Below are 144,179 nucleotides of genomic sequence, written 5' to 3'. Positions count from 1 at the left end.
ATGTTTATTCAGAGCAATGAAGTGAGTGCTGCATAGTAATTAGTGTCACTGTTAGTTTATGTTTGGCTTTTATATGTTGCTTCTTCTGTAAATGAAAGAGCCAACATGGAGAATGCTGATAGGCTTCTCCTCTCATATTCTCTCTCTTCAACCAAAACTAAATACGGCAGCAGGTCCACTGAGGACCGCTGTTGTGGTGCACTGAATTTCTGTTGGCTCAAACTCTGGATGTTTTTTATGAAGACAAAATTTCCTCCCTCTTGCCCAAAACGTTTTTAGGGTTTGGTTTAACCATCCAGTGCACTGGAAAAGATCCAGGGTGCACATGTCTCGCTGTAGTTGCACATTCTGTATGAACATGATCTGAACTTCGTTTCTCCATCACGTTTGACCTTCAAACAAACATAATCTCTTGAGTCTTTAACGTGGGGGAGCTTTTTTTCCCTGCATGCTAATGTGCACAGCAACTCTTAGTCACTGCTCTGTTACAGGTCCTGTGGTTTGCAAGAAACGGATATACACCAACGTATAATCATCAAAGAAAAAATGCTAAAAAAAAAGAGTAAGAAACAAAACTACATGAAAAAGTGGTTCCTGTAGCGTTGAGGCTGGTGCAAAACATTGTCAAGTGGAGCAACACAGCAGAGAAGGAATCATCATCATGTCATGAAAAAACAATGGTTTTATGACACTGGAAGGACTGGAAGGGCAATCACTTGGGAGTTTGGCAGGTGACTGAACAGTGATGGGTGGGACCTTCTACTTTAATGAATGAGTAAGGGATGAAACATATTCGTGAGGTTGGTCCTGGACAGGGACATTTGAGTATGTTGGGTGGAGTGGGGTGTACCATCTGTCATTTCTAAGGGTTGGAGAAAATCCACCCTTATTAAACTGAGAATTTTACCAATTTTCTCCAAAGCAAACATGAAGCATAAGTTCCCCTTCAAACAAATCAATATGGCAGCAGCAAATATCAGATGACACAAATTGTTTTCCCTGCACGAATAAAGAAGGACACAGACTGACTGGTCTTCTCCACAGTTTGGCTGCTGGCTAACTTCCTCAACGTGACTCAGGACCTCCAAAGGTCTGAGCCCATCTGTATCCAAAGAATAGCACCATTTTACAATTCCAACACAACTGATTTAATGATCTTTATTATGTGGAGTCTTAATGGAGTAGCAATGTTTTATATCATGTACATTTTCATTTAGCTTCCTACAAATTATTTGCTTCTCTTAGGTTCGGCCATTTCCTCTGTTCAAATCTCTCTGCCATTGCACTCTCGCATTTAATGAGTCATAAAACCCTCCACATAGCCATTTCTAATTTTGAAACCTTCAACACCGAATTGATAAATTGAGCCTTGACAGGACATGCATCTTTAGATTGATCTCTATCTCTCTCCAACTGACCCCTGAGTTTTTCTGATTGTAAAAACTTCAACTTAAACTGCTGTGACCTAACATCTGCAGTGACCCCTTGTGATCATCAGATCTCACTTTCCTGCTCTGCATGCAAATAAACATAAATAAACAGCTTTTTTGTTCATACAACATACGGTTGCCAGGGTGTCTGTGTGTCCAAACATGTGCTTAGAGCTGTCTAATTGTGATGGGATACCTGAGAGAGAAGTTACCAGGTCTAAACAGGGCCTCAGAGATCAGCTGGTGAATGCAGTGCAGCATTTAGAAGCTGGAGTCAGATATTTTTAAATGAACAACTTAGTTGTATTATAAGTAACAATAAATAGTGCAAAGTTGACTTTACAACTCGTGATCTAATGTGACAAATGTCTCGCTCTCGCTCTCTGTGACCCCCCCTTCACTCTGAATTAGATTATCATTATTATTGATAAACTTCAACATTAAAGTAGAGCTTACACGTGTATGCACCAGCAATGGTGTTCTTAAAAGTATGAATACTGTTTCAATACAAGTTCAAATACCAGTGCTCTTGCATGTTGTGGGATTATTGATTTGCTTTAACTACTGTTGAATTGAATACTTCTTCCATACCCACACACACTCATAGAACATATGTGACGTATGTGATGTAATAATGTGGAGACACTGGAAACTATTTTCAAATGTGGCCCTGATCAATGATTACCAATCACAATCAAAAGGCAAATACACGCAAACACACATCTGTGCACACTCTCAAGCCGGAGAACATAAACTCCTCCGGAACATTCATCTGTTCACAGACATTATTTAATATAATTGTCCTTGAGTGGCTGGAAGATATAAAGAAACAATATTTACTGTAACTGCTTACACTTATTCTGCAGAACTTTGTCTCTTTCTCTTTGTGGACTTTGCAAGGGAGCACTTAATAACAAGTACTAATTGCTATTTTCGTACATGTTGACAGTCTACATCCATTGTGTCTGTGGCAAGAGCACTTCAAACTAATTATTAATCCACAACCCCAAACCAGAGGCAAGTACACACACGCCCACACACGCACCTGCATAGGGCTTGTGAACGTAATTTTTTAAATCAACACAGAGCTGTTGTTGAGGACTGTCGTATTGTGGCTGCACTCATCCTCCAGTCAACATCCAGCTTTTCACATTTATCCTCTTAAGTCTTAAGACAACGACACTAACCAGCAGAGCCTCCGCTCACAGCACGTTATTAAAGCTCTGGACTTTGTCTACGTTGTGGTTCACTTTTCAGTTGCGGTGAAGTTCAGCTGTCTGTGGGAACGGTGTCAGCAGCTGTAAGCACTGTTCGAATACTTCACCAGAACATCTGGGAACTTTACTGTCTGTCATCTGAATCTGTTTGGGTCTGATGCCATCACTCAAAGTGACATCAAGTGCACTTGCAAGTACCGCACAAGCACCACCACACACAGCTTTCACTTTCATCTGGGTTTTGATCATGTTAACAAACACGTTTGTTACCACTTGAGAGAACAAAATAATATTTTCACAGTTTTGTCGTTACGATTACAAAAACAACATCCAAGTTAAAATAAATGAAACAGAAAAAACACACAATCCACAAAGACTCTGAGTAACTATGATTTAGCAGTTACTTCACAAGTAAAGTAAATGCCACAACACTTAGGGCCAGTTCTCTCTCTCTCTCTCTCTCTCTCTCTCTCTCTCTCTCTCTCTCTCTCTCTCTCTCTCTCTCTCTCTCTCGCTCTCCCACCCTGCGTGTGTTTCCTTGTTAGAAATGCGATCGTAATAGGGTTGTTGTTTGTGGGTTTTGGCAAGTAGCTGTTGTCCTCTCTTCCTGTTACTGTATAGCAGCACTTTTCTTTTAGTTGTAGGGAATACAAGACTGTGCCAGATAACTTTCACCCGTGCTACTTCTACAGAGGGTCAGTGTGTGTCGGTATCTAATCTTGTCCAGCAGTTATCTCCAGTTCGAGGCAGACCTGAAACTCTATCCTCTCATTCAAACAAAAATAAAAACTATTGATACACAATCATGGAAAAAATGATTTCTATAATAATGTGTATTGATATCTTTGCGCAGCCCTTATGGTCACAGTGTGGGCAGTGTGTTACTACTTGTCAAAACAGTGTACAATTGAGCTGTTCCCCCAAAAGTCCACTTCTACATGAGTGTTTATTCTAATCATCAGAAACTTTACAGTCTTCTTCATGTTTGCGCTTGTTTCCAAACATCCAGTCAGGGTTTCCGGTGTCATGTGATCCCCTGTCCCTCTGCCAGCCTGCATTAGTGCTGCAGAGTCTGCAGTGGTGCAGTGAAGCAGCAGATGTGCATACAGTACTCCCCTCTTCCATTGGTCCACCTTTAATGATGTCTTTGTTCGGATAAGTAGCCCACCAAGCTTGACTCTAATCTCTCCCCTCCCCACACACACACTCACACACAGACACATACACACACACCTCTGTTGCCCCTTGATGCTTTCTACTTGCTCTGTCCCTTCTGTTCTCCTGCTATCTCACCCTGGTCCGTGGTTCTTGTCCTGCAGACATCTCTGTTTAGACCCGTTGTTGGGTCTGTCTCCATGGAAACCAATGTGGGCCCTCAGACCAACGTCTGGGCTCGCAAACATAACTTGGGAGAATGAGTGGAAATGAAGAGGAGTGAGTGAGAGAAAGAGAGAGGGGAGCAGATCCAAATACCTCTCTAGACATGGCAGTGAAAAATATGTCCGTCTGTGAAAGCAACTCCAGCTTTAATTATCTTTTAAGACACACGGGGGGAATGGAGGAGTTCAGATTGTAGGAACATGGAGAGAGGCCGGGAGATTCCTGCTTCACATTTATATGACTGCTTCTCCTCACAGTGAACATACCAGAATAAACAGCAGCAGAAAGAGCCTGTAAAGGAGAAGAGATGATATGCAGCGATGTACGAGGGGAAGAGAGTGTGAGAGAGACATCCACGGTAAAGGAAAAATAAGGATCTGATTTCAGTATCTTCCTCTGTTAGTTGAAGACGAGAGAAGCCTTAAGAGAACCCTGCTGTGCAGAGCAGCGTGTGTTAGCCAGAGAGGGATGGAGTCCTCCACCCTGGACCAGACCAACACTGAGATCATTGTTGTTCCACAGCTCTCGCTGGGCTCCTCTGTGGTAGGTCCTTGGTAGAAGTTTACAGTATTTTCCAAAGTCATTTCTACTCAATGAGATAATTCACCACGGAATTTTATTGGAGGACGGAGAGAGATTCAAATGATGGCCGATAATGTTGATAATTGGGTTTGTTTGGCAGCCTAACAGGGATCTTCACAGTGAATGTTTTGTATCTTGGTGTATTGTGCCACGAGGGAACCACAAATCGATGACTGTAGTTCTCGGTGGAAGGGAGGGGGAGCTGAGTTAAGTGAGCACATATGCCAGATAACCGACACACAGAGAGGCCTGGAATGTGATGGTTCACCAGTCCACTGACCATCAGGGTGTGCACACACAGTACAACGGCAGTTAGAGTGAATAGATGATAAAAGTCTTTCATCTTAATGTCAGCTTGTTGAAACTATCGTCTCTTTCTCTTTTTCACCACGTGTCTACACCTTCTACAGTATATGTTTCTTTTCAAATTAAAAGACCCTCTGCAGAGAACCCATATCTCCTTAATGACCCTCGTCCCTCTTTAGTCGTCATCCCCATATACGTCTTCAACTGTAGTTTACCAGAGGACAACAAAGCTTATATTTATATTGTATCAGTAAATAGTATTATTTTCCATTTCATGCACTTGTAGTGGAAAAGGTTGTGCTTTGGTACAATCCATTTGAAGCCTTTGGTTCAAATGGATTCAGAGCTGTAAGAGAAACGTTGAACAACAGCAAAGTGATAAAAAAGGAGAGTAAGTGACAGCTGGACAAAAGGGAATGGAACCAACGGTCAGGGGTGTAAAGGGCCTGGCCGGGGTTTCCCCAGACCTTTCAAAGCAATACAATATCTTATCCCATCTGATTAAAAGTAAACGGGAACTTATCTGATAATGGCGCAAAAATGCCTTGCAAAACAAGGCCCCATTTGTTATCTCTAACTGTGACTCTTGCAGGTTTATGGTCTGTGTGCTCTGGGAGTTTCTGCAGATTCTAACGAAACTGCTCCTGACCAGCTGTGGATTCTGCAACAAGACAGTCATATAATCACAGCAGTGTGTTCCTTACATGTTCAAGTTTTCTGGTATCAAATACCAACAAAGAGCAGTCAGGGGGAGAAGAAGAAGAGATTGCACAATGCTCCTAGAACAAGAGTTTCACCACAGTTCCTCCCTAAGCGATGATTTAACTGGACTTGTCTGAAATACAGCAATCTCTGTGTCCGCTCCTTCTTGTACTTGAACGAATGAAGCCACAAGTATGGCACAATACAAATGAATATGCTCTGAATCGTGGTGCAGCTTGATGGGGCATTCCAAAAAGCTGATAATGTACAGTAGTGTAAAGTCAGAGGAATTCTGCCAGAGAACAAGGCTCTCGCTGTGTGGCAGGGAAATATCCTCTTTTATTTGCCTCTCTGCGGTTTGGAAGTATTCTCTGTCTGTCTTCCACGAAGCCAGTCGAGCAGAATGGACTAATGCAGAACAAATGAGCATGCATGTGTGCACTGTGCACGCACACTACGCCACTTATCTGGACATGCACTCTGCTGTTTGACAGATCTTATATTCAGCTGAAATGTCAAAGAGTATGAGCTGTAGGGGTCGCGTGGCAAGGGGTCAGGGTGAGGTGTCAGAGGTCAGCAGAGTGAGATGAAGCGGCTGATTGTACAGAGGGACAGTGATGCCGTACATCAGGAATGAGTGGGTAGGCGGAGAGGCCGAAAAAGGTCAAAGACCAGATGAGCTTGATAAACCAAGCTTTGTGCTTTCACATTGTTTCTGACACACATTTTCTCTTTTTCCTCCCACGTTCTCTTTTTTTCCCCACACGGCCGTGTTTCTTTACACACACACTTTCATGGATTAGGATCATTTCGTGACAGGTCTGAGTTCACTGCTTCTCTCATGAGTGGTGCGCTCTAGTGGTGCACATCTCATGCAGACGGATCAGTGGCGTGCGCCTCCAGGCCTCCTCTGTGGAGTTAGCTCCGGTGCCGCTCAGGTCACCTCCACTGTCAGGCCAGGAAATAACATGCAAACTACAGTATGATACACATGGGATGGATATTTGTGGTATTAAAGGTAGATACAGCTTCTGTGGCTACCATTAGCCGGTGTAATGGTAGGATTAGGTTTGAGCTAACTGGTTATTACTGTTATAAACAACTAATGAAGAGCCCAGCAAGGACACAGGTGTCCATTTGTCTTAAGAAGTTGACTATGAGGCTCAGGTTGGTTATTTGTGTTCAAAGGTTTTACATGATTTAGGCTTTGATATAGAAAAAAGTTGTATTTGAAACGGTTTTCACACTTTAACAGCATGTAAAGACTTTACTTTAATGATGGATGTGATGTATATCTCCGGAGTGTGCACCTTTTCTCAGTGGAGCCCAGGATTGTAGTGCAAAAAAGCAGCAGAATGCAAAGCAAGGCAGCGTGTGTGTTTTCAGCACACACGCAGCACAAGGTGAAGCTGCCAATACACTGAAGATGGGCAGCGGCAGAGGTTGAACATGCAGCTGTATGGAAAACTTTGGGCCGAAGGAACAAGTGAGGGCCTGGACAAACATGACAGAGAATCAAACATGGAGCAAGTTAAGTTTATGTTTGACAAAATTAAAGACGAGGTTTGCCTTTTGAACAGATTATAGATGGCCAAGTATATTTGGGCTCCTCTGACTGCTGAATGGACAGTAATGAATGATGCCGAAGTCACTGAAACACAGTTATTGTTGCAGGCCCTTGGATGAGACTCAGACTGGACTCACACAAATGGATTCGGGCCACATATAGTTCTAAGCGCAGTAGGATTGTAGAACGGTGAACATTACTTAAAGATTGGGATAGCAAAGTAATGAAAAAGGAGAGTAAGTGACAGCTGGACAAAAAGAGAGATCAACCAACGGTCAGGGATGTAAAGGGCCTGGCTGGGGTTTCCCCAAACCTATCAAAGCAATAAAACATCTTAACCTAAGTTATAATGAGATGAAATCTTTCTTTCTGTCCCTTTAAATTGAACCTGAGGTGTGAACATCTGCATGGAGCTGCAGTCTGGTTTCTAGTAGCACATGTACAGTGATGCGCTCTTTATGTGAGCCTGGATTTTTATCAATATAATTTTATGGCACAACTTGATCTTGGTGAACGAGTTCGTGTTATATATACATATCAACAATGCCCCCTACTGGCCACAGTTCTTTAACACATCTAACTGCTTTTTTCCTGCACACACGGTGTACATTGGTAAATATGCTTTTCTTAGAGTCCTGCAGTTATTATTTGAGAGGTCTTTGCACTTCCACTTTTGGGAATTTATTTTTTACCATAAAATGTTCTTTTGACATTCTTTACCTTAATATCCCTCTGTTGTTCGGCCTGAGCATTGAATGGTGCCGACTGAAGCCCTCAAAACACTTTTATTGTTTGTATTGAGTGTTATAATTTACGTATATGTTCAATTGTACTATATTTATCCAAAATAGAGGAATTAAACAAAGTAAATTTATTTGAAAGAAACCAAGTTTGTGTCTATTACTTTCTATGGGATGAGAGAACAGCTACTGGAGAGACGAGCGGTTGTTACACTGTGCCGCCAGGGGTCAGTCAAATTAAATTCTTCAACTGCTAAGGAACTTGTCCCATCAGGACCTGACAATAAGCAATCAGTCCCTTTAATCATTTAATCAGAAGCTCAGCTCCTGTCTCTCTCTTGGTTTATTGTCATACATACACATGACACACACATAACAGTGACACCCACATAACATTTATATTTCTATCTTTTTTTCCCAAAACCTTATATTTCTCTTCATCGTTCAACCCATTTCTGAGGACCTTAAAGTGCTGGAAATCGCACAAAATATCCATTCTAATAATCGTTTTAACTGGGTCTTGGTCTTGTTGGCCCTTAACTGTTTTAATTTCAGTGTTTTTCAATGAAACAGAGTCATTTATAAATGCCCTGTACCTGCAGTCAGCAGAAGATGGTCGAATCTGGCTGTTGTTTACAATGAAGCACAAAGTGCATGGCTCCAAATTTTACATTCTGCAGCTGAAGGATGGCTACTTCATTATTTTTTTCTTTCTTACATATTAGCACAATTTTCTTTTAATAATAATCTAATTGGCCCCTGAAGTGCCCCTGTCTTGTTAATGCTAACAATGAATATGACAACGTGTTGAGAATCTCTATTTTCTAAGCTGTTTTGAACAACACAAGTATGTATAATGACGCCTGGCTTTGCTCAAAGCTACAGAGCTAACAGTAAACAAGGAGAGACTTGATTTGCACCTTACTGAATCAGGGACTGTGCATGAATGTTGTAAATATAATTGGTGCCTCTGTCTAAATTGTGGCTCCTTTATGGCCCTAGTTGCTTGTGCACAAATTGATGTAATTGAATGTATTTTCCACAAATAATTCAGTTCTTAACTTCATAGATTATAAATAAATGTAGCACATCTGACAGACCTGAAAAGATGTTTTTCATTTCCTCTTGGACACTTCGGAGATGAGGAGTCTCTGAGCTGAGGCCTCTCTCTCCCCCTTTGATGTCAGAGTCTCTACAATAGTGTTGTTTGTTTCTGGGGAGAAGATTCTTCATCGGTTTTCAAGCACTGTTTACACAGCTGCTCTATTTGAACTGCTCTTCACTGGACAAGAACTCTCAGGGCTGTCTTCGACGAAGAGTAAGATAAAAACATCTCTTTCAGTCTGAAAGATCATTTCCAGCTCAGTGTTCACCCTGGAGAACAATGCATTGTGCTGTACTTGAGAGTACAGAGCACTACGAATGTGAACATAGATGCTGATGATGGATCCATTCTCTCTGTCTACTTGGTGAGTTTTGTCTCATTGGGGTCAGTCTTGAATTGTGACTTGTTCAAAGTTTTCAGTAATTTGTTATCTGCGCTCATGTGTGTTTAGTTCACCTTAACAAAAGAGCTTAACTAAATCATGATTATAATATATTTAAATCCTTAATTTCCCTCTGCTCATCACCTGCCGTCGCCAAACTCCATTGAACAGCTCATATTTAACTCCGCTACCTTTGCTGCGAGATCCATGTTGCTACTTTTATCACCAAGACATTAAAAGATTTAAAAACTCCAAGAGTTGAGGGAGATGGAGAAGACAAAGTCACAGTTATGAAGATCTGCAGGAACCATGTGACATATCACATAACAATGATGGAATTGAATTTGATTTGTACAGCGCCAAATAACAACGTACATGATCTAACGGCACTAAAGTTGAGACTGTACACTGCTAGTGAGAAAACCAGCAATTCTCACAAGTGTTGCATTTCTGGAGCATGTGTCAGTGCTTATTCTGCTTGCAGCTTTGATAATTATTATTGTTTCTAATGGCAGGAAAGGGATTCGGGTGTTTTACCAGCAGTTGATAGCGTGCCCCTTTATTTACTTTGTGCATTGCAATGTGGGACAGTCGGGTAGAGTAAAAGCGCCCCTAAAAGAACAAGTGGATTTACTGTGTGGAGATCTTTATTCATCTTTCGTGTCTGAATGTATACAGAGCCTGCTTGAAATTCATTGTTTATATGAAACTGGGACACAGCCTTGCGAGTATGTGAGGGAACCTCTGTTCTTCACACTAACATAACACCTCATAAATCTTTCAGAAAGGGGGATGTGTGTTCTGCTGCTTATATCAGCATGTGTTTAAATAGTGGCTTGTTTTCTTCTCCTGCCGGCCTGAGGTCCACCCATATCTGCAAGGTTTGTTTCTGAAGGGAAGGAAAGGGAAACAGGCTGAGAGCCTTGATAAACACAAGAGGGCACCCTAAACCTTCTACAAAGGTCAGAACAGTGTGCTCGCTCTATTTTTATGAAACCTTAATAATCTGCTGCTCATAAAGAAGAAAACCATTATTTTATCCTGTCGGTTCATGAAATGCAGCTGAGGTCATCAAGGCAAGGTGAAATATTGATCAGCTAAATAAAATGTAAATCTTTATCCACATGATATACAAATGCAGAGAATGTCCTGGGGTGATGTACATGTCTGAAAACATAAACTGACAGCTGGAAGATGCCCAGTAAAACCCACAGGCTGATCTGTTGGATCTGTAGGAGTTGGGGGTTCTGGACCTTGCCAAAGCACAACCCAGAGCTGAGGGAGGGGTTGCTCTCTCCACCCAGATCCTCCGTGGATTATCAGCTTCTCAATCCTTCTCCACACATCCACAAATATCAATTCCCACACACCTCCACCAATGCTGGAACACCCTATCTCTCCATTTTACAGAAAGTAAAGAAAGATCCTCCACCCCAAGGTTGAATGGGTTCTTCCTCGGGTCATGCCACACCCTTTGCAAAATGACACGGAGATCGGTTTCATAGTTATTGCGTGATCCTGCTACATAAGAGACAGATGAACACCAATGAAAATATAAGCTCATTGGTGGATTTAATGAGAAGCATGAGACAAGTCTAGACACTATCTGGGTATGAGGGTGAGGTTCAAGATCAAATTCATTTCAGTGGGGAATTAGTCCCATAAAAAGAAAACATTTGATAGACAGGAAGTATCAAACTTAAAAAAAACACATCAATAAAAACAGAGAAAACCCTTTTCCATTAAAAATACCTGACATACAGGAACACCCTATGCCCACTCTGGCCTTTTCTGCCACTTTTGAAGTGTTATTGACATCAAAATAAATGTTTACATTTATGTAATCTGCTTTGAAGGCATCCGCACCTCTGAACCACAAAGCTGTGTAACTGGTGTTCAGTTGGCTGGCTGGTTTCCTCCTGATTTCCACTGCAGTGTGTGTCAATTGAACCAGTTTGGATTGAAGCAGTACAATGGGGTTAAGGAACAACAGCTGGAACCTACTGATACAAAATTTGCACCTGAAATATGCTTTGATATAAAGTATTTTTAAACATGAAGGGTTTATACATGAATATATGTTCACCTATTGTGGGTGGAGGATCAGTAACTGTAAATGGTAAATAGATGGATAGATAGATAGATATAAGATCTAAATATAAGATCAAAACGTATATATATATATAGGTGATATGTGTATTCATTGTTTGTTTCTCTTATTCGCGTGCTTGAGTGTAAATAATTGTTTTGCATTGCATAATCAGATTTGCTCTCCAATATGAACAAATATAAATAAATATGTATTTATATTGTCCATGCAGCTGTGCAGAGATGTTCACTTACTTCCTCTCCTAACATATCCTATCGATTATTCGATTATCTGAGCTTGTGCTGCAAAACTTTTTTGTCCACGGGGTCAGGACTCCTCTCGAGTTTCACTGCACAATCACCTTCTTCCTCCCGAACGCGCAGAGACCTTTATTTTGAAATGAACTTTTCCCAGACGCTCGCGTGGAGCTACGCGTTCCCGGGAGAGGCGGAGGAGGAGAAGAAGGAGGAGGAGAAGGAGGAGAAGGAGGAATGCTGGGTTCACCACAGTCTGCAGATCAATGTGCTCTGTGCAGCAGACAACCTGACCGAGTATTGATCTGTGCTGCTCTCACCTGTGACACTTTGTTAACCTCCGAGAACCTAAAAGCGGCGTCTCTTCGTCAGCTGCCGGCGGATTTTCAAACTAAAGCCGCGAGTGTCCCGCGGCTGCAGCTTCAGGACCAGCGGCTGTCCAGCGGCTGTCCGGCGGTGTGCAGAGATGTGGCAGCGATAGATGAGCGGGTCACAGAGGCTGCAGAGGAGAGGACCATGGTAAGACTGGGCTGCATGTTGACAGGCTGCAGAGGAGAGCACACACACACACAGGGAGGGAAAAGTTTGGTTTGAGTTGATAGATGCTGAGTAAGCAGTTATCAGCTGTTCTGTGGAAACACTCCAGCGCCAGTCTTCTCCCTGTCTTACTTTACCAGAACCAGACATTTATCACGGGTGAGCTCATTTGATACGATTATTATTTTTCTTCTCACTGATATTAGTATAACTCGCCTGAGAATATATGGAAGAACATTCCCACCACTGAAAGAAAACATTTGAGAAAACTCAGCCTTTATTTAAACTTTTTTTTAAACTTATATCTAGGAGGTAAAAAGTTGAATGTAATTTATTAATTTATTAAACAAAAAGTCAGAATGATGACTTATGTTCATAAGTCATATGTCAAAATGTATCCATAGCAGTACTGCATGTAAACCAAAAGGGCCAAATGTGGTCTGAATTTAGTTTGTGTTACTCGGGCAAAATTCACCATTTACCACATGGACCACTTTAGTTTCACATCCAGATCACACCTTGCCTAGAGCCCTTCATGTTTGCCCAAAAAAGGCCACAATTAATTTTGTTATGTTTAGGCTGCATTTGCTATTTTACAACTGGGAAACTTTAGACTCACATCACAAGAGGACCAGAAGTGCTGCAGCATTGCCTGAAGTGGCCCACATCTGTATGCTATCTAGGGTGGTTCCTGACTTGGGCAGGACCCCCAAAGCCAAATATACACCACAGTGAAAGTGTTTACAGTAACTGGAAGTATTATGTGTTACTGATGCTGAACTCGTTGCAGATGTTCATGTAGCGTTTTTTGTCTGGGATGTCAATATTGTGCTGATTTTCACTGTTTATAATCACTTGACATTGAGGATGTTTAGGTTTTGGACAGTTGGTTGGACAAAGTAGACAAAAAGAATATGAAAGGAAAGAGTTCTGGACAACTTACATAATTCTGACTAATCTAGCTGGGGAGGGGGGGGGGGTGCAGATGAATTTATAATGAAAATAATCTATTGTGGCAAACTTACAGTCTATAATATTTTATTTCTATGCAGCATAATGGAATGAAATACACCCCCCGCCCCCCCCATCACTGCACTGCTCTATATGATATAGTAGTATTGCAATGATACAATATAAATAAATCACTGTAGCCTATATTCAGCTGCTTGTGAAGAGGTAAGCTTTGAAAATATCTTGGTTGGCAAGTCCAAACACTGTTCTCCGATCTGCTGCTGGGTGATCGTCCGTCTTTCATGCAGTCCCCACAGTCTCACATTTCAAATTGGTTCCATGTGTAGAGCAGACAGGCTCCTGGTTTGATCTGTCACATAGAGGGATACTCTCTTCTCTTCTCTTCTCTTCTCTTCTCTTCTCTTCTCTTCTCTTCTCTTCTCTTCTCTTCTCTTCTCTTCTCTTCTCTTCTCTTCCACCTTTCCCTTTCAGTTACCTTTGTTGCCAACAGTCAGTGCAGTCTTGCTCAGATCTCAGGTCAAACTGCTGCTGTTCTTCAGCTCTGGTGCCCACATTGGAATTCACTGCCGGACACGTAAAACCCTCCGAAGCCAATAGTCAGTCTTTGTATGTTAAGCACCAGGGACCGCTGCCCTGCTGCCGCTCATTGTGTTCTCAGCTGTGCTCTCTTGATCCTTTGTTCCACGTCCGTGTCTGTGTGCGTGGGAGCAAAAGAGAAATAGAGGGCAGACGTGCTTTAACTGACCGAGTTTATATCAGCTGAGCTTATCCACACACACACTCTCCCTCACATTTTGAAAGCAGTGTGGTTTGGGGCTCCAGGGTGAGTCAACCAGCTTCCACTTTTCTCTTACTCTGTGTCTCTTTTGACTTTCGCCCTCTCTTAAAAACACCACAAATATGTCTGACTAGGTGACTCAAGGACCCAGGGATCCACCAATGTTCAATAGAAGTATCTTTTTGAATAGTTCTGCCATGCTAACCTTGTTTCTTAGTGTACTGGTGGTGCTATACATCAATCATGTCTCAACTGTTACTTTACTTTACTTTTCACAATTTGGAATGTGTTATTGTTGTGATTTCTAAATTTGTCAATGTCCATAACCAATAATAATTTATTATGACTGAATAATGTTGAATCAGTGATTCTCATTTTCTTAATAACTTAATATTTGGTAATAATAAGTATTCAAACACTGATTTACACGTTCATTTCCATGGCTACGGTCAAATAAACCAGGTCAGCCCTAATTGGTAACCTTAAAGCTATGCTCAGTTCCATTAAGTGTTTCACAATACTGGGATGCAGGCTGACATGAATGGAACACAGCTCTTCTGAAGTATCTCAATAAGTCATTTGAAACTGTGAACAAAGACTTTTTTCTGCTGTAAGTCAAACACTCAACTCTCACAAAAAAAATATTGTTCTGCTACCTGCTTCCACTAGCTAACGGATAATGATGGTAAATGTATCTCATGACCCTGAGTCATCAAACATATTCAAGCATTTACAGGAAGAAACAAAGTTGATGGTATATAAATGTCTTCTTGTAAAGATATATGTAGAATATGAATAAATGAAAAATCTAAACACAAGGTTGGACCTTGGAAAATGTATTTCCATTTCAACGTGCCTTCAATACAGAATTAGTCAACATGATTCATCTCTTTCTAAAGCAACAAGTAGGAGCCTCTGCCTCAGAGAAAGATAAGTCAAGCTCCAACAGCAGCACTTCCTCACAAGACTCCTAAGGGACTGCTGTAAGGTGAAGGTCAAAGGTCACATAGATGATGGGCAGTTGAGCTTGCATTAGTGGTAGCAAGCTTCTTCACTGGCTCAGAACACCTTCTTACTGTATAAGTCATGTGTCATTTAATTGTTGACTTTCAGGGACTTCAGGAGCACTTTGCGTCCCGCTCAACCAATTACAGCTCAGAGAGGGACCCGGCTCCTATCTGCTGCTCGTCTCTGTGAGGAGGTGTGTACCTTTCAAGTGTGAGAGAGGAAGACAGGTGGGGGGGGAAGATAGAGAGGGTCGTGTTCACAGAATAAACAGACTGACACATAAAGGCTGAAGTGAGTGGCAGAACCCAGCGGTAAGTAATCAGCGGTGGCTTAAGAGTGGACGTGTTAGAACAGAACAGTCTTTAAACCCATTCGCTTAATGATGCCTGATGGGTGTTCAGCCACTGTGGTCCACCATCCCATTATATAACAGACAAGGATAGACTAGTAAAAACAGTGCTCAGACAAAATATAACTCTTTCTTTCTTTCCTGTCTCAGGCACAGAGAAACCATAATAGCTGTGTGTTTGCAAAGTTAAACAACCAGGTTCGTCACCAAACCATAAAAGTGACATCTGTGAGGGTTGTTCCTGCAGCTGGTCTTGTGTGAGAAGGAAGTGCAAAGTCAAAGGAGGACAGGGGAACAGGAAGCAGAGCCAGGGAAGGGGAGTGACAAGATGAGATCAAGTCAAACAAGAGGCAGGGGACAGGGGTCTCTTAGAGAGAGTTTCTCAGAGATTCCCTCAGAAAGCCTCTCGGTGGAGGTGGTAAGAGGTGGCCTCGTCTGTGGTGTCACCATCCCATCACGTTTTATACCTGTACACAAGTAACTGACCACATTTACTACAACTGACCATTATGAACTTTATTTCCGCCCACAGGGGGATTTCTCTCCGAGTTCTCTCCGATATTTCACCAGATCAAACATGCGGCAGATAAATTGTTAAATTCACTTGTGATTCTAAATAAATACCTTATATTTATTGACTTAACAAAATATTAAGGAGGAAGGCAAGGAGGGGGGGGTCTGCAGAAACTTCGGAGCGCTTCACTTGGACATTTGTGTTCTAACATGCACCTGCTCTTGAGAAAATTCGGTGGAACTGCGAAGATTCATTGCGTCATTGAAAGCAGCTTAAGTTTCGTGGTAATCTGTCCAGTAGTTTTTGAATAATCTTGCTTACAGACCAATCAACCAACAAGCAGAGGTGACCTCTTTGGTATAGGTGACAAATCGTTTTGTGTGCAGTGTATCCGCTCTCTATATTAAAATCATAAAAAAAAACCTCTTAGGCAAGTTCTGAAGAAGGTTCCTGTGGTAGATATGACACATGGCCTCTCTTTCTAGGTTGGCTCATGTCTTTTGCTGTGTCTCAATTCAGGGTCTGCATCTTGCAAAGGACATGGTGTACCCGGCCCACAAAGACTCCCTCCTTCGTGGGCTCTGTAGACTGCGAAGGCTGAACTGTAATTAGACTCTGTGGTCTACAGAGAATTTGAGTGATCGGGCTCTCAAGCGCCTCTCACCCTTGTTGCTGTTGCCTAGCAACAGAGCTGCAGTCGGACACGTCAAAAAAGTTTGAATGCCCTTTGAATTTTTAAGCATTTGTAATATTGGTTGTTGGTTGAAGCGAGAGTTCTAGTCGCTTACTGGTGCCAATACCTCTTTTAGGTGCAGTGAATCCTTGTTCAGAGAAGAGTCCAACCGTTGGAGCCTTTGTTTCTCTGGAATGGAAGGACACATTTGTCGGCTGCATTTGAAGGAGGCTCTGAAATGGGACAGCCTAGTCACGTCGCAATCTGTTTTCCAATGCAGCCTCCGAAGGATGGAGCCCCTGAATTAAGACGCAGCTTCTTTCTGTTGATTCCAAACCCAATAAAGCGTGAGAGGTTACCTGCACTGCCCCTGACCCTCTATATGTAGAGGTTGGTTCTGGCAGCTTTGGTGGTGTCCTTCAGCACCAGGTGAACTGAGAGGATATGAAGTAGGAGGACCCATATTTTCTACCAGCAGTAAATAAGAGCACAGTTAGATTTAAGTAGATATAAAAGTTCTCTTTGCGTTAGCGAATGATTCTGAAAAGTTAACCTTGGTAGCCTGCCGCTCCTTTGAAGAAATGTTCCCTGTCATGCAGGGCCCTCCTCTCTGGAATGTGCATTGGAGAACTGATTTGAGCATGGGTGCACGCCCACTGCACACATATGGAGCAGGGAAAGTAATTACTTTCAGAAAGTGATCTGATGTCTGGGCGTCATTCCACGCACACAGATCAGAACGCACTGCTTCCTTTATTCCTTTTCCAAAGGGAAATCAAATATATTGTCTATTCATTCAGAGCAAAGCTTCTTAACAAAGCTTTTGCACTTCAGAGTTAGATTTATTCGACACTGTGAGCAGGAGGGAATATTTGTCTTGAGCTCTTTTGTTTTTAACTAACTAAATATTCCCCCAAAGACAAAATGGAACAGGACTCGCCTTAAATTAGTCAACACGTTAATCCATGTGACAGGGTTGGTTGGGTGTGTTTGTGTTTTATAAAAGTCAAAAGGTCAGTGGGGCAGGCCTGATTCAATAGAGCAGAATAGAATGTTCTGTCAATTTTTGTGATTGTGATCGCACACTGTCGCACAACATAATTTGTAGTGCACCTCAGAAAACCCTTAAATTACTTAAATTACAGCTTGTCCAAAAGCTAGACTGCTCACCCAATCTGCTAGAAGAGAGCATGATACTCTGAGTTAAGCTTCACTTCATTGGCTTCCAGTAGTTTTTTGAATTGATTTGAAGTTTTTTTTCTGACTTAAGTCCATTTTGGACTTGTACCTAAGAACTGACACCATACGTACCCTGGTCATAACCTGAGGTCCTCAGTGCCCAGCTCACCATCCCACATACCAGGCTGAGGACCAGAGGAGACCGGGCCTCTTCTGTCAAGGCTCTCACTCTGCGGAACAATCTCCATATGTGTCTGATAAACTCATTCTCTCTCTTAAATCTCAACTAATGACCTATTTTTATAGGTGTGCTTTCTCCTAGTTCTGATCCTACTGAATCATTTATTAATGTTTTATGTCTTGTTCATCTTGTAACAGTTTCCTAGTGTTTTTTTTTTTTTTTATTAATGCTTATCAAAAACTACCATTATACACTACAACAATGTTTTTAGCAGAAAAACATACTTCACATTCACATTTCCTAATTGTACAGAAATACTATTCCAGATTTAAGTTGTCTGGTGTGGAGTGTGATGCTATTGTTGTGGGGCTGTTGGTGGGAGGACAAGGTTATGTGGAGTTCAGGTCAGTGACCGTCACAGTCACTGGGGTAAAAGCCTTTTTTTAAGCCTCAAAGTGTGACTCTTTAAGGTTCTGTAGTGGTCCTCTAAGAAGGTGGTGGAGAGAAGAGATGATGACAGGCCTGAGATACTTAACAACGCTGCTGCTGCTGCTGCTGGCCCGGCCGAGGCAGGGAGATCTGCAAGTCTCTTCCAGAGAGGGCAGGGGGAGTCCAGTTAGTTTCTTGCCTGTGGTTAACTCCACACTAATAATCTCCATCCAGACGAACATTTTAGCTGTGTCAGAAATAACCTCTGTCCATACTAACACACCTGAAAAAACACATCTCATAACCATTCAAGCACTCTGGTCATTTGCGTGCTGTTGTAAACAGAAAACAGATGTTGTTTTTTTAGTTGTTAAAGATACTTTGAATGAGGAACAGTAATGATGAAAAGTAAGAGCAGGGATTTCTTTTCTCGGACAAGCGATGGGGTGGAACTGTTACTGCCAGTATACTGTTTGTGTTTGAAGCATGCTCCTGCATCCATCACTGTTCTGACTGATAAGACCTAATCAGGAGGAGAACCTGGGCCTCATTGTTTCCACAAGTCTCTTTGTCTGTCTGTCCTGACTAAAATACCACTCCAGCATTTTTAAATGAAAATAGGAGCAGCAGCATTTCCAGAAGTCTCTTTTGTGGGCACTTGGTCATACTGGATACAGTATCTCTGCAGCATTGTGGACGCCCAGTGTAAACAAACATCAAGTGATGTGTTATAACATTCAAAACACAGAATGAAGCATGAGAGGCTGATCAGGCTCCTGTCATAAATTGCTGCTACATTACTGAAGTGATATAAAATTATATTTTATCCTTGGTTATTTTGTTCTCACTGTTATCCTCTTATTTCCTCTTGCCTCTATTTGCATTTTTTGGAATTTTAAATCTTCTTCAGAGTTCTGCCATCATTTTATATGACTTCTTCTGTCTCATTTTACTTCATCCTAACGTAAAAGGTTAAGGTCACAATGACATTATATGCATCTGGGGAAAAGAATTATCTTGAAATAAGGAGACATAAACTGAACTGGTTTTCAGAGGCAGACAACTGCAGTGTGTTTTTTCTAGATTTGTGTGCATTTGATCTGCAGCTGAAACAAACCTCAGTATATATACAAACAAAACTCACTTACCATAAGATCTACACAGAGTCTACATCCCTCCACATCCACTGTCTGCTTCCAAAGATTCTCATCAGTCTTAAGAAGTCTGCTCCCTCCACTGGTGTGAGAACTTCTGCCGAGCAGCCCGGCTATCAGACCCTTGTTGCTTAGCAACCACGGCGTCCTAGAACCTCTGAGTAAAGTAAAGTCAACATGGAACTGAAAGAAGCTTGCTCGGCAAAAACAGGCAAACCGTTATTTTGCTGACTACGATAAGAGTCAATGCTGGATGGTTCTCATGTTTTAGTTCCATACTTCCCCAACTGTTTAAAAAACAGCTCATTTTGTCATTCACACATCAACTTGATTCAGCCGTTCCCTTCTGACCTCCTTGTTAAGTGTTCATTATTAATGCCTCATTTATCTAGTTGCTTATAGACGTTTAACTTTAAATAAATCCCCATTTATTGTTTATTCCTTCAAAGCAGAGACAGAAATCCCTGATTATAAAACAGATTATTTTCCATTATCTTATTGTCTTTAATCCAAGGTGGTGCCTTGTATTGTTAGAAACATTGGTTGTAACATTTATACAGGTTGGGATGTGTGTGTTTATTTGTAAAACATCTCTATATTTGCTCAGATTGGATGGCATGAGTTTTTGGTTTGGACCACACGTTACCGTATTACCCTGTTTAAACTGTGATTCCAGTTTGATCTTCAGTCTCTGCTTGTGTTTCAACCTGGTGTTCAGCCTCGTTTAGAATCATTTTTCAGTTGCACTAATTTGTATTTAATGGAGGCCAATAGGAACGAGGACTGTGAGTGTTGTGAAGCACTGGCATTAATCACATCATGCAGGAAACAGGGCTCGACTTTCTGTTCCAAAAACTAATTTTCCAGTTCAGACTGGTCCAGACTGGAAAATGTTTTTATACATAGAAATTAAGTAAGTTCTGAGGAATTTATATGAATCTCTTATGATCATTTTGTGCTATGGAGCAGCAGCTAGGGTGTTTAGAGGACTGAGAGATTTGTGACTAGTACTGGCTGCTCATGTATTCTTACAAGAAAGATTTTTTTTAATTGACAAAAATATGAAAATGATTAAAACCTGTGTCTCTTCCCGGATAAACTCATCCCCATCCCCGCCCCTGTATTGGAATTAGAGCAGGCCCTGTTTGTTGGCATGCAAGCTAATCAAATAAAGTTGGAGGAAGGTGAAGATGCATTCCTCACTTGATCTCAGCTCGAAGCAGATGTTTGTGGCTTTTCTCATGAAAGCTCACCACATGCTAGAGGAGTTCAAGAAGGAAGTCTGGTTGTGCTAATGAGCCTGGGTTTACTCTCTGGAGAATATTATAAGGTTTTCTATGAGAAAATAATTCCTGATGATGTTGTTCAGGTTCAAGTTTGCAGACTGTCATTTTTTTAGAAAGCTTAAACCCTGGGGGCATTGAGTTTGAAAGACCTGGGTTTGTACTTGTGTACTTGTACGTGGCCACACAAGAGACAATATTTAGTTGCATTACGAGAGTTGCAGTATAGAGCAGTTTTAACCACTCTAGGAAATAAAAGTTATTGAGCTTTGCTGCTTTGAGGTTAGTCATTCATTTTAATTTTTTTATAAAGATCAGATCTAGGTTTGAGTGATTAGAAAAGAGATGAGTAGCTGAGTCTTTAAAACCTGACTTTTAAACCTGCACACTTCTGTCAAGTAAGTACCACACTAAACTGAGTACCTCTATGAAACTGTGTGGGGACTGTGCTGGTTACATGGTCATGATGAAACACTCCCAGTGGACCATACGTGATTTAAAGATTGGTAAGAAGTTTTAATAACGTCTGGGAGCACAATAGGAAAATGGTGGGCTCGAAGGCTGAGTTCGCTCAGGTGAGGTAGTTTTTAATGAAGAGCGCTGAAATAGGGAATGACTTGATTGGCTTTGTGGGAGTTTGTGCTGGGAATTACGTCCATGCTTTTCAGTTCAGTGGATTTAAGATTTCAAGCTTAAGAGTACATCTCGCTGTGAGTTGTAAAATATTTTAGAACATAGAGCCCTTGTATCGCCTCTTCATTAGAAATATTCCACTTCTCCTCAGGAAGGGCGACTGATGTATTCTATCTCAAATTTCAACTCTGTTATTCGATTCGATGAATCCACGGGGAAGCGTAAGAAACAGCAGGACAGAGGGACACTGACAGGAATAGCTGTGTTAAGTTTCATCTGTGGAAATCATTAGGTGTACTCCTACTTCCTTCATAGGATAGTACTGAGATGCATAAACCAGTGTGCAAAATGCATGGAAACTTCATACAGAGATCATTCCGTTCACATAGGGAACTGTCTTCATTTCAGTGTGTGCATGTGCGTGTGTGTGTGTGCATGTGTGTGTGTACTTGAACAGATATCTTGGTGAGGACATTTTGAGCCTACAACCTACAGAGTGAGGACATTTTGACCCGCTTTTCATGGACTGTTTAAGGGTAAAGACTTGGTTTTAGGTTTAGAATTAGGTTAGTATTTGGGAAATGGTTATGCATTTAGTTTGGATGGTTAAGGTAAGGGGCAAGGGAATGCATTATGTCAATGAGTGTTGTCACTAAGATAGGTTTATAAATGTCTGAGTGTGTGTGTGTGGTTGTGTATTAATAAACAAATATTGGTTAGTATTATAACAGTTATTTACTTAACTCAACTTCTTCAGGCATGTGAGCCCTTGTGCTAGTACAGCACATACAGTTAAAACTTAAATAAAGACATTTTAAAATACAATCTTCCTTCCTCACCTCCTCTTCTTTTTGCTTCTCTCTCATTATTGTCTTTGTAGTCGCATTGAATGGCGGCAGGCTGTGATCTTTCTGGAGAGGACATTTACTTTTCATCTTTCCTGTGTTGTCATCATCCTGACACAATAAACTGAGCCGCAGCTGAATGCACTCTACGTCGTGCTGCATCAGTTTGCTCATGTTGCCTTGCTTTTGCATCTTCCTTGCATTCTTTCTCATGTGCTCGACTTTGTTTGTGAATGTGAGACGGAGAAAAAGGAGCTGACTGGTTTTATTAACGTCCGATCCCAACGAACGAGGCCACTGTTGACAGCTTGAATACACACACACTTAATGTTTCCCATTGAATCTGCTTAGATCTTAAGATTTGCATTTGCCCTCTTTCTTCTTGTCACTTCCCAATTTCCCGCATTTATTCAGCAGCCATATTAGTTTTATTATAATTATTCCTCATTTCAGTCCATCGCTCTGGTCCATAATGAGATAATAAGGTTCTACATAAGGTCTCAAGACTAATGACGTTTGTGATCTTTTGAGTTTTTATCTAGTGACGTAGTTACCGTACGTCCATGAGAAAGAGGTGCTGCTGGAGCCCTGGGGATGAAGTGAGCACTTGCAGGTCGTGCACAGTGACATTGTAACACGTGGCTGCTCTGGTTCTTGTCAAAATGGATGCAGAGAAAAAAAAACGACATGTGTGTATAAAATGGGATGGTGCAGCACATGTAAGATTACTGTTTCCTCACGGGTCTGCACTTTCAGGACAGTTAAGAGCTGGTCACACACCCACACACACTGACTCTGTATCTTTCATGTTGGAGCATGCCTCTTAGTGAAAGGATGTTGTGCTTTCAAACTTGAGTGAAGTCTCTCGCAACTAACGTTTTCATATCAGCTCACATCCGCAGATATATACTCTCGTAACAATATCGATCACATTGGTGGATTTTTAATGACCAATGGATAAATTGGTTGGTCTTTGATTTGAGATTTGAGCTTGAGATGGAGTGGCTCGCTTACCCTCTATTATTTGATGTAACACTAAATCTACAAATGTCTGTCTGTGGAACTAATTTCTCACAAATTGTTCATCGAATTGTTTTCACATTTGACGAGTGTCTATTTTAAATGGGCCGAGGAAGTGCAATGACAGATTTGGTGCCATTTTGGACACATAATACTCCCATCGTTCCCATACAGGTGCAGGCTTAGTTAGAATGGCTTACGCCCAACACATGACTAGCCAGCTCCTTCCCTTTCTTGCTATACGTTATTTAATCATCTGAATAAATTGAGCGCCCTGTAACGTTAGTAAACCAGCTTGTATCTGTGTTTTAACTGTGTAACACCAACTAGCACAGATGGTTAGCTAAAGCACTCCCCACTGATGGCCAGTTTCCAGTTATTTTTTAACGTGAACAACTCCATCTGCTCTGTTTCCTGCCTTCTCTGGTTGTTCTCTGCTATAGGACGGTTGTAATAGTTTTGGACAGAGCTCATTCACATCTCACATGCTGCTATAGATTTCGTTCACCATTGTTTCTTACTTGCCTCTTGATTTAACGTTTCACAGATGAGAAGATGGAATCAGAGTTTTCTGCTTAGAGACATCCTCAGCCCTCCTGGCGAGCTGCAGCACCTGTTGCATGGTTCCGCCTCATGCTGCATACCTCGCCTGCAGCCCTCAGCTGGCAGAGAAGAAAAAGAAGGATATTAAAAAGAGCAGGAGCAGAAGAGAAAGAAGAAGAAGAGACAGGGAGCTGTCAAATAGTCAGACACCAGCCTGTCAGGGCAGGCGAGAGGTTATTAAGGGCAGACGTGTGTACGTATATACATGTGTGTGGGTGGGTGTGGGTTTAGGCCGGGGGGGCTGCTGGCCTCTGGCTCTTGTCAGAGACAAGACAAGCCAGACAAAGGGGGAGGGAGGAACACAGACACAAATAACCTGTCAGAAAGAGAGTGAACTTGGAGAGATAACAAGCAGAAAATATCTTTAGCCTGCCAGTAATCTTTCTCTCTGACAGAATATGAAAAATGGTAGCATAACTAAGTTTCTGTCACCCGTGTTGTTATAGGCAATGTGATTATTATCTCAGCAAGTGTGTGTGTCTGTCTGTGTGTATGTGTGGCTTTGTGTCTGCATTCACCCACAAATCCACTCCCAGTGCGTTTATGAAGTCGTCTCACAGTGTTTTCTGTCAAAGTCTTCACTCTGCAGGTCAAAGTGTGTCACAACAAAAAAAACACACACATCACAGAACATCCAACCATATCATGCAACATACATGTACATATGTTATATGTTTTGCTGCAGAGAGGCCTTTAAGAGGATCAACATCACACACTCACATTGACACATTCACACTCTACAGCTCTACATGCCTGCTCAGCCACAACAAGCCCGAACACAGAGGAGGATGCAGGATTAAGAAAGAGATGGCACACGGCAACGAAAACAAGACTGAAGGGTTTTGTTTTTCAGGCCTACAAAACTGGTTCATTTATTACAGGGTAAATCCCCATGGCAACTTATTCTGAATCACTAACCCGAACTGGAGCACGCTTAGTTCATGATACCTGTCAATGGCGCAACTGACCAATCAGAACACGGGAAAATCTGATTCATCATTTTACAGGACCATGACCGGACCAAAGAGTTTATAATGAAGTGACGAATAATAGACAGCAGCAGATATCTACCTTCTAATGCCACAAACATCTGCCTGTAACATCTGCAGACCAACTGAATATGTATTTTTCTACATCCTCTGATAAACTACAGCAGGCGTCTGCAACTGGGTCTAAAGGAATTAGGTAACACTGAAAACGTACCTTCCCCAGTTCCATCGAGTCCCTATTACTTACTTACTCTTCACACTCCACCGTGTTTTACGACACAAATTAAATATATGTTGCTTGCTGCGCCTGCGCGTCTGTGCATTGGAGACTTGCTGACTTCGGCTGATGCTGGACAGTATCAACCCAAACCATGGTTCTAATGGCATTTAAATAATTCTAACCGTATCAGGAAAATTGCGATATTCACAAATCGTAACTTGCCTCAAAGGGCTTGACAAGGTGCAGCATCCTCTGGCCTTAACCCTCAATAGAGTGAGGAAAAACAACCAAATCTACTTTTTAACAGGGACAAAGAATCCAGAAACCTCAGAGTCACAAGTGAAGGAGCTTGCATACATTACATTTAAGTTAAACACTACCTCATTTGACTGGAATAAGGCAGTGATAGCATCCGCTGTAAAATCAAACCCAGTGGACTGAGCTATAAGAAGTCTCAACAACGATAACATTCATACAGTGATCCACAAAAGTCCCACATTAAATGCAGTAGCTCAGTGGCATTAAACTGCTCTCTGTCCCATTTTCATTCCATTGTGCACTGAAACGTGCTCATTGTAGCTGTGGTGCTGTAGATTCAATAGCAGGAGCCCATACTCAGCACTGTAACAACATAAAAGTGCATTCCAGCATTGGTTAAATATGTATATGTGTCTGGCTGATACATTAGGACTCTACTATATGTCAACCTCTCTCAGGACCTCAGCTGCCAGCGCAGGCAGCCTGGTTCAGGCATTCCAGTCCAGTGGAAGAATAATGGGATCCTTTCACAGGTGGAGGGACCTGGGAATGTTGTTAACGGCTCCAGGATGGGGAAGACGTCTCAAGGGTCTGAAACATTCCTTCATTCTGCCTCACCTAAATGAAGGGAAGGAGAGCGAGAGAGAGAGAGAAGTTGGGGGGGAAAAGCGGAGAGGCTTCAGCTATCTAGGTCATTCTATAGAGAAAACTGCAGCCTTTCACCTATGGCTTCACTTCGAAAGTGGGTGAGGAGAAAAAAAACGGGGCATGGTTCATGTTTCAGTGTTTGGCATGATTCCAGTTTTTGGGAATGAAAGGAAGATTCATTTCTGGGATATGCTTCCTCTTTGAATGTTTACCTTTCCACTGAATGGCCACCGTGTCTGCAGAGGAATTACCAGCCCTCACTACTACAATTTTAATTGTATTTTATGTTCACATGATTTCTAATATAAACAGTAAGAACTGAATACTTGATATTAAAAGTAGGTATTTTTAGCCTTTTTTCCCCCGATTTCAGCAATTCGCTGTTTAAATGCATTTAATGTAAATAAGTTATGGTTTTCCTCAACTCCACACTGAAAACACACTGAATCACGGGAAAAGACTTTGACTTCCTACAGCAAAATTACTTTTATAATAGAGTAGGCCATATTGGAGCAGTGACAGGGTGTTTAGTGAGATACGGCTTTTCCCCTTGCTGTGCATTGCATGCAGAAGGCAACACTGAATTATGGGCATGTCACAATCGTATTGGTCTCAGTTGGGTAAATCTAATTCTGCTGTGAGGTAGTGGAGACACACTGCCGGCTGTCACCAGCTTTATATTTTGCCACGATGTTTTAGTTCTGCTCTCTCTCTCTCTTTGTAACCAAATTCCTCTTTTACTCCCTCATTTCCATTTTGGGGAATAAACACTCAAAGGTCACACATTACTGTTATGTTATCAGAGAACAAAGCGGAATAATGTGGCAAAGCGCTATTTGTTTTTTCTTCTCCCTCCTTTTTACAGAGAATAAGTCCTGAACATTTGCTTTCCGCGTGCTCGGAGCCAAGAGATCTCAGTGCAGCCTGTGGTTAACCCTGTAGGAATCCTCTCTGTTTAGAGCAAATGCTATCTTTGAAATAAACGGTTCCACTTTATTATTGCTATGCTTCTGTCGTTTCCCCTCTAACGTGCAATTTTGCCTCTTTTTTCCTTTTGGCTGTTTTTTCTCTGCAGGCCTGGCGAGTGTGGTCAAAGCTCTGCTGTGGCCAGAAATGGCTGCTCCTCCTGTGCCCCCTCTTCCTCCTCCTCCTCACAATCTCTGTAATGACGATCACTCTACCTCTCCCCACACCGCCGGTGGACATTGACCGCCGGTCATCCCGTGTCCTGAGCTCTGCTGGGGAGCTCAGATCCAGGCCCAGGGCTGTGGAGCCCCCTCCAGCCACCATCTTTCAGCAGCCATCCACTCACATCCATAATGAGGCCCGGAGAAGCAGCAGAGGAAAAGAGGCATCTAAACTGTCTGTGCACCATATACCACCGGGCAATGACAAAAACAGCATCAACAGAGCGCAAGAGGAAAGTCACACAGACTTAGACAGAAATAAACACAAAAACAAAGCGATGGCAGGCGCCATGCAGCACCCAGCCAGTCACCATCATCTCCCACAGTTTATAGTCAACAACGCACGGCCAAGGCATAGAATTAAGCCCAGCAACCACAATGCTGTGGTAAAGCACAGTGCTCAGACAAACATTCATCTTGAAAGGGGCAAATCCACCACAGCACATATCCCTGCTCAGGCAGATATCCTAATGAGTGAGAGACGGGCTGCAGGCAGACAGGCGGGCAGATGGGAGGGTAAACACACAGACAGGAATACAGACACGCAAATACATGGCAGCCATACAAGTGCAAAGTTAGCCGAACATCACCAGACCCTGGGTAAACACAGACAGGCAACAACGCACGTGGGGAAATCTGATAAAATCTATGAAGAGCAGCAGGCTGTGAAAAAGCCCTCCAGGGATCTAAAAAAACACTACAATCTGTCCGAGGATCCCCCTGTGAGGAAGAATCCAAGGTCATTGGACCATAGAAAAGCTTCGTCCAAAGCTGAGGCAGCCTTAAAGGCAGATGACAGCAGCTGGTGCCAGACTTTTTCAGAGCAGGACTTCCCAGACAGTGACCACAGGAGGGTCAGGATTAGTCCACAGCCTCTTCCCTGGCTCAGCCCTGACGACATCCAGAAGATGGAGCTCCTTGCCGGGGGGGAAGTGGTCAGTAAGGCCAGGGTGCCTGGACATGGACAGGTTCTCCAAGTGGCTCTGGAACAGCTTGTACACCAGAAGGTATAGACTGTTTTAATTCAATAATGTTCAGAGGGTTATTTGAAATGAATTTAAAGTAAATGAAACATTATGTAGTGCTCTGTGTAGACCTTTGGAGAAGTAGCAATAGTACTTAAAATAGGAAAAAGCAGAACATTAAGTACAGTGTAAAGAAAGGTTTTTTGTTTTCCTTCCTTTTTCTAACTGCAATGTCTTGGCAAAATTAATGTTGTTTTCTGGTTTATTTATGTTTTGTCAAATACAAATAAACTATTAGTAACATATGAAACATTTATAATTTACATGCCAATCATATGCAAAAACTAGAACAGATGGAATAGAATCAATAGATGGAATTAATTATATATAGGAGTGAACTATTTGAGGAAAATATATAATCACATTTTTTAGGATTAATATTGGGATTGTGCTTTAAATTTGAGATGTCCTCTATCAATTAATTGTATATGTGATGTCAAAGGATAACTTTGGTTTATTTCAACATTGCATAGCAAGCTGAGTAATAACATAAATGACACATGCTCAAAAACTGGCTGAAAGAAGCCAACAATGAAAATAAAACCTTACTCTCCCCCTAGAGACTCTTAGTAACTGAATCTATACCGGACTCAGGTGGTGAATGAATACTTCGATTGTACAGTTTCACATCAATTAACGTCTGGATTCGATTTACATTTGGACTGAAAACCAGCTGTAATGGCTCTGTCTGTGTGGACTCACTGTCAGGGGAATATACCCACGACATATCTAGTGTCGGGATTCAACATATAGAAATAAAGCCAGTGAATCTGTTTGTTTATCTAACATATGTTCAATACAATTAATTGTTTTATAAAGGAAAAGTAAATTAAATTTATAATATTTATATAATGTAATTTCTCTATCACAGGAGCCATCACAGATGAGAGAGTCTCCTCAGCATGGACACGGGCAGAGAAATCCAGAAAGCCACAGTGACCGCTGCCAGCAGGGGCGCTGTTGCCTAATCAAACGCACTGATGACTGGTTCGAGGTCTTTGCCTTCCACCTGGACAGAGTGCTGGGACTCAACAGGAGCCTCCCTGCAGTGCTGAGGACTTTCACCAGTGACATTCTACCATATCGCTACATCAGGGGACCCCCCAGGCCGGTACTGTGGTGGGACCCAGATATTCAGCACCTCACCGATACAGACAATGACCAGAACTCAGTACCACTCAGCTGGGTTCAGTACCAGAAACTGCTGCTGCTGCACTGTGGGAGTGACACTGACCTGAGGTCTACGCCCTGTGTGGGAGTCCACCACTTAGAGTGGGGAAGACTGGCTCTTTTTGACTTTTTATTACAGGTAAGAAATACTTTCTCATGCTCTGCCTTGTTCCAGGAGAGAAACACTACAATTGAATTATTGTTAAGGTGGAAATAAACCTTTAATGTGTAGGAGTATATAAATGTGAGGATTGGCAACAAGGAGGATTCCTTCATGAAATAGAAAAGAATGTATAAGATATTGTAGTAATTTTGGTCTCAGTGTACTTCTTGTTAACCAGAAGTTATCGAAAGCTGATTTCTAATGAAATCTCTATTTTATAACTTGTCCATCATCTGAGTTATGACAGCAGCTCTGCTATATATATGTGTGTGTTAACTGTACCTACATTGTGTTTAAGATTACTCTGACTCTTTTAAAAACATGTTTAATCGATTTGTGACTGCATATAATATATAACAGGTTATGATTATTTATCCAGCACAGTCTCTGTATGAAATAAGACAATTAACAAGCTCCCTGCTGCATCCACATGGAGTTGTGAAGAAAATTGATTCTTAGGGAATAAGTACAACTCTCTGCCTTAACTCCAGCCCATTCCCTCCATACAGGGCTAACTTACTGCAGCGCTCTTATAGAGTATAATGATGAAAGTGTGACTTTCCTCCTTCCTGAATTTAATTATTTAATTTTTGACAGATGAAACAGTATGGTGCCTCAAGCAGGCAGAAACTCTCAGGCTTATTTCTACATAGTGCTTCAATTTAATGAGCAGCACCTACAAACTGCAACTCTTCATGTGTGTGCGTGTGCGTGTCTAGCGTGCATGCGCTTGGATTTACATTTTGAGTTGAGCTCATTTATAAAGTGTCAGCTGATAATGATCCCTGTGGAGCTGTTGTTTCTATGCTAAATGAACTTGGGGAACCTGCGTTTAGTGTTTAGCAGTGACTTCCCGTGGATGGATGGATAGATGAGGATGAGGTTGCCATGGTGATTAGGTGAGAGAGCGTGAAGTGTGTAAACAAGTTTTTCACAGCTTGAGCACTGACAAGAACAGAAATTGCTTAAAGCAAAATTCAGAAGCACTCCCCCTCCTCCTCTGCAGGTGCTAAATTCACTTTTGTAAAGTAATCACCCCCGCCAGAGTAATTGACAATCAAGAAAAGCTTTGTAAAGATATTGGAATGGTGATAAATCAATAAATCAGAAAAATCATAATGAAATGAAAAAAATATAAATTCATCCCTTTTGGTTTTATGAATTTTTTCTGATGTATGCTACAGAAAAAAATACTTATTATTAAATTCAATTTTAAAATGCACCTCAAATTCTTAATTTCTTGTTTTATAATATACTTCTAACCTTCAGCATAATAAGCACTGAGGAAATGTTGCTTTTTTATGTATAAACTATGTATGTTTACACACATTGTGTATTTTTCGTATTATTTAAGAATTATATTTGTATTCGTATTATGTGCTAATGGCAAACACGTGTTATATGATTTAGGATTAACATATTTCACATCATAAAGCCAAACTCACTTTGTGATTGGAATGGTATTCTTATAAATAGGTCTATTATCTATATAAAATATCTATAATACAGGTTTCTTTCAATAGTTCCATTCGGCTTTGATTTCTATTTTCTATTCTTCAAAGAATAGATCACAAAGGCCACAGTAACCAGATTACTAGCTGATATGTTTTTGTCACCATCAGCCAGTGTTTTCTGCTGTGACTGCACAAACATCTTATTTGTGTTAAGCCGCCGTTGTCACCGTTCATTAGGAAACTGAGGGTGCTGCATGTTTCTGTGCCTCTCCATAGCAACACTCCATGCATTTACTCTCATATGTGAGCACTTGCTGTGAATGTATTTCAGGCTCAGTTCTTCAGGCAGAACCTTTCACTGCTGTTTTCCCATTTTACCGTCTCATTGTTGTGGTTGCCCGGACACACTCCACTTATACCGCCGCCTGAGTTTCACACCCTCTCGTAGTCATTTTGTTCTGCTTTTTCATCTGTTCGCACACTGAGATGGAATGTGTATCCAACACATCTGCAGTGTGTGTGTGTGGGGCAGAATATGAATAACCCATGAGGCAGATCTCTGCCCCTCACCGGCAGAAGTCAATCCCTGTAACAGGGCCAAGCTCTAATAGCCTTCTATTGATCTGCTGAGAGCCGATGAGTGTGCCTCTAAACACTTGTTCCTACCTGCTCCTGTACCACCTCCCTGGGCTCTGATAGCAGAGATCCGCACACCAGAGGCGCGAAGGGAGCAGTGGGAGGGAAACACACTCACTGCTTCACACAATTACACAGTGGCAGTGAAGGACACCCCGGGGAAGATAGAGGTGCCGAGGATAATGAGACCATTGAGTGCAGGTTTTAAACATGGATGGCTCCAGCAGGTCTGATACAGATGCAACATAACACTTTAAAAGTTTGATAATGGTCAAACATGCTATCTATCTATCTATGTATTTCGCCATCTATCCATCCATCCATCCATCCAAAATCATTCCTGACAGCCTTGCTAGCGGCTAGAGAGGCAAAATGATTTGCAGTTATTGATCTCAAACAATTTGTACACCCCGAACAGTAAAGATAAGCCTCCTGGATGTGATGGAATCAGAGATGAGTCTTATAGAATAAAAAAGAAAAAACATTGGCGTCACGATTAGATTCAGAATCGATTCTCATTCCAGAACCATTTCCTAATTTAATAGATAGAAAAAGGGACAGTTGTTTGAGGCTCTCACTTTATGCTGAAACACAAAACTGTTAAACTTAAGAGTCTTGTTGAAGTCAAGTCGGTTTTCTTTTTATAAAGAGCCAAATCAAATTATCTCCCAATATGTTTACTTTATGTATTTAAATTACAGATTAAAGTACAATATAATGGGTCGCTTTTAATTTAATGTTTTGTATCATGTTGAGTTAGTGTTAATAAATCAAGCGGGGTGGATAGATGGGTCAATAAATTAATTTGTTATTTTTGTAACAGCACTGGAATTACTTGTTTGAATTTGACATTATAATAGCAGCCTCGGCTAAAAGAGAACACAGGCAGTACAATAGAGAAATAGCAATGAGCACTTAGCACCAGAGACTGGAACAAGGGAGGTGAAAGATATGATGCTGCTGGAGAGAGTGCGAGTGGAGACGAAGGAAATAAGGTTTGAATGGAAGAATCATGTTGACCTCCTGAACATCAGATCGCACAGTGTGTGCTAGGCAGCACAGCACCACATCTTGTGTTTCCCTGAGGCCTGCTGGTGTTCAGTGGCAGTGTAAGTCAATATTGGCTCAGTCTCCACGAAACTGCTGGACCAAACTCAAAATCAGTGTTTTCAGTATGGGAGTGAAATGTGTCAGCAGGGTGAGAAGTCTCCTAAAAGCAATACAATACAGCAAGTGAGAGGAAATAATGGAGGTGGAGTTTTACTGCAAATAATCTGTAGAAATAACAAATAAACATATCTCCAGATAGTGCAGTGCCCTACGTGTAGAAGACACTGACGAAGATTTTCATGAGAGCTTTTGGTGATGAGAGACAACATCTGTGTTGACGTGCTGTCAACAAAAATCTGAGATTTCTATGTTGTTGTGAACGTGTCTGTGCAGAGAAGCTGCGTTGTTCATCTGTTCAAGACAAACTCTGGAGAACGTCTGGACCCATTTTTGGGACATCATCTGGAGGTCATATCTTGCAGTTTGGGTCAAATTAGGTTTATAGAAATTTCAAAGGAATCCCACTTGGCCAAATCGTTTTGGCTCACATTTGGCCCACATCCCACACATCAAGCCCACATGCTGTGTGTCTGCTCCCGTCTCCTAGAGCTGGGCCACATGTCAGCCATAGGAATACCACATGTACACTAAAGGTGACCCAATTTAGTTTTTTGCTATTTGGCCAGTATTCACCTTTTACCACATGGGCCACTTTAGATTTACACCTTCCTAGAGAACTTTATGTTTGCCAAAAAGCTCACATCTGTGTTGGTATATATTTGAGTCACATTTGCTTCTTTACTAGTGGGCTACTTTAGGCTCACATTTATTTTGTTCAGGCCATAAGAAGGCCAGAAGGCCGCATCATTCCCTAAAGTGGCCCACATGTGTATGATGTGGATATTCAATTTGTTTTCAAAAGCTCCCTCTGAGACTGCTAAGCCCCTGAGAGAGAGACAGAAACAAAAGCTGACAAGTTGACATCGGAACCTTCCAGATCTGTGCCAGTTGGTCGACAGTAACAGGGGCAGCTGCAGTAAACCCAGTCAAACCCACTCAGCTGTACCACTCCTCCTCCTTTCCTGCCTTCTGAGGCTTCTCAAGAGGCAGGTGCAGTGTCCTTCAGACCATCAGAAGAATAATAAATAATCCTAGTGATATTTTCACTAGTGTGTTTCCTCTTAATTGTATGAATTGTTGGTTTCTTTATTCTAGAATGGGCCGCCATGTTTCTTTCAGCAGCCCAAACTTGACAGGTTCTCATGTTTGGAAGGGGAGGGTGAGGTGAGGGGTATTTAGCTGCAACACGCAACCTCACCACTAGATGTCGCTAAATTCTATACACTGAACCTTTAAAATCCACTGGTTAGCATCATTCGCTTGTGCAAGGCCACCTGGTTTAAAGAGTGGCACTGGGCAGAATACACTGAAGACAGTGACAGCAGTGTGTGCAGGTCAGCAGCTACCAGAGAGTCTCTTCTTGAAAGAGAGGGCCCTTTTTCTTCTGCTTTCACTTGGCCTCATGTTCATATTCATGCAGATGTATGATTATCTAACCAGCCGGCCTTCATTCAAAAGTGCTCTCTTTTCCAAATCACTTTTTTATTTTTTTATTCCAGGATATAACTAATATTTGATGATAGATATAAACTTTTGTGACATAGGCCTGTATAATATTGTACCAACACTAAAGATAATTTAAATCAGCTCAATCTTTCTTGTTTTCGTAATAGCTGAAATGTGTTGGGCTCATTAATCGATTATTCTTAATAGCCTGTTGTGTTTGATAGGTCTGTTCATGTACAGTTCATCCTCCCAGAAAACAGTTCCAACATCCATGAAGTGTAACTGCACACAATTTAATCCAGTCCAACAAATAGTACATTTCAATGAATTTGGTTGTCCTGCATTTAATAGTTGATCTTCTTTGAAATACACTTTTTATTAGTCCTCTTCAACATACCGAAATTGTTATGGCCCAGATTTGGTCCACTTTCCACACATGCGGCCCACATGGAACGAAGGCACTGGAGCGGTCCAACTCGGTTTGCAAGATCTGGGCCACAAGTAAGCCATAGCTGTATTCACCATTTAGCACATGGGCCACTTTAGGGTCACCCCCAGACCGCACCATGCTGAGAGCACTGCACAGTTTGCAGAAAAAGACCCACATTGGGATATTTGGTCCGCCTCTATTATTCTATAATGTGGGCTCATCTGTATACGATGGGATCTATCTTAAAACTTTTTTTTAAATAGAAAATGTATAAAATGAACACGGAAATCCTTTTTCTGTTACTGCTTTAATGTTGATCAATGTTAAATTCCAGTGTCTTATTTTGGGAAATGTGAAGACAAATATAGATCTTCCTGGCAGGATACAACACTTACAGCCTCCTCCTAGAGGAGACTGATATGCAAAACCTGTGGCAAGAAGGTCTTTGTATCAGTCCCCTGCGGAAAATGATGCACTTATGTCAAAACCTTCATCTGCTAAATATGACTCTGTGTGTTGGTTCAGGTAAACGACCGTCTGGACAGGTACTGCTGTGGTTTCACACCTGATTCCACAGAAGTCTGCGTGGAGAACCTGCTGCACACAAAGTGTCGCCACACCAAGGAGCTGCAGCTGGTTCACATCCTGGTGTGTATCATAAACAGTAACAACACACTCCATTCCTCTTTGTGCCATTGTCCAAATGCAACCAGGCCTTTGTTGTGTTTTCTTTTGATTTGCAGTAACGGCTCAAAAAATAATTCAAAAAATCCAAGGACATGTTTACTGATCTGTGCTGTGATTGATGTGTTGGATGAAAATGAAATGCAGCTTTTTCCTGCGAGGCAAAATTGTCATTTAATTTCAAAGCTTTAAATGTCATTGTTTTCTGTTACTATCAAATCATTATTCACTATGTCAGTGGGGGTGCAGAAAAAGATGTTGACCTCGTCTGACTTTTTTTGTTTTTGTTGCAAAACATTTGGTTGCTGCCATTCTTCAATGGAAACACATTGATTTCAGTGATACAGTGACAGGCACACATTCTGCTCCTTGCAGTGTATTTTTCAAAGCCAGCAAATGAGCTTTTATGTGGCAGCTGTTTCTGAGGAGAGGCTGATTGTGTAACTGTACATATGATTTGTAATATTAGCTTCTAGAGCTTCTGAAGCCATAAATATTGTTCATGGTAGCTGTTGTTAATATTCTTATAATCATTATTTTGTGCTGATGTTGACTTGCATGTAATGTGTCACTGTAATTACAAAATGATTGATAGATATATTGCATTTAGCTATTTTAAGCGTCTTAGCTCAACATTAGCATGTCATGGTTAAATACAAAACACCCATGTTCATGTTATAAGTGACGCCTGTGATTCTACTGTTGCTCGTCTTGGATGCGTAACATCTTTATCCAACATTAGTTTTGCCAACTTCATTCTTCTGATTAAGGACTGTGGCTTTTTGCTGTATCCAAAAGTAATTACATGTGTTAATATAAATGAAGAAATCGTTCCCTTATTGTTCACAAATTCTAAATGTACTTTCCCAAGATAATTACATATAAATAACCAATTTCTGCTTTCAAATTAATCTCGTACACAAATAAATTAAAGCATAGCATTGCATTAAACCAATTGTTACATTACATAATCCAAATTGACTTACAGTTGGTGCATTTAACATCTATAAGGAGCCATTAAGGGGTTCCGTATCATACATAGGCAGATGGGGAAGACTGATGATCGAACCGTTGACACTCTGGTTGAAGGACAGCCACTCTACGTCCACAGCCGCCCAACTGTTGACATTTTAACCTGTTTTTTAGAATGTCAAAAATATAATTTGTTGAGTTAAATTCAGTTGACACAGTGACAAAATAATTCAGTTGCTCATTTACACATAGACACGCAGCGAAATACGAATTTATTCATATCAGGATGTTTGGAATCTGAAAATAATATTTCTTTAACAAACTCTTTAATCAAATGTGATCAGTTTAACAAAATGAACAAGTTTTGAAAAGTGCATGTATATATAAAAGAAGAAGAAGAAGAAAAAAAGAGGAGAATGAGTTTAACAGTGTCTCTCTTTGTGTGTGTGTGTGTGTGTTAGGTGAGGAAGGCAGATCCCTCCAGACTGGTGTTCATAGACAACGCCGGCAGACCACAGCAGTCCACCAACAACCTCAACTTTAGGCTAGTGGAAGGGATTGATGAGTGAGTACTTAGTCTCAAAGCAGGAGAATGCAAAATTTGTGATTTAATATAAAGAAACCTCATGCTCTCACAGTAGGCTCAGTGAATGACAGCAGGCAGCATGACGGAAACTCACAGTTTTGGCTCATAGCTGGCATCCTCTGATGTAGGGACATGTTTCAAGAGATAATAAAACACATCCCACAACACATTTCACTGGTGACCAGCTTTCAAACCAGCAGCACAGAAACGTATAGAGCTTGTTAGGGGTTTGTTACAATGTCCGTCTGATTCGATTAGTGTGCATTCAATTAGCCTGCTGTTCAATGTGCTGAATGAATCAGGTCTGATAGAAATCCCCCTTTGTCTGTCACTCAGGATTATGAACACATCTCAAGCCTGTAAATATATAACTGCTTGTTTATTGTGTGAACTGTGGAGTTCCTCTTCAACTTTCTAAGGTGTCAAACCTACTATTTAAGTGACAAGAGATAATGTATGTTGTTGATTTGGCACTACACAAATGAAATAGCATATTGAAATATTATATTTTGCATGTTGGAATCTGTGTTTATGAATGTGGTTCAGGTTTAAACTTCGATTGCATATGTTTGCATGTACTGAAGATGAGTCGTTCACAGTTACTGTGCACTGTACTCTGTACCAGCAGCATGTCTGAGTCATCTCAACCACTCTGAAAGGGAAGTTTGAACAGATTGAATGTAAGCATGTGACAAGGTTCTGTGTCTAAAAGTTCATTTTCAAGACAATTTCAAGAACTCCCATATGCATGCAAGGACTGGATGGACAGTACAAACTATATTAAATCTGTGAAAGTAAATGCACATCGATACATTTTGTGTGATAAATGTGCTGAGTAGAAGATGATTCTTAATTACTTTTGGTGACCCCCTGACATTTGTCTGCCTGCCTCTCACTCCAAGCCAGCACTACGTATATTAATGACCTCAACAGTAGCGTTGGGGATGTTCATGGACGCCAGAGGATGAGTTTGTAATGTTTCCTGGGGAAATCTTCACTTCACTTATTCTGCCTGATTAAATATACTGACTGCATTAAAAAGCTCCCAGAGGAAGAACCTTTATTTGACCTCAGCCTTCCTTGAGCCCCACATTCACACATATCTCATCATCTAGAGTTTAATTACTCACTAGACAAATGTTGCATCTTAAATCGTAAGATCTTCTTTTAAAGTGCTGTTCACAAAAACTGCATTAGTACTATTACTATAGTATCACTTCTGGTCAGGAGGAAAGTAAAACTAAAAGTCTCTTCTCGTCTTTCAATGTGGCAGCCTATAGGTTTTAGTCGACTTTTCTAACCTCCTGAGCAGTTACAGACTCTATGACAGATGAAGTCTAATGCTGTTTGCGGTTTGTCTTGTCAGGTTTCCAGAAAAAGCTGTGTCGCTGCTACAGTCTGGCTGCCTGGAGAGTCTCCTTCTACGCTCCCTTTACACGGACAGGGAATTCTGGGACAGGCAAGGTGGGGTCAGTGGCCTCAGGCCTCTCGTCCACATGGTGCAGCAGAGAGGGAAGATCCTCCTCCAGCACATCAGGGACAGAAAGCTCCAGCTAAAGAGGGACCTGTGAGCAAGAGCTTCACACAGTCGTCAGGTTGATGAGCTCAAGTGGATCAAACAAGATCCTTCCGCAGCGAAAGAAGCAAACTTGACTCAGCTCATCCAAGAGCCCCTTGGACAAGTTGGGATGTTAAAAAACAAATGTGGGGTTACATACAATACAAGTGTACAGGTGCAGGCTTTAGCTGTTGTGTAAAAGCCAAAGATGAGGGCATTTGTTATCAGTGGTACTGAAGGCCATTTATGATCTCAACCCACTGCTTTCCTCTGGTGCTATTTTGTTTGCTATGTTCATTATCCCCTATTATTTCTGTCAGCAGGCTGGTGTCAGATCTCTCTCTGTGCATCTATAAAAGAACAGTGACATCTACTGCTTGACTTCTCAAACATTTGATTGGCCATTTGTAACAGTTTCTTAGCAGACACATCAAATAAAAAATGATTTTTGTCAAACTCTACCCAGAGGTGGCCAGTGAGGCCTTTTTACATTAACAAATTCGTTTTTCACTTTCAATTAAACCATCAAGTCTGCAGCCGAAGCCTAAATAAAAGGATCACTGGTCTTTTATTGTCTTAAATAAGTCATCTACATTTATTATTACAGTGTCTCATAGGAATCAGTCTGCAGTCATAAAGGATAATAGCTGTTTAATAAACCATCCTCTGCTGCACAAGTTGTCAGAGATCACATGTTTTATTAGAGGAGAATAATGGACTAATAATAGACTCTTCCTCCTGCTGAGAACAAACACCATCCATTCGATTATGGCAGAATTGATTTGTAAAGAATTGATAGATCATTTATTAACCATCAATAAAGCTGTTAGTTGCCGATATGAGCCCTTTAAAAAGAGTGCCTTATGAGAAAGTGGTACTAATATTACAGCTATGCAGATCTGGATTGTGTGGCAGAAAAGACGTGACTACAAATTACAGTGAAGTCACAAAACCTTTACAGTATTTTAAAATTGTGCACACGATGAATAATATGATTCCACCGTGGAAACACAATCAAACTAAAGGTGTGTCTGTGTGTATTTGTCGTGTTTATTTGGCATAAAGCTAAATATATACACAGGCTCTCTTTCACGCTAATCTTTCAGTCATCTGTACAAAATGAAATAACCCTGCAGCTCTGTCTGTTGCTACGAGATGCTTGTCACCCCCTTTTTTCTTTCAGCCCTTCCATCTACTCTCGGTAGCATCTCACCAAATGTTCCCTCACAGCAGGGAAATAAATGTGAGACGAATTATTCCCCCACTACTCCGTGTGCTGTCTTTTTTTTTTTTAAAGCAATTCAGGGTAGAGAACCATCTTTTTTCTGTTTTGATATTTTCCAGAGAGCTAGCAGCAGATTGATGTGGATTGATTTGGATGTCTGTTTTGTGAGATAAGCTTCTCTGCTTTTAATCGAGGGATTAAGAATGGCTCTCGGCGAAAAGCTTCTGGACCGGATCCTGGAAGCCTTTTGATAAAACTGGGCCTTTACATATATATTTTTTATCGAAATATTTTTTCCACAAAGTTGCCGCCGCACAGTGTTGCAACAGCAGCGCATAGAAGCGAAAGATGAAAGAAAAAAATATAATTAAACTCAAATGTCTTTAGGGAAAGACAAGAGCTGAGGCTTTTTACGTCTGAGCGACACATTTCTTTTTTGGGTCTTGTGAAATGCACAGACGAATACCCGACGAATTATTATTCCACACGTATTGGTGGTTCATGCATTAATGACATTTTCCATGGCCCCCTCTTTCATCACTGAATAAATGGCTCTAATGAGAAACAGTTCAAATGTGTGATCCTCTCTTTATCCCCACTTGATCTCACTCACATTAAATACTTTGCTTGTCAAACCGGGTTTCATTTACATAAATGTCTAAGAAGAGTTCATACATACATTATGAAGCCTGCATGCTGTACTGCTGAGGCAGGTTCAGAATGGAAACCAAAATGATAGCAATGCTTCTAATGTGGATGAGGGAACTCTCTAAACGAGACATTTAGAGGAGTAGGGGTGACGGGTTGTTTCTGATGGAAGTCATTCATTCACTCCTGCGTCTTATACCTAGCGTGGTCAGTCAATAACACCATCAGAAATACAGGAGTGACTGAGTGTTCAGGTATTTACAGTTCTGGTTATCATGAGAAGAGAATGTATAGTAGTCCTCTTTTTTTTATATCCTTTACTATTCAACACAGGGCTGTGGTATCAGTATTAAATATGCTTACCCAACATACTCAGTTTTTCTTAGGGTGGATTGTATGATCATTGTGCGGCTAAGCTACTGTCATGATCATAAATCATCCCAGAGGTTAATGATGCCTGAAGTACGTGTGTATACTGCTAGTTCACATTGGCCATGTCCTTTAAAATCATTTCCATCAAGTGCATAAATGCATGCTTTAAAATGACCAAAGGGCTTTGGTGTGTGTGCTTGTGCGTGTGCGTGAGCGGGTGCACGTGTCAGATAGGTAAAGAGAATGTGGAGCAGACAGATATGGACATTAGATCACAGACATAAAGTCAAGTCACCGATGACTCATCCATAACAGCTATCATCATGGAGCAGTATGTGAAGGTCATCATGTGGTGCAGAGTAAAACAATAGACGATAATGAGAGGCAGAGCCGAGCCTCAGGTTGGAGGATGTGAGTCACAGACCCTGCTCCCTGGGAAAAGACGACATGAAGCTAACGAGGATATTTTCTATGGGTACATCCAAGTTTAACATTTGTTAAAAACAGAACATGATTTATTCATGTTGTTAAATTGCAATTAAATTAAATTCTATTATTTTTCATGCCATTATTGACAGGTGCACTGCTGCATGATGTGAATGTACAGATAAGCTTAACTGCACTCAAATATGTAGAAAGATTTTAGATTATAGGTAAATTCATGGGGACACAAACATTTAAATTTGTTATGACACAATGTGGTTTGTAAATATACATATATATCAGTGTTTCTTTGGACACATACTAAACTAAATATAGAGAATTAAAGCAATATCATCTTTGTCAGCCTTAGCAAACTTATAATGGGTTAAGTGGCTGAATGCTATTGTTAAGTACAATATTACTTTCTCTCTGTTTCATTTAACTTGCTTATTTTATGCATATTTTATTCTCATTTCTATTGATATTTACTATTAGGCACAGGTCTGCATTACTAACTAAGACTATATTTTCAGTTTATTTACAATAAACTTGTATTTTTATTCAATTGTTACCTGTATTTTAAGACTTGGTTCTTTACTGTTTTATTCACTGTATTCTTATCGCATATTGTTGGTACTAAAATTTCAAAGCAATCTGGCACAAGAATTTCCTTTGGGATCAAAAAAGTATTATCTTTCATCAGAGGTAAATGGCTGCCATATAAAAATGGTGATTGGAGCACTTCTCTAAAGCAGTGTGCTCGGTGGGCTAGGGCTACTTACTTGTATCATTTCTATCATGTTCACCTTTTTGTTACACTGACAAAGAAGATGCTCTTGTCTGTTATTACTCCTGGGTTCTATCAGACATCGATGGGCAATTTGACGAAACTGAAATGACGTTGGCTCTTGTACATTGTAGAACATAATTAGTCTGATGGAAAGAAAAGAAGTGAATCTATGTCAAAGTCTCATTCAGAGAACGTAGCTCTCATACTGATCTTGATATCAACCCCAGTACCTCTGTCCCTGATTACTGCTCCAACCATACATCACACTTTGCACTGTGGGGATGACTGCTGCTGGACGCCTGCAATTACAAGTATATTTACACAATTAATGTTCCCATCAGCAAATAATGAGGATGTTTAACAGCGAGCCATAAATAAAGGCTGTAGCAGCGCGCTCTACTCGTGGAGCAGAAGAAGTAGATCAGGGACAGGTCAATGCCTCAAGTCTCTGCTGATCTACTGCTTTAGTTTACTTTTCTCTTCTCCCCTCAGCCGGCCTAAGCTGAACATTTTTAGCACTAAATCCTGATTTTGAATATGGCACCTTTAGAATATGATAGGACATGTGCTGACAAGCTTTGATGAACAGATTTTTACAGAGAATATTCTTATATCCTGCTGTTGTGTCAGTGTAAATGCCTCTTATGCCGATGAGCTACATTAAAAGTGATCACATTCATTCTGATGAACATGAACAGCAGGATAGGGTTGACATTGCTAGCATGTTAGCATGATAAGATTACCTTTTGGCTTAATGCAAAATTCGATATTCATTTGGTTTGGTGTTATGAACCCGTATTCTTTCTATTAAATGATTTCATTAAATTCTTTATCGAACGTACTGCAATGTGAATATGTTGGCTGAAGTTCGGCTGAATAGTGTGAGTAATCCAAAACCTCCCGAGTCATAGAGTCTACTGCACATAGGTAAGTGAGGCATATGATTGAAGTAATGTGTCATACAGCCACGACTAATGTGTCATACAGCCACGACTGAATAAAATGTTACAAAGTGAACGTGAAGGAGCTTGCGAATAATAGCAATCCAGTTCAGTTCTTCTCGAAACAATGTGTCAAGACAAGACACTCTGCAGGCTATGTAGCCTGAGAACATGAAGCGTAGTAAAACGACTATAATGCGGCGAAACAAAAGTTATCACTGTCAATAGTTTTGATGTCACCTATTATCCCCACTGTTTCATTTACACAGGCTGTGTCATCGTCAGTACGGCGTTCAGCACTTTGGAATGTGTCTTTTTAATGAAAATGTCACCCTTGATTGCCACCACATTATGAACAATTGAGGCCTGACTCATGTCTCAAAACAGATCAATCGATCAGTTGCCATCAGCTGCAAGTAGACACACGGCTCTGGGTCAGACCAGAACCATGTGGGGAAAGAGAGGAAGTCATGCTTCATCTTCAGGATCTCGGGGACACTCTCTGCAATGTCTGGGCTTGCACTTATCGTTAGTTTGCGCATAACCCACTCACAGGAGCTTGTTTATTCAGTGTTCATTCTAGTGATAATAGCATTTAGCCAAAAACAACTCAGTGCTTGGAAACCACTGATGCGGAAGACAAGGATACAGCTCAGGAAGGAAACTTTTTTTTCCAGTAAATTAACTTTTTCTCAGTCCACTCTCTCCACTTGCTCATTAGCCTTTTCCCTGTGGAAAGTATTAACTAACTTTGGTGGAGTGGCAGGCTGTGAGCCACACAAATAAATTGAGTTGATAGAAACCACTTTGAGCCTTCAACTGTTTAATGCCCCAAAATTAGTCAGCCTCCAGCCAAGAGATTTAGCATTTGGGGTATTTTTATTAGATATTCAAAATAACACAAACTTAAATAGATACATCATCTTTATCCTTTAATGCAGATTGCATGCAATCAGCTGCAGCTTTAGCTCATCGCTGTCAGGCTGCAGTGAGGATTATGTGCTCCAACGTTCATGTGAGCACACAGTGTGATCCTTTGATACGGTGCTGCGGCTGTCAAGATTCACGTGGAGGAGACTGCTCTCACTGCGGCGCCCTGTCAGTCCTTCACAGGTGAGCATTACCCCCCTGCCTGCCACATATTAACGACACGCCAGCCTGCAGGACCGACCAACAGCCTGGATACCCGTGCTACAGTGACTGCTTATGGTGGGTTCCATTGCACTGTAGGCTTGATTCATGTGCTTCTCAGTCTAAGTAATATGTTCTGGGAAAAAAAGGATAATTGCAGGACTCAGGACAGAATAGCGTCTTACCATTTTGCAATTTTTTGCTGCGTATAGGCAAACAGGATGTGTTTGTGTTAACATGTACAGTATATGATATACCTTAAGTTATGTCCACAGCACAGCCCCAGTGTGTAGACACACTGACAACATGTGACCCCTTTAACATTACTCAGTCATTTGATCTGTTCTTAACAGGACAAATATTGATCAGTAGAGCTTTAAAGAGAAATGAAGCACTGCCTTCATGATGGTCACGTTAACCTTCCAGCTAATGAAGTGCTATAGGATAGAACAGTGTTAGAAATGAATATGGATTAATCAATAACTAACTGCATGAGAATAATGCTGAATAGTCTCATGGTGTGATGTGCAAAACCTGTTGACGACACCACAAGAATAATAATGTCTTCCTTTCTACACTGCGTTTTCCTATTCCCTTGGTAAAGATGATACCTGTGGTCTTTCAGTCAATGTGGTTGCAGATACATTCTTCCTATCTGACAATTTTCCTCACTTGACCTAAGTCCATGGTTAGCAAAACATATTGAAACCATCACATCTCTTTGGTTTCTTGTTCAAACAGGCCTATGAATAATGAAAATAAGCTTCTCTTCCTGTGGAACATGGGCTGCTGGGTGACATGAAGTCACCCTGTTTTGTCTGCTTTGGTTTCAGAGTCCTGGCTATTGTTGCTTGAGGAGCTGCCAACTAGGCTGGCACAGCTGGTGCTCCTGACTGATCCTGTGTCTCTGGGATGGCAGCCGGTCAACCACTGACTTCACTGTTTCCTTTAACCTGCTAAAAACTGCCCACACAGACCTCAGAACATGCGCTGATGTGTATGCATGTGTAAGAATTTTTACGCTAACAAACACAGTAACTGACTGTGGCGCCAGAACAGTTCTTTAGTTATCTTACTCTTTTGATAAAGACTATTATTTCATATCGCTGTGAGCAGCACAGTTGCAGCTTCAGACACTTGGCTACTAAATGATCATTCAATCTGTCTTGTTTGAGGTAGACGCAGAAGATACAGACACTGTAAAAAGTGTTGTTCTGGTTTTATTGACATTTAATCAAGAAGAAAGACATTTAATGTTATCAACACAAATATCTATAATGTGCTTCCAAGCAGACTCTGGCCACCCACAGGATTTTGTTAAAGTAGGTGTGACATTAGCATTCTTTATAATCTTGCATTCAACTGCAGATCATGCACTTTTCAGGAGTCAACTCTATAAAGATTCTTTGCAAACTACTGCACAGTTATGTAAAGCTTTGGTAACCCTGGAAACACATATGTGTGTCAGCACAATTACAGATTGTCTCTGAACAGACAGTTAAAGCTGCAGAGTGGTGAGTTTGTATGGCAGTAGATTAAATACATTTCAAAGTGTATGACATATTGACTATTGCTCTACAAGACACCAATTTTCTGTTCTGTCTTTACCTATTTGTCAACATTAATAACATATAATCAATGTGTCTAATAACACTAATGCCATCAATTGTACTTCTACTAATGTCCACTGTTGTCAGTTGTTTCATTGAGCTTGTTGTTGCATGAAGGGCCATGACTATAAACATGAGATGAAAGTGCTTCCTGACCTGCTGTCAGTCCCTGGGATTGAATCTGCCCTCACTGGTTGTCATTGACTGTGGTTGTCTGTGATAGATGTGTTTTCTTTTGGTGTTTTTCTAATCGGCCAATGGTTGAGTGATGCCTGCAAACTATCTGTGTCAAAGCAAGGCAGTGATTTGTGAACTATGGGGAGACCCAGCAGCCACAACACAGGTCGCCTGGTTAAAAACTGATGGATTTCCATTCAATTTACTGACACTCCTACACCCCAGAGAATGAGCCCCTTCTATTTGAGTTCTCTGTTACATTTACACCTGCGAAGCCCTCAAGCCAGATTACTAACTCTACACACAGTGATGGACCGGGGGTTCAGTGGTTAGCACCAATCTGGGTTTAAATCTTAGATGAGACAGTTAGTTTCTGTGTATCCTCCCAGGGAGTTTCTCTCTTTTTGTCTTTATATGTCAGCTTGCCCTGTCGGTGGGCAGATTGCACTGAGGTTTTCAATAGCATAAAACATTTTGATTCAATAACCCCATGATTTTTCCTGTAGATGGCAGCGCTAAGATATTCCTGAAGGGAGGGATACTCATTGAGAAATTCTGTACATCTTTCATTGACCAAATTTCTCTTAGCTAAAAGCATCCTTCTTCTCACATGATTCCTTACATTTATTTTCCACCTAACCATGTGATCATATGCATCGAATAAGCTGAGGTAATAACTCCAGTCACTCAAGGGTGTAATTTTTTTACACCAGGGAGTCATTTTTGCCAATTGTATTTCCTTTTGGCAGTCTACTTAGAAAAATAAATTATTTACTGCATTTAAAAAGCACATCATGATGTCAGACAAGGTATCAATCTCTACCACAGCGTAAGGTAGTATTCCTTATAGTAAAATATTAAAGCAGGGCAGGTCATACATGCAGAGGTGCTTTTAATAATTTAAAATATGCATGGGAGCCTGGCAGTTGGCCTAGGTTGAATCTATCCATTTTTAGAGCCCATATTTGAGACAATTTCTGTAAGAAAAGAGATATTAGTCTATCACGGTTTTTTCTGTGTTTTTTGTTTCTCTTCTCAAAGAAAATAATTTTTTTTAACTCTCACCCTGCACCTACAAAAAAAGAAGAAACATGACATGACAGAAACATGGTGACTACATTACGCCAGGAGAAGCCGGAAGAATCCTGCAGATAAATAGGACAAATATGGAATGTATAGAAAGAAAAGGAGAAGAGCAGCTGCAGCAGAGCAGCTTTCTCCAGTCATCCATCCTCATGAAGAGGTGATACCAGAGCTCAATGGAAGCTGTCTTGTTAAACAGACTTGAAACACAACATGTCCCTCAGGTGCATGTCTATAACAATGAAGAGCACTGCTATCACTCTTTCACTCTCTTACTCTCTTACACACACACCCACACCCCCACCCACACACACACACACACACACACACACACACACACACACACACACACACACACACACACACACACACACACACACACACACACACACACACACACACACACACACACACACACACACACACACACACACACACACACACACACACACACACACACACACACACACACACACACACACACACACACACACACACACTGCCACAGATAATAATGAGCAAGGGGATCTGTGTCTCTTATTCCCAGGAAGCACAGTGGAATTTGTGTCAAAATGACTGTTGGGAAATGACAGACTGTCTCCACCTGTCAGCGCCAAGGCTGCAATCACTAAAACGGCACGGCAAGCCAATCCGAGTGGAGAGCATTCATCATGGTTCCTCTGACATGAGAGCAGCAGCCTCCATGTTAAATGAGCTCTGACCATCAGGATATGCCTGTAATTTGAGAATCAATGGTGTTAGCCTTCTTCAGCATCCCCTAGACGTGAAGTGGTCTCATTTTAAGGGTTATATCTGGGTGACACGTTTAAAGATAGAAGGAAATTTTTCATTCTCTATGACAATAAAGTGAAAACTGTTTTCTTTTACGCAGTCAGTGGCTTACCTTTGCACACTCTGCCCTCCACACAGCCCTAAAGTCACCGCAAGCTTATTACCCAGATCATAGACAAGCAAAGAAAAAACACAGAGACCCAGTTCGAAGCACCGACTTACATACATTTATATGTGTGCGCTAAAAAGACAGAGAGATAAAGAGAGCGATGAAAGAAGAAAGGGAGAGAGTCAATGAGGCACAACCCTGACTTCAAACACAGACAGATTAACCTTGTACCCTTCCTCACAGCAGCACCAGGTTTCTGTGAAAAGCCAGAAACCCATCAGTGAGCCCAGGCTCCCTTTTGGAAGAGCGTGAGAGGGGAAACATCAATGTTGTCTGAATACAAAGCATATACAGAAAGACAATCCTCTGGGAAAATTCACTCATATACAGTAAGTTACTTCTCCCAGCTCCAAGAGTTCAGGCCTGATTTATTATGATGTGTACATGATGTGAACACGGTAGGAAAAAAGAGAGAGGCAAGATAATCGGAATTGTCAAGATATAAATAGAGCTGCTTGATTGTTGAGGTCAACTGAGTAAGCTGGTTGCAATAAAAGATCCAACCTAAACATAATTAACAGTATGTTTTCACCCCTAAGATGGATAAAAACATTATAGGACATTCAAATTTAACCTCTGACATTTCATTTAAACTCAAGGCAGAGATGACAGGTGAAGGAGAGTTTTGGGAAATGCACTTGTGAGCTTAGGCATAATGCATGGAACGGTAGGATCTCCTTCTGCATCAGGCCTGTACAGAAACACAAAACCCGAGAGTCCTGGATGCACTGATTCTTGTTGGGATCTCACATAGATGACGTGTTTGCTGTCTGGAAGGGTTGGGATGGGGAAAAATACACTCCACACAAGTTCTTAAAGAGAAGGTTCTACCCTTCATCCTAATGTGATACGAGCATAATAAGACTGAAGCCAATGTAATGTATTAACAGATAGTTACAAGGACGACCATCAAAACTGTCAAAAGTCTTACGTTCAATAATTTGCTAAACGATTTACAGAAATCCAATAAAGTTTCAGATAAAAATGTAAAAGATATATCTGCTTTGACCCCACTTGACTGCTGGGATTATTATGCCACAGCAGCATCAGTTGCAGCAGGTCAGCTCCACAGGAACATGTTCCCATGTGCTCATATCGTTAGGATGATTGGAAGAAGAGCCTGGCAGCCCTTGAGTTCGAGCCACGTGTTTTAAGTTTCGTGTGGTAATATATATAAAAACTTAAAATACCAACAAGCCCAATTATTAACTGTCACAGCTGCTCCTACTCCTCTGTGTTAAGTAAACCCTGGTGGAGTGCAGAGAAGGTTAATTTGATGTAATCCCATCCCTAATGATGATAAATCAACCTTAGAGGGTTTTACAAATATTCATTCTGGCAAAGGAAAAGAGGAAATTCTTCTTTCCCTCCCTTATACACTATATACACTGCACACTATCTACTTTTCTTGAGGAGTAAAAGCTCGACCATGCTCATTATCATACCTCTTATACTACTGTTTAGATTACATAATACAAATAATAATAATAATTATTGGAACAATATATTATATTTATATAGCACTTTTAACATGGCTCAAAAGCACTTTACATTGAGATTGAAAAATAGGGGTCGCTGCACGACACACTGGTAATTGAAAAGTGTTCAGAAGAGGTGGGTTCTAATCAATGCAACTATTTAAATCCTTACCAAACACAATCATGTGACCTTTGATGCCCACAACAGTCCATCTCTCAGCACTGCGGTGGGCCGCCCTCTGTCCTGCTCCTGGGAACAGGCCACTGTCATTGAGCCCACTGCTGCACATCTGCACATGTCAGGTGGCATCTTGTCTCTGTGGTTAAGCTGGCCGAAAGACCGAAAGCACTGTGGGAACTGAAGAACAGAAGTGGGCTGAGCTTGAACTGTGACTGGCCAAGTCGTCCATCATCATGGGGACAGTTCACTGCGCCGCTGGGGGATTTTTAACCTACTCACTGTTTCGCTTCTTTTTCTGGGTGTTGTGCAGTTTGACACAATGCTGGTTCCATTATATGGATAACGCAAGTTCAAACATGATTTTAAATTGTGGTCCTTGATGTGTAGCTTGACGATTAAATGTGTTAATGGAAGAGTTGGTAAGTTTTTTATCCAATTTGTTGAAATCCTCTTCAGATTGTTGAAATAAAAAAGGTATTTCTGTGTTCCTTACATGGTTGAATGAAATGATTGGCATGAGTGTCCCCCTCTTGTCACCTACCTGCCTGTGCTCTCACTGCGGAAATCAGTTGCAGTAGACTGTTGGTCCAGATCAGATTTTCTTTCTTCAAACATTCTGTCAAATAGATGTTGGGATTGGCCCCAGCCGACAAGAAGAAGTGGTTAAGCTAAAATACTAAATAAATTTGATCAAAGGATGATTGGCTGATTGATGGTTAATTGAAATCATTTTTCTCACTCTGCTGAAGACTGTCACTCCCATATCCTCTTATCAGAAACAGTTTCCAAGAACACACAAGGTTGACATGTTTGGTTTTCTCACAACACAATATACGGGAACAGCTCCTCAGTCTCATTCAGTGTGATTGTAGTTTAGAATCAGTGTCATGCTGGGGACAGTGGCTAATGGTCATTTTCTTCCATTTGATTCCAATAGTTTGGAAAGCAGAGGCCACCTTATAGCCCTTTTCATGTAAGTGGATATTATCAAATTCTCAATGAAATTAGCTACAAGCAGCTGCCATCAATGAACCTAGAGCTTCCAGGGTTTCTGGTGTGGCTAACTGCAGCAGATTCCTTTTGTATGGAGTGTAATGAATAATTGTGCCAACCCTGCATTGCCTCTGGAATTGTTTTCAGAACATGAAGCTAGCTTTCACACTCTCTGCAGCTCCAACATGTGCTCCTGGGTTTTGTTTGTTATTTCCGTTCAGTTTAACAGGTTATATCTTCTACTCAGCCATGCACTACATTACATTACAGATTTTTATCGACTTAGTAGAATCTTGTTTTCTTCTTTTTTGTAAATAATTAGAGAGATAAACGACTGTGATGATTGAAAACCATTGACGTGTTCTCCCTACTATTTTTGTTTGTCTGAACTTTGAGCCAGTTCATAACACTGTGGCACAAAAACATTAGGCACGTGTTGTGCTGGAATATCTTTTGGACAGGATTCCAATAGATCTGTTGGATGAAACCCCTTTCCCCCAAAAAAATACAGTTTTTAGCTTATTCACATATAACTAAGTTAAACATCATTATAATATAAACCAGAAAATGCTTGAACAAAACGATACATAAGAAAAAGTTTTCTTTATTCAATTTGAAAAAGAAACTCCAACTATTTGTTATGTAGAAAACAGACACGTCTATACTCTTCTTTCACTGATGTTTCCACTGAGCTCGGAAAAGTGAACACAAATCTAGCTAATGATACAAACACACACATATCTAGACCATCACATTCTGCAATCACAAACAGTGGCTCAAAAATAATCTCTTATACTTGAACTGGCAACCAGATGCATTCAAGAGGAAACAATATCAATTCAGTGAAAAACCTGGGAAAGGGACATATGGCAAATTACAAAATATTACAATGTGATATTGTAATGTTTAAAGGACCAAATCAAAATGACACTTTATTAATAATGGCACAATATAACACAATATCATTGTGGCAGTGTATTGTTTACTTGTGCCATTCCATAAACGTATGTCTTGCTACATTTCTACAACCACATTCTAACACCTCCAATTAACATGCCCAACAGTTGAATATCCTCTACAGCACAGAACCAGCAGCAAGTTGTTTGAAAATGACACAATAACAAATAAACGGCCAGCTTTGGAAATCTGATCTCCAAAGGTAGACTAGAAAATATATTAGAGGAAAGTAAACACACACCGCTGGTCATTATCTTACTTAACAGAGTTAAAGGCAGTGGAATCTTAACGTACCTTGTTATCTTGATGAAAATGCCCTTCACACAAGGCAATAAAATCCGGTGGCCCAGCAGCATACTGCTGCTAACAGGAAGGGGTCTGCCTCATAATAACTATAGCGTAGTATAATAGATTCACTTTCCAGATAAATTTATAACTGTTGCACTTGTAAATAGTTCCAGTTAGAGAAAAACATGTATATTTGCAGTTCGTAACATATAATTAAATAATTTAAAGATAGTATTGTTAAAGAGAAGTATCTTTTATCACAAAATACACCCTTAAGTATTCTGATATTGCACCGCTCTTTGTAGTCAGGGCCATAAACTGATTGATTAGAGAGAGATTCAAAAATGTACTTGACCAAAAATCCTTCACATTTTAGAGAGAGGGTTTCCAACTGCATATGAGAGATCCATAACAAGACAGAGTAATATGGCAAATATGATTGGCTGTGCCGACAGGGGAAACTTTGCTTTAGTATTGGCTAAGTTCGGAAAACAATACTGTAGGTACTTAAATAATATATAGGAAAACTAAGCCACACGGGTATCACACATACAGTAGACATTGAACAATAAAAAAATCTTCTCTCTTGCGCACCACAAAAAAATTACTGTGAAAGAAAAAGACCCAGTGTTCTGACTATTACTAAAAACATGGTATATATTATTCTGCACATAAATAAATCTGAATCCTGGTATTGTCCGTAGAGAAATGATTTAGCACTTTCGTAGGAACATGAAATACACTTTCCATTCATCAATGAAGGTTGCCATTATGTTCGGACTCTGTGCTTCAAATATTTTGAAACTCATTAAGAAGTCTCTGTGTTCTCTCTGCCGGGCAAGCAAAACATCTCTGTTCAACAACATCTGCATTTGTAAGAACAAGCCATGACATGTTCCAAACTCCTCTGGACAAAACGTATTCAAGCAGTTCACTACTCTAAATTGATTGTCTGGAACAACCATGACTCAACTTTTGAGTGAAACTGCACAGCAACAAACAGACAAGGTGTTTCTGTTAGGTCCTACACATAAGAACATCTGCAAATGGGCCCAGGAGGTTCTTGTTGAAGATGCATCTGACCCACACCAGGTAGGTAGTGAAAGGCTTAATGTTCTCTGAAAAAGTGTAGTTGTGCTGTGGAAGGATGTAAGGCATGTAGGTGTTCTCTCCTTGCTCCTGGATCCACACCTCGTACTTAACCTCTCTTACCTTCAGGTATTTTAGATTCCATGGGATCTGCCAGGATACTGTGAGTTTAGCCTCATTAGTTGTTTGTACTGTGGTCTGACATTGTGGTTCTCTGACTCGGCCTGGGTGGACTGTGCTGGCCGGCTTGGACTTCTTCAAACTGGGCTTGGTCTTCCTGCCTTCGTTGAGGACTTCCAGAAAGGAAGGGATATCCACCATAGTGTCCTGGTAGATCCGGAAAAGCCACTCTGGGTTGCGACAGCACAGGTGCCTGGGAACATCCTTACTGGCCAATATTCGCTCCTTCTCCTCCTTTTCTAAGTGAGCAATACCTCCTTGCTCCCAGGGTCTGTCAGGGTGGGTGATGGTGTTTTCCTCCTTGGTGTTCCTCCAGGAGATATAATGAAGGTCCATGCCTGGAAGGGAGGCAAGGGTTTTATAAGGTGTGTACTGCTCTGGGTTCACAGCAAAGGGGAACAGTTCCACCACAGCAGCTCCTCTGGGGAGGAACAGTGAGGTAATAAGCTGAGCTCCATGCATGCTGACTAACATGGAAGCACCACTGATCACCTGGATTATACTAGGAAATGACTGTTCCTCCAGGGATACTGTGACTACCCTCATTTGAAACTCCTGGGCCAGTGCCATAATTAGCTCTGCCTCATTAAGTATCAGCCTCGTTGTTGATCGACTGAACACAACAATGTAATCATACTTCTTCACTTTTTCCTCTTCTGTATTACCTCCATCTTTTTCTACCTCATCCGCTCTGGTGATGTTCATTTTATCCATCAGGGCCCTAGCAAACTGCCGAACCTCGTTTCCTGACACCAGAATGTTGGCCTTAGGACCCTGCGGCTGCACAAATCCATATTGGTACCAAGTGGTCATCTTGGACAAGCCCACATAAGATTTGGTAAAACACATTAGCTTGCCAAAGTTTCTGAGCTGTTCTTTGAGTAGTGGCTGCTTGCCGCTAAGAAGTCGGTAGAGGTCAAAGTGTGGACCTTCCCCCCAGCCCTCCATGAACACCAGACGAGCCTCATCGCCTAAGTCTGAATACTGTTTCATGGTATAGAAAGCAGGGAGCAAGTCATCGTGGAATACATGCATGAGGTTATCGGGATTAAACCTGTTTAGGATCAGTGTCACATCTGGTACAAACACCGGCTTGGGCATGAACTTTAAAGCTGCAGCGGGGAGCTCTAAAAAGTTGAAGTATTGGGTGTTGTGATCCTCTACTGATGACAGGTCCAGCAGGGCAGGCTGGAACCGTCTAGATCCTAGGTTAGGCAACATGACAGAGGAATTGGAGTGGAAGAATACAAACTCCTCTGCCTCAGAGCAGTAGCAGAGGTAGTCAAAGCGGCAAATGCGGTCAGTGTGCATCTTGCCAGTGCAGACCATGTGCGTGCCATGCTCCTGAAGAGCCTGCAGGGCAACATGGTAATCGATGTGGGCTTGCGACAGCTCCTGGGACTGTTGTGTCATGTGCAATTCTTCCTCCAGGAGGGCAGCATGTTCACTCAGCTTTGAATACTTCCAAAGCAAAGCCGCGACCACTGAGACCAGCAGTCCGTTAAGTAGCGCACCCACGCTCATCCTGCAGCCTGTCAACGAAGCCCGCATCACTGCTGCTGCTGAGGACCCACCTCCGGCCTCCAACTGGTCTCTGACATTTGAGGGGAGCAACGAGACATCTGCTGCCAGACAACGACAAAGGTAGGAAAAGACCCAAGAGGGTGGAGCAGAGGTGGAAAAGGGGTAGGACCAGATAGGGTATAGGGAGGGAGAGAGTAATGAAGGGAAAAGAAGAAAGCACAAGTTAAAAAACAGACTTATCATAAAGCCAACCTAATAACATATCAAACAGTCCTAATTACTAAATGTCCTTAGTGGATTCCCATTTGGAGGATTTGAAAAGCAGTGCTATGTATCTAAGCAATACAATCCAATGATTCATGACTGCAGGTTTCAGCTTTCACCTTTGGGATTTGTGGTCGTTTACCTCAGTGAACAAATGAGACATTTTCCGAACCTGTCACCCTCCCTGGATATATCAAGACAAATTACACTGTGAGGAGGTACAGAGACAGGAACAACAGTATTGCCCTCAACTCTACTCATCTGCATACTGAGGGAACAAGTGAGTCATTGAGGGATCTAAATCAAACCAACAGTGCACAGTCAACAGCTGCCTACACACATAGGCAACTAGCATGCTAAGTACTATCTGAGGGTTTAAAGTGGACATATGCAAAATGCAGTGTTTCATGTCTCATCAACATAAATGTGTCCCTGCCTCCTTGTGTTTCTACCGACCTTCAAATTTTGAGAAAAAAACATCCGCTCTCTTCATTTCATAGTCTGTTCAAATTAGTAAATCAGATCTTGCTCCCCTGTTGATGCCATTTGTGTCAATTTCAGTCTGGCATTCTGTTCTTACAACACGTTAATGGCAGAGGCGATAGGAAACATGGGATGAGATTCGCACCAACCCAAGCTGCTACTGAGTCATCCTGTGTAGAGTAATCACACTTTTGGGCTGCACTGTCAAAAATAATGACATTGGAATGCTAATATGATCACATAGGATCAACTGATTGCCGGCCCTCCACTGCTAAATTACTGCCACTGTGTTGGACACACATTATAGGCATGGTGTCCTTGTACCATGCCATATTACCCTTCCGCATGTCCTCCCTCCCCTGCTGACCTGTGCTCACTTTACATGTTTACAATGAACATCAATACAAGTCACATGTTTGTAGAACGTGAACAGTACTGAGGTTTATTTGATTCGTTTAAGAGTTTGAGACATGTATTTAAACACATTTAAAAAAAAGATTGTGCACGCTCACCTTTCTCTGCCGCACACAACACAAGACAAAACGTGATGCACACAGCCATGACATCAGGGTTAAAATGACTGGAACAATCCGGACTCATGATCTGACATTGATTAATAAGTGATGTGATTGTCAGAGAGGAGAGAAGTTCTTCCCTGCTCACTCAGGCAGTGTAGACAGACTTATCTTTAAACCTGGGTGCTGAAATGATTTATTTTTCTTTAAATGCGTTTCACAAAAAATTATAATAAAGAAAAATTGAATTGTATAATTGTGATTACAATATTCACCAAAATAATTATGATCATAATTTTTATCATAATCAAGCAGCCAATTTATAAGATATATCTATATATATATATATAGATATATCACTTTCAATTAAAGCTAAATGCCTAGAAATGACCCACACTAGCTGTTACGGAAGTGCAATACTTGGGACACTTGTAGGCACTAATCATTGAGGCAAGGTAGTTTATAGACTATATTATTCTGTTACTATCCAGTTATCCTCTTACATAATTTGCATTTTTGTTTTGTCTCCATGGCTGTGGTACTCTCTCTCTTTCCGTTCCTCCTCTGTTTTCTTGCTTGCCATCTCTGCTCTGCCGGAGCCGAGTATAGTCCCTGTGCTATTTTTGATATCCCAGCAAGTACAATATGTCGCTGCCAATTGAGTCAGTCTTTGTGATCAAGCTCAGTGAGACACATGGGCTACAGCTGTTGCAGAGTGGAGACAATGCAAACTGAATACACAGGCTTAGAGACATGGCCCCATCAACCCTGTGCTTGCCTTCCTAAACTGGCTCCCTGTTAAATTTCATATAAAATTAAAATTGTATTACTCGATTTTAAGGCCTTAAACAACCTCACTCCTACATACCTCTCGCATTTAATGACGTAGTATTTGAAATCATGACCACTGAGATCTGTGAATTGAGCCAACCTAAACCTTACCTTGGACTTTTAACATCTAAGGATTATGATGAACAATGCTTAATGTGAAGATTATTTCTCAATCAATTTTTCACCATTTAAACAAAATGTGTATTCCTTCCACTCGAAAATAAGGTATTTTCTGATATTTCATTTTCTCTGATAATCTCAAAGTGCACGGTTGGGTTTTTCTTTATTGAAAAGTCTTGACTTTCCAATGCAAAATGTCTTGAGGTAATGTTTGATGTGATTTGGAGCAAAACAAATAAGTAGCAGAGAGAGCAGCAAATCCTTTAGTTGGAGAAGATGGGAACAGAGAATGTCTGTCATCTTTGCCTAAAAAACAGAACATTTAAAAAAGCTTTCTGCGGACTGAATAATCATTTCTGCTCTGTTTTAGACCTGGTCATGCTTTCAAGATCTGACAACAATTGTCAGAAACCTCCACTCTTTGTCTGCCATGTGTTTTGTAACAACCTTATTTGTATGATGGGGTCAGAGCGACCAGGGAATGAGCTGCATCTACATGACTGTAACACTACTATTGTTCAGTGCCCTGGCTTCCTTTTACATATTGATATATTTTTAACCATAAGTATGATGCCATTCTTCATTGAATAACAACACGGCAAGAGTCAAAGGCTGTCAGAGTTCCCGTCTGCCTTGCATCAGGTAGGATGTAAGAAGAGAGTGACCCTGGATAAGCAGCAAATGTTATCAACAGGGAAAAAACTCATTGCAAATAAATGGGCTAAAGCAAAAAGAAGAAATGCAGGTCTGTCTTGAAGACCAAGATTTGATCTCACATCATTCAAACATCACTTACTGTGTAAGTCAGGGAAGAAATACAAATGCTACAGTATTTCCCTTGACAAAATGCCATGGAGATCACAATGGATGTGAATTAAAGCACCAGAGACATCAGATACTTTAGCGTCCCCTTGGTGCTGACACAGCAGTCAAAATGAAGTGAAGTGAAGTGTGAAGAGGAAGCTGTTAGGCTAACATTAGGATGCATGCTCCCTCAGTCTGCAAGGACAAGGCCATCACAAGGCTCACAATGCCAGCAGTGCTGTCTAATCCTTCTCAGTGCACACTGGTTCCCACAGGGATGCATGTGAATGCCCTCTGGAGTTTCTTTGAGCCAAGACATAGAAAGCTTGGAAATGTCAAAGCCACTACAAGACACCATAGCACGCTCACATCCTTCTCATGCAGGACCCAAAAAGAGAACTAGGGCCTCATTTCTAAAACGTGAATTGGATTCATGCTCAAAGTGCACACGTGCGTGCCAATGCCCAACTGAGGGCATCTTTCTCTTCATTAGTCAAAGTCAATCGTGCATATGTGAATCTGCCTCATATCCCGCCCTTAACCATAATTGGTCAATGCAAAGCACATCATTAATGTTAAATGGCAACGCTGATCAATACTTATGGTGAATAAACGACAATCAGCCATAAGAAGTTCTTCTCTGACACATAGATCTTAGACCACAGCTCCAGAGAATCTGAATTGGCTGATGAGCCAGTCATGTCATTGCTAGGAAATCTTCGTGGTCGTTTCTATTCACCTACTCCTCAAACAGTGCCAGTGAATCACGCAGCATTACGCACATATTTATGTCATGGTATTTATCGTATTGATGACTTCAAACCTTAACAAATTGATCAGGACAATCAGTGGTATCCCGACCTCCATCCTGGGATATCATTATATCACAATAATGTTCACTGCAGCGATTTTACCCAACAACCATATGTAAACTTCAAATGGTCATGAAAAACATCATACGTGCACGGTGTTGGAAGATACTAAAAACTATTAATCGCTTGCTTCTGTAACTTAAATGGTATCTGAGTGTATTTGTTTTAAGATGTCATATCTTTACCACTTATGTTTGCTTATGGATCAGTTATGCCTCACAAGCACAAATAACACTGCTGGTTTAATGTTCATGATAGTGTGGAACAATCATTTGGCTTCAATTCACCACCTCAAATCTACATCACCACTTTCCCATCTTCCAAATATTTTAATGCACGGGTCAGAGTTGGACACGTTTTCAGATCTTTCAAATCCCATTCAAACACAGCAGCTAAAATGAGACCCCAGGACATTATTTGCACTTTTCTACATCAAAGCCTGCTTCAGCTCTTGTGACTGTCCAATTTGCTCATGCAAGCTCTATTTTGAGGCGTTTTATCTGATCAGCATTGCCCTGGAATAAAAATTTTAAAATTAGGAAAAAGGTGGCAGCAGTTACTATTATAATGAAATGTGAACATAATAGTCCAGCACAAGATCTATATTCTATGAATGGGTATGTACAATGTTAAATAGCCCACTGATTCTGTGTCCAGGTATCTAAATCGGACACTTCCTCCATCCAGATACAGCAAACCACGTTGAGGTTGTGCTTTGCCTCCATCTGTCAGACACTACCAACACCTGTGCCCCCTCATCTTGTATTACACAAGTCTACCAAACCTAAGTTTGACTCAATTACGTGAATTTGGGAAATTATGTAAATCAACTCTACTATTGTGGTTTTGGATTTTTCTATCATTTTATATACCTTCTTCACGGACAAGACACTTCAGACGTCTTCCACAGGACACACATCTACACAGAGCTGTAGTGTGTAGTTGTTTGGTGTGAATTATTAGTGAGCTGCGTGTTTATACTGACAAACACAGGAATTCCTCCTATCGCAACACTGTGACGAATGTCGGTCACCAACAATGGGCAACGGCATCGTCCATCAGCCCAAACTTGACCGTCACGTCTACTTGACCATGTTTATATAAAATCCTCATCATTCTAAAAAATAAAATCTCAAAGACCGCCATGCAAGGTGGAGTGTCTGTCACTCAACGCTTTCTCAGTGCTGCCTTCAAGGCCGCTACTGATGCTCAGGCTACCCCAGTGTTACTGGTTAGCATATCTGTGTGCTCTGGAGATAATAAGCACCCCAATGATGCGGTGGAAGGCGGCACAGGGCAGACTGGAGAGCCTTCTGAATTTTAATGAGAATCCTGGAAAGCCGAAGCTAAGGGGGCTGTGGGAGGGCAGTGGCAGCAGTAGTCTTGCGTTGAAGCTGCTCATTTGTGCCCTGGTTTAACCATCCCCCCATATTGGAGGTAACCTTCTCTCTTTCTCTATATTTCTTCCTCCATTTCCTCCCCTTTCAAATCAAATCAGAGAGCCCTGGCCGGCCTCTTCAAAAGAGGAATTACAGAGAGAAGATAGCAATATCAATATAGTCCTTGTTCTCCCTCCCGCTACCTGCTTGTTTGATATCTGATCTCTTCTGGCTGTGATGATGCCTCCTTCTCCATTGTCGTCTTTATTCCTGGACCAAATGTGGCCCGTCAGCTTTGATCAAGCTGCTTGGAACTCAGTGTGACACTATGGAGAAATAATGGCCCAACCACAGAGTCTCACACCCTTTATTTCCCTTTGCATCTCTTTCCCAAACATGCTTGCACACACACACACACAGAGAGTTTTGTTACATAAAGGTAATGACATTCAGTCGGGTGGTGAAAAATGGGCTAGCTGCTTCACAGTGACTGGCAGTGATTGTGGTAAAATGCCCTTGGTTCTCTCGTTAAGACGCATCACATGTCTGACTACTCTTCTGATTGATAGCCTGCTATTCAGTAATATTGTTTTCATCTTTTGCTATATTGTTCTCTACGAATGACCCTCTCTGCAGTCTGGAATAGACCGTGGACCAAGACTGTGCACTGCATCTTGTCTCTTCTCACAAGAGGCACATGGGAATCTGAGGCTAATGTGGACGACCTGCAGAATGTGCATGTTGCTGTGGAAGTGACAGGCAGTCAAAGAGGAACAAATTGAGAAGGACGTCCCCTAAAAAAACCACCGCACAGCACTTCAGCATTGCCTCAGGACAACAGGCAATATTTCAGAGAGAGACCGAAATAGAATAGGATGGCCGGATGTACACATGAAGATATCTGCATGAGCTCTAAAGATGCTGACACCATCCATTTCAGAAACTTGGGTAACCTGAGAATTGGGAAAGATTTTCATCCTGTTCAACTCTCTGTGGGAGACAGAACCTCTTGTGAGGTCTGCTGGCTTTTAACTACCCTCAGGGCATATATATTCCAATCTGGATATTGACTCATGAGCTTGGGGTTAGTTGTACATATGGTATATAAGTCAGAAGAACACCACTGCGAGGAAAAGGAAAACATGGGCGCTAATATTAAGGTATGAAGGTGTCTAGAAGCCCCAAGGACTATCAATTAAGCAAGCTAGCAGGCCGGTAATGCAGGATATTAAAATCAATATCACTCTTACACAGACAGAAAAACACAATGTGACTACAGTTACAACATATTAAGCCCACAATTAAAAATAACAGGTGACCCAAACTGAGGGAAGTGCTTTCATGTAGTATCTTTCCGTTTTGAAGACAAAATACGAAAAGTAACTGGTTTATTATAACTATAAATCTAGTTAACTCCAATTGTATGAAGCAGTGCAAAGTTGACTTTGCAACCAGATATGTCCCCCACAGTAGTCATCTATTAGTATAAAAGGGTTCCCACGCTTGCCTTGAAAAAAAATTCCATGCTACCTCCTGATTTTCCAGGTACCATATTAAGTAATGATCTATAGGCCCCTGAAGCTTTCCGCGCCCCCCTCCCCACACAAACACAACCCCATAGGACACCTGACTACTAACTTGAATTAAAAGATGTGCCAGTCAAGTCTACATTGTAAATGCTTAGAGATTATGTCTTATTGATATATCAATGCATGAAATAATGCAACAATCTAACAATCTAACAATTTATTGAACGGGAACTTTGAGACACATGAGCACTGGGATTGATATTTGTTCTCTCTTCCACTCCTCTCCTATCTCATCCTGTCCTCTTCTCTCCACACCTCCCCTCTCGTATCCGCTCCTGTCTTCTCTTCCTACTCTTCTCAACTCCTCTCCACTCTTCTCCCTTTTCCTCTGTCATCCTCTACTCTTGTATCCTCCTCTTTCATCTTCTCCCCTCTTCTCTTCCTCATCCTGAATCTACAGCGTGTCATTGTCACTCACTCCTGTAATGCATCACACATTTGAGATTATGAGTCTTACGTAGAAGAGGTAATATGCCTACCCTTACTCTGTAAAAGCTTTTGTAAATCAAACTAATGAACCTAAAAGGAAAAACATAAGGCTTGTTCCCCTGTGGTTCCTCAGTACAGCAACCTCAAAAATGTCTCACCCCAAATGTTCCTATTTAGTAGTATAATTTTTTTAAAGAAAAAACGAAAAATCACAAAATAGCTAAAAGTAGATATAAGAATGAATGTTACAAAATTGATCAAGACTAGACTGGTCATGTCAACTAGTATAGAAGTAATGTCACAGCCTAATGTGAAAATGTATTGGTAGTTAGCTAGCAACGCAAGCTAGCCAACACTAGCTAGTTAGTTAGCAAGCTGAATGTTGGCTAGCAAGATTGCACTGCATGTGCTTGCTAACCATCATTAATGAATCCAAATTCAAAACAAACTCCCCTAAATTGGGTGAATAACACGGTTTTAGAAAAAGTCAATGAGTGAAATTAATATGGGGATCGAACATAGTTCTAGTATTTTAAAAGCAAGGTAAAAATTACGTCAACAATTCTAGTGTAAGCTGAAGCTAGCAAGTTACAGCTTGCTAGCTAGCAAGATTGCACAGGTTACTAACTAACGTTGATAAACCCAGGTTTATCACACAGTTGAAACACAGCTTCTTACATTTGAGGATAAACTTGCATAAGAAGTTTCACTGTAGATGTCAAGGCTCCCGTGTTGGCTGGGAAATGCATGTATTTGAGCCTTCTATTGAGATCGCGAGTAATGTTTCTCGGTTATTATTCCCGAAGTCCACCAATCCGAAACTATACTTTTAAAGTCCATATCACCAGGTTGCCTCATCAAATTCCAACATCCAATACACCAGATAGGATGCCAAGAGCATGTTCTACAACATGGGATCATCCATTTCTATCTGCAGTAAGAGCTGTTCACATGTAAAGGGTTTTTATAAACTTATCTTAATTCTGTGCTCAATAGTTTCATTTTATTACTATTTTACACATCATCCAATACAATTTTCCAGGATAACTGTTTCAATTTCCATGTAAGTGTTCACTTTTGCTCAGTTTCCATGACTTTTCCAAACCTGGAAAATGAAAAAATAAATTCCATGTTTTCCATGGTTTCCAGGTACCGTGGGAACCATGTATAACACCCCCCCCCCCCCCCCCCCCCAATGTTTCATAAAGTGGTACATTTGCCAACCACACAGACAAAACCCAAGAGAAGTGGAGCTGGGTGTAGGTTTCTAATTGGAAAAACTAATTAAAAAGCATTTTGTGGGAACATGTTTTAACAAAGAAGCAGAAACAACCTAAAGTGACAACAGCCTGTTCTGCTGTGGTCTGAACAGGCCTGAAGATTTGATGAAAAACACTTCAGCTCATCCTAGAGCCTCATAAGCTCTGATCACTGAAAAAAAGCATAACATTCCCTAAAAGAGTGTGCATTTTAGATATGGCACATTCTGTTTTCTAACAACCACTGAACCACATACTGTGTGAGTGCATCCGCTGTGACACTTTGAAAAGCCATGCAAGTCAATTCTGCTCCAGTGGCCACTGGCCAGAGGAGATGGAAACACATGAATATCAGTTATTCACAGAGGGTGGTCCAAACTCATTTTATCCTGCACGTGTCAGCATTTAGCTTAAGAAAGAAAAAATTCCCCCAGATTGGATCTGAATAATTCCTAAAGTGAAGAACAAAAATGCAGACTACAGTTCCAATACAATGTGAAGAGCTGCAGGCCTGTAACAGAAGACCCTGTTAAACATCCATACTGATTTCTGACATGAAGTAGAGAAGGAAAAACAAAGGAAACAGACAGGCAGGAGTATGTAAATTGATTTAAAATAAATACATCTTCGGATTTCAACAGATTTCTGAGTGTTTGTCATTCCTATTTATTTTGTCTGCGTCAAAGAAGTCACTGACTAGTACAACAAACTCCAGGGAGATAAAATAACATGTCATCTGGGAGCTGACTGACTATAAATAACATACAGGCAGCATTTATGGTGTTTTCATTTTCAAAGCATTGGTGTCTCATTGTGGAAAGGACACAAGGATGCTAGTTAAAGCAAGTCAACCTGTGAGCCTGTTTAAATTGCTTAAACTGTTCAGTTGGCACAGGAGAAGTAAATTAATCAAATAAAAAAGTGACTATTCTTGGATTTGTGACCTGAAACCCTTATTTACATTAACACTGGGGAGCTGGATACTGGAGTGTCTTCTCAAACTTATTTTAATGCGACTTAATTTGTGCATTACAGTTCTGCTGTATTGGTAAGATCCGCACACACACAGTTGTTACTATGATCAGTCTGGTGAAAATAATATTACTAACAGCTGTGTTGTGGAATAAATGTTGTATTCTTCCTCTTTTCAAATAAAAAATGTTTTTCATTTAAATGCTGGTTTCCATAGATGGTCATTAACTGGAGGTCATATTCTACCCTCCCTGCTGTCCTCCTCATCCCTGTCTAGAGCTGGAATAGAACAGGCATTGAAATTTCGTTGATTGAAAACGAGTTGAGCCATTTTAAAATGTATGCAAATATTCTTTATAAATCAAATTGATATGATAAATCTGGACATACCAATTCTTTCAGAACATGCAGTGGTGAAACAGCAGCAGGAAAATCCACTTTCTTCAAACCTACATGCATGAAGTTATTTGCTATATTTTTAGACACATGTAGAATGGTATTGAAGCGGCTGGACACGCTCCTTCCTGTGAGGTGTCAACATCTGCAAAGTCCCATGACAGTGAGGCTGAGATGTGGATACAGGATCGATCCTGAGAGCCGGATCCACACAGATACAATGTGATCTGTCTTACCTGAGGTGTCGGTGAAAGGTTGTTTCGTCAGTGAGTGTTAGCTGCTTCAGGCAGCACCAGCGGCTCAGTGTGGAGCAGTCAGGGTCTGAACAGGGGCACAGACGAGGAGAGGAAGGAACAAGACGAACACCAGCGGACCGATGGGGCTGATGGATGGAAAACACCGGCGGGTTCAGTCATTGGAGCCTCCACACTCCAGCCGGGGCTGCTCGGTGTTGTTTCCGCGCTAGCCGGGCTCTGTCAGCGGCAGAGAGAGGAGCTGTGCTCCGCTCCGTTGTGTCCTGTCTCCACCTACCGCCGAGGCGAAGTCGCGCGCCCTCCTCTCGCGATGACACCAGTGGTCACGTGTGCAGCTGACGCGAGACAGAGAAGAGCTTCTGATCGTTTTCACAAGAACACATCACTGTGTGAAGCCACTCTAATAAATATGTACTGTAAATGTAAACGTATGTTAGCATTGGCTTACCAATGATAATCCAGCAGTCATTAACGTTTTGTGATATATATATATATATCAACGTTATTACAGGCTCAAGGCCCACATGGTAAAAAACAATACATACAAACAATACACTACATAGAAATATACAAGGAAAAAGGGGCTAAAAAGGGCACTCATGCCAGTGTTCACAGATCTTAGATGTGTACCTGACAGAGCTGCGGCCAGGGTCTGTCATCATTATCAAATTTGTAGAGCGGTCCAGCCGACTCATAAACTTAAAAGTAAGGCTCCTATAGTACAGACAGCCAGACAGCCAGACAGAACGATGTGAAACACAAGCAAGACCAGTTGACTTTTTACACATGTACAGCTCATTATGATGGCTTTAACTCTGTTGTTTTCATTTTGAATTTCTCATTTGGGGTAGAAGTTCCCTTTCTAATGTTATAACTTTAAATTGGACACCCACATTCAGCAGATGCCATACTGAGGAAATATTGTATATATCACCGTAGATTTTGTCCATCAAACTAAATCCTGTAACTATCCTAAGGACAAATTCCAAGTTTGAGAACGTGGTGGCAAGCAACACTCCCATCTTGAGTTTGAATAAAGAAAAGCAAGTAGGTTTGCCAGTATTGTTTTATTGCTTAGGCAATGACATAATATTAAAATCACTGGAGCCATCTCAGTAAGCTAACAAATTAAAGACCTGGCCTGGACATTTCTTAAAAAGATACTTCAAGATAGTTGGTAAATGAACAGAAAAAAATCATGAATTGACTTGGTAAGTTTCCACCACAAGCATCCAAAACAAATTCAGTGCTCCACACCATAGATTCTGAAGGTGTGCTGGAGAGATGAGCAGCGATCCTTCAAAAACTGTCATTGCTGTGTGTTGATGATGGTGGTAGAGAGCTCTGTCATCAAGTCTCACCAAAACCTCCCAAAGATGTTTCTGTGGGTCTAGATCTGGGGACTGTAATGACCCCAGCGTTGGGGATCATTTTTAACCCTGATCAAACATAGTGCTGCTGAAGCTCCTACAGCCGGATAATGAATCCCTTTCCAAAACCATAGTCCTTACATCTTGATCCTAAATCCAGTTCAACTAGTCCTGTTCAGCAGTAACATGTGAAACTTCTTAACTGTATCATACATATGCATTGAAGGACCTACATCCCTCAGAGAAGAAGCAAATCCTAAATTATGTCTGTATTCCAATTATGTGCGAAAGCTAGAAGACGCTAGCACGTGTAAGGGGACATTTTATTGGAACTTGGTCATCATTAATGTCATTTAATTTAACAGATTAATTAATACAAATTGCAATTTACTAGAAAAACCCAGAAGTGAAATACATATTTCTTGTGACCATGTTTGTCTCAACTTTGTTTGTCTGTTCCATCATCCATGATGTTTGTGATTATAGCTCCGTGGAGGGCAGACCAGGCACATAGTTTTAAATTGACCTGAGGATTTTATTATTTTTATTTCAGCATATTGGACTGAAACTGACATACACAGGTGTTGTGGGTACTAACCTCTGTCATAGCAACAACATTCCTTAAAACTCTTCCTGTTTCGCAAAAGTAAGAGCACAACATTTGTTTTGTTGTTGCAATGCTTTTTATGAGCTTAATCACATAGCTCTAATTTTGAAAATGTGCGCACTTGAATCTGAAGATTGTCTGAAATAGCCAACATGCAATTTATGGGAAAAAACCCTGCAGTTCAGTAAATCATTCAAACTTTTATATAAACCACACACATGAACAATAATAAAGCCAATTCAGTTTTCATTGTAACCATAACATCTTCGCTACAGATAAATCAGGTAGGATGAACACAAAGTTTTCTAACTTCAGTGTTCAACATAAAGCTCTGCACATATATTGTAGGACTGTTTGAGGAGGACTCACGTATGACAACTTATAATTCCGGAGCATTAACACAGACCAATAGGAGAGTCTGTTCCACACAGTCAGGTTTAGAACAAGCACTGCAATGGTTATTTACATAATATCCTCTCACTCATGTATTATTGTAAACAGCCAGTGATGCCTGCAAACAAACGCCACATTATTTAATGAGTCACAGAAAAACAGATCGTTCTAAAATCAGTCAAATAAAGGTCAAAACAAAAGTCTGTTTCTGTCTGTCACAAGATGTCACTGTGCGCCATTTATTGGGAAGACCACGCAACACTAACATCCAATGGCTCCATTGAGCGAAAACAGAAAAGGCTATGGAAATGCTATGGGAATGCATGCATGTATGAAAGGAAAATAATGGATACAAAAATGAGCATGTGCCTCATCATCACATGTTGTGTTGTCTGTGTATTTGTATTCGATTGAAGACTAATTGGGTAACATATTGCACCTCCTGGTATTAATATCTCAGAATGTCATTTGAAAACTTTCCTTATTCTGCCTGTCATCCCCTCACCAGGAACACACCGTGTTTTTATTGTCCTCTAAATGCTTCTCCAGCCTTTCCCCATTCAAAGACAGTTTGACGTCACAGCTGCGGTTAGTGATGCGCTCGTGTTGCCTTCAAGTGTTCTTCGTTAGAGTCATACTCCGAACTCCGTGACCGTGAATAAAACAAGTTACGAGAAGCAATACACAAGTAATACAAATAAATCGGATTATTATTAATATTATTCCATCTGGGTTGTTGATACAGAAATAAATCACACTGTGATTGTTGTAAATGTAAATATTGGTTTCAGTATTTTTGTGTCATGCATAGTGTCTCTTGAATCACTTTTGGATTGCGTGTGTGATTTGCCGTGAAATCCAGGAAAAAGTGTGACAGTGTGAGAAAAGCCGACACGTTCTTTCAAGCACGTGAAGGCAACATCGCAGCCACGGCTGGGAGGATGCAACCATTGCGATCAGTGCTGCCGCTGCCAACGATGCAAGTCCTGGTTTTACGGATGAACCCCGGGCACGGGCACCTCCTGCGTGCCGCCGTCACCCCACAGAGGCTGCACCATCCCCGCCTGCTCTGATAATTCGCCCTCAATTCACTCCAGGAGCCGACCGAGCCCAGGCACCCGGCGGAGACCGGACTCAGGGCTTTATGTTTACCGAGCAGAAGCTGCGAGAGGTGAGCTGAGCGAGTCGTAGTAACTTTAGCTTGCTACATGCTAAATGCTAGCGGCGGCTAGCAGGGAGATATCTGACCCAGCACCTGTTCACCTGTGCGGGCAGCGCTCCGCTCCAGGGCTGAAACGTGTTTGGGTGGTGACTACTGTCAGGTGGGTTTGTGAATTAGCCGCCAGCGGTTGAACGCTACTGACGGAGAGCGGCTAACGTCAGTCTGCCAGGAAGCTAACGCTGATCAATCAATGAACGACGAGCTAGCCCCCTGGTAACATTCGGCTAACGTCAGTTGCTGTGCTACACGCTGGGCCCCGATAGGCAGCAGACTTCTGGACTAGTTTGTCAAACTCTGCTGTGGTAGCACAACATCAGACCGTACGAGGGACCTTATGAAGCTTTGCTGTGTGGATCCAGAAAAGTTGAATGTGCTTCGCCGTAGCAGCACATCAGGATACACGAGCTAACGTCAGTGCTGCAGCCAATTCAAGTCCCTCTGAATATATCCAGCTAACTGGGGATTAAGTAGTGCAGTTTATCTATGCACTAACTTGTATATTACTTCTGAAAAGTATTAGTACAATGCAAATTATTTCACAATATATCCAAGCATTATTCTGCACGTCTCACGATGGGAATGAGCATGTGCCTCAGTATTATTGGATAGATATAGCAATAAGCTGGACAAGGCGAAATATTTAGAATTTGTATTGCATTGTTATTACATATTTGTATTTATGTGCTATTCAGTTTTATGGTCAACTGTGCCCATCCACGGAAATCCACTGTCAACTGCAACTAGTAATTTGGTGTATCTTCTTTTGTTTAGGAAGCCAGAGCCATGGGCTTCTCCTTCAGCCTTCGATGAACTGAGCTAAATTGGACCCACACAACTCATCCATCCAGTCTCTGCCTGCAGTGGGGGCCTCCCTCTCCCAAGCGCACGCTCCAGCTATGGCAGGATTCAAGCGGGGATATGATGGCAAAATTGCTGGCCTATATGACCTTGACAAGACGCTGGGCCGTGGCCACTTTGCCGTGGTGAAGCTGGCACGCCATGTCTTCACTGGCGAGAAAGTTGCGGTGAAGGTGATAGACAAGACGAAGCTGGACACGGTGGCCACAGGTCACCTCTTTCAGGAAGTCCGCTGCATGAAACTGGTCCAACATCCCAACATCGTGCGCCTGTATGAAGTGATAGACACTCAGACCAAACTTTACCTCATCTTGGAGCTAGGTGATGGAGGCGATATGTTTGACTACATCATGAAGCATGAGGAGGGTCTGAATGAAGAGCTGGCCAAGAAATATTTTGCCCAGATTGTCCACGCTATCTCTTACTGCCATCGGCTGCATGTGGTGCACAGAGACCTCAAGCCAGAGAATGTGGTGTTCTTCGAGAAACAAGGGCTGGTAAAGCTCACTGACTTTGGATTCAGTAATAAATTTCAGCCAGGGAAGAAGCTGACAACCAGTTGTGGATCTCTGGCATACTCTGCACCAGAAATACTGTTGGGCGATGAGTATGATGCTCCAGCTGTAGGTATGGAAATCACACATGCTGATGAATGACACTAAAGAAATGAAAGGAGTCATACTGTTTATTAGAATGTGACAGAGTTATATTACTTTACCAACAGAAGTAAGCATGATCTTTGATCAAACCCATTTAGGGAAATATTTTGCTTGTAGTCATTTTATCTTTTATAATTCATTGGTTGTTTTCAGTTGGAAGAACCAAGCTTGTTGCATGCCGCCTCAATGTGTTGTCACACCTCAGTTCACACCCCTCCCTCCCAAAAGCCCTGTCTTTTTCAGAACAGCTTTTGGAATCCAGCTACACAGGTCATCTTTATCAAAGTGTAATTAAATCTCAGCTTCAAAACAGCAGTGAAATGTGGTCGGTGCGGCTTCTGGTTAGCACCTGTTTCACACTTTTGTTTTCTCACAGACTCATGCTCACCGTGGCTTGTCTTTGGTTTTCAATGCTTCAATTCAAACAGCTCTCAATCGTGTGCCAGGGCCCTATTCAACTATACATGTTCAGAGTTTGAATTGTTTAAAATGTCAAGCTGGGTGCTCATGCACTATGCTTGCAAAAGTATTTGACACTGGTCATTTTGCAGGCTGCCACAGACCATGTGCTACAAGGTCAGCTATACTAGCACTGATGTTCATGGGTGTCCCATTGCACTAAATTAACTGGATCATTGATTTTCTATGAGGGCTGACAGAGTGCAGACAGATGGATTGTGTGTCTTTCCATGACATGATATAATAACTCTCAGATCAGGTAGTGTCAGTGATGGCTAAGATGTGCACAGTTGAGCTTGTTTCTCAGGCGGTGTGGTGGTACATGTGGTGGTACATTTGGTGCTAATCCTTAGGGAGTATTTGAGAATTCGGTCTCATGATTGTTTGTGAAAATAGGGAAAGCATTCAAACTAGGGCTAGGCATTCGATTAAATTGTCTTAATCGATCGTCGAGAGAATTAACGATCGATTTTTGATTAATCATTCATATTTTTATATTAAAATCACTATTAATAGGCTATAAAAAAATGCTGTGAAAATATAAAAAAACACAGTGTGTTTCCTCATTGAGATCTTTATTACAAGACGAACAACTCTTGTGGCAGTTAAACGGGATCAGTTCACTGGTTACACTTGAAAATATGCGCTGCTGTACTTTTAAGCCCCACTGAGAGAGCAGCTAGCTGCTGAGAGCTAGCACGATTTGACGGTTCTCGACCTCTCAGTCCGGTTGTTGTCCGTGTGCGGACATGAAACCGAGCAGCGGAGGCTAGCTCCGGGCTGCTTTCTCCAGCTGCTAACATCCTCGCTGCGCTGTGTCCAGGGCAACTCAGATATTCCGACCTCCTGCCACATGGCGAACATTCAATAGTTTTATCGATGAAAAAATAATGTCATCGATGAAATTCTTAATGATTAATTAATCGATCGTCGATTAATTATGCCCATCCCTAATTTAAACACAGCAGTTTGCTAAGTATAATTAGCTAAAATGGGCTTTTTTCGTTATAGCTCTCATAAACTGAGAGGGAATGATGAAACTGTGAACTGAACTTTACACATAAACCCATGTATACTGATTCCTGGTAAGAACTTTGATATATTGGGCTCGACCCTGGACAGTGAAGGAATTTGTATATTGCTGCACAGTGGTGCCCTGTGCTGTTATAGAAACTGGTCACAATGAAGGGAGTCAAGTATTTGAAGGAGGTGCCGCACCCCTACATAGACATTGGTAGCTTTTCCTCAGCTTGGAGCTGATTGACTGGGGTTAACATCATTAAATGTACGCTTATGTGGAACAGGGTAAAAGCATTGTTTGCAAATAACCTCCAAAAATATAAGGATATGCTGAAAAACTTGATATGTGTATTTTTCAACATGTAGAGCACCTTTGGCTTACATTGTCAATCATTTTGAAATTGAATGTGTCTCTAACAACAAGTGCAGTTCTAAAAACTTTCCAAGTGCGCATACCTAAAGGAAGATACACATCTGGTCTTACGGGTTTAAACTGTTCCAGTGCAACATCAGATTAAATACAGAGTATTGTTTCTCAGGAACATCATGTGTCTTGCCTATCTATGAGTGGTATGTTGAGCTATTATATAATATTACTACCATCTGCATTTTTGTTCAGCGCCTGTTTGCCACTCATATTGATAGTGACTGTCCTTATGCATCTCACTACACTTGATTGTGCTGAGCAGAGCCCGTTTAGTGGACCTGTGCTTGGTGCCAGGTGGTTGTTGTGTGTGATGTACTGTGAGGCTCTGACAGTAATTGCAGAGGTACTACTTCTATCTGTGTTATGTAGCCACAGCCCCCTGCAGCCGTACGGTTGAGTGTACTTAAAGGCATTGATCTCTGGTACTGTGTTTTCTGCTGGTGTGCGGTGCGTTTTAGTCAAGTGTTGCGGTGTGGAGCATGTGCGGCTGTGATCAGAATATTAGACTGGTGTTTTTGCTCCAACGTCAATGCAATGTGCTAGAAGGGCTTGATGTGTTTTCTGTGCGTCTTCAAACAATATGCAACTAAATCAGGTGCCTCTGGTAGGGGCAGCAAACTTTAGGAACTCTGGAGCACCTGCTACAAGCACCAACACCTTTTATGGGTTTGTCTTACACCTGAGACACACTGCTGATGTTTTATGTGCACGGCGCATATTTTGCTGAACTAGTGCAGAGTGAGCATTCTGGAAAAGTACTGCCCTCACTCACTCACAAAGGTGTCACTTTTATGTTATGTTGTCATATATATATTTTCACTTTTTTTGCTGAGTGATGTGTGAAAAACCGTTGATTGAGTCTTCTTAGGCTGCCTAGTCTCTCTAACCTGCTAACATTGGTGTTGAAGTGAAAACAAAGACATAGTACACATGCCATGCACACGCAATGCAGGCCTTATGTCCAGGACCTGATGCCTTTGTCCTCTCAGTGTGCTCCAGTCTTTTCTCTATAAAATGAAAGCACATATTCAGCCCAGGCCTTGGTTTTCCTTTGGCCATCCTTATCTGTCCTTTATTTGGTATACTTAAACAGACACATTTATAGGTATGCTGGAGATAAAGTTAGTCATTAAAAAAAAATATATATATCACCCTCCCTTCTATCTTTATCTGTTCTGGTTTTCCTGTTGCATAAAACACTAATCCTTTTGAGTCAGTGTTACTGATGTGTTTAATCGTCAGGGTAACAGGCAGTAGAGGACTTCCTCTTTCATAACTCCCTGCATTTATTCGTCATATAAACCAGCTGATCATGACTAGACGTATAAAAGCAGACAAAAAACCTCAGAAGGTGATGTGTTAGACACTTGAGTTGATGGAAAACAACCATCAACCTATTAACTACCCTGTGCCTGTCCACTGCAGAGCTGCTACGCAGGTCTTGGCATCTTCACCACTGTCTTCAGACAGCACCTAGAAGCTCTTAATTCCAGTCGTGGTTACTGTCTCCTGCTGCCTGGAGATGGGAAGAACAGTTAATCCATGCTTTTATTTGTACTAGGAGAGGATGATAGGGAGGAAGGATGCTGCAGTCCAGTGTTGACTCAGACTGGATGTCGTTGATTAGAACTCATCCATCTGCTTCACACCCCTGGGCCAAAGACCAGCTTCCTAATTATCTGTACATAATATTTGTGAATCTTCCTAATCGGGAGGGGTGAGATGAGTCAGGTAAATGTGTCTCATGCGGGGATGTTCCTAGCGAAGAAATGGACATTTTAATTTAGAAGTGTCGACAGTCAGAAAAAAGCCCAATCTGGAGTGTGCTTGACTTGACGAGTTTTAATCAACTGAGGGATCTTTGACTGATGATTTAAATCTTGACTTCCAGGGAGCAACCCTACTGGTGAATAAACTGTCAGTAACAATCAGCTTTCATTGTCCCTGATCGCTTTTCTTCCCCATCACTTAAGTTTCTGTGGAATATATAGAGCTGATACATTTGACTTATATTTTAGACAATGTAAATTCCTGCTTCATGTCCTCAAACTTTTTTTTAGGTTCACACTATTTCTCTCAAGGATGGTTTCTCAGTGAACCTGTCTTATTTCCACTCTTTCATTTTGTTTCATAGATCTTAACTTTATCTCGCATTTTTTAAACAATGTTTAAGCAATTTACAAAATTTGCTGTACAGTTACCCTTATTAGTCAACAATTAGTTTTTACCTTTACAGACACTAAGCAGGTCTATACCGAAGTTATGTGATTGTGCTTGCTGTACTCTAACAATAACAGCTGTATCACTTAAAAGTTGATTCTTTGAAGAGACATTTATGTGCCACATGCGAATGAAGTCATGACACCTGATCACATCTTTAGTTTGACTTATGGTGTTGTTCTTAGGGTTAGTTGTTAGAAATGTAAGTTCACGGGACTGTGTTGTGGTGTTTTGCTGTCACTGCCATATTTTAATTATGAGTTTGAGAACATGTCTAGTCATTGAATAGATTGTCAAGTCTAATTTAAGTTGCTCAGAAATGTTGGATGTTTACGGTTTGTTGGTGTTAATGGAAATGTGTACATCTGTGTTTGTGTCCTTCTTTAACTTTGTGAAGTGACACTCAAGGGAGGGCACTTTTTAGGGAAGCTGAAATTAAAGAGAAAGTTCCATGTGAATGTGGATGGAAAGGCTGGAACAAACGCATCTTGTTCTTTTTCCATTAATACCCATGTTATAAATGACACCAGAAGTTGGTATTTTTCAGTTCTTCATATCAGGCAGAGCATGTAATTCCTAAGAGCACCAGAAGAACACAAAACGTGAATATTAATAATTCTACGGTGAATGTGCATCTTCGTGTTCCTATATACCCATAGCAGTTTGTATCGATAAAAGCCACCTTAGTTTTTCTCTCGCTCTGTTCTTATTTATTTAAAGCATAGAAATGTAGTTAAAGACAGTGGGTAATCGGATATGTTCCTGTGCAACTGTGTGTGTGAGCGATTTCCAAACTGGAAGAAGGATAAAGGCAGAATTTAGCACACTGGCTGAGAGAGCAAACAGTCAGCTGTTGGTCAGTAATGTTGGGGATTAGTCAAAGCTAGCTGCACTCCCAGGAGTGAGAGAGAGACTGGCAGACAGGCAAACTGACACACATCAATGGAGGGGATGAAAAGTGACAAATCGTACAAACTGCAAGTCATGAGGACAAACTATTTTCCACTGGCAGACTGTACTTCCAGTAAACTCGTATTTTTGTCTTATTCAGATTTTAACTATTTTACATCAATAATTTAAATCTATTAATAATGAAAAATAAAACTCTTGGCTTATATTCTAAAAATGTTTTGCCACACTACAAGTATGGCTCAGTTTGCAATGGTCACCCACGTTGGTCAAGACTAAAGTAACAACTATTATAAATAATATAAAAAAACTATATCACACTTTCCTAACAATGTTATAAAATGCTTTACATAAGATACACAAGCTAAAATAAAAAATAAGTATATAAATAAAAGGCATTGGCATGCAGAGTTCCACAGTGTGGATCCTGGTCAGTCCAGCAGGGCTCAATCCGCAAATCTCAGTAGCCCAGAGGGCAAGTAACAGGTCAGTAAATCTGAGAGGTATTTGGGAGCATCGCAACCTCTCACAAGTTACACTAATCACAAATTATTAGGACCAGAACAGTACTGAAATTTACTTTGTGTTTAAACTGAATCAATATCGAAATGGAAATCAAATCTTGATCTTGGGATCGGAATCAAATCATTTTGGGATATCAGTGTTGATAATTCGATTAATTATGCCCATCCCTAGTTTTGAGACTAGTGTATCATATAATATTTATCCTAAGCGCTTTGTTGATATGTTGTCTATCATTGTCAATGTTGTCCTCTCATCATTCATCAATTAATCTTTGATATAGAAGTTTGTATTAGTCCAACAGAGGGATTGGTTGACCCACGCTGCGATGTGGTTACCACAGTGGCCCTCAGGAACAGACTGTCTTTGTAAAGCAAAAGGAAGCTGACACTTTGGGTAATAGCAGCAGTCATTAGCTCACTTTCTTAGGGTGTGTGGTTCCCAAGAGTAGGACTCACAACTTTGTGGGCAGACATGTGCCAATTAGTGTTTGGACTTGACGTAAGCTGTGATGTGTCTGTGGAGGTTTGATTGATAAAGTTTGGATTTCTGACCTCTGTAAGTACTGTGCAGATTTAGTTTTTCTCTCTGATTTTCAGAGCAATGTATGAGAGACTTGCTGCTTTCTGTAGCTTTCTCTGCAGCTGCAGATGCCTTAACAACATACTTTGAATCCCCTAACCCCTCATTCATTTCTATAGGCCTAGGTGATACCATCAAATAGCTTTTTCTGTCATAACCACACAAGAAAAATCCACAAATAATCACACTTATGGAGCTGGAACCATCAAACGTTGAACAATCTTGTTTGAGAGCTGACTTAATCTGGAAATATGCTGATTTCATGTTTCGTTGTAGTAGGTTTTTGGCTGGTCAAATAGGAGATGGTTACCAATAGCTACCGTTTGTCTTGAAGACCTCAAACTTACTGAAGTCCACGATGTACTGACAGAGACACTGTTGGTGAAACAGTTACTTTTTCTATCCCTGCAAGATAAAGTATTAGAATGCACAACAACAAACCTCTGTAAGTGGACAAATGTAGCATTTTAGACATGTAGTCAATGCTGCTCTTTGCCTTCCACAGATATTAAAGTGTCATGGTTTACCACTGTTAACAGTGGAAATGCTGTGATACACTGTATCATATATATTGCAGCTGCATCATCCACTGCTGCCAGGATGTGTAGCCGAAGTTTACAGCATGGGCTGTGTGTTATCAGCTGGAGGCAGAATAGGTGTGTGATATGTGACAGAGTGTGCAGCCAGACTCTACATCAGTATCTGTTTTCAACGTCACTGTGACTTGGCCATCTTCCTTTGGCTTGTCTTGTATTCCTGTCATCTTTTCCACTTCCTGAACACTAGTCCAGGTTGAGCTGGCAGATGTCTAGCCTGCTCTGGATCTGACACATCTGCTATTAATACACACAGTGAGCTGATGAGTGGGATAGGTACTCTCTGGTTGACTTATCCACTAGTTCACAGCCCAGAAAACGCAGCCAGCACTGTACTTCATCTGGCCAGCGTTTGGTGAGCCAGCCGAAACAGTGAATCAGCCAGCTGTCAGCTCATGTGTCTCTGTGTCTCTTTCAACTGCCAGTTGAAGCGAAAATGATGTATTTTGTCAAAGCCACACCCTATTAAGTTCTTCTCTTGATCACTATAATCCAAATAATGACTTAACTAGACATGCCCCTTTTTAAGATAATGGCTATAAATTAGAAGACCCAATGAAAGGAAATTGTATCGTCTTAGTTCTTACCAAGACAGAGCTGCTTGATTATCTATAAAATTGGGGGCACCTACCATCGCCTATAAAATCTAATTCTATGGGAAACCTTACTCGTGATCCAACTGTAAAGAGAAGACAGCGAGCAGGCAAGGGCACGGAGGTGATTAAATGTAATTATTCCTTTCAGTGATCCATGACAAATTATAGGTGGTGTTGCTGTGTGCAATGAGGCCTATCACCCTGTATCACCACAGGCCACTGGATAGGCCTAGTTGGCTGCCTAACGCGATAATTGAATGGCTTGTTGATATGCAGAAAAACATGTTTGTGGGATGACTTTAAGTGTGTCTTGTTCAACTTGAAGCTGTTTGTTGCTCTAAAGATCAACTAAACATTCTTACACTCAACAATGGTACATCAACTGTAATCAAATCCTCTGGAAAAGTTTTTCTATAAGAGGAGGTTGATGGAGAAATCACGATTGATACTGATAATATTGTTTGGTTTGATACGTAAAACTGTTTGACATTTAAGGCTCCGTGATATGACAATATATAAACCTAACTCAAAGTGTTTGGCAGTTTACGCTGTCCTTTTGACTTTTTAGCTCAACTCGGCTCCATGTGTCTCTTATGTCCGTTCTCTGGCATTTGTGTCTCACTGAGACACAAGTCTCTCCCACGTGTGTCTCTCTGGAGGCTTTGCTGCTGACTTTTGAACCAAAGGATCAATCAGTTAACAGCCCTCAGCTGAACTGATTAATCCTCTGGTCTAGGTGGAGGTGCTCTCTGATACCAAATTGATCTAAAAAAACAACTCGTCATTCAGAAAGAAAATATTCTTGTAAATGTTTCCTTGTTTAAGTCAAACACATAATTCCATTTTAATTCTTTGCCTTAAGTTTATGATGTAACTGGATAATTTTCAACGCAGTAACATGTGTGCTTATTTATAAAAAGTAAGTGTCAAGCTTGGCTTTTAAAGGTGTTCACTGGGAGCACTGGGCTGTCTGACAGCTAATAACATACGTGGTTCAGAGGTTCCTACCTGACCCCTGAACCACCTAAGCTATTAGCTTATAAATGTGTTTGTCTAGGGCCCCAGTAAGACCAGGACCTTCAGCCAGAGGATTTGTTTTGCATTGATCCCTAAGTGCTAAGAAATGTTTCAATAACAAGCTTTAAACTACTCATCACAGTATTTCTCAGGGCTGTGCTCCAGTTCCTTCAACATGGTCCCCTGTTACTGGTGCTGTGGTTGCTGTCATGTCAAGCTGCTTGGTGGTTTAACAGAGCAGAGTAGGAGAGGACAATATGCCAAGATACAAATCCCACAGTCGCTAATTAAAGTACCATGGTTCTGCAGTGATTCAGAGCAGTAGGAGGGAGTGTTCACTAAATGGCAGATGTGTGTGTGTGTGTAAACAGGGATAGAGAAATGAGATTGGGAAGAGAAGGGCAAGATGAGATGAGCATTGTGTACAAAGAAGTGGTGGTGAAAGGTTGAGACCAGTCCCCCCATTTAGGCCACTCTGGCATTGCCTTTAGAGAATCTCAGTGTGTGAGATCTCAGCTTCTCTGCTTTGCTGCCCACAAACTGGAAACAGGATGCCCACCCTGACCAGGTTAACTGACACACACACAGAGACATAGCATACACTTGACGTGCAAACGAGCAATAGAAAACTGTTCCTTTATTTTTTCCCCGACCCATGCAGCCCCCGGCATGATGCCCATGACAAGGTTGGCAAAATTATCGGGTAAATGTTTATATATTATGCGATAAGTCGATATATTAATTATCGCGACAGGCTACTGTGTGCTTTTTGTTACATTGGGGTGCTTGTTGAAGCCAAGATGAGAATGCGGAAATGTTTTTTTATAATATTATATTGTTATTTTCAGTTTTATACACGCTGATTGTTTTGCTGGTGAAGACATGCATTTTAAGCTGGTTTGTTTGCAAATCGCTCGCGAACATAGCTGTTCAAATGTAGATGTGGAATGTTATTGTATCTTTACATGGCTCCCCAGGTTGTGTGAGACTGAGACTATCAGATGTTGGTGTGTAGGGATGCCATGTAATTGTGTTGCCGTGTGTATGTGTTTTTATGTACGCCAGGCCTGACAGAGGATCATTTAGCAACACAGTGTTACTATGGTGACATGCTCTGAATGTGAGTCGGCCAGGTGTGAGGTAGTACTCCTGTGGTCCCTGGGGTCTCTGCCTCGACTTTCCTTTCCATCTATGGCTTCAGTCAAATTTGTTCAGCAATCAAAAAACAGATATAAAAAAAATCATCATTTTAGGACCATTTTTTTTTTTACCACTGATATGATAATATAATATTGCAACTAGACCCTTTTAAAGAGCACATCTTACAAATACAGACATTTGGATCACACACAACCAAAACAATACTAAAATGGACTCCCATGTTCTAATAACAAAAATTGCTCTTGAATACATATTTGACACAGGATATTTGTTACCATCTTGTTAAACTGGATCGGATGGTTATGCGGACGCCCTGTCACAGTGTAAACCCAGTATTCTCACCTTTTTGTTGCCACTCTTCTTAAAAAGAGTAATTGGAACAACTTCATCAAGTTAAAGGGCTCTCATCTCATCCCTTTTTAAATACAAAATGTTTTCACTCCATCTCATTTGTGATTCACTGTCTGTTTCGCTCTGTGTGAATGAAAACACTAAATTACAGTGACATTTTTCTGTAACAAACCTTCATGTAAACAAAACAGGCAATGCATTGAGGTCAGCAAAACATTCAAGTTCATGTTTATTTATTGGAAGATAAGCCTACAGTAATGATGGTGACAGGCCTAGTTGTAATGCTGAAGCCTCTAAGCTTAAAGACTTAAAGTATTTGGTTGTGTATGTATGGAGGGTTATATATGCTGCCGTCCAATCCTGGTTGTAGCAGCCACATCGTTTTCTTTCACAGTGTAGCAGGTCCCAGGAGAGCCTAGCACTGTTTTAGTCCCACAACAAACTATTCTCTCAGAATCATAATTTCAAATGTTTATATTACCAGATCAAAAGCTCCGCTGGTTTATGGGTTGAGCTGCCACTAGAGCACAACGTTTCTTCGGCAGCAAACTGATCAAAGATTTAAATTCGTTGTTGCAGGGTTTGTTATCAGTAATGATAGTTAGTAGGGCTAGGGTTAACACAACAGTACAAATTAAAATGTGTGTAACGTGTTTAACTGGTTCACTGTTACACGGTATAACTTGTCCAAAGGACCCATTGTTTGATAGACACAAAACGTGTGGCAACCACACTCAAAGTAAAATAAAACGTCTTGATTAATGTGGTTTATTTTACACAGTATGACACACAATATGCTCTGAAGAGCACGTGTTGCTGGAATGTTCAAACTATCAATTACATTAGTTTGTTTTAACTGTATTTAACAACTAAATCACAGTCCATTTCAGCATAACAAATCATATTGCTGCACTGTAGTTAACCAAACATGATATTTGTGATTACGAGATTTTTCTTGTTTTTGTTTCATTAATACTTTTACTAAATAGAGACTGATTACTACGACACTATTTGCAAGTTATGAAAAGTTAGTAAACAGTTGCTAACTAACGTTGATGTGACCTGCTTTGGTTTTGAATGCATCAAGTTGTATATTTGTATTATTTGTACTTATTTCACATGACAAAGATTTAAGATAAAATATATTTTCACAATTATTAGGTTGCACCACCTGACATTTTTTGGGTGGTAAAAATAAAGTCAAAAAAATGACTCCCTGTTCCAAGTTCTTAGTAATTTTGCTTTATGTATAATTTAAAAGACGCTTAGTCTACCTTTTTGGAAACTTTGTCATTGACCCTGTAAATATGGGTGTAGTAGTCCAGCCCCTTTAAGCCAAGAGCATGGATGTGACTGTTTCTCTAGTTAATCCTGCGCACTGGTGACAACGGTGGCATTGGCAGAATGCCAATGCCACCTTTTTGGTTTGTCCGTATGGACTTTAATCCCATTCTTGATATTAGATATTTGTGGTCAGACATCAACGTCATGGGGACCTCATACTTTGGGCCCTGTCAACACGATATCTCAGTAGAAGCCTCAAGGCTGTTTGTTCAATTTGGCACAAACTTTCTCTTGGACTTTGGTGGTTTTGCAAAAACTTCTGGCAACTATTTAACACCTTATCTCAGGAACAGACGGGGAGATAGTCACTTCATTTCCTGCAAGTTGACGAGTTGGTAGAGTCATAGAAATGTATGGTTGTAATTCAAGTCTTATGTGAGAATAACCAAAATATTTTGTGGTGTTTTATTGGTAAAACAAAACAGGCAAATTAATCGGTTGACACATTAACATTGCGACATTGTAGAGACCATAAAGTTACTAATGGAAATATGTATAAGTATAAATATAATTCAATAGTGACAATACTTTTTCTGTCCATAATTCGAAATAACAGTGATATTTACGCTATGTGAGTAGCTTAGGAATAAGGCATTTTTCCGTCTTTGATATTCAAATGAGGGAAGAAGCCCCCAGCCTTCATGGTAATAGAAGACAACATGAGGCAGGAGGTGCCAGGGAGAGAGTTGCACTTTATTCTGGTTCTCTGGCTCTCATCCATATTCAGCAGCATCAGCACGGAGAGCCAGCATATTTCTTTTTTCCTTCCTCTCTCTGTCTTACTCACACATTCTCTCATTGCATCTGTTAATTACACACACTAACCCCACATGTGAACAGATATCCATCGCACACATGCATATTTTATATTCTTTCATTTGCGCCAAAAAACATCCTCTTTTTCAAATCAGCGATCCAATAATGTGCTGTCTGCATCAATGTATTCTGTGTGTAGTGGTTCTTTTCACATCTATTGATCTTCCTATCTTACTTATCTTACTATCACTGGCAGGATGAGGAGGATAAATATACCCCAGTGATACAACTAACATTAAAATAAAAATCCCTCATATCCCACCACAATAAGTACAGGCCCTGTTATTTTCCATGTGCTTAAAGCCTGTTGAACCTCAGTCAGCTGAGGAAGGTTTACCCCTATTAATATCTTTATCTGTCGCATATGTCACAGCATAAATATTTTCAACCCTTCCTGTATTCATATTAATGTAAAAGTACAATAGTCTCTGTTGACTGAATCCATTCTTTTGTTTTAATAAGGTTTTGATTGTTGGTGCCGAACTGTAAGATGCCAACTGACCGCACATAGTGTGGATGTGAGTCATCATCAGATGATGCTCTGTAACATTTCTGAATTTCCCTCGGGATTAATAAAGTATCCATCTATCTATCTATCTATATAAATGGAAAGATGAACGGAATATTCTATTTGCAACTCTTGTAAACCTCAAAATCATAGTAATGCTGAATTAGAATAAGCTCAGTATTCATAAGATTGCGGTTCATGTAAACATATACATGTTTAAGTGTTCTTAAACTTGTGACTGGTAATTTTTGGTTTGTTTATATAATACCATACACTAAAGGAAAGACCTGTGACACATGAGAGGGAAAGCTGGACAGCAGTCTCTAGCAGGTGATGGAGCAGCACCACGTTTGTATTTGACAGATATAGGTCCTGAGCAGATCTACATCTGTCACCTGAAGTGCCCTGTCCACTCTATCTGCCTGCCACTGACAGCACCATTCATGTTAATGTGATTAGAGTGTGTGTGTGAGTGTAAGAGTCTGAAGGCCTGAAGAGAACGTTTTAGTGCGCTTCTGGTTGACAGTTCTGTAAATGTTGGTGACAGACTGTAGAATTGTTGCTGATTGACATGGCTGGGGTGTTTTTCCTTTTGCGTGCTTTGCAAACATTGCTTGAGAGGGGTTGATGTCAAACTGAAAATTATGCAAATTAAAGCCAGTGGGCTCCTGCTGCTTACTTGGCTGCACCTAATAGATTTAGCTGTCTTCACAGTTTTAGCTGTGCTTCATCAGATGTGGACTAAATGTAGACACTTCATATCCCAACTTTCTTGGTTTTAAGGTTTAATTATCAATCAAAGAGAGTCTGTCTGAACTCACAAGTACCAACCATCCCGTCCAGAATGTGTCAGGGTTCCTGAGTCAAAGGGTTCCGCAGCACCTCTCTCTGCCTATAAGTGTGTAAATGTCTGAAGGGGTGAATAAAAAGTGCAAACCCATAAGGCGTTATAAAGTACAGTCCGTAGACATACAGACATTTTGTAGACAAAACTGACAACCACATAATCATTGCTCCTTTTTTTTTTAAATGGGGAAATCTGACTTTAAAGCAGAGCTGCACATTGATCCACTAAGCCCCTCCCACTTGTGCGGCAAACATATCCCAACAAAAATTGTAAAAACGGACACAGGTGATTCTATTGCATAGAGCAGGCCTTTGTAGAAGCTTCCTACAAAGTATCGTATTGTATCAACCCGGGTTTTACTTAGCATTGGATCAGAAAGGAAATGAATGCTATCATACATCACCAGTCTGTCGTTTACAGTAAGTTAAATATAGCCAGTTTATATTAAGTAGTTCCTTGAATGTTATCACTATAAACCAAGTTTTCCTCCACTAATGTTATGTGACATTCTCTGCTGCTTCTTCCTGTTTACACTTTCTATTTTTAGCTGCTGCCGGTTACATCAGCGTGGGAGTACACTGTTAAGTTGTAGGTGTGTCCATACACAATAAAGACTTGATATATAATTTTATTTATTGGGCCTTACTATGTTCCCAACTTATTATAAACTCCATTTATTAAATTTGTAATACTCAAAGTCTACAGTAATGTTGTTGGATTATTCTTATGTCTGAAAAAAATCATGAATATGAGAACAGCGTTATTGGGAATTTGCCTGCTGTGAGCACAGAGAGAAGCAGAGTAGGAAATAAGTAGTAATAAGAAACTTAAACGGGCCCTCGGCAGATTGTAGCCCAAAGCACAACTAGGACTGGTTCTCACCAACAGCACTAGGAGCACACATGGAGCAGGAAAATGAATAGGTAAAAAAATCTTCATTGGCTGTGATGTGGGGTTTATAGAAAGTAATAGGGGCAGCTATTTTGACAGATGGTGATAGGCAGCATTGTGTTTTGGCCTTTGCCCAAGTACAAGCCAACCTGTGTTTAATGCTGGTGATCAGACTTTGTGACAGTTAGATGCCTCAGCACTGAAAGGAGACATTTAGACCACCCACAGTGGAGGATTGTAATAATGTCCAAAGTATACAGGAACAGGCTAAATTGCTCTGCTATGACTCAGATCCTTTTTGGTTGCACTTGTTGTAGTTCAGCATCACCTAACTTGAAGGTTCTTGTGTCAATAAGCATAAAAGATAGAGTAGGCAGCTGGGAAACTTAGAAAAAATCAATTTTAACAAATTGTAGCATTTATATTCATATTAAATGTAAATAAATGTATCTCCAACAGCAACAACAATAAACAAGTTATATATTTTTTTTTTGTTTTACTTCCAAAATGAATGCTTGGTTTTCAGACTATCTCTTGGAAATCAAAACATTACACCCTGTGAAGGACAGTTTATTTTAACATATGAACCTGTTTCTCTGATCTGCATCATTGCACTTTGGCTTTTTGGCGCATCTGACATTAATTATCAATACCATTTCTAGTGCTCCAACAGTCATGTTCACAACAGCCAAGTCAAGAAGAACATAGACCTGAGAAGGTATCAGTCTGTCCTCCTGTCCTCTGCTGCTGTGAATCACTACCTGCAGGTGCCACTAGTAGAGTAGGTGGTGATAGGGCTGGTTTGTCTCACACAGAAATGAGACGCATAGCTAAGTTTACAAGAATAAACTGAGCCAAACAGCTTAGATTTAGCTTATTGTTATGAGCGCACACACACGCACACACACACACACACACACACACACACACATACTGCCTCTGTAAAGAATGCATGGCCTGATAATTGTTTTGTCATTGCATTGTGATGCACTGAGCAGTGAGCTGCTACACTGATGTCATGGTGAGCCAACCTTTGTCTGGATCCATGTCTGTTATTATTTCAGCAGGAGAGGAGACATCAGCACAGGCTAGAGGAGAGCTGTGTATGTTGTCTACATTATCACACATGTGACAGTGTTAATCACACAGAGCAACTGCTTTTTTCGGTTTAAGGATGTTGTTTTCGTATCTTCATGCTCATTCAACCTTTTTGCTCTGTTAACATGTTCACTTCTGGCCTCCACAAATCAAGGCAATGTCAAACCATTGTAGGTGCCTTGTGGATGGGGTCAGACACGCAATGACTCTACTGACGTACTTTTCATTAAGACAAATCATTGCTTCTGTTGTTGCGCTCCATCGATGTCTTGTTGTTTCCAATGCTTAGTTCTTTTGCCTACTTTGAGAATAAATGTGATGCGGTGCTGCTCAGAGGATAAACTGATCCAGATGTTTTGCTTGTGGTCACTGTGCTCGTATGGAGCAGACTTCAGCTGTGGAGCACTGGCAGGTGCAAATACCCCCATATGCTGGTGCCACCGTTTACATGGTCTTTTTTTTTTTTTTTACTACTTCATGGTTAAATGGAATTGGTTTAAAATACGCCTCAGGGACACTCATCTCCTGTACCCTGTGTGCTGATGACCCCGCTGGCTGTGACAGACCGGAGGAGAGAGGCACTCTCCACACTTCAGTTGGTGCACATGATTCTGAATCATTTCAAGCTCTACGACAAAAAATAAATTGGGTTTGAACCCTATATGTATTTTTCATCATTGACTGTGTCATATTCTATCAGTAGGAGAGAGATGATTAACAAGGCAGTTGTTGAAAAAATAATGTGTATTTGTCTGCTGATAAATGGACTACAAACAGGGGTCATTAATACAATTAACTCTCTTGCTACTACTGTTGACTTTTGATGTGCATTATGCAATACCTTCTGTTACTGACTCACCCTTGATTGCATTGGTTCAGCTCTAGACTGTTGGAAACAAAGACTTGTTCTCAGGTGCTAAGAATCCTGAATGAAGTGCTTCGAACTAGAACTCATTTGTGGGAAAATGTGCATCAGAGCTGGAGAGGAGTCGAGGATAAGTTAACAGATAGGTGTTACTTGACAGAGAGTATTAAAATCCAAACCAAACTAATTCTATTCACTTCAAACCACTAAACTTTCTCCCTGAATAAGTCCAGCTTATCTTGTTCTGTTTCTGAACACTCACTTAGTTTAATTATGTAGTGTTTAGCCTTTGGCTAAGACCTGCAATACCTACACAAACCCAGCGAAGCTAGGTCTAAAGACGGGGCTTGTGTAATGCAGAATGCATTCCTGCTGAGAGAAAGCTAACTCAAGGCTGAGCCTCCAGCTAAAAGCATTTAGGAGTCAATTTGAAATGTTTTATATCATGACTCTGAAAGAGAGAAATGTAGTCTTACAGAGTTGGATTTTTTTCTTAGTGTCTGGCATTTTTTCTTATACTTCATTTGGACTCAATTCTGCAAACCCATTGAGTGTTGAGGGCATCTGGGCAATTTAGCTTAATTAGAAAGTTACTTAAAAACCTGATCACGGTAATTACTCCAGCGCTGCCAATAGGAGCTGCTGTAATGTCGGTTTTTCCCCCTCCAGTCTAAGTGAGTTGGTTCTGCTTCAGTGCAGACAGAAGACAGACGATGATGATGCACAAATTAATTAACAAAGGTTTGAGAGGAGATATAATTCTACTGTTTGTTCAGATATAAGACAAGTGTCTGTAAGAGAGGGAGTTACGGACACTGCATACTATAAGAATGACAGGAAGGTGTTCACCCTCCTTCTATTAGTTGTGTTACCACTGTTCTCGCTGCTGGAGCGAGGAGTGTGCGTGTGCATGTTTTTGGTTGTAAGGGCCAGTGCTTCTGCACACTGATGGTTTATTTTCTCTCTTTGCTCCTAGCAACAGCAGATACACACAGATGTATTGACTTGACATTCATCGTAATGTTTACACATACACATTTGTATGAGAGCACTGTGTATGAGAACTTGTTTGGGGTTTTAATGAAACAGGCACATTATATATATATATATATATACAGACAGTCACTCCTGTACTGTCCTCCTGCACCATGCTGGTTAAAATCAGTGGAGATAGAGAAGATGGGGGAGGAAGTGACCTTGATTTGCTACAGAACATTCCCCCCAAACTTCCCTCTCTCTACGTTGTTTACCAGGCCCTCAGAGTACATCCCCTTCCTTTAATTGTCTCCTCGTTTCAATACTGTGGCGTCTATTCCACCATTACAGTCCCACATTTTCTTCTAAAGAGATCCCCCCCCCAAAAAAAAAACAACTGAGGCGTCCTTCCTACCCCAACACCGTCTGAAGTGACGCCAATTAGTGATGATGGCTGGACGGACGGATGAACTGCCAGTGGGCTTTAGAGTTCATATTCGACAAGATTATATGATTTGTAACCAAATGTTGTTCCCTAAATCTGTATTTATAGTTATAGATGTGTATTTTACATGAAGGTTCAATATGTCATAACTGTTTTTATTGAAGTTTGAGCACATCAAAATGGTGATTGCTTTTGTTCGTAGAAGTCAGATGTTGTGGTCAGAGTGAGATTTCATTGCTCTATGTCACAATGAATGTGATTGCTACATCTGCTGTTGTTGCTTTATTTGCCATCATATTATGCAAACAATTTAACAGTCGTATCTCACTTTGAAACTGAAAGCTTCTTATATCAACTTGAACAACCACAATACCCTCATATTGTGTAGAATTAACTGAGGATTGTATGTTCGATAAACAAATCAAATTGCATCCTCAGAACAGCCCGTCTATGGGCCAAGGACAGTGTGTGATTTCTCTGACTGAATGCTGTTTTTGTAATCATTGTATATAATTCAACCATGATTGCTTCCGTGATTGAAAAACAATAGCCGTGAGTTAAGATTGTGTTTCTTTGTGTGTCCCTGTTTCCTCAGATATCTGGAGTCTGGGTGTGATCCTGTTCATGTTGGTATGTGGCCAGCCGCCCTTCCAGGAAGCAAACGACAGCGAGACCCTCACCATGATCATGGACTGTAAATACACTGTACCAGCTCACGTCTCCAGGGCCTGCGAAGAGTGAGTAATCGAACTTAGAGGAATAAATCTGATGAAGTTCAGTTTGTGGTCATTGTTTACTCATTAACACCTAAGTTCGTAGAAAGTCCGCCGGATTAAATGTGTGAACACAGCAGGTGATTCCCAGCTGGATTCACTGCGATGGAGTGGCAGGGTTGATGGGAAAAATTTAAGAAAACAAATATCTACTGTTGAAAAGTGGTGTAGCACATGTAGAAGACACCAACGAAGATAGCTGCTGAGTTCATCCGTCACTTCCTGCCTCTGCCTGCTGACCTGGCTGCTCCACCTCTCGCAGGAATAATGTGGAGGATTTATTGCTGTTGAGAACCACCTGCTGGGATGTGCATGTGTGAAAAGCAATCATGTCTGAAAACAGCTTTTGACTTGAGCCTTGAGAACATCGATCAGGTCTTATCTACACTGTTATTTTCATAGTCTTAATGGGTAACAGTAAGACTTGCACCAGACCTTTGTCTTTTTTATCTGTTGGCTGCCTGGACTTTATTTATTCCTATTCTGCCCTACTTACCACCATATCCCTGTGTGTATTGGATAAATCCCAGTATTCTTTGTCTGTGTCTGGCTAACGGTCGACATGCTGGATGTGGTTTGGAGAACAACCATTCACATTAATCTAAGGTGCAGTCTGTAGTCAGGGCATCGACCTGTAAACCACACTGCAGCTAGCTTGCTCTAGATACCAGATCCTAGTACAGATGTCTTTGATACAATCATTATGATAATAATTTTCACCTAGCAGTAAGGGTTAATGCATTGTGCTTCTAGGATTGAAACAGTAACTGATTTCCTGGTATACCATGGTCAAGTTTAGAGGGATAGTTTTTTTGTTTATACCATATTTAATTATTGTGACAGTTTGATTGGTACTGTCAGGCATCAACCAAAGATTGGAAGTCTCCAAAACACAGGGGCAGCAAGCAATGTGCCCTTTTTTGTTTTGTTTTGTAAAAATATGGCGGAGGGAGTGACAGAGAGGAGGGAGCTGTTACAGTAGGAGAGCTGCTATTGCTTGGGCCGTAGCTAACATCTGCTATTATCCACTGTCGCCAAATTCTTTGTGTTAATTGTCAACCTTCTCTCCTCCACTTATTATTGAAATATCACCATCTTTTTTGTTCATAATGGTGATATTATTTAAATGTAAACTTTGTGAAATTAACTCAGTTTCTGGACAATTCTGCAATAATGCAGATAATTCTGGTCACTATAATCGTGAATTCGTGATACAAAGTATCCAAACATCTGTAAGTTCTTATCGACACACAAACCTAAACACAGATGGTACATCGTCATGCTAATTTAAGATTCAGTGTCACTTTGGCCTGCAGAGTGGAGGATCAAAACATTGACCCTCTGGTTAGTGGACGACCCACTCTATCTCCTGAGCCATAGCCACCCCCTTCCCCATAATTAGAAGTGTCAATACATGCGATAAAGAAACAAATGACTTATAATAGAGTGCCAGGGCCTTTGCTTTGTTATGTCATGCAATGTTAAAGACAGAATTCTACCAAATATTTACAGTTTAATATAAACAACTCGAAAATTCTGTTTCCCCGAGCTGCTGGATTAGTGGTCTGCATGGTAAAGTAGAGCGAGCACTGGAACACAGCAGTAGACCCTCTGATTTATTCCAGACCCTGCAGACCAATTTGCTCCAGTAGCTGGCACAGAGTAAAGCTCTTCACACAGTCTGAGCAGCCCAGCTGCTTAACAGCACAATCCAACTGCATGCAGCACATGCTCCCCATTCAAGATGAGTTTGGCAGGACGGCAAATAAATGATCAATTGCATAATAAGCCATTTGTATTAGTGGATCCCAAATCTTAAGTTTGTGTAAATTAGTTATCTCCAGATGAACTTTTGAAGAGAGAACGATGCTTAGCCGGAACCGAGAGAATATTTCTAATACTTTAAACTTGACCCAATTTTTTGTTCACATTTTATTTCAGGTTAATGAGGCTCTGCTGATTACTCTGGGTACATGTCCTTGTTTACTTCATGCTTTCTGCTAATTACAACAATTATTTTGTGTTTTTTATAGCACCATCAGACGACTTATTGCAGAATTGATTATTACAGACACAACTTGTTGTTTACATAGACAAACTCTAAGAGGTAAAAACTTTTATGTGTTTTTTTCTATCTAATGCCCATATGTTCTTGAATTGACAGAATGGGAATGGGTGGGTTTCATGGTTAAGAGCAATGGCATCATGTTATTTTCAGACACAGGAAATAAACACTCATCTTCTCTGAGTGGAAGGAGAGATCCGACTAGATTGAAGTGCTAAGCTGAAGCAGCTGGGAGCAATCTGATGTGCTCCGACTTCTGAGCAGTGGCGCTATTTGTTGCATGCTGCGTTGCAGGCCTATATTTTCAGTGTCAGTCCGAGGCGAATTATCCAGCCATGTCATGATTTTAGATTTCCAGACGCTGTTGGTCGTACGCATGGCAGCACCTGTCTGGAAATTCTGTAATTGACTTGATTAAGACTGGAGGTCAAAGCTGAGTGAGGACATATTATCGGACTGGGACATCTCATCCACAGGCGTCCCAGACCATGACCCCAGTCCTGCTATCAAACAGTGAACTCAGAAGTCGGTGCGCCGGTCTGAGAGAGACCTTGTATGTGTGGCTAATGAAGTTTAAGTTATTGTATTTTACTATCTATTGGCAGATAAACTTAGCAGTTCATTTTAGACTTTGATTATGTGCTGCATCAGAGCTTTAATACACCCACAAAGTGATGGGTCAGTCATTCACTGAATGCTCATTCACATCGGTGGTCCACCACTTGTCAAATGTCATTTTGAAAACTAGGATGTATTTGTCTTTGCCCGTCATTATTGCAATTCCATCAAGAAATGTAGCTCTGTGTGGAGCCACTGACACAACTAGAAAGAAAATGCTTAGTTTTAATGCTCATATCATGATTAATAAAAGAGAACAGTGTAAACATTCTGGCTGCCCTAGGAACATATTGTTTCTGCAGCATTTACTCTCAGTATTACTGGGAAAACATAACTTGAACGCTGCCTGATGTTTGGTGACTGTGAAGTGAAGAATGGTCCTAAACTCAGAGCTATGGTGTGTTTCTCTGAGGGAAACCACAAGCATGACTCAGAGAATGGAAAGACAAAAGTGAAAGTTATTTTGATGTTGAACAAGTTCAAACCTGTAATGGTTTTCAGATGCCTTTTCTCTTCTCAGTCTGAATTTTTGGAGACAGCAGGAAAAACCACCAGCTTTCTAGCTGTCATTGCTAAATGTTCACATCATTGTAGTATGAAGCAGCTCTTTTTATCATAATTTGTCTGGCCTCAGTTAAAGGTGTACACTACAGACAACTTCCCTGAAATCACTTATGATTTACTTTTGATTTACAATAGAGACGATGGAGACTGCAACCTGCATTATTGAGAGTTAACATCTTTTTCATCATCTTCAAACAAATGTCTCTTCCAAAGTAATCTCAAAGACTGCTGCATCAGGCAGATGTGGGCTATTGTGCTCATTAGCTAAGTATGTATTGTCAAGAGCCCGTGGACAGAGGGAGACATTAAGAGTCTTGTAAGTGATGAGGGGAGAAGGGCAGGTTTCTGGTGCCTCTTTTCCTTTGATATTTTCCAGCAGTTGTGAATTCAGTTTTTTGTTCTATGAGCTCAGTTTAAAACTGGATTTGCTTGGAGTTTTCACCTGGGTTGGTTTTTGATGCTATTTGTAGTCTGCTTTGTGTGTCATGCCACTGGATCAACACAGTTTTCCACGGTTTTCTCTCCTTGTTTTCATTAATTAACTTGCCTGTGTGCGTGTGTCGTTCTGCTCTCTGTTCCCTGTTGATTCACCAAAATGCATTTCCACTCAATTAATACATTACTCACCAGCTCCTTTCTGAAATCCTACACCCTCCCACAAAGCTTTGTTTGTTTTTCTCATTGTAGAAATTAAACTCAAGGATTACTTGGACTAATATGTTTGTTTTACATCCTCACTAACCCCCACCAAGCGCCTTTGAAGTGATGTCCCGCAAACTGTCTCTTCTGAAGGACAAACCACAAGAAAGCATGGGAAATGGTAAAAAAGCAGCAGCTTGCATAGCTGTCAGTGGCTCGACATTTGAACTTTATTCTTAAAATGCAAAAACAAAATTTGTCCTGGTTTTTAGTTTGGCTTTATTCTCAACAATTCCACTATATTCTAGAGACTAATCTTTCTTCTATCAATTTTCATGCCTGACCCTAATTCTCTTTCGTACTATAATCTATCAGTGTGAGTGTTTGTAACCCTGGAGAGGTAGAAAATACAGGCTGACAGCCTTGTGGGATTTCTTCTTATGCACAGTCTCTTTGTGTCGGTCCTGAGAGGAATAAGACATGACATCCATTTGTAGGGAAGGCAAGATTTGTTTAGAATACCACAAACTGTATAACAAGAGTTCAAGAGGGCGTATGCGTTTTGCTTGTTCTGCATCACTGGTGGGCTATCTGTTGCTTGTGGCTCAGATGTGGTATGTTGTTATAGCTGTTTTCAGACATGAACTCTGAAGGATGTCCTCCCACTCCAGAGCGTTCAGGTGAGGTGTGGATCAGCAGGCAGAGGGAGCAGTGTATAACTCTGCTGTGGAGATCACTTGTTTTTTTTGACAGCACATTGACACCAGCGCTGTCTCTTATCACCAAAGCTCTCTTGACATCTTTGCTGGTGTCTAATGTCTTTGGGGCACAACTTTTTAAGAACTTTGTTTTTCCTTCTTTTTTTGGGGTCAGTTGCGTGTTACGAATGTCATCGACACACCCACACACGGTGTTTGCGTTCTCACATGCAGCCCCTCTGGAGACAGTCTCGAGATCCTCCTGAGTTCAGTACATGTCTCAAAGCAGCTTACGTCTGCACATTCTCTAAGTGTACTCCTTTTATGTTTGGGACTGTCAGTGTCAGTCATACAGTTCTTAGAAGGTAAATGTCAATGAAAAAAAACACAAGTGAGTAGTTGTTGTGAATGGATGTGTAACTGTCATCAGGGAGCTCACACGTTGTACATCCCAGAATTTGTGTTTGAACAGGAGGTAGAGCGGGTCATCCACTGATCAGTAGGTCAGTGATTTGATCTCGGCTGCTCCAGCCCAGACGTGTCTGTGGGTGAGACTCTGAACGTGAGTGTGAATGGGATGTGTAATATAGAAGAATGTATGAATGTTAATGTGACTCATAGTGTGAAGTGCTTTGAGTGATCATTAGACTGCGTTATACTTGGTGCTGTAGTGAGTGTGATTTGCACTTTATAGACATGCTTATTGCTCGTTGCCCCTTTATAGGAGAAATCAATACAGAATCAACACTGGATGTAATAATTCACAAACATCTTGCTCTGCAGTCACTTCAAATTAATTACTTATTTATTATATTATAACCAAATACAAGTGCAGAACATGAGAACATAACAACAGAGACAGGATAGCTTTACTTTTTACATCTCACAGTAAATATAAACTGCAGTCTGTTGAAGGCACTTCAGATTGAGGCTGAAGTCTAGTGGGCGGTGTGGCCTAGTGGTTAGAGTGGGGGCTCTCCAACAAGAAGGTTGCCGGTTCAAACCCATCTGCATGCCGAAGTGTCCTTGGCAAGATACTGAATGTTGAGTTTACTAATTGTAAGTCGCTTTGGACAAAAGCGTCATCAAAATGACATGTAATGTAATGTAATGTAGTGAGCACATATTCTCATAGTCTCACTTAGAGCTAAGGCGCACAGGAGGTGGAACCCATTGTTTGTACAGGTTAGTAGTTTTTTTCTATTAACATGTTACATAAACAGCTATCACTCGTGGTTCAATTGATAGCTTTATGCCATAAACTCCCATTTTAACCCTCCACAACGAGCAAAGATGCCGTCACAGCAACAGTTTGCTTCTTCGATAAGATAGTGATAATTCCAAACTTGTGCATTTGTACAAACATTGCATTTAATTAGTGCCGCAGGTACAACACAGCCACATACCTTATGCTGAACCCTGCACCATGGCTTACATTGTAGCATGACATGCACCCCCCTCAAGAAATGTAACTGCATATTACACTGACACAAACAACAACTGTGATTGTTCCATTTGGTAACGAGTCACTTCTGCATATGTTAATGGTTGGACAGGCAGATGGAACTCACCCTCCCTCTGTCCTATAATCTCCTCCATTGACATTTTGGCAGTGTAATTACAGAATTATAGATAGGGTTTGCACTGTTCCTACACAGATGTATAAAACAAGACTATCTTGAAGAACATCTTCCTGGATTCATGTCAACACAGTGGGCATGAGGTCTGCTCCTCTCCTGTCAATATACTGTCATTGATAAGTTCTTGTTGATGAATACAGGGTAGTAAGTGAAATAACATCTCTATTTAAAAATGATCGAGCTGAACGTATTATCTATTGTATTGCTGTGTGCATTACTCTTATTTATACACAATAAGTTATATGTCATAGGATTGGAGGTTTGTTAAATGTAATTAGTTATTGAAGCACCTGTAGTGTATGGTGTCAGTGTGCAGATCATCAGGCCTTCTCCTGCTGCTCCTGCTGCTCCTGCTGCTGCTGGTTGTCGGCCTCAGGGAGCCTGGCTTGCTCTCACTAATCCCCAGTGTGACTGACAGATAGCGGAGCAGTGCTCTGCTCGGCCTGTTAGCCTGGAGCCTCCATCCCACAGTCTGGTCACACTTTACCACAAATACATTGGGGATTTGATGGAGTCGGAATGATTTAATTCAGTGGAGCCAAAATTAGATGCTTGTTGCACAGTTTTCTCAGCTGTTGTCTCTGTGTGAAGACCCCCCCCCCCCCTGTTAGTTTCAGTATACTCACAAGATTCCATATCCCTCCCTATCCTATTAAACAGTTTTTTCAGCTTTTAACAGTTTCATTCGTGTGTAATTTAAGCTGCCACCTGACCAGCTATAGTTTCACATTTAAAAGCCTTTTGCAAATCACTTTTCACTCTAGAGTTCAAGTAGGGTATTAACTAAGGTTGAGCATGTACTGGCACAGGTGCAGAGGAGTACACTTAAATGTTCTGTCATTTAATATCATCTGATGCTGGACTTGCAGAAACTAGTAAGATATTTTTAAACTTAAGTTAGACACACTTCAACCCACATGAAGGAAATCTAAACGGGAGGAAAGTGGTATGGAGGTGATGTCTCTGTTGGTGAAGACACTTTATTCTCTCCGTTCTGCATGGCATAAGCTAATTGCACAAATACTCTTTTGATTGCTAATGACTAAAGAAAAGAGAACTAAAGATGATTGATTATAAAGCTTGTCATTTTATAATTGCAGAGGATAGTAAAATATGTGATATACTTGAACAATTGCCCACACAGAAATATATAATTGATTGCAATTCTTGTGGTTTTGAACTGGCTGAGTGCATGTGTTCTACCAGCAGCAGGAGCAGAGCTTGTGGTCTGAATCCTTCAGAGTTAAATCACAATTTTCAGAGCAGCATGTGGTGCATTAACAATCCCAAAATATACCATGGATTTATGCCATCTACCGAGCTGCTAATCATTTGCTTCTTTTCCAGATATGAATGAAAACAAAGCTAAACAATCTGATGGGTGTTGACTCATACAGCAACTTTCAACAAGGCAGTTCTAAAAATAATTCACATAAAAAGACCTCAATACAAAATGCAACAGCCACATAATTTAGATGATTTAAACGAAAGAGTCAAGTAGAAATGATGTGGTCCTGATGGGTCTCTTAGCTGAGGCTGAAGGAGCAGGAGGTGGAGCGCGTGAAGATCTTTAGCCCTAAAGGGGGAAGTTAACCAGCACTTTACCAGCATGCAGATGTGGCCTTCAACAGCCAGCAGCACCTGTTTGTTTTGAAGTAACTCATCTATTCTGTCCAGTTAAACCAGCTACAACCAGAACAAAATTTCTGGTTAGTAAGATGGAGATAGCATGCCTTGATCACTCGTCAATGAATCTGATATTGGCTGTTTTTCTTTTATAGGATTTCTGTTACATTAAAATTCGAGTCAGTTGAAATATATGCTCCCTCTCTTCTCTGCCCCTCCCTGTCCCTCCACCCTCTCTTCTCCTCATGGCTCCAGTCTTATAGACCGAATGCTTCAGCGGGATCCCAAAGGGCGAGCATCCCTGGATGAAATTGAGACCCACACCTGGCTGCAGGGGGTTGACCCATCGCCAGCGACCAAATACAACACTCCCCTGGTCTCCCACAAGAGCCTGTCTGAGGAGGAACACAACAGCATCATCCAGCGCATGGTGCTGGGAGACATCGCTGATCGAGAAGCCATAGTCGAGTAAGTTGGCGATACCTGACTCTGCAAACCTGACTCGGTGCTGACTGTGGTTTGGTGATATCCAGTTTTTGAAATACTTAATCCTTCTTCAAAAATTTGCAGCTGTATATGCTATGTCCAGCTTATTAAAAAGCACATTGTAGATATTTAAAGGAGGTCTCCAATGGCTGCTATATCACTTTTTAACACAAGGTGGTTGCTGTGCACCTTTTTTTCCATAGGTACTGGTATAGTTAAAAAAATGATTGAAAAGAAATGAGTAGTACATCCTTGTGGCAGAAATTTTCTGGCATTACTTGGTCCCCCCAAACTGATCACCTCTTATGATGAAACATTTCTCTTCTGGCTGGGAATGGTCTCTTTAACAACCAAAATCCCCCCATCTGTAAGTGTATATATAGAATTTATGATCTATTTGAATACACAGGCACCCGTGGTAATCTATCTCTTCATTGAAAAGTCACTGGCAGATATTACTGTGCATCTTAAGTCTGCATCTGTGTCTTAAATACCATGATGTTCATAGCTTTGAACAACACCATATTTAGTTAGAATACAGTGTGACTGTCCCAGCCACCTCTTTTCGTTATTTGCTCATTTATCATATTTTTGGGTTGTTCTAATACATCGCGTATTTCAGAACCTAATGAGATGCATGTGCTCTCTTTTAAATGGTTATATACATTTGTTCTATAACCTCTGGAATTCCAATGGTTGCCCAGTAAAGTTTACAGATACTTTTGTTTAAATAAATATCTGACTGAAGAAAAAAAAATACTGCCACAAATGGCCGAATTGGAGCCCTATGATGGAGATGCATGATATAATTTGCATCCGGTCATCCGGGACACAATTGTTGGTATTTAGATCCACAATAAATGTTTAGACCATCCTAAAATCTCTGTTTTAATATCTGATGTTGAAAAATAGAGCATTGACATCTGCAAGATTGATCAGGATCATCCACCCCTAGTTTCATCACTCCAATATAGTTCCAGTACTTTTAAAAACAATGCAGAGGTACCCTGGAGGCTTTGAGGAAACTGATTTGAGGAAGACTTGTTCTTTCCTTTAATATTTGTATTTATTGAAAAAGTGTTTTAAGACAAATGCCATCAGTATCCAATTAATCAACAGCATTGGAGTTGCTGTTGAACACAAATATTTCATATAAAAGAACTGGGAAAAGTATCAAAACAAATCCATGGATTATCTTGTAATTCAGCTGTAAGTACAACCCATACAAATTAATCAGGGAAAACTAGGCACAAAAGTGTCAACTGTTTTCTATCTCACTTTGCTGGCTTATGTTTTCTGGAGCCATGTAACGCAGAACAACACCAGCAGAACGCCTGCAGCATGCCGACAGCATTTTCAGTTCTATACTTTGACTCTAACCCCCTGCAGCTATTAGATAAACCTGTTGTGCTTCTACATGCTGAGAAAAGGAAAAGCTGCTTGGGAAAACATCAAACGAATCAAAGAGAGGACATCTGTTGATTTCAGAGTCAGGAGTTCAGGTTCACACTTGTTCAATTTTATCTTTCACTACAGAGCTACCTGTGGTTTATTGAGGAGAAACACACACATGCAGTATAACCTAGAGCCCAAGTGATACATTGGTGTATTGTACCTCATTATACTTGCACCAGTGACATGTGTGGCCTGAGGTGTAATAGCTACGTTCACAGCGCAAGCCTTTGGGCTCAATTCTTATGTTTTTCAAGATCCGATTTCTTTCATGTAGCTGTGCACATTATCTTTTAAAATATAGCCAGTATCAGACGCCAATGTGAACTGGTCATGGCCCTGATGTGACCAGCATGCTGGGTACGGAAGTAAACATAGAAAAGAAGTCTGTAATAAACATAGAGCCTGAGACCACAGATGTGAGTGTTTCATTTTTCCTTTATTATGCTTTCAAACACAGACTGGTAACGATACAGGTTTTGCTTGTACAGACGTTGGGCCCCAAGTAGTTATGAGTTACTTGCCGCTGTCTTCCATGTTTTTGTCGAGTGACTTCCGCCCGCCCCTACAAAACAATTATGAGGAATGTCAATCTAGATTGACGCAAAAATCGTATTTAAATCCGATACAGGTCACATCACAAAATGAGGTCCCATTTAAAATAATCTGATCCGTATCTGAAACACATATGAAATTGGCCAAAATCGGATTTGAAAAATATCAGATTCCATGTGATCTGGCCTAAATCATGTAATGGCATTTCAGTTCTCAGTCACTGTATAAATTGATTGCATCATGAAACATGTTAAACTGGCATTAACGTCTGCCATAAAAATGAGTCAGGCTCTTGTACTTTGGCCCTGTTCTTACCTTGGATTATAACATGTGGATCATTCATCCCTTCAGTCTGTGTGCAATTACAGTAGGTGTATTTTTTAGATTATTTTGACTTACAAAATAATTAATCGAGAAAGTATTTGTTTGTCGCATCCTTAGACGTGTTGAAAAATGTAGAACAAATCGAACCTCAAACTTCCGCATAGATATGAATTATTGTGACATTCACCTATTGGCATCAGAAACCACAGATTCTTGTTTTTGTATACTGTGCTCTCCATTTGTACATGTTTGTGATATGATTATGATTATTTCAGAGCCCTGGAGACCAACAAATACAATCACATCACAGCCACGTACTACCTGCTAGCAGAGAGGATCCTGAGGGAGAAGCAGAAGGAGGTCCAGACCCGCTCATCCAGCCCCAGCAACATCAAGGCTCAATTCAGGTAAATCCAAGTTGGAAGAACTCAGTCAGATCAACAACAAAATGCATGGCTGTAGAATTGAATTCCATTACTTAGAATGATTTGGCCAAGATGTGAAATATCAAGAGAGGAAAGCAGAGGGACCAAGAACAGTGCCTAGGGGTGCTCCAATTTTCACATTAGAAAACATTACATAAGATGTGTAAGACTTGAACAGTGTCAGGGCCAAAGGCACCAAATCCATAGTATCAAAAATCACACTTATATCCATCGATCAATTGACCTGCACACATTCTCAAAATCTAAACCTCAATGAGAAGTTTATACTGTATTGTTAGAATCAGTGTCTTGTTTCACCAGCTGTGACTCATCTGTGACAGTAGAACAATATCTTTGCTTCTGCAAGTCAGATAGAGCAGTTACAATTTAACTGTACCTGAACACATATACAGTCTGTGGTTCATACAGTGACTGAACTTGCAGCAGAGCAGACACCTCTCAAGTCTCCTATTAAGACCCAAGTGCTGGAGACTAGTTGAAGTCCCAGATGTTTCAGTACAGGTGAATTCTAATCTGAGCTGACAGTCATTACCCTGGACTTTGCATTTACTGTCAAATCAGTGGTTATAAACACAGTTCACACAAAGCTTAGGTTACACTGCACAGTCACAGTCTGGAATATAATGTCCATATGGTTACATAATTACTAACTCTCTGCTATGTGACTATTATAGCTGAGAACTGATAATTACAAGTCTTATATTTAAAGCGGTAGAGTTTTTACTGCAAATACAGTAAAGAGTTTGAGATGATTAACAATTCTAAACCGAACATTTATGACAATTGAACCTGAGAGTTGGTCTTGCCTGTATGTGCAGGCAGTCCTGGCCCACCAGAGTAGACATGCACCAGGACATCGAGGACAGCTTGGCAGCGTCCTCCATCTCCATCGCTGGAGGCCCCCAGTCCCCAGCTCGCAGCACAGAGAGCCTGCTCAACGGACATCGCACCAAAGGCTTGATGGAGCTGGGCCGCCGGGAGGAGACGGTGACGGACTCACCAGGACCATCGGCAAAGGTACCGACATCTTCATCACACTAGACACCAGAAGGGAAAAATACTTTGCGCGAACATCTGTATATGGCTACAGCTGTTTCTGCTGCCAGATGTTCTCACACTCAGCAGCTTCTTGTAACTAGTTTTAATGTTTTTGGCTGTTCTTTACAATGTCTCTCTTCAGGGAGCCGGTGCTGCCGCCTCGGGTCCTTCTCTGGGCTCTGGGACCGTCAGGGCCCACAGTGCCTCCTCCTCAGCAGCAGCCAAGCAGAGGACATGCCTCTTCAGGTTGGTTCGGTTTATTTGTGTGAAAAAGCATTTTTTTGTAAGTTGATCACAAAACCTGGTTGAGTGTAAAACTATTGATTATTTCATTATAGTCATTATTTTCCCTGTTAAAATACAAATTGTTGATTTAATTGTAGTTTGTAAAAATCACTAGATAGGGAACCACATTAGGTATTGACAGGTACATAGTTCTTAAAAGTTGAGGGTCTGTGCTGCTAACATTGATTGTGTTGGCTTTGTGATCATATTTTTCTGCAATAAAAAAGTCATGTCTGATTTTTTTTCAGGGTGGCGGAGGATGAGGAGGATGAGGAAGAGCGCGACTCGTCTCCCCGCCCGACCCAGGTGATCCTGCGCCGCAAGCCTCCCTCCATCACCAACCGCCTGACCTCCAGGAAGAGCGCCCCGGTGCTCAACCAGATCTTTGAGGAGGAAGGGGAGTCGGACGACGACTTCGACATGGACGAGGGTCTGCCGCCCAAACTCAGCCGCCTCAAGATGAACATGGCAGGGAACGCCAGCAGCCTGAGCTCAGCGGCCAGCTCCTCCTCATCCCCGGGCTCCACGCAGAAGCGATACCAGCGGCGTAAGAGCCAGGGGAGGGGGTCGTCGTGTTCCAGCTCCGAGACGAGCGACGACGACTCGGAGAGCCACCGAAGACGTCTGGACAAAGACTCGGGCTTCAGTTACGGCTGGAACAGAAGGGACAGCAGTGAGGGTCCGCCTGGCAGCTCGGGGGGGAATGGGGGAGGAAGCAGCTCAGGGCAGGGGAAGCCTCCTGGAGAGGGAGGGGGCACCTCTGGTCCGGACCGGGGGAGTCCTCCTGGAGGGGGTGGGAACGGAGGTGGGGGAGATGGCGGTGGGGGTGGGGGGAATGGGGGAGGAGGAGGAGGGGGTAATAAAGGACAAGACAGCCCCTCCAGTTGTTGTAATAACAGTAGCACCACTAGCCCCTCCCCAAGCTCTATGTCCCGCTCCGCCCGCACGGCGAGCCGCAGCGCCGAGCTGGTGGAGAGTCTGAAGCTGATGAGTCTGTGCCTCAGCTCGCAGCTGCAGCACCACCGTGGAGGCCGGGGGGGGCGAGCCGGGAAGTTAATCATAGACCCTTGCAGTCTCTCTGGGGGGAGCGTGAAAATCCAGGAGAAATCAGCCTGGAGGATGTGCATCGGCTCCAACGGGAGCCTGGACACTATCACTCTGCCCACCACCGCCGCCCTGCCTCGCACCCACTCCGCCCAGCACCACCACCGCAAATCAGGGCCACACCACTCCCCCAGCTCGCAGGCCCGGCCCGCCGATAGGAACGCTCACAGCAATCTGAATGCTTTGAAACGGGGCGTGCTTCAACTACCTCTGTGCGAGAAGACCATCTCTGTGAACATCCAGCGCGGCAGAGGCTCCAGGGACGGTCTGCTCTGTTCCTCAGCTCCGGCCACCTGCTGCCAGGTCATCTGAGGCTGGGAGCTCAGAACCGACCTTCTCCCTCCTGGATGACATGCCGCTCAGCCCCCCCCCCCTCCTCTTTTCTGACCTCCTCCTCTTGTTCAGATCAGTCACTGCTCCTCATTCTAACCGTGTTGTCCTGTGTTTGGCTGTAGCAGGTAGCTGAGCTCACATCTTCTGCTGTCGTCTCAGAGCTCTCTCTCTCTCTCTCTCTCTCTCTCTCTCCACCTCTCCTCTGTCACTTTGATCTGTTCCATGTCGTGTCCGAGGTTCACGTTGCTTTTAACTTGTATTGTTTTCATTTTTATCTTTGTTCTATGTCTCCAGTTGCTTTTCAGAGCAGTGGCACCAACATTCTTTTAATTCTTTTTAACAATATGCTGCTTTTAGAACATTTTACAATTTGGAGGGTTTGATTGAGCTGGGGGGGGCATTGGCTAAAGTTCTGTATTGAACCAAATAAAAAAGAAAACAAATTCCAGATTAGAAGTAACGTGTAGTTTCATCCCCCAAAAATCGAAAATACCAAAATTATTTTTAGAGGAAATGTCCCATCTATATCAGAATGAAGTCGTACTGTAAAAATTATTTGTAACATTTCAAGATGAAGTCATATTGTAGAAAGAAATATCAATATAACAAAAGGTTTTGCTATCTTAAGATAATGTTTGACATGGAGAAAATATATTTTACGAGTGCAGACTAATACTCCTGTCCCCCCCACCACTGTCACTGCTGCAGCCTGTAGTCAGCAGAAGGTGTCACAGTGCTCAGTGGTTATCAACACCCCCCCTCCCTCCCCCTCCATCTTTGCTCTCTGAGTGTTGTCGGCAGCTTTAGATTTCTTTGAGCGATGGTTTGAATGGGAGTGACCTCTCACCCCAGTCTGGACGCCACATTGCACCCAGACAATCTGTTTTTATGTAGTTTTTATTTGTATTTTACTCGTGATTATTTTTAGCTCCATTCGTTCACTCGACCTCCGACAAAGTGTTGGTCACAACCCTTTAAATCTGGACGTGTCTGAATCGAGGAAACAGCTCAGCCGAGAAACAGGTGGTTTTTAAAAGTGCGCGACTCCTCTGTGGTTGAGAGCGTAGCAGCAAGGCTCTCGCTCGCCACGGATGGAAACGTTCCTGCTGTCCGTCTATTTAATGAGGTATTATTTTTTTATTCAGGGCGTTGTGTTGCTGTCGTTGCTGACACAGACCATTGGTCGTGTCTGACTCTGTATTAGTTTGATTTCATGTACGCTGCCATCTTTTAGTCCCGGCTGCACTCGCCTGCCTCCCCGAGCTCAGTGCACGTGTGGACGCAGCGCATCGACTCGTGTGTTGAGTATGTAGATACAGTAAAGTTTATTTTTTAAAACGTGTACTTTTTCTTTTCTTTTTTTTGGAGTGATCTGCTGATTTTCGATGTTGACGGGAGCTTGTGAGAAGTAAATCAGCAGCAGGAGAAGCTCATGACTCGCAGCTTCACAGGAGCTCACCAAGACGTGAACAAACGACAGAACGGGGAAACGGGGAGATTCTTTAAGGGCATTGGCAATAAGCTATACTGTGTGTTGCAGCTATCTGTACAGGAACATTTTTATGAGTTTCTTTGTGTTTTATTCCAGACTTGTGCTGCCTCACAACGGCTGCATTGGGCCGAAAAGGCAAAAGGGAGTTTTAAAAGATTTTAAGTGTGTGTTTTCCTCTTTTTTTTTTTCCCTTCTTTGTTTTTGAAAACAAAATGTACATAGAGTTGTAAATATGGTGCTCTTTCTCTATATCTAGAACAGCAGAGTGAGCCTTTTGGTGCATAGCTGTACAGTCATCTAGCCTTATGATAATTAGTACTACTGTATGGGTGTCTCAGCTAAAAATAAAGCCGTGTGAGAAAAACCATGATTCTATTCATACTGTCGGGTCTCTGACTGTCGTCTTACTCAGCTGTATCCAGGTGAATGACGTGCATGTGTTTCAATGTTTGACATTCAGTGACACTGAGAACAGAGCGAGTCAGTCACAGGAATGTAACTGGACCAAAAAGCAGAAAAAGAAAAAAACCGTCTGAGTTGGAACTGACAGGAATATTCAGTGTATAATTCTGTAGTTGACCTGTTGTCACTTGTCAGATGTTACATATAGCTATGGTAATATCCAAAAATAAAATGTGGAGTACTGTCTCATCCATGTGTTCGTCTGGCTCCTTCTTCTGAGGTTTGAATCAACCTGGCTGAGAACGACCTTCCAGTGTTAAGATTGGTAGTGTTAACAACATATGGGCTTGTTACTACAAGTGCCCCTTTTTAAATCACAAAAACAAAAAATACAGCTCTGTGGATGTGTGCCAATCAGCACGGTTTTTATATCTACATACATTTTTGGGGATTTAAGGTCACTGGGATCATAACCTTTGACCGCTGACCTCTGATCAGTTGATCTGTGAGTTTTTAAGTGTAAATTTAAATTTTAAAGATTTCTCTTGAGGTGTTCCTGAGGTATTACATTTACAGCGTGTTAGAGAGGTGCAGTGATGTCGACCTTTAACAACCACATTCTAATCAGGTCACCCTTGAGTCCGAGTGACTGTTTGTGCCAGATGGAAGGAAATTCCCTTTTGGATTCCTGATATGTCCCATTAATAACATCGTCAGCTCACGTGACCTTGACCTTTGACCACCAAACTCTGATCAGTTCATCCTCGAGTCCAAGGAAAGGTTTGTGCCAAATCTGAAGAAACTCCCTCAAGGCGTTCTTGAGATCTCATGTTCACAAGAATGGGAATGAAAGACGGTCAGCATAATGCCTCCGGCCCCTGGCTGTCGCTGGTGCTGAGATATAAAAATAGTGTGGTGTTAAACCCCTCCGTTTATCAGGGAGCAGTGAGTGAGGTGCAGCACTCGGACTGGAGGATGTGATCCAGGTCAGTGAAGGTGTTGAAACGCAGTCAGCGGTGATTTCCACGCTACACGACACTGAGGAGCTTCACTCTCTGCTGCTTGGCACATCCAGCTCCACTCAAGTTTCCCAGAAGCTTCACACTCTAAGTTTACTCCGAGCTGATATGTCTGTGATCCAGGGGCAGCGTAGAGCTTCAAGGTCTGCTGCAGTAACACATGCAAACACACAGGAGGAGCCGCTGAGCATGTTTCCTTTCCCTGTTTATCGGTTCGTTAAACCGACACAAAGGACGACAGAGAGCGGCTCAGCTTTCAATCTACTTTTTATTCTCTACATCTTCACTTGTTGATGTAAATACCAGTGGACTGTGTCCAGTGCATATAAAACCTAATATTCAGATAGGCATTGCATTTCAAGGCACCAGGGGCGTTACACGAATATATGACAGGAAGGAACAAACCGATACTGATTAGAAGAGAAGACCCTGTTCACATCACATGCTGAGATAAGACACATCAAGTCGACGGTTTGTTGCCATGATTTCTCCAATACAGACGCAAGGATGATTTGTATCGCACAAGTTACAGAGCACATGACTGATTATTAATCACTACTAAACACTTACTTTTTCAATACCGCGTCATTCATAGCAATTATCATTTTTACTTCAAATACTTTGTATATTTTCAAAGCTTGAATTCGTCCGCTTTGGTTACATTTTTTTTTATATTTTTTACTCAGGTTTAGAAATTCAGGTAGACTGTTAATGTTCAGGTTTTCTGTTTGATCACATGATGGAGACAACAGAACCACTTCAAGACAAAGCTCTGATCCAATCAGGTGCAGTGGTTTCAATTTCTTCCTGAATGTGTGAAGCATGAACAAAGCAGAGGATATCAAAGCAGACAGGAGAGACTGAATATGGTAAAACACTATAATAAGCATCGGTTTGCTTAGAACATTCAAATCTTTATGAACATTCTCAGCTTCCATACTTGATGAGAGGAAGCAGCGAATGTGCTACTGGGCGACGTCAGCATCACTTATTACAGTGAAGAGTGAGCAGCAGGTTATTGGGTAGACACAGTCATTAGTCACCATTAGTGTAGATGGACTGAAGGGAGGAAACACACATAACACACAACTCGTCATTCAGGTCCTGATATAAACTCTATGTTTGCTACAGTAGATTTAGTCAGAGAACAGCATCCCTCTGTGATTTGAACACCTGGCTTCAACCAACTCTTCTCCATTCCTCCCATGTTAACACTGCAGCTCGTTACAGTACATTTCATTTGGAGAGCAACACGTGTGGCGCACAAATGTGTAACCTCAGTGGTGCTGTCACGCTCCTGCAGATATACACAGCTCGCCTGTGCAGACAACCAGACGTAATAAAGCTTTTGATTGGCTATAATAAAGAAACTATGAACGTGTGTGAGCAGCACATCAGTGTAAACAATAGAATGCTGTGTTAAAGCTGTGGAGGGGGGGGGGGGGGGGGGCGCCGGAGGTCCGTCAGTATCGGAACGCTCTTCTCTCCTCCTCACTGCACCACCTTCCGGAGCTCCGAGGCCTCGAGCATTTTCTGAAACGCACACGACAAACAGAAACATGTTTGTGTTAGTCATTTGCGTCGCTACACAAAGGGGCAGTGTGTGTGTTAGAGTGTGTGTGTGTGTGTGTGTGGTCGAGTGTGGCTGCACTTTACAGGGACGTGAGAGGAGTTGGCAGTGATCGTGTCCTTGTCTTATTTACTCTGTGCTCCACTTAGCCAGATTATTCTTATTATTTATCACAGTCTGCATTTTGGACTTTCTGGTCAATCATTTGTATCCTGAATAAACACAGAGATCCGGGAACATGGCGGCGTCACTGAAGAGAGTCCAACACAACGAGGACCAGGAGCAGACGATCGCTTCTGTGTCACTGAACATGACAGCATCACAGCTTACAGACCGACCTTCACACTGAACTCTACAAATACAACAAGATCCGTTCAGGTCAGTGTTGTCTCTCTCCTTCAGGGTCTTTGTTAAAGCAGGGGAGAGTTAGTGGGCGCCCACGGAGGATGTTGTCCATGGTCTGTTGAGTCTCACCACAGGGACACTGAGCTTCCTGGCAGGTAGGCACCGTTTGAATCATTCTGCCGACAGCCCGTTTGTCAGTGAGACGACTGGTGAAATAGCCTGTTAATAAACAACCTGATCCCGGTGCAAAGATCTGTGCACACACGTCTCTCGAGGCTGGACAGGCGGGTGCCGAGCAGGTGTGTGTGGGGACAGTGTTTTGGTCCAGCTGACCTCGGAGCTTCTCTTACAGCTCCTGGTTGCTCTTTGCTACATTACAGTCCACAGCGTTGAAGAGAGCCCTTTCCGCCTGATGCTGATCTTGGCAGAGCGACTTTTTAAATGAATTAAATCCTCTGTGCCTCGAGCTGGATGCAAAGCAGGCGAGTTACAACTAAGGTTCAGGAGAGCTGGATGTTATTAAAGAATCTGTCCCACAGCCGGGCTCACATTGTGTGTGTGTGTGTGTGTGGGGGGGGGGGGGTCGGCCCTGAGGCAGCTATCCTCTGGGCTTCATCACTAATGACTCCATCAGGAACGTAAAGCTGCAGCAAACAAGCAGAAAGACTGGAAACTTCCACCGAGGGGAAATATGAATGGATTTCAGTGTCAATTGAGAAGGGAGCCTACAACGTGGATTATCACAGCAATAGATCTATTGATTCATAAATATATATATTTATGAATCGGCGTGGAATGATGGCACTTGGGAGGTCACTATTAACCATAGCTATACCACTTGTCAACTAAAGGTGGTGGCCCAAATTTGTTAAGTGCTCTTCGGGGGCCATATTCACCATTTACCACATGGTCTAATCTGGATTGAACCTAAAGTGGCCCTATCCAGATTCGACCTTGTTTAGAGCATCGCATGTTTGACCCAAAAAATCCCACATTTGTTTTAGGATATTTGTGACACATTTTACAAAGTGTCCACTTAAGACTCACTTCCATTTTGATCGGGCCACAAGAAGGTGAGAAGGGCCACATAATTGCCTGAAGTGGCCCACATCAGTATGTTATCTACGTTTGGAACAACCTGGGTGTAAGGGCAGATTATCACTCTTAAACAAATTAAAATGCTCCGGTCGTGATTTTAGAACGTGATTTACGAGATAATCCTGACTCACAGCATCATTAGATCCTGAAACCCTCCTCGTGGTTGACCTGCTCTTTGGACTATTCATGAAGAGACGGACGGCTCCTGATCGGTGTCGCCTCCTCGTTCTCAACTAATCCATGTTGTTCTCATGTTGTTGCCGTTTACTTTTTCAGATGTGACACGGTGATCGGCTGTTCATGCAAACATCGGGGGAGCGACGCCATCCCATTGGTTCAGAATGGATCTCAGCCTGTGTTTCAGCTTCACAGTTTGGTTTCCATTTGGGGAATTAGTCACATAAACCCATTTTGTGTGGATGAAGGTAAAGGAGCAGTTTCTCTACTTGCACTGTTCTGATGGTTGAAATCCCTAATCTGGCACTAGCATATATTTGCCCTGCCTTGTGTGCACCTCAAACACAGCAACAAGAGTCTAATCATGAACCTTCATGTAGCTCTGACTCCCTCACAACGCTTTTCTGTCTGCCTGGTTGTAAAGGCCCACGACAAACAAACTGTCTCATCCACTGCAATTCATTATATTAATATATATACTACAATTAATTCAGATGATATTAATATTGTATCAAACTCACAACCACAACTCAGTGTGTTAGATCTCAGGTTCACAACAAACACATCGGAGTTAGATTAGATAAGAAGTCGAGATTATAATTATTAATATTATTAATATTACTTCATGATATCACCCCGGCGTCATCCAAACGTACACACAGAGTGAGCTACTCACCCTCCATGGAGCTGCCTCTGCAGAGACCACAACAACATCAACAACAACAACAACACTGATCAAACCAAACTTCACTGAGACTCTGAGGCAGGTGAGATACAGCACACCAGTCGGCTAGACCAACCATCTCCAAAGTACTGTGACCTTCATTGACTGAGTTCTGCATGTGATTTAATGGTGAAGCTGCCTTAAGGGAACAGGATAGGTTCCTGTGGACAAACACAGTGAAGGATCTCAGTGAAGGGTTGAACCTGTGACGACACACTGAGCTCTGACAGAAGCCACGTGAGAGGGATGATGAACACAGAGCTCATCACAGAAGCACTCAGCCCCGTCGGGCCACATCAAACTAATGTCTGCGGGGCCCAGCGAGCTAATGCTTTACAGTGGAGCCACATCAATACTATTAACATAGGGCACACCATTTGTCTTCAGCAAAGTGGTCTGGGACAGGCATCAAGAGCTCATTCTTAATGCTCAATGTGAAGCAGTGGACCAGCACGATGTAATGGACACATGCATTAGATCTCCACACTGACTCCAGTGTGTTTGTGCGGAGTCACGAGAGCGTTCATAAGGGGCGTGTTCGTGTGTGTCTGTGTGTGTGTGTGTGTGTGTGTGTGTGTGTGTGTGTGTATGTGTTTTCATACAAGTGTTCCAATGCACATTAATACCAGATAAAATGGTTTCATCTCTCTCAACGCAACTCTCAAATCTTAGTCCACTCTGATATCATGTTTGAACTCCTATACACGGGACATATATATATGTATATATATATACATATATATATATCATTTTATAATTTCCAAAACCTGACACGCAGATCGTGAAGTTAAAAAATGTAAAATTGGAAATACTTGCTGGGAATCGTCTTTTGTATTAAGGAAAGTTAAGTAATCTTTTGCAAAATACCGACATTTTTTAAAAATAGTACAGGGTATCCCTAGTGTTCGTAATGTCATCATCACATCACTAAGAAGTTAGAAAATGGCCTCATGCATGATTCAAAACAAATATTTTCCAGGTATCTCTCCATCCAATAGGACGATATCATCATATGTCTATGTCATCATGAAATGAAATTCAGTCAGACAACTCACGTTCGATCATGTAATATATTTATTACAACAGATTTAGTGTTTGGCGTCTAGGCTCCAACTTAATCACTCCCCCATATGATTACACAGGAACGATGGGAGTGATGAGAAAATACTTGTAACCCCCCCGTTGGAGCCTACAGATGCATGCTGGGGTGGTGGAGGGGCTGAAGCAACAGGTAGCAATACTGCAGTAGCAGTGCGAGCAAGAGGGGTTGATGGGAAATGTCTCCCTGGTTAAATAGACCACCTGATAAGGTGGGTGTGTATAATAGATGGTTGTGGAGATTGAGGTATGTCACATGATGTATGTCACATGATTGGCGCAGCGCAGCTCGAGTTGCCTGCCAGAAGTAGCTCGCAGGCGTCGCCATATTTGTTACCGTGCAATAAGACAAAATGTTCTATTCTCTTTTATTCTTTAACACTGTTGCATGTGGCAGCTATACCACCATACTGATGTTTTTCCGTATTTACATACAAAATCATGTATAAAAATATACACATATATCTAAATTATATTGGTGTTATTATTACGAAATACTTGTAGCACATCGTTCTACCTTTTTCTTGAAGGCCTCCAGTGATTCGAACTCCAGACGTGCCAGTTTGATCTGGATGTGTTTGGGAACGTCTGGGATGAGGAAGGTCAGGATGAACTTGATGGCCAGCAGTCCGTGCTGAAAACACACAACCAGACACATTGCATAGATTAAATATAATGTACTAAAACATATATTAAATAAAATCATTGTGTCATTTTATATTCAGCTGAAGAAAAGGACAACATGATGAGAAATGACAGAGAACAGAAGACAAGGACAGTGAGTAAGTGGGACGTCAGGACGAGAGAGACAAGTCTCACAACAAATGTCCTTGAGGTTAAATGAGGACAAAAATAGTCATTGTTCTGAAAAGAGACCATGAGGTCAGAGTATGTCTGTTACATGTTCTGGGTTTGGGTCAGATGATTCTCTGAATCTAAACTAGAACCATCTTCGCTGAGAGGGGAAATTCAGACAGATCTCAATGGCAACGTCTTCCAGTTGAATCAATGAAGATTTGCTTTTATCACAACAGCGTGTGGAGACTTTTTAACTTTAAATCCAGAGGGAGGTAGAACTCATCTCTTTTCTATAGAAACATTCAGCCATTGCAGCCATTATATGAATACACAGTTTACATAGTTAAAAGCAAATACAAACATTCTGCAGGTTTTGAGTTTTTACTCTGCAAATCAAAGTGACTCAGCTAAAGAACACGTGTGTTTGTCCTGAAATGATGTGATGCAGTCATGTGCACATGGAGCAGGATCTCAGAGGAAAGTTTCCAACATCTTCTTGAATCTAGAGCAAATGGAGGAACTAGCCAGTATTGGGGTTGCGTTGCTAATCAAGTTGTATGAGCAGTTACATATGCAGCTTGTTTGTTTGGACATGTTTTTGCTCGGCACACTTGTTCCTCTCAGTTTGTCCCTGACTGACAGATGACCTGCACACCACTCAATCAGCAGGGTGTGTGTTTCCTCCCGAACAGAGAGATGAGGACCACACCCACTGGAGGACAGTCAACTGCAGTCAGCTCCACTGATTCAGAACCTGTTTCTTATCCCAGTAATGGACTCATGTATGGTCCAGTACATGGAACACAAGGTTTTGCTTCAGGCTGATCAAACAAATGGATTTGAGTAAGATGAAAGATTTAAAGCTTAAATGCTCATATACAATTTGAAATCATTCTCCAAAGACGGACATTATTTAACTTTTAATTGGACTTAACTGACTTACACCAACAGTCCAATGATGGATGTTACATACTGGTTATATATTAGTTATGTGCACGTAACATTCAATGAGAAAAGCACGACAGTTTTGAGCCCTGGTAATGAAGACGTTTCACAGTTTATACTCAGGAGCAACATTTCACAGACGAAGACATTTTGTCATTCCAGTCAGCCCAGTAGCTAATTAAAACAGAAGAAGAAGAAATCTCTGAACTTAGTGACTTGTCATATTGATTGAAAGTGCGCAATAAACACTGCAGCTCTTAGCTGATTGCTAATGCGATTCAAGGCTAATTTATATTTTTCGGAGCGTTCAGCAGCACAAGGTTATGCAGAGAGCCAGAGGATGCTGAGTGAAGACTGAAGGAGAATGTGAAATGCCGTTTGACTCAAGGTTTGACAATAAATTCTGTTTTGTCCGACATCATGCATGTGATAAAACTACAGATGCTACATTTGAGAGGTATTTTCTTTGTCATTGCTTCACTGAGTGCAGTTAGCTTTCGAAGGAACTTGACCTAGCTGATCTCCTTCATGTACATAATTCATCCTGTGGTTTCACAATGACTGAGGAGTCCTCTAGACAAAAGACAAAGCATCTAATTAAGGCAAAAGTGCCTCCCTAAATATGAAATGTTGCCTCGTCCATTTTGGTGAAGAGAATAAAAGTCATCCTCAGACGAGCCTGCGTCCTGACCTGAGGAGTATAACACTGAGTCATGGGAGCAGGCAGCTAAACTGCTGACACGGCTGGCAGACACTTCCACTACTCAGTATTCAGCACTTAATACTGTAACCACGGCACCCCGTCACTGTTAATTGGAAAATTAGCATTTCAATCCTCCATCAATCCAACTGATGAAGAACAACTAAATCGGCCATTTCATGTGTGACAGGAACGGAATAGGAAATTTCAACTCACAGGTTAAACTATCGTCCTCAGTGTTTTTCACAGTGACTGCATAAAATGTACTGAGCTACATTTACTGATAATATGTTATTATGTCACTAACAGTCATGGTCCATGAGAGACTATCTGGGTATTTGGACAGTTAGACCTTTCTTTTGGTCTCCAAGCTTAAGTACATTCAATTTGAAATAAAATATAGCATTAAAGTGTCTTATCAAGTCTCTAATAAAAGTATAGAGAGCATGTGATATGGTCATTTTAATTCACCGGGTCCAAAAACAGTCCTGTAACGGTTTAAAAGTAAGTACACATGGCTATTTAAAGTTTTAAAGTTTAAAGAAGCTGCGTATATGCTTTTTGTATATGTTGAGCCTGATGTGGATCGGGAGATAGAGCGGGATGTCCACTAACCAGAAGGTCGGCGGTTCGATCTCTGTCTCGCAAACTCCTTATGCCAAAGTAAAACATTTTGAACTCCAGACGGACAGCTCTGCCTGAAGTGTGCGAGTGATGTATGACAGAGAAAGCGATGCACATAGATTCAATTATGAATGTGTGAGTGAAGGAGTGAATGGGGAATCCTTTATCAAACTGATGGAAAGAAGACAGTGAGGAGAAAAGAGCGGCTCAATGGAACTACCCCGTCCGTCAAACAAGGTGCTGACTCCGTTATAACTTGGACATGGATAGCTCCAGTGAATCTAATATGAGGTGGAATATCCTCAACACTCTCAGAGTCAGTCACCTGATCTCCGAGGAACAGACTTAAGATATAGACACTTCACCACAATCAAAGCTGAAGGAGGCTGCAGTGAAGCTCTGGGAGACAATCACCTCGGAATATACTAAAACACTGCTAATGTAGAATTACTTTTTTTCCTATGACATAACCTACTCATATTAAAGCTGAGACCTGGGACTTTAATGTCGTCTCAATTTACTTACATTAGAGTGAATGAGGCTGAATCTCAGAGTCTGAATACTACAGGAAGAATTTACAAGGTGAAGGTTTTCCAAGATGTAAACACACTCAAATTAAAACTGAGACTTAGGACTTTGCATCCATGAATTTACATTAAAGTGAAATAACTGACTCTCAGAGCCTGAAGAGCCAAAACAGAAGCACCTAATTTAGGAAACAATCAAATAAAATGCCTCCATGCATAAGAATAAATTATATAAGTGATAACACTAGGTTCCTCCCAGTGTTACTAAACATCAGCCAATAATTATCAAAACATTACTACAAGGAGAAACACAAGCATTGTTTTCCAACAAGCCAATACAGTGAGGCTGTCCTGTTATATAATGTAAGGTTGGAAGATTAAGTTCCCTAAGCCCATTCACAGTAAGACCCTAGACTAGTTCATAGGGGATTCCAGGTCTGATACCATTACAAATGTCAGTGGGTGAAAACTAATCTGAACATAGTCTGTAATGAAATTACTGTGGTGGGCTGCAGAAAATAACCTTGGACATACAGACAATTTGACATGTACATATGAGAAGAGGAGCATATGGACCTTTGTTTCTGTGGAGTGCCACGATAACAACAAGCATTTTGTCTTTGCTGATATTACTTTTTGATTTTATAGGTCTGGGTTCAATTTAAGATTTAAGAGAGACATCATTTAATATTTCACACTGAATTCAATGAAAAGAACAAAACAACAAATGAAACCTTATTTAACACAACATAATACTAAAAAGTTGGTAACTTCTTCTAATATACATATATAAAAAATAACTCCATTTCATTTAAACCTGCTGCACACTACCTGGTCAGGTGCAAACAGCAGAAATGACCCCAGATCACTTAGATATGAGGGAAAACCTTTTCAAATATCTCTAATTCAGGCTATGGCATCAAAGAAATTACACCTAACTGTGTGCTGTAAATGTGATAATGACATATGATGTTTACCCTCAGTAATAGACAAGCTGCTTAAAAGCAAGAAGCATAAAACAAGTGTTTTACTACCTGAGGATCAATTGAGCGAGAGGAGCTATAATTTCAACAGATACCTGCCAACATTTAATAAGAGCCTGGCGGCGGCAGATGTCCCATGTCAGCACTTATTAACTTCCTGGTGGCACCCAAACAAGCCCCTTTATGAACCCTTAAGTGTCCCATATCTAGTTTCCACTCAGTTACAGCAGTGCCTGCAACTCAGGAGCGTGGCAAACGATGAGTTAGCCTGACTCACTATTGGGTTGGGCCACACACACAGATGTGAATGGGAAATGCAGCATTACAACCAGCACTGTGGTCATCTTTGTGTGTGACATGAAGCCATTCCTTTGACCACCTCCTCCTCCTGATGCATGTCTCCAGCGGCTCAGACCCATGAACCCGAGGTGATTGGTTTGCTGTGATCAACTGTCTGAGAACAGTCCAACACTTGATAGCAGCAGTTGATGAGCTGAATGATCCACGTTTGCTTAACATAAAAATGGGAACATTTTTGTAAAGTAATACCATGTGAGTTGTAGATGTCTTTGAGTTAATTGACATGTACGTAAATCAGACTAATGTTATGGGCAGGTCTGTTTAGTTCAGTGTTCAGATGCAAAGATAATTCGTTTTTTGGGCTTTTGATCCAGTCAACAAGTCCTCAGCAACATGCACATACAGGACACCGGCAATTTGTCTTCGAAAGCTTCCTGTCAAGTAAAAAAATGCTTGCTTTTATACACATCAACTTCCATCACATATAAAGGTTTAATTTTTCACTCTACTGTGCCATTAGGTCATGATCGCACCGCCTGTCTGTTGAGGAGCTTTGTGAGCCGACTCAGTTTATTCAGTTCTGTTGGCTCGGCTGCAGTGAAATGAGTAGATTATACCAGACAGACCCGTGACTCTGGAAGAGCGTCTCTGTTTCTGAAGCAGGCTGTCCGGTTGCCTGGTTACTGCTCAGTGATGTGTGTAAGCCCTACAAAGTAATTACCCAGGTATCATAGCACTGCTGCTGCAAAGCGAGGAGACGCTGCCGTCCCACCTGCCCCCGCCACTACCCCATAACCACGATAACCGGGGCTGAGTGACTTCAGAATCAATCTTCTCTCTCTATTTAAACAATGGAGATTTAAACAATGGTAAATATAATGACGTTTGAAACTGTTGGATGAAAAACACATTTGTGATTGAAGCTCGGCACTAATCAAATTAGAGTGCTGGGCTTATGATGATGATGATGTTGTGCCAATAGAAACATATGCCCCCTCTTAGTACTCTTATTATATATTATATCTATTTAGGTAACTGCCTAAGTAATAGTCTAATATGCATATATGTATTATTTATTAATATTAATATCTTCTTATACTAATGCAGAAATACAGTTACAGCCACGTGCGATCGTCCTGTGCAACAGCACTTTACTCAAGTACATTGCTCTACATACAATAGCAACAACATAGTGAAGGGTGTATTATGTACATATTCTGCAATTTTATTTAATTTCTATTTTAATTCTATATGCCTTTCTATTATCTTGTCTACCTCATTCTGACTATCTGCTACTGAAACAAGAGAATTTCCCAGAAGAGTGTATATAGCAGCCATCTTGCTGAACGGTAACAGGAAGGAACGTGCTTGGATTGTACAATCATGTGGTGACTCAGGTTCATCATCGCTCGCTCTCCCTCAACCTCTCTGCTTCTCGGTCAACACCCTCCTCACTGCTCGTTTTTTCCATCTGCTCTCTCCTCTGTTTGCATATTCTTTTCATTTGCTCACTCTTTTTCACTTCTATCTCTACACCGATCTGAGCCTTCACTCTCAGGCATGTTGTAAAATCTAAAGCGAAGAGGGCACACGTACGCACAGACAGGTCGAACTGATCTGATGTGTGATCACATACGGGATGGATTGCTGACACACTCACACACACACATACACACACACGCACACGCACATGGTGAGGGAGAGGGTTATAATCTAACACAGGGTGCTGGCCTCCTTTTTTCCGTGTTCACCAGAGCAGCACCTCGCCTTCTCTACTTATTCAGGTGACGGGGCAGAGTATAAGTCAAATAGAGAACATCACCCCTAAGGCCAGTGTGCAGTCTACTGCTATAAAAGGTCATGTTCACTTCTATTCGGCCCAGGAGGGCATGGAGGGAACAGGATTGATGAGCAGTGATACGCTCACTGTTAGCACACGAGTTTTAGACTTTCATGTCCTACCATCTCCTTGGCAGAGTAATCAGCAGGATTAAAAGCCTGCAGCTTTGCTAGAAGCTCCTCGAGTCTGGACAACAAACCCAGACTAAACAATACAAACCTAATAAATGGAGCAATCAACAAGCTAAAGATTTTGTGATTCTTTCAACATACTCTGTTGTAAGGTTGAAATATTACCTTTGCTCTGAAGATGGCAGTTAAGGTCACGGTATCATTAAAGTGATAAATAGGAAGTTGCCGGATTTGGAATATAAATCAGCTGAGTAAAGCTTGATTTAAAACTTCATGTCAGATGATTAGACCCATTCCCCTTCTTCCGAAGGTATCTGTTCTTTTTATTGTTTACTGCCTGAAACAGACAATCCAACATTCACATCCGTTCACACTGTGCAGACTTGAGAAAATAGCTTTCATCTTGTGCTGTCTCTATCGTTTGTTACACAGCTATTTGTGTAGCTTTTTATGTGAATAACTGTGTGCAACACTATGAATGTCTCGCTAGAGAGTATGTGTGAGAAATGTGTTTATAGTTCTTCAAAGCAGCATCACAAAGAAGGAGCGAAAAGATAAGCTGCGATAGAAAGTGATGAACAATTATATCATAAAAAAATGTGGATAACAACCTTTTCAATCAGTCTCCCCTAGAAGGCATTAATATGTTGGCCCTGAGAGCTCAACGAACAGCAAGTTGACAAAACACAAGCAAAGTAAGAACACATCTTCATCAATTTCACTACACAACACAACACATTGCAGAAATGCACAGCAAATAGACAAACGCGCTGCAAATAGACAAACGCACTGCAAGTAGAGAAGAAACGACAACGGAAGTGTTTCCAGAGGACAGCTAAAAGCTAAAGAGAGAAGTGCTAGGATTGGCTCTTCTTTTAGATGTGAACAGCAGGACCTTGATGGTGTGAAGTAGCTGTGAAATGTGGATCGTCCGTCTAGAAAAGTTACATAAATTGGACACTTGCACCAGGTCTCAGTTAAGCTGCTTTCAGACATGCACTGAACTCCGGAGAAACTCTGGATGTTCACTGGACGGGCTGTGTGAGAACGCAAATGTCCAAGAGAGATTCTCTGGACTTTGTCTGGGCAGCCCTCTCTGTAAAAACACAACACAAACTCTGCACACAGCAGGCGATGCTCCACAAGATTAGTTGTGAGCAAATGGATCTGTTGACGACACTGTTAACACACTACAGATGCTATAATGAAAAATAAGTAAGGAAACAAATATCCAAGGATAAACAAGTGGTGTCACACAGAAGATAAAGATATTTTGGTGGGATGGGATGCCTGAGAAAAATCTACACTTCTGTATTCACTAGAGCGGATTTATTGTCTACAGCTGTTTCAGACCAGATGCCAAGAGAGGTGGTTCCAGACTTTCCTGATTCCCTTTTTCGTCCTGATACATGTCTTTGTCTTTGTTTTTGAGTTGTGCGTCTGTCACGTGTTAAAAGCGTAATCAACACCCACTTGCTCGCAGTGAAACCTGTCGTGTTCTCACATCGCCTCCTCTAGACATTCTACAGAATCTTTACTAGGGGACTGTTTGGAGAACCTCGGCAGAAAGTCCGGAGGGTCTCATTCCGACAAAGCACAATACTACTCCTTTAACCATAAACCTCACAACTCTTGAAGACATTGTTCTCATATCAAGTGTCCTGAACTGTTCAAGTACCATCTCCAAGATAGAGACTACCAGATATGATCTAATTAATTCACAATACAGTCCAGAGGGACAGGTGAAGGGAGACTGTAATGTCCCTTCATTTGTCAACCGAGTCCATGAGCTGCGTGTCACACACTTGGTTATTCTCCCCACTCCACTATCACTAGGGTCTATTTTTCCAGCTCACAACAGAAAATGATGAATTATTGCGAGAGGCACGGATGCAGTACCTCCAGGACACGTCCTCCCTATGGTTATAAGAGTTTTAAAGTTTATCAAGTATTTCAACAAAGTGAATTCAGAAAGTAAAATCCAGTAAGGCTCACATGTTCTAAATAAAGTGTATTAACTCATTCGAGCTGTAAAACTGGTCTGTCACACCTAATGTCACACGTTATACATTAATCTGTACCAATACACCTCACATGTTTTTCATACACTTTGTCAATTGTAAACAAAGCTCACATTTAACAACTGTATCTACAAGCTGCTTTCTCTACGTCTGTGTGGAAAGTTAGAGAGACTTTTAAGCCCAAATCAATATAAAGGGAAGATTTCTCATTATTTTAAGTCATTATTTTGAAGAAGTTACTCATTAAAATGACTTGTCCATCACGGTGGTGGGAAATCCTTTGGCACTGCTGCTAGTGAGGCCAGCCTGAATAACAAGCAGACAAAGAAGCTTGAACAAGAGCCTTTTAAATTACGTTGCAGAAACTACAGTCACTTGACTTTACCTCTATAGTCACAACTGAATAACTGGTACTTTCAGTCCATCATCTTGATTTTGGACTAATGGTTTATAAGACTGCCAATTGTTAATGTGGACACCTGATAATGTACATACGAGTCAGACCACCATGAATCTGTCAGAGATTAAACACTATGTGTAAGGATGCTGTGGATCTGTTGGACAGTTGTTTCAATTATCTCAACAGATATTGTATTGATTGTTATGACATTTGGTAAAAGTATGATTACATAGGTTTTATATTAATGATTCACCTCCCCTATAGTGTAAGAAATCAGCACAGCCACAATATTAATGGCGGCGGACCATTAATGGGGGTTCCTGGGACAAAACACCACTCATGGATCAGTCAATATCTAACCCAAAGAGAGGAGGGTCTGATAGAACACAGGGTCATCCTGACAGGTGCTGAGGAAAGAAAATCAGCGAACAACTTTTCCATGAACAGAGGAGTTTATCAGCCACCTCTGTGAGTGCGGACCACATGTTCAATCGAAACATGCAGTGGATCAATATGACCCAGTTTCTTCCCCAGCAGAGAACTGCCACACTATGAGTTACAGTAGACTTTATGGAGCGCTTTACATTCGGAGACAACAACTAGTTAAAATAAGTATCCCCCTAGAGCATAAACAAACAAAAGGCGAATTTCCTGAAAAGACAAACCCATCCTGCAACATCCACCCCATTCAATACAGCCCCCTATTTCTCTGTTAGGGCTGTTATTTTGAGCTTTTTCTCTGGAGACATAAGCTGTGTGTGTGTTTGTGTGTGTGTGTGTGTGTGGCAGTGTGGCAGTGTCATCATGTGGTCTGAATAGAACAGAAAAGGAGAGCAGGCTGATGCAAAATTAGAAGAGGTGGACTCGAGGAAGAATCTGATGTGATAGTGCTCGATTTAAACAAATGCACCCTCGCTCGCACACACACACACATACCTAGACAGTCTGACAGGTATTATGCAGACGCACATGCAAATCAAATCTGTCCCTCTCACTCATTGTCTTTGGCTCTCTTAATCGCTTACAGGTCTGTGTGGATCGCATATGGACTCTGGCTCCATCTAGTGAGCAAAAATCTTCAACAGCCCCTCAACTACAGTATTGTGCTAGAAGATACCCACATGTACAGAGCAGCGCTGTGTCTCCATGTTTCAGTCAATTCGCTCAACCCCCCCATGTCGTTGTTTTGACCCAACTGGACCGTTCTGCAGGTTCTCCCCATTATAAACTCAAATGGACTTGTCCCTTATAGACTTGGTTGGCTGGGCTTCAGTTGTATTGCTTTGAGACAAGTGAAGCCTTGTTACTCTGTGCACCAATGTAGCCATTAGCAGGGCATTATTGATAACAAAATGATCCACAGTCATATGATATCACCTGTTAAGGGACATCATAAAGAAGTCACAATGAAGTCCGAAAATAATGTCATGAATAGTTCAAAGAGACAGTTTTAGGTTTCCATGTCTCCTTCAAGACTATAGACACAACATAAAGCTTATGTAAATCAAAAAATCATTATGAAGTTAGGAAATTATGTAATTTATTGTAGCCTGATTGGTGTTTGCACAGTGCACAGGGTATAATATGTTATATTGTATGTTATATATATTTATAATATGTCAAACAAGGACAATCAGTATACCACTAATGCCCTGGAAATACAGCTCAGATGACGTGTACATGTACATAGGAGTGCCTTTGTGTATATACTGTATGTTAACATGAATTACCTCAATAGCCACTGTCCACAGAATGAGCTGGGTGTCTGACTCGGGGAAATAAGCCTTGACTTGCGGAGACATCCCGATCAGTGCAAAGTTGGTCACAACAGCGATCACGCTCATGGCCTCAAAGGCGAGCTGAGCACAGAATCAGAAAAGCAGTCAAAAAATTGAAAACATTTGTCCACAGCACGGAGAAAGTGTTCCCTTGTTCTTCATCAACCTGCACAGTAAATGTTTAAACTCAAACTAAACTAAACTTTGTCTACGGGAAGTATAATATTCTCATTGACAGCTTAGTGAATATTGGTAATTAGAGAGATGACTGTATGAAAGCTGAACATTTGGTTCAACACAATGAAGTATAACTTTGACTCCTTTAAGTCAAAAACTCCATATTGTTATATGTGAATCTATTAATGTTAGGGTTGACATATCCAGCTGTCTTTGCTCCCACCTGCCAGACTCCTATGTTCGCTGCTGGCTCGGAGAAGGGTCGTTTAAACACACGGCACATCTTGAAGGCATCAGAGTAAACCTCAGTGATGTTGTTCAACACCACCAGGACGGCAGCCAGAGGGTAGACGCAGGAGAACAGACTGACATAACCAAACAGCAGGAACTGTTCCAGGTAGTCATCAAATGTACCCTAATAGAGGGAGAGAAGAGCAGAAGACAACATGGACGTATGTAAACAGTAATACAGACCTGATTATGGTTAGGGTCAAGGGTAAGGCTGTAAAAGGGAGGATGTAAACATACCAAGTACGTGCTCATTTCTGCCTCCAGGCGAACCTGGTCGGCTAAAGGGAGCTCTACGTCCTCGAGAGTTCTTCTCTTCTGGACTTTGTGGATCATCTTCTTGTTACGTCTCCTCTGGAGCCAGTAAGGCAAGAAGGCCTCCATGAACTGATTCAAGATCTGACTGGTGATCAACAAGGTGGCTAGACTCTGGACATACACACAGACGAAGATGAGAGAGGTGGGGTGAGTGAAGGAAGAAAAGGATAGAAAGACAGAAACAGAAGTAAAATAAGAAAGGATGAGAGAAGGGTGGAAGGAGGGAGGACATACCTGTCTGAGCAGCACCATGTCGTGCATGACGAAGGCGATGTAGAAGAGCGAGGCGAAGCAGTTGAAGAAGTTGAACTAAAATGATAATGATGAAGCCAGTGAGGATAATTTGTCCTGATTACTGAAGGATTAAATTGGCAATATTTTGGAAAAGATAAGTAAGTCGTTCATACTCACAACTAGTACTTTGAGGACCAAGTGATTCTGATATGAAGACTCTAGTCTATGATTTTCTAAACACAAAGGGGGAAACAGGGACTTTGAAAACAAAGTATTGGCCCCAATTGTGGGTGCATTATTTCTGTTGTTGTTGCTGTTGTCATTATTACCAGTCACATGATGATTATTACCATTGAGTGTTCGTGTGTGTGTGTGTGTGTGTGTGTGTGTGTGTATCCTTACCCTTAAAACACTTTGGACAAAAGTTTATAAACAATATTTATGATGTAATAAGTGATTTTATCTGGAGTTGCAACAAAACCTTATTTAGGTATTAAAGGTTCAGTGTGTAGAATTTAGTGACATCTAGTGGTGAGGTTGAACGTTGCAGCTGCATACCCCTCAACTTCCCCTCCCATTCAAAACTTGAAGGAGAACCTCTGGTAGCCTTCAGTTATCATAAAAGGTGTTAAGATTGTTCAGTTTGGACTATTGTAACAAAAGATGGTGGCCTCTATAGGAGGACCCACTAGCAATGTAAATATAAAGTATTTAAATAGAACCCATTCTAGGGTAAAGAAAACAACAATCATTACAGGAAACATCACTAGGATTATTTTTATATTAAATTTCTGCTAATACCCTTTCACCTAAATCTTACACACTGAACCTTTAAGACTAGATCTTTAAATTGCTTATTTTTCAAACAAAAGGTCCTAAACCTGAACATATCCACTGTCCTTTAAGTTAAATGCAGCTGAATGTCACTTCTGAGGTTCAGGAGACAGACAGTGTTGAGGGTTTCGGCTTCATAAATGTTTTAGAGTATCAGTTGATGTCAGTGTCTGATTTGATGTATGTTGTTTCTGTATCGACACTCCAGTGTCAGGTAACAACTCACCCCACTCTGTGAGGAACTCCGCAGCATATCTGTAGATGAGGTTCATAATCTCTATGACCACAGCGTAGATAACACTGGGGATGAACAACAGTATGCCGGTCCAGAATGTTGGATCCTCGTCGTGTACTGTCAGTGCCCATCCTTCCATTTGGAAGTAGATCATCATTACGTAGAGGGACAGGTAGATGCAGAGCAGGACAAAGGGCAGGGACACAAGGTAGACACGCAGCTGCCTCTTGGCGTTGGGGTAGAGTGGCTCCTCGCGGCCCGTCACAGGGTTGAACCCAAGGACACCATGGAAACCAGCCCGAGGTTCTTCAAAGGCTATCTTCCTGCTCAGTGTGCCCCAGCGGTAAGCTAGTGAGGCACTGCCCCGCTTCCATAACTAGTGGAGGAGAGGTTCAGCTGATCACTTTGAGGTTAATCACTAAAGCTTCGACAAAAATATGCTTATACAATCCAACTGCTGTTATTATCACTTCATTTTATAGAAATTATTTAAAAGTCAAGTTCACTGACTGGTAGTAAAAATGACAGTATGAATTTGGTTTATTAAAAATTTCAAAAATCACTGTCCGTACCTCCAGGATAACAGTACACCAGACCAAGTTAAACACAGCAAAGACCACATATTTGTCGTAGTCCTCCCAGTCAAACAGATAGTAAGGTACTCCGATGAGGGCCATAGGCAGAAGGGCAAAGGTGAAGTACTCGAGGAAGCCAAAGTAGAAGGCCAGGCCTTCACCATAGTAGTGCCTGATGTCATCTGGGGACAGAGGAGAAATAAGAGAAGAGGAATGAAAACATCCATCAAGGTAAGGAACATCCCTGAGCTGGAACTCTAGACCCCCAGTCAGTGGTTGGGGCATATATCCTCATTGCCTGGACAATTCATGAGTAGAACAGGAGGAACAGCTTTAGTATTAATCCACTCCTATAGGGGGGTGGGGGGAACAACTCCATTTCACAACTTTACCTCCCCGAACCTGGTGAAGACTGCCCGATCTAAACTTATTAAACATTTATGTACGTTCACTCTGAGTTGTCAGTTATGCTTGTTAAAGGGATGACAGCAGGTTGCAAACAACAGCTCAACTAACAATTTGGCATCCTGTTTATAAATCTAGAAATCAGCCCAACATCAGAGTAACTGACATGACAGCAAGTTCAGTTTAAAAGAAATGGGTGGTGGTGGGTTAGAGTCTAGAGTACACCCTCTAATCCACACTTCAAGCGAACACCATGAAAAACAGCCAACAATGGAATAAGGGATTAATTCTACTTTACCAATAGACCATAGGTAAAACCTATCTTTTTAGGTGTGATATTGCATTTATTAAATATCTATTAAATATATAAATACGAATATGTATGAATTGAGATATTCCTGCAAAGATAAAGTTAGGTCATTAAAAAAAAAAAATGGTACATTATCAAATAATAGAGTTTATATAGACCTACTGTGGTCCATGATTTATTTTCATGAATAATCAACACTTCAAAAACAACTACCCACACTCCCCAATTTTGTTCCCAGATCACACTCTGGCTATTTCTCTCACTTACCAAGAGGCTGCAGGGACAACTTCACCTTCTTGTACCAGGAGAAAGACAGTCTCTTCAGCTCCTCCCTCTCGTGGATAGGAAACAGTTGGATCAAGATCCCTTTGGACTGCATCCTGCGAACTAACATGGAGAGAAAATAGTTACTTCCTATGTTGTGATTTTTCTGTAATCAATGTACTTCACCGTCACTATCAAACCATACTGATCTTATTTTGTAATCTTAATGATGATAAGCTGAAAAGTTACAACAATGTATTTTGATAAAGACTTATTGCTCAGAGGTTTGAATTAAAGACAGATGTTGCTGCATTTTCATCCCTTACTTTTGTTTGTCTGAACTCCCTCAACAATTAAAAATGCAGTTTAAATTTCTATAAAAATAAGTTTTACATTCAGGCACATAATGACTATAGGAGCTATCCCATTCTCCCCAGGGCACTGTCTATATAGCAATAATTCCTATTGTCTGACACGGAGTGACTAAGTAGAAGTACATGAAAGCTCTATCATTTTATCTGCCATTTCTTGAGTGCATCATTTGTCGAAAATGATTACATTCTGCTTTAACACCACTTTTCAGAGACAGCCACTGAATAGAGGAAGCCTATCTCTACTGGAAGTTCATTGCTTTCTTATCTCATGTTGGGAATATTTTGCAGCATTTGCATATTTATTGTTTCCATACTGCAGCCACAGGCAGACATACTGTGTTTATTCTGCTGAAGACAAAGTTCTACTGCCTTATTTCATTACAACTTAAAATCATTACAATAATAACAAAATATATGTAATGCATATATGCCACAATAGGTTTTGTGTCAGATAATTAAAAAAACATTAATTATCCATTTAGAACAGCATTTAACTGTTATTTCTGTTCTGCATTAATTCACTGAATATTTTTGCAAGTAAATCAGGGTTTAGTCTGTAGCACCATTAATGAAAAAGGCCCCCTAAGAGAGTCATTGGTCCAAGGTGACATCTCTACATTACTTATTTTGTATAACAAATACCATAAACCCTCATTTTTTATATTTATAGAATGTTTCTGATTAAATATTTATCAGAAGGTGGAGTGGACTAACTGATTAGCTGAGTGTTAATAGTTTTGGTGATGATGATGATAATGAGATGTAGTTAATTTATAGGAGAATCAAAGAACTTGTTCATCGATAAAATAACCACATCTGCTTTTGTACCAGACACATTAGGAAAGATCCCCACATAGCAAATCAGTTTCGGCCAAGATGTGGACCACATCTCACACTCAGCCCACAGGCCGCAAGGAAGCATGGCACAAGGGCAATCTGGTGCTGTTTTCCAATGGCGACACCACATGTCAACCAAAGGTGCCAAAAGTGGCCTGGATTAGTTAGAGGCATGGACAGACACTTACCGATGGACTTCCCAGGGTAGAGCTTGACCTGCGTGTATCCTGGAACATGAGTTTCATCTTTGGCTCTTAATGTGTCCAGCTCATGTTTAATGATGTACTGGCACTCGGCCATGCTGAGGAAACTGTCTCCATCACCTGAGCGGGTCCGAGATAAACAGTCACCATGACACTCAAAAGAGAGGCATGTAAGAGTGAAACAAACAGTGCAGTTTGACAAAAGAGACTATCAAAAGTCTATTGATGTATAACAGATTAACCATTCTGTCAACAAGCTAATCAAGAAATTAAATAATTAACATTTTGATAAATTATCATTGTTTGGTCAAATTGACAAACAAGTATCAAACCAGGGTTTTTTATAACCAATGTGCTTTCAAATACCACTAATAGAAGAACCCTGGTGGTGAAACAGTTACAGCTCACGTAAAATTACAGCAGTGTCCACAGTTCAATTCAGGCAGAAGATCTTCTCTGCATATCATACGAAAATCTACCGAAATAATAATCTTTTTAAAAAACGATCGATTATTAAATAAATAAGGTTTAACTAACCACACATATCGTGGTGCAACATAAGCTACACTTTTAAACTTTATTCTAAAGCAGAAATATTCAGACACCAAACAAGTCTTCATGCAGAATCCCCTAAACTTCACCTTTAAAGTCTTTGAAGTTTTGCTTGTTGTTGTAGGTGAACGCCCTCATGGATCCATCACTGAACTCCTTGAAGAGGCCCACCTCCTCAGCACCAGAGAGCAGCCTCTGCCAGGAGGCCCCCACCAGGAACATGTTGGGGTTTTCCTTCTCCTGAGCCCCGATCCCAGGGCCCAGCTGCTCCACCAGCATTTCAGCACCTGGGGAAATGGCAAGATTAAAAACCCTGGATGAAAAAATGAAATGTTAGGAGAGAGAAGAAGAACTATACCTCCATTTTGCTGTTTGTCTCTTATCCTGCCCAGCAGCCATCCAATTGCCTCCTCCTTGGTATCTGAGGCCAGATCCACCACCACCAGAGGAGTGAACGTGGAGCCACTGCTGTCTACTGATGGCGTCTCTGGCGACATACCTTCTGCCTGAGTGCCTACACAAGAAAGCAGTGTGAAATGACAAGTGAAGAAGTGGTCTTCTATTTGTTTCCAAGCCATAAATCTGATTAAAGTAATTTCCTGAATGTAAAAAGATATAAAACACTTTTTATTTCTCTGGAAACTTAATTAGGTTGTTGTTGGTATTTGACCACTGGACACTTCGGGGCTGACGTAAACAAAAACAAAGGCTTTTCACGCATAATGTTCAGAACTCAATGATAACCACTGAAATTCTCTGATATCGCTGACATTCATTACCAAACACCAAAGAATCCAAGTGTGCACCAAGTTCAATCAAAAGAAATAATAAGAATAATATAACAGAGCAGTGATAATGTGGAACAAAGGGCCTAGTCTAACAGGAATGACTCAACCTTTTCACAAGGCGATTATCCTATCAGCCACAACAATCTCTAGAGTTATTACTCAGCCAAAATTAAAAAAAATCCAGTGAGCACCAGTTCTGTGTTGATAAGAGAGGACAGAGGAGAATGGTCAGACTGGTTGGAGCCACCAGAAAGGCTACGGTAACTCAGATAACCTCTCTTTACAATTTTGGTGAGCAGTACTCAGAATGAACAACATGTCTAACATGAGGGTGGATGATCTACAACAGCAGCAGAGACCACGTCGGGTTCCAATCCTGCAAGAACAGAAACCTGAGGCTGCACTGGACACAGATTCACTGATACTGGAGAGTTGACGACTGGGAAGCGAATCTGGATTTTTGATGAGGCTGCAGATAGTGGACTCAGAATCTGGAGTCAACAGTTTGAAACGATGGAGCCAAACTGTCTCGAGTCAAAGGTCCAGGCTGCTGGTGATGATGTTGTAATGGTGTTGGGAATGTTTTCTTCACAAACTTTGGACCCTTAATACCAATCAATCATATTAAAGTCACTGCCTATCTGAGTACGATAGCTGACCCTGATTATAGACACAGTTTACCATCTTTTATTGGCTACCTCCAGCAGGATAATACTCCATGGCACAAAGTTAACCTAAACTGTCTTCCCGACAGGGAATTCCATTAACTTCAGCAAAACCTTAGTGATGTGGTAGAGAAGGAGATTGGCAGAATTAACTTTAAGTTAACAGATCTGCAGATATGATGTGATGCAGTCACGTCAACATGGGCAGAATCACAGCTTGTAAAATCAATGACAAGAACTGAACCCGTTTGAGATGAACTACCCATCATGTTCCTAATAAAGTGTAAAATAAAGGGAATAATCACCCTATTAATTCCACAGACTTTCTATCTGTGTGTAGAACACATATCTTGTAAACTGTTCAACTGATCTGCTTCACACTGGGTATAAGTATTGCTAAATGCCCAAGTGTAGTGCCCAGTTTGGTTTGATTTGAACAGGCAATTCCTTAAATATTAATACAAATTTTATTAACAGGCAACCAGTGCTCTGTAGCAGTAAATGACAGTGTGCGGACCGAGTTGATCATGTCTTCTTCCACATCCTCAGATAAACTACAGCAGCGGTTGGCAAAATGGTCAATCACTACCAGATTATTTAGCTTAATATTGAGCTGAATTACAAAGCTTTTATTTTGAAAAGTTGTTTTGAACAAACCTCTGAAATAGACAATATGCAATGTGAACAGTGATGAAATTCAGTTTCATTGAAATACAATGAGTATAAAATCTTCATTGCAGATAAACCAGGTAGGAAGAACTTTTCTAACTTCACTCTGCACCATAGGTTTACAGAAGGAGTGTCAGGGTGTTTCCTCCCTGGTATGTACACTGAACTCTGACTTACAGCATGAGCTCATCATCACCAGGCGAATCGATGATAATGCGTGCACAGTCAATTGATTTCTCTCGCAGATCCATAAACTGTGAGGCTTGAGGCCTGGAGAACAGATGACAGACAGTCTACTGACAGAAACAGCTGATCGACTCACACAGTCAGGGGAGGGCGAGTGGGTTATGTGGCAGCGCAGTGTGTCAGTGACGAAAGCATTAAAGGGAAGAGAGCAGGATTCATTCTCTATGAGGAATACACATAGAGTGTGTGTGTGTGTGTGTGTGTGTGTGTGTGTGTGTGTGTGAGAATATGTAGCCTGATACTTACCCTGATCTCTCTTGCTCGCACTCTGTATAGCTCTGTACTCTTTCTCTCTCTTCTCTCTTCATTGGCTCTCACCCTGATCTATGTGTGTGTGTGAGTGTGTGTGTTTGTATGTGGGCTCCTGCCTCGGGGCGGCTGAGCTGCTGATGTGTGAACAGTCAGATTGGTGTATAAACTTAATATCTCTATAGTGTGTGTGTGTGTGTGTGTGTGGGTGTGGAGGCTCCTGCACCCATAGGACGAGACAGTGCCGCAGACTGGACCTGTCACATCCGCAAACGTCCTCTTACTGTAACTTTTACAGTTCATATCACTGCTCGTGTGGACATATCTAAACATGTGTTCATGTGTACACACACACACACACACATACACACGCACCGTGGCATCAGCGCGTGTATAAGCTGTTCACGTGTCCAAATGAAGAACTACAGTTATTGCTCTACTCACCGCAGCCCTCTTCTCTGTTTGGGGTTGACAGCGCAGCTACTTCCGTATTACGCTGCTGACGCTGAGTGCGCTTGTTTATCAGCACGGACGAGAAAAGAGACGCCTACCCGGGCGGGGGCTGAACCTTCCCGGGCGTGTGTGCGGAGCGGGGCCTTCCTAACCCTGCTCCCCAGACAGTAAATCAAACGGCTTCATTCATTGTGACCTAATGTAAAAGGCTGCCAGCACACGTGACGCGAGAATTGTTGTTGCAGTATGGCCGAGCAAGCGGTGACACTGAGCACAGGGTGAGTACTTTCTCCGAACACTCATTAGCGACAGTCAAAACGTCTAATCGTTATTACCGCAGTACTGAGTACTTCTGTGTAGTTTTGTGTAGTTCTGAGTAATCCAGGAAAATGTACCTGTCACACACTGGCAAAACGGAACTAGTTGACAAAAGTCCGGCACCAGCTGAAGTTCAAGTAAACACACAGGAACACTGACATGACACTGAAGGAAGAAACATACCAAGCTCACATGTACGTTTACACACTTGAGTATAGTTGAGAGGAGACAGCAACAAATAGACATCCGTAAAGTAATAATAGAGCAACATGCCATGCAAGGAAATATGAAACATATTTATGAAATTGAACTAGTACAGTGTAAACGTTTTATATACAGTGAAAGGGATTGCATATGAGCCAATGCACTGCACAGGCACGAAGGAGTTGCACAGACAGAGATGTTCAAGGCAGACCACTGTAACTCAACCCTGTCCCTACTCAGCCGCTGCTGTTTGTCCTCGTCCACTTCTTTCACTTTTTGTTTCACCGTTATCTGGCTGCAGCGTTGATCAGAGAATGATGTCTGTTGTTGGTGTACACAGAGTGGTCAGCAGTTTGTGGAGCTACGTGGACAAAACAATACAGTAAGTCTGAGTGTCCACACATCTCTCGTGCTCTTGTTGTGTCCCTGTCCACTTAGGAAGGAGGTTTTCTTACTTTTTACTCACTGGAGGTTCAAGCTTCTGCTGCACAATGATATAGGTACAGAGTTTGACACTGGAAGGCTGAAGGACAAAGTTTCTCCAACAATGTTCCAGGGTGTAACTTACACAAGTGCCATGAAGTAATTGACCTTTCAGAGAAGTGAGAGACATTTAGTGAACTACAGTTACACTTTTTATTTATTCATAATCATGGATCACTTTCTAAACACACGGTAATAGATGTGTCATTTTGTGAATTTCAAATTAGGTTTTATTCAATAAACAGTATCACACACAGACGCATGGTGCTGTAGTTTGCATTTGTCCATCTCTGGTGTTGGAGAAGAGGAACCTGCAATACATTGTTTGGATTAACTTCCTGGTTTAAAACTTTGGACAATGCAATGTCCAGCTGTTGGCAAACATTATAATATATTAATAATAACAAAAGATATCTTTCATAATCAATGTTTTTTACAACTTTAAACCACACTGTGTCCATCGTAAATATCGTATGATATTTGGGAAGTAACCTCTGCCTCGTTCAGACTGAGCAGCTGATATAGAGGATATTGGATTTGAGGCTCATAATCATAATAAACACTAACATTCAGTCCTGATGTTGTCATGTGTTGGTTTTATAAAAATTCCTGAATTCATACCCTAAAATCAGCTGGTTTATTTATCTTTTTTTTTTCCATCTCTGTTTGACAAAGTGTCCCTGTATACCCTGTAGTTCATGAGGATGGTGCTCATAAACCTTCTCTCTGTGTAGGTGGTGCTGGATCCCCGGTTGGCTCCCATCATGGTGCCCCTCTTCTCAGAGCCAGCTAAAGGATGCAGAGGACATGATGCTCCGATGTAAGGATCAGTCCTACGCCTCTAATGTTGCGCATGCTTGTACCACATCGTGTGTAGGAGTTCAGGTGATGAAAGGAACTAATTATCTTTAATCATCTTTTTTCAAATTTACCTTGTCATTCCTCTCTTTGCTGTGTTGACAGGTGTAGACAGTTCTTTCTCCAAAAAGTATGTCCCCATATCCAGTGACAACCTGCTGTGGACCTTGACCTTAAGCAATGTCCGTGTGAAAGAGAAAACCCCTTTGGTTCTGCTCCATGGGTTCGGCGCTGGTGTGGGCCTTTGGGCCCAGAACCTGGATGCTCTCTCTCAGTGTCGGCCAGTCTTTGCTCTGGACCTGCTGGGTTTCGGTCAGAGCAGCAGACCTCGGTTCTCTTCAGACACAAAGGAGGTAGAGGACCAGTTTGTGGAGTCTATTGAGCAATGGAGAGCTAAAATGGGTCTGGAGTCCATGATATTGCTGGGACACAACCTGGGAGGATACCTGGCTGTGTCATACTCCATTAAGTATCCAGGCAGGTGGGTGGAGTTTACGTGATTTCTGTTATCTTACTGAAGCCATATTTTGTATTTAACACTATTTCATCATTGGGGCTGACCTTGTTGATATGAGCAATTGTATGTGTGATAAAAGTTTAACGAGTTATACGCTAAGATGATGTGATTGAACCTGGAACAGTCAGTAAATTAGACTTTTCTGGCCAACTTTAAGAGGTAGCTAACAGACAAGTGTTTTATATGTGTATCCTGCCATACACAGAGCAGAGTCGTCTACAGTTTTTGACAAATAATAGCAAAATAATAGCAAAATAATTGATAACACAACAAATTAAGAATTGCTATGATTTCAACACTGCACATTTTCATTAGACGGGCTACAGAAAACCCTGATGGCAACTACTTGACAATTTTCCGCGGCCATCTTTCTCCACACAGTTATTTATGGGCGCAAGGAATGAAATTAGAACTCCACTGCACTCACAAAGCACAACAAGATCGCTACAACAGACAAGGCAAGAAACAGCAGTTTTTTGGTTGGACAGGCTGTGGACACAGCAGCAATTTGAACTGAATCATCTAAACCAGTTTATGTGGAAGTAAAGAATTGAGTGCAGAGGAAAACTGCTCAAATTGAACCACAGTTTGATCAAATTGAGATCAAATTGAACCACAGTTTGGATAATAATTCACAATTTCTCCTTCCTGTCATTTGGTGATTTGTGTGAGCAAAACTCAGAAAGGCCTTGGTCATCATCGCCCGAATCGCTAAGACTAGACAGATCAAATCTGCACAGCCTTGATTAACTAGAAAACCTCTGTGCCTTACACATGGATACTAGATTGCTTGTTACAATACAAGGCTAACAGCGCTATGAAAACCATCATCGATAACTTAATGTGGCTATGGGAAACAACCCTGAAAGTCAACCTTAAGGCCATTACACAGGTCACCTCCAGCATGTTCAACGTATGGCTGAACCCCCTGAGCCAGATCAGGGCAAAGATTGGATATGGATACTTCTGGGTTAGGGTTAGAAGTACCCAAGTCCCAATCGTAGAAAGTGGTTAAGAACAACAAAGACAAGACCCTGTGGGGTTTTAGGCTCCAGAGACAGTTGCTATCAGTTGGCAATTCCAGCTGACAGCAACATCAGGAAGAAAGAGTGTGAGAAGGTAAAGAAGCAGGGGTACAAAGTGGTCCACGTGGCCATAGCAGCATTTGGGCTTAAAGCTACAGAAGCGGAGTAGATTGACCCTCACACACTTGTTTCTGTTATTAATTAAGCTGGTGCCAGGACACCATTACCTTCGCCTGCACTTGATTTCCTCGAGATGTCAGATGGTTGCCTGGCAACCTCTGGTAGACAACAAGATGAAGAATAATTTTTACCCTTAGCTTTTATGGCCACAGTGATCAAACAAGACATTACTTGTCCATATTGTATTTAGCTTTGTGCTAATTTTCGGCAGACTTTGCTACCATTAGACAGAGCATGCAGGTTTGTTGTGTCCTCCGGGTTTCCAGTCCTTACACACAAGCTACACAAACCTTATTTCTCAAAATTTTAAACTTTCACTTTAATTTATTTTAAGATATATTCACAGGTGTTTAATCTATTTCCCATAACAGAACATTAAATAGTCCTAAAAGCACACAATGTTTTTTGTCTCTGGCCTGCAGAATAAAGCAGATAGTTCTGGTGGAGCCCTGGGGTTTCCCTGAGCGCCCAGACACAGAAGAGTCTGACCGTCCCATCCCGGTGTGGATCAAAGCCCTCGGGGCCATGTTCAGCCCATTCAACCCCCTGGCTGGCCTGCGACTGGTCGGACCACTGGGTAAGACTGGAGCAATGACTTGGTAAAAGATAGATGGAAGAAAAGGGTATGAATATACAAATGTATGAGTACATCATTTTACAGGGTATAACAGAACATTTGAGGCATAGACTGACTATGTTTGAAAAATAGCAAATATATTGTAAACTGTATAATTTTTATATGATTGACAACTTATCAATACTTGCAATATGATGAGCACATGAATGCACATGTATTCTTGTAAAGCTGATTTCTTATGATTTGGTCCAGAAGATAATTTAAGGGGAAACCCTGTTACCGGTGGGTACTGTGACCCTTCCCATTGTCCCAGCATCTCTTCTTTGGTCCCTACAGGTCCCACCCTTGTCCAAACTCTGAGACCTGACTTCAAGAAGAAGTTCTCCTCCATGTTCAGTGACAACACTGTGTCAGAGTACATCTACCACCTGAATGTGCAGACCCCCAGGTCTGTCTCTCGCTGCCTCTGTTACTGTAGCCCGAACAAGCCTCATTCTCACCGCTCATGTAAACAACTGGAATGAAAGCACTTGATTGCATTTGCTGCAGTTGACTTTCAGTTCAGTTTTACTTCTCACTTTTATGTCTTGACATCATCATGTTCAATTGCTTGTTTGTTCACAGTGGAGAAACGGCCTTTAAGAATATGACCATTCCCTATGGCTGGGCAAAGAGACCAATGCTGCAGAGGATGGACCAGCTGCAGCCGCAAATCCCCATCACCATTATCTACGGCTCCCGGTCCAGTGTTGACAGCCACTCCGGCAGCACCATCAAAAAGATGAGGCCCCACTCTCATGTGGAGATCATTGTGAGTTTAAAGTGTCCTGGTGGACAGAAAAGGAAATGAATTAACGCACATAGTTCAGAATGGTGTTAATTGGGGAGACGACATGTTTCCCTAGATATTTTGGGTTTAATGACAGGAGTATATAAACTTCAGGCAATTTTGATTGTAGCAAAATATTATAGCCTTCTCCTGATGACTAAAATAGCACATAATAGTTGATGTATTTATTGTATTTGTTGATCAAAAGTCAGAAAAAGCTTTACTGGTAAGGCTAATGTAACTATTAGTCAATGTATTAAAAGTCATCACTTTCTACTTGTGCTCATACAAAGAATTGGGTGTTCAACCAAACTTTTGCAGTTTCTGGGAAACATGCCTGTTTCTATGGACACTGAAGAAGATCACATGTGTTAAGTTTGTACTGAAACAAATCACTCTTCTCCAGACCTCATAAATGAAAATTGAAGTACAGTTCAGTTGTCGGTTCGTACAGTCACAGAGAGACTTGCTGACATTGCTGAATGCATTGGATAATCCTTCTCTCCCACTTGATACACTCAAGTCAGCTTTATATATATATATTTTCACAGACATGTTGGCATGTACCAACAGGAAAAGGACAGCTGTAGTAAAGTGAATGATGGCAACTCCATTAATGTACTTCTTTCTCTTAAAAACTCAGGTCCGTTCATCAAAATTGAATTTTTTGATTACATTTTTTTTTCAGATAAAATCCTTAAAATGACTTGGTATGTTAATTTAAACCTTTATTAAGTCCCTGTCCCGACTTGGATTTAACATCCGTCCTGAGTGATCTGCTGTGAAAAGTCCAATTAAGATACAGTATGCTTCCATAGAAGAACTGTAATATAAGATTATTAAACCAAAGACACCATGGCTTTTAACTTCAAACTGCACTCATGTGGCGTCTCTATGTAGCTTCCTGTTTCCAGTCACCTGAATCTCTTCCTCACCAAATTCTCTGTGCAGACGATCCGTGGAGCTGGACACTACGTGTATGCCGACCAGCCACAGGACTTCAACCACAGAGTGTTGCAAGCCTGTGAAAAAGTGGCCTGAAGCAGAGACGAGCCGTGCCATTGAACTCTGGAGAAAAAGGGGAGCACCAGTAACTCCACGCAGATCACCTAGGCAGCTGGTGTAGAACCACAGGCTTCCAATTCCTCACGGCAGGATTAAGGAGTGATTGTACATAGGAATATTCTAAAAAGAGGATCACACTGATGCTCACCAGTTGTATCTACTGACAAGGGGATTCAGTCATGTTCTTAGAAATTTGGTAAATATGATATGAGGGATCAAGTCCACTCTTAAATGCTACTTAACGGCGCTCCTACTCGAAGACATGGCTGACGTCACATGCTGCATTCGAAAGCACAAACCATGGCTGTGATATCTTGGTTAATCTGTTTCCGCTTAAGTCACACAGTTTTTTCTCAGAACTGCCTCCCAATGCAGTGAAGAAACAACCTTCATTCAGCGTTGAGCACATTTTGGTCCATATGTGTTCTTTAATATTTCCTACTGTTTTCCTAATACAAATATGTGCAATAATTTGTATATAACTGATAAATACACATTTAACAATATATGAGTTTCATTTCATCCTGTTATATATATATATAAATCATATGGAAAATATCATAACTAGTACACCCTAAAGTACATCAGACTGAAACAGAATCAATGTCAGTGCATTCAAAGAGCTCAGTTACACTTCCTGTACAGAGCTTGATCTCTGCGTTGTGGTTCTTCCATATATTCTGATACAGACAGGAATTATACTCATCAGTATATAGTTCCACTGCATCAGCACCAGGAAGTGGCTATAAATGAATTTGCTGCCTGTAATGTTCTTTTCTGTAGCTTCTCTTCTCTGGGATTTTTTCATGCTCTGTAGTTTAAGTTAAATTTAATTTTAACTGCATTAATTGTGAATGATCAAGATTAGCATTAGTCTAGCCCAGAAATGAGCTGGAAACTATGAAACATATAACTTTTGTTTTCCTGTAGCCCGCAGAGAGTATACAGTTTACCTGTGTGACAGTGTGTCAGTAGAGAGGTGCCAAAGATTTCCCACTGTACAGAAGCAGTCCATACAGTACTAATGAAGTTAGGGCCAAATGATAATACAACTTCAATTAGATTTGTAAAACGCCAAATCATAACAAGCATTATCTCAAGACTCTTTACAAATTAAGTTCCTGACCTTAAAAATGATGTACACCCAACAATTGCCACAATTTGCTTTTTTTTTTGTCGAGGGTTTTTTTTCCACAAGCCCTCGACACACAATCTTCATCTCTGAGAGTTCAAGCAAAAACAACATAATTTTAAAGCATTTTAGAGAAACTGTCAATTGAAATTTCTTATTTGTAAACTGGAAGCCCAACTGACAGTAACTATTACGCCTGTTTATTTCTTTTCATGGTTGATGTGCAGACCTAAATGTCTGAATTCTGTCTTTATAACAGGGGTCTGTCCATTTTTAGTGACAGTGCAACGTGGCAGTGTATACCCACACACTTCACATATCACACTTAACTGTTTTCTTGCTATTTTTCTGTACTCTACAAATTTATTACAGATTGCATTCTGGGGGTATACCAAGCATGAAAGGGTTCAACAAGGTATCAGGTGGCATTGTGGGAATTGTAGGATCTAGCGATTGAGATGGACACATACTAGGGCTAATAGTCAGGATATGTCTGACAACATAATCACTGATGTGCCCCTTACAGGGAGTAACTGCAGTGTTTCAATGTAAATTGAAATACTTGTCATTTTAAAGAAAACAATGGAATGACTACTAAGCCTCTATGTTTATTTAATGGACTCACATGCCTCTCTACCTCTTCGGCTGCTACTAAGGAAAGAATATTTTTAGGCCTGTCAGTTTTTTAGGAAGGTGATTTTATAAATTAAATGTTCTTATGTTATTATTCCATAATATTAAATACCCAAACTCAGCATTCAAAGAAGCTGAAGGAATTGATAATGCAAAAAGTCAATAATGCTCCTACTCTGAATTGATATTGGAAGTCATTTGTCACAGGGAAATAGGACTTTGTATTTTTGACTTTGAGTGTCCTGAGCCAGTCGCTTAGCTGTTATTGTTAACTGGAAAGAAATTTGTATTGCATCTTTTATCTTGCCCCCCAAAATGTCCCCTTTTGTGACCGTTCACAAATTTATACTTATTTTAAATGTAAATATAAATAAATGTTTGCCATAGTAGAGTTATGGTCCACTTGCTTTTGTCTTGTGTCACACATGAAGAATGTAGCTCTAACTTGTGTCTGCATCATGTATTTAATCTTTGATGCAACACATTCATTCTGCCACTCTGCCTCTTTTGCTTTTCATTTCAATGGGGAGAAAGTGACTGATGAATCAACATTTCTCCTCCAGCTCACCTTATCATTTCCGAGCTGTCAACCCACTGCCAGTGAGAAAAATGAGTCCTGTGCAAATGCCTCTGTAGTTTCCCAACCCAGCCGCTAGAGGACACTCATGTGTAGATGAGGAAACCTTGTGTCCACTGTCTCATCTTTTTAGCACTTTCCATGTCCACCTTTTTTATTCTATTTTTAATGACAGTAAACTGGAAACGACTAACAGTTAGATATGTTTACATATTGGCACTTACTGAAAAATGTCTGAAGATGACGAGAACAAAGAGAATATAAGTTGAGAATCTTAAGCAGATGTCCTCTTCTGTTTCCATCCAGATTCAGATTTCAAATTGATATATATATTGATCTTAAAATGCATCCTATCTGTTTTTATTCTCCCTCTTTAGTAAAAATGGGATAATATGCAAGCTAAAGTGAAATTATTTCCAAGTCATATGGAACCAGTGAAGGCACTTTCTGTCCCACTCAGACATTTAGGGAATGATTGTTGTGTGTTTAATGAAGTTCCCTTACACTGTTGATTAGCCTTGGAAGGAATCTTGTTTTTTTTCTTGAAGGAGTCTAATCAGAGCTATGCTTTCATATAAGAATATTACATCATACAAGGTATCTGCCTCATACTGAGAATTTATTTGTCTGTCCACTTGACTGTGTCGAAAGACATCCCCACTCAACCAGACTGTGAAACCTCAGCCTCTCATGGTGGTTTATTGATAGCATTAGTTGGTTATCAAGCAATTAACTTTGACCACACCTTCGGGTATGCGCTATTAAGCAACGATAATGCCATCCTCCCTCTGACATGAGACCATTAAGCAGAACATGGAAGGGTGGGGCCTCTACAGACCTGTCTGAGAATATCGCACTGATGAATCACAGGATTGATTACTGGAGCCGGAGATTTCACATATCCAGTCAGAGTCAAATCAGAGCAAAGGTGCAACATCATCAGAAAAGCAGGTCCAAATGTGGGCCATCAATTCTCTGACGTGATAAGGGTACAAGCTCGGTGGTATAGCAGCGTGCAGAGAGAATACTGATTCAATTGAAGAGAGCAGAGCAATGTTGTTTCAGTCATTTAGAAATTGTCCTCTCTGCTGCTTCATCCCTTTTAGATGCTCCAGCAGAAAGCTATCACACAGCTTTAGTCAAATGCAGATCTGAGCTACTCTGCTGTGCTCTGACTAGGAGCAAATGCAGGTCCACTGCTCAAAACCTCCACAGAAGATTGCACTATCAGCTACATGCATGCTGTCTGATAGCTTTCTGTCTCAGCTTGTTGCCCACTATGCAAAACTCAGCCACAGTCATCTTTTTGAACTGCTGATCTTAGTGTTGCAAATACCATCAATCACAGGATGTTATTACAGAGACTGGAACATGTTGGTAGAAGTAATGCAACCTGCACATGGCTGGTTTGAATCATAGTTACAGATTCGACTTTGTTCATGGTAACAATTACTCTTCCTTTCACACAAAACTGAGTGATGGGATCCCCCAAGGCTCTGTGCTGGGACTGATACTTTCCACCTGATATGTGCCCCTTTTGGCAATATCATCAGCCAGCACCACACAAATCTCCACTGCTATGCAGATGACACCCACTTATAACCCAGAGTTATGGTACATGACCCTAGGCAAGACCCTTAATGCCGACGTATCACCATCCATTCATCCATCCATCCAGCCATTAACCGGCTGCCTGTCCAAAGTCGGATTACTACGACAGTAGATTAGATTGACTGTCTCATTCCATGACAACATTTCCCAGCTCCTCCTAAAGTGTTCTTGGGCCAGTTTAGCTGTATAGTGTATTTTTTAAGTCTCTAAGTGTAATGTATCAGGATAACCTCCAATGAAGGACAACTAGCTCCTTTCAATGCAATTAAGCAGCAACTTGTTGAACTGAAGACGGAGTTGTCTTAGTTTTCTACTCAACCCAATTATGACATAACGTAGAGTATCCTACAGATGTTTGTTTTTGCAGCCTAGCCATTGGTGCAATGACGACCAGAAGAACTAACCGTCCGAAGTCCCTAGCTCTTGACTCAAAGATTTCCATACCTGGGAAAGTAATTGGGTTCCTCTATTTGAGAGAATGTCCAGGCAGATGCCATTAAGAAAAACACACGTTATCCATCAACAAGTCCACAAATACTTGAGGATAACGCAATAAAATGAAAAGAAAATCAGTCAACTATTGTTGGGTTTGTCGTCTTACCTTGTTAATAGAGGTAGTAGCAGAGGGCCACCAACACAATTCAGGTCCCTGTGATGCAAACATGCTGCATTTTGACACACAGATGAAACTATGCTTGAAATAATGCATTATCTTTGCTTTAAGCATTAAGTTTGTTCAGTTTATTAATTTATTTTGTTCACAGCCTTGATAATATTGATAGAAAAAAGCATAATAGTTGCATTGAAATGTGCATGGGGAAAATATAGACAGCAATTACCACAAGTGTTTGTTGTATCGACTCTCAGGGCCACTGTGTAGGAGAAATTTCTGCCTGGAATGAAAAGAGAATTGGACGGATACGCATCTCAAATCAGGGTACCGACAGAGAACAGCTCAGTGTTGTAAGCATATATCTAATCCATGACTGAGGGAGTAAGAGGATTTAGGTGCCACCAAAAATGCTGCACAAATTAGCAAGCCCCAAAAAATCTTAAGACGATGGTTCGCAAAAAGCTGCCGGTGCTGCCATAGCACACTTTACAGAACAGTTTTTGCATTCCCCCATTCACATCCACATTCATACAGTGCATCTTTGTGCAGCACGTTTTCTATCGCACCTCTTTCATACACTACCAGCCCAGCCATCAGGGGCAATTTGGGGTTCAGTGTCTTGCATTAGCAAACTTCAGCATGCAGACTGGGGGAGACAGGGATCAAACAGACGACCCTCTGGTTGGCGAACCACGCGCTTTGTCTCCTGAGTCATGGGAGCCCTGTGCTGATGAATCACAGGATTCACTGCAGGGCATGTCGGACATGGGTGAACATGTTCATTGGGAAAGTGATGATCAATATGTCAGCCAGACACTACATCATTGTAGATGTCTTTGAAAATACTGGGGGTGTTGTAGAGTCTGATTGGCATGACTAAATTCTCAAAGTGACCCAGTGGTGCATTTAACACAGTTTTGCGCCCGTGCCCCTCTCTGATTCTCACCAAAGGATAGGCATTGTGTAGCTTCGAAAAGATAGTGGCACCCTGGAGAGATTCAAGAGTTTAATGGATCGATGTGGGTATTTGTGCTTAATCGTGGCATTATTTAAACCACAGACTTCAACTGAAAAGTGTTGCCTTTCGGGTAAAACCCAGCACAGAGAAGAGAAGACAAAGACCATTACGGCTGCTAGTGAGTCTTTAATGTATTTTTCAATAGCTTCTCTTTCAGCATGTGAGAGGTTATAGAGCCAACTAGAAGGGAGAGGGGCTCCCGGGAGCAGCCTGATCACACAATTACATGGTATGTGTGGTGGCAGGAAGAGGGCATGCTCTTTGAATCACTGATGGAAGGTATATCAGGAAGTTTGGGTAAATACATGTTGAGAATGCTCTTCGCAGGTGACAAAGTGGACTCACAGAGTCTCAAGGCGGGGAAGACTTATAGGGATAGCTCACCCAAAAATGAAAATGTGCTCATATACTAACCACTATGCCGATAGAGGGGTGGAGTGTTTGAGTCCACAAAAAACTTAATGAGTTTAATGGTTAAACAACGTTCTAATCCAATCCAATCCAGATACAATACAATTGATCGCCTTTTAAGTCAGACCCATCCCAGTGGATTAATTTGCGTACAGAAGCTTAGCTCTTGTCCCCAACGCACAAACCCCCTGACAACGTTAATGTGGCATTAGAAATAGTATAGTATTTATAGATGTAAAAGAAAGCTGGAATTATGGTATGCAATAATGTACAATTAAAAAGTATGTATCTAGAGGGCTCAGAGGAACAAATTCATATTTCATTTTATAAAAAGTATACAGAGGGATGTTGTAAGATGCCTCAGTGTCTCAGTTGTAAATCAATGGCACCATTTGCCTTCAGGACATGAATCTGCTTCTAAATATACTTGTTTGTAACAATGACTGGATCAGTTTTTGTGTCTAGTGCTGATACGAGTGAGCAGGAAGTGAGGAAGAGGAAGAAGAAAAGGCGGAGGGAGATGGAAGAGGAGGCGCAGGAGAAAGACCTTTATTCTGGAGCACAGACCAGGCCAGACCAGGCTCATCTTGTCTGGGTTGCTAGGAAACCGACAAGGGGCCTGATCTAATTTATTAAATTCAGCCTCTCGCCTCCTCTATATCTCCCTCTTTCTGCATCTGTCTCACTCACTCACTTTCGGCCTCGTTGCTGCTTTCCTTATCTGCCGTTATCTCCCCCCCCCCCCCCTGAGGCGTTTATCTCCCTCCCTCCCTTCCTCTCCTTTCTTCACTTCTTCTCCTTACCCCCTCACTCTATCAGGTACTCCCCTGCTGCCTGTATGTGTGGGTATATCTTTCTCTCTCTGTCTTTTCTATCATCCCTCCATTTCAGAACTCAGACAGAGTATCCTCCTAGGCGGTTCAGCAGTGCCACCCCCATATCTTTCACACCGATCAGTGAGTACCACCCTCAGGCAGACTAGACCTTCTGTGACTTACCAAGCACACAAAACACACACATGTAAACACAAACACACACACACACAAATGCATTACCATTTAGACTGTGACTTTGTCTCGCTTCGCTATACAGGCTAAAACCATAAATGTTGATGCATCAGCCTTTCTCTACAAATTGCCTGAATTATTCGACAATCACCATTTCTATTTTGAACCCGATCGATGACCATTTATGTTTTAGATAATCGATAAAACAGGAGGTCTATGCATGTTATTTTCTCCCCAGATATAGAAATGTTGAGTTCATCAGAAATGTATGTATAGCAGGTTCTGTAGGAGGAACCATATGTTTCAGCCTGATGTGAAAAACTGGAAGCAGACAGAAGGACACATATTTTGTATTTTACTCTTAATCTTTGTAAATTCATATTTCCTTTTTAAATTGCATGTGTTTATAGCCCCAGATTAAACGTGTAGAAAATGTGTATTTCTTGTCGCTACAGTTCTCCACTTTTAGTAAGAAGTTATTAGACCTGATAAGATAAGTTATAATTCCATATTTGTGGTCGAAAGTTTTCAGACTTAATTATCAGAAGTCTGTAATCCATGGTCAATCAGAGTCAGTCAAGCCAGATTAATTTATATAGCACATTAATAACAATGAGGGTGGAGCCACAGGGTTCTACAAACATTAGCTGCTTTCAGACATGTTCTGAACCCTGGAGATCCTCTGGACTTTCTGAGGATTTGGTCCCTTGCCCACACTTGTTTTTCAAACACAGCCTTAGGGCAAAACACAGTCTTAGCAGCAGCTCTCTCACTGCATTGTTCAGGCAATCTCTCTTGCCTCCCAGGGCACAGGCCTGCTGTTGCATCAAGGTGTGAGAGCACATTCGACCAGGGGTATGACAACTTCATCAGGTATTGTTTAAAGTGGTATCAGTGAGTGATATCTGTGCTGCAGCACCATATAGGGTTCAGTTTTACTGTTTGGATGTGACTACCCCTGTGTTGGTCTCTGTGGTGCTTTTTGCGTTTTACCCTTTTGTCTCTCATTCAAAGAGATTTTGTTTTATTAGAAATTTGAAGATGGGTGTGAATCTACAGAGATAGAATCCTAAATCTGCCAGAAAGGGGCACTATACATGTATAAACACATGTATACACAGCCGCTAAACACAAAACCACCATCCATTTTTCTCTGTGTAATTACTGCACTTTTGTTTCTTCAAGGGCAATGATTATTCCATATTAATCCTGATCCTGTGGCATATTCCGACACATCTCTGCTGATCCAGGGACATAGATCCTTCTACTACTACTAACATACTATCAGTCTTTTTTTTTTAATTCTGGTGATTTTTGCGATGAGGGAGGCCATTCAAGCTCCC

At 41.3% G+C, this 144,179-nt stretch overlaps 5 protein-coding genes and 1 long non-coding RNA gene across 10 annotated transcripts; 4 read left to right on the top strand and 2 right to left on the bottom strand.

Annotated features, from left to right (window-relative positions):
- Positions 1-11,814: 11,814 nt before the first annotated feature.
- gask1a (golgi associated kinase 1A) lies at positions 11,815-40,298 on the top strand. The gene is made up of 6 exons (XM_062398390.1): positions 11,815-12,273; positions 27,103-28,221; positions 29,111-29,548; positions 35,234-35,356; positions 36,826-36,929; positions 38,317-40,298. Exons 1-6 carry the CDS (start codon positions 11,992-11,994, stop codon positions 38,519-38,521), a joined length of 2,271 nt encoding a protein of 756 aa, XP_062254374.1. The 5' UTR covers positions 11,815-11,991; the 3' UTR covers positions 38,522-40,298.
- Positions 40,299-51,107: 10,809 nt separating this feature from the next.
- On the bottom strand, positions 51,108-64,985 carry pomgnt2 (protein O-linked mannose N-acetylglucosaminyltransferase 2 (beta 1,4-)). Of its 2 annotated transcripts, none has more exons than XM_062400155.1 (2): positions 64,709-64,985; positions 51,108-54,660 (listed from the first exon to the last, which is right to left on the bottom strand). In XM_062400155.1, the coding sequence occupies exon 2, from the start codon at positions 54,584-54,586 to the stop codon at positions 52,784-52,786; it is 1,803 nt and encodes a 600-aa protein (XP_062256139.1). In that variant the 5' UTR covers positions 54,587-54,660; positions 64,709-64,985; the 3' UTR covers positions 51,108-52,783. The 2 variants fall into 2 exon arrangements, with proteins under 2 accessions (XP_062256139.1, XP_062256138.1); XM_062400154.1 differs by having other exon boundaries at positions 51,108-54,657.
- A 3,049-nt stretch (positions 64,986-68,034) lies between these two features.
- Positions 68,035-104,275, top strand: snrka (SNF related kinase a). Its single transcript, XM_062399558.1, has 8 exons — positions 68,035-68,267; positions 69,090-69,803; positions 88,080-88,221; positions 96,363-96,575; positions 99,200-99,331; positions 100,189-100,387; positions 100,551-100,654; positions 100,942-104,275. Exons 2-8 carry the CDS (start codon positions 69,215-69,217, stop codon positions 102,107-102,109), a joined length of 2,547 nt encoding a protein of 848 aa, XP_062255542.1. The 5' UTR covers positions 68,035-68,267; positions 69,090-69,214; the 3' UTR covers positions 102,110-104,275.
- Positions 104,276-105,292: 1,017 nt separating this feature from the next.
- Positions 105,293-129,829, bottom strand: ano10a (anoctamin 10a). 4 transcript variants are annotated; one of them, XM_062399134.1, is made up of 15 exons: positions 129,770-129,829; positions 127,067-127,222; positions 126,798-126,995; positions 126,142-126,276; positions 124,746-124,865; positions 123,761-123,945; positions 123,180-123,564; positions 122,297-122,352; positions 122,120-122,194; positions 121,808-121,996; positions 121,503-121,694; positions 121,055-121,183; positions 110,573-110,689; positions 108,910-108,926; positions 105,293-106,576 (listed from the first exon to the last, which is right to left on the bottom strand). In XM_062399134.1, the coding sequence occupies exons 2-15, from the start codon at positions 127,203-127,205 to the stop codon at positions 106,507-106,509; spliced, it is 2,007 nt and encodes a 668-aa protein (XP_062255118.1). In that variant the 5' UTR covers positions 127,206-127,222; positions 129,770-129,829; the 3' UTR covers positions 105,293-106,506. The 4 variants fall into 4 exon arrangements, with proteins under 4 accessions (XP_062255118.1, XP_062255119.1, XP_062255116.1 ...); XM_062399135.1 differs by lacking the exon at positions 129,770-129,829 and adding an exon at positions 129,323-129,509; XM_062399132.1 differs by lacking the exon at positions 129,770-129,829 and adding an exon at positions 129,008-129,130.
- On the top strand, positions 106,688-110,718 carry LOC133964850 (uncharacterized). The gene is made up of 3 exons (XR_009923827.1): positions 106,688-106,991; positions 108,333-108,481; positions 110,586-110,718. It is a non-coding gene; the product is annotated as an uncharacterized LOC133964850 (long non-coding RNA).
- A 162-nt stretch (positions 129,830-129,991) lies between the features above and the next one.
- On the top strand, positions 129,992-137,988 carry abhd5a (abhydrolase domain containing 5a). The gene is made up of 8 exons (XM_062399288.1): positions 129,992-130,056; positions 130,641-130,682; positions 131,518-131,603; positions 131,747-132,122; positions 133,786-133,940; positions 134,277-134,388; positions 134,565-134,751; positions 135,721-137,988. Exons 1-8 carry the CDS (start codon positions 130,025-130,027, stop codon positions 135,808-135,810), a joined length of 1,080 nt encoding a protein of 359 aa, XP_062255272.1. The 5' UTR covers positions 129,992-130,024; the 3' UTR covers positions 135,811-137,988.
- The last annotated feature ends 6,191 nt before the right edge of the window (positions 137,989-144,179 follow it).

Source organism: Platichthys flesus, chromosome 11, assembly GCF_949316205.1.
Source record: "Platichthys flesus chromosome 11, fPlaFle2.1, whole genome shotgun sequence".
In the NCBI taxonomy this organism is placed as follows: Eukaryota; Metazoa; Chordata; class Actinopteri; order Pleuronectiformes; family Pleuronectidae; genus Platichthys; species Platichthys flesus.
Note: the sequence above shows the minus strand (reverse complement) of the source record. Positions and strands in the feature narration are given on the sequence as shown.

What these genes read in the sequence shown, in the direction of transcription:
- ano10a (XM_062399132.1), bottom strand. An exon ending in CAGAAATGAGCACGTACTTG is followed by an intron (nt 121,695 to 121,807) that starts GTATGTTTACAT and finishes TCCCTCTATTAG; the next exon opens with GGTACATTTGATGACTACCT. An exon ending in CGAACATAGGAGTCTGGCAG is followed by an intron (nt 121,184 to 121,502) that starts GTGGGAGCAAAG and finishes TTCTGTGCTCAG; the next exon opens with CTCGCCTTTGAGGCCATGAG.
- abhd5a (XM_062399288.1), top strand. Translation starts at nt 130,025, where the DNA reads ATGGCCGAGCAAGCGGTGACACTGAGCACAGG. An exon ending in TACGTGGACAAAACAATACA is followed by an intron (nt 130,683 to 131,517) that starts GTAAGTCTGAGT and finishes CTCTCTGTGTAG; the next exon opens with GTGGTGCTGGATCCCCGGTT. An exon ending in TCCATTAAGTATCCAGGCAG is followed by an intron (nt 132,123 to 133,785) that starts GTGGGTGGAGTT and finishes TCTGGCCTGCAG; the next exon opens with AATAAAGCAGATAGTTCTGG.
- pomgnt2 (XM_062400155.1), bottom strand. Translation starts at nt 54,586, where the DNA reads ATGCGGGCTTCGTTGACAGGCTGCAGGATGAGCGTGGGTGCGCTACTT.
- snrka (XM_062399558.1), top strand. Translation starts at nt 69,215, where the DNA reads ATGGCAGGATTCAAGCGGGGATATGATGGCAAAATTGCTGGCCTATAT. An exon ending in AACATCAAGGCTCAATTCAG is followed by an intron (nt 99,332 to 100,188) that starts GTAAATCCAAGT and finishes CTGTATGTGCAG; the next exon opens with GCAGTCCTGGCCCACCAGAG. An exon ending in CAGAGGACATGCCTCTTCAG is followed by an intron (nt 100,655 to 100,941) that starts GTTGGTTCGGTT and finishes ATTTTTTTTCAG; the next exon opens with GGTGGCGGAGGATGAGGAGG.
- gask1a (XM_062398390.1), top strand. Translation starts at nt 11,992, where the DNA reads ATGCTGGGTTCACCACAGTCTGCAGATCAATGTGCTCTGTGCAGCAGA. An exon ending in TGCAGCTGGTTCACATCCTG is followed by an intron (nt 35,357 to 36,825) that starts GTGTGTATCATA and finishes TGTGTGTGTTAG; the next exon opens with GTGAGGAAGGCAGATCCCTC. An exon ending in CTAGTGGAAGGGATTGATGA is followed by an intron (nt 36,930 to 38,316) that starts GTGAGTACTTAG and finishes TTGTCTTGTCAG; the next exon opens with GTTTCCAGAAAAAGCTGTGT.